General features: G+C 40.8%; 2 protein-coding genes across 3 annotated transcripts in view; both read right to left on the reverse strand.

Annotated features, from left to right (window-relative positions):
- Positions 1-25,711, reverse strand: part of TPH2 (tryptophan hydroxylase 2) — a 131,661-nt gene extending 105,950 nt beyond the window's left edge. The window contains exons 1-5 of one of the 2 annotated variants that reach the window (XM_075552768.1): positions 25,616-25,711; positions 23,019-23,213; positions 18,486-18,669; positions 18,274-18,374; positions 11,748-11,815 (exon numbers count right to left, since the gene is read on the reverse strand). In XM_075552768.1, the coding sequence (XP_075408883.1) occupies positions 11,748-11,815; positions 18,274-18,374; positions 18,486-18,669; positions 23,019-23,213; positions 25,616-25,711 (644 nt within the window). Of the gene's footprint in view, positions 1-11,747; positions 11,816-18,273; positions 18,375-18,485; positions 18,670-23,018; positions 23,214-25,609 lie in introns of both variants that reach the window. The other variant, XM_075552769.1, reaches the window with a different exon arrangement.
- A 15,626-nt stretch (positions 25,712-41,337) lies between these two features.
- Positions 41,338-102,076, reverse strand: TBC1D15 (TBC1 domain family member 15). Its single transcript, XM_075551270.1, has 17 exons — positions 101,943-102,076; positions 85,703-85,801; positions 85,119-85,193; positions 81,039-81,177; positions 75,818-76,028; positions 70,032-70,134; positions 68,669-68,866; positions 64,909-65,037; positions 64,327-64,430; positions 62,399-62,493; positions 53,395-53,511; positions 51,312-51,412; positions 48,387-48,486; positions 47,957-48,054; positions 44,028-44,144; positions 43,469-43,555; positions 41,338-42,466 (listed from the first exon to the last, which is right to left on the reverse strand). Exons 1-17 carry the CDS (start codon positions 101,970-101,972, stop codon positions 42,254-42,256), a joined length of 2,016 nt encoding a protein of 671 aa, XP_075407385.1. The 5' UTR covers positions 101,973-102,076; the 3' UTR covers positions 41,338-42,253.
- Positions 102,077-125,901: the final 23,825 nt, after the last annotated feature.

The raw sequence follows: 125,901 nt of genomic DNA on the forward strand, positions 1-125,901 counted from the left end.
AAGGACTGAGTACCCAGCAAGTGAGGTAAGCAAGGGTTTACTTGTACTTACTTACTAGTCTATCTGAATAAGTTCACATGAGTTTCACAACGTCTTTGAAATTGTTCACTCAGATTAGTAAGTAAATACAAGTGGATCAATGCTTACAAAGCTTATGGGGCGATCCGCCCTCGTAAGGACCCCCCCAAAGGTAGCACACTGGGAACCTGGAGATATGAGGGAAGGCAGCCAAACATAGCTCTACTCAGGGCCGGAGCTAGTTTCCTTTCAGCACCTGCGTCTTCCTTCCTTCCAAACCTGGGGCTAAATCCTGCAGAGTCATCGTCATCGAGCAAGACAGCAGCATGAGAAGACCTCCCGAGAAGTGAGATGCTGGCTTTGGAAGCCCAATATGTTCATGCCAAAGCACTTCAGCTCCGTATCTATGTATCTAACCACGTATCTTAAAATGAATGGCATACTGTCAAATCTCCATCGAGTAGGCTTCCTGCAGACTTCAAGCGGTATTTGATGATGTAGATGGGGGAGGGGGTAACTGACCATTGCTTTCCTACTTTGACAGGGGAAGGTTAAAATGAGAGTTCTCTCTCTCTCTCTCTCTCTCTCTGTCTGTCTGTCTGTCTCTCTCTCTCTCTCTCTCTCTCTCTCTCTCTGTCTGTCTGTCTGTCTGTCTCTCTGTCTCTCTCTCTCTCTCTCAGAGCTGATGGAGCTGAGGAGAACATTCACAAGCTCACCCAAACTGGCTGTACCCACTGGTCCTCACTTGGGACTGTTTTGTCTTAGCGTCTCTGTTTAGCTGTGTACTTACCCTCAGAATAAATGAATCACAGAGTGTAATTCAATAAATAAAAATTTTAAAGGCCAAGAAACAAATAAGCTGATAAATAGTAAAAGCCAGAGAATGGCAAAACCCTGGCAATTATTTTTCAAGCCTCAGCCCAGCTGTGTTTACTTCCATTCCCTCTAGATCCCATGAGAGTCAGACTCCGGGTGGGGGGGCTAGAGAAGAGCAGGGGAACTGGGAAAACACAGGAAAATTACACTGGCGGGGACATCCTCTGCACCAAAGCTGGCGGTTGGCAGAACGCCCCAGCAACCTGCTAGATGGCTAAACCTTGAAGTCAGAATAGTTTGGTCTGAGTCCTGACTCCACACTCTCAGGCGAGTTACCGTGTTTACATGAGTATCAGCTGACCCAAATATCAGCCGAGGCACCTAATTTTACCACAAAAACTGCATTAAAACTGTGATGAAAAACTCAGCTTACACACGAGTGTACATGGTCAATGTTCACAACTCTGCTGTCAAATATGCTGGGACATCTGTCTCAGATAGAAGACACCCGGCGGTGCAGTGGTGGAGCACACAGTCCTGAAGGTCAGCAGTTCAAACCCACCAACGGCTCCACTCAGGAAAGATGGAGCAGACAGCTTCCATAAAGACTATAGCCTTGGAATCTCTCAGGAGCAGATCTACTGGCCTACAGGGCCACAACTTAAAGGCAATGAGTTTTCTGGAAAAAGCAGACCCGCTTTTGAAAACGCCAAGTCATTTAGTTCTGTTGTGATTGCTTCCAGCTTGTGGATGCCACCACCAACCCAAGTGGAGGACGCTGCACCCACTTCAGGACCAAAGAACCGCAGCTCCGCTTAAGCAGAGAAAGGCACTCAAGAGGGGGTCTTGAACACCTCCCCCCACCCCTCCCCCTTAGTGACCTTCCTCAGAAACGAGGCTAGTCCTTTGGGACACACTCCTAGTCAGACAAATATTTGCCTTTGTTCTACTTTTCAATTTACCGCTCCATTTCAGAGAAATTGAACCATCGACAACTGGTGCTTATTGCAGGTGACGCTGTCTGCTGTGTCACCTTCACTAAGCCACTTACTGAACTGAACCTTCGCTTTCTTGTCTTCAGAATCACTACAATAATAGCTCTTACTCCAAAGGCTTATTTTGAGGAGAGAAAATAAGGATGTTTAAGAGGGCCTCTACCCCAGAGCTGGAGTTGAACAAAGGAAGCTAAAACTAACAGAATCTTCCCAGTGAGAGGTCCACAGACAGCAAACAGTCCCACCTCCCCCAGTCATCCAGAGCCTGACGTGGCCCAGCTGCAACCTACCCTTCCAACCTGATCCGAGCTCAGTCTCACGGACCTGGGAAGGCCTGGAAGGTCACTTTTTCAGATGGAGGAAATATGTAAGCATTCTGTAGAACTGGAAGATGTGCACATGCATGCAGACAAAAAGGGGAGGGGGGAATCCTAAGTACCTGTGACAGCCAGCCTTCACAGTGGCCTCCAATGAGCCCCACCTGCTATACTCATGCTCCTCTACAGTCTCCTCCCACAGCACATTAGGGTTGGTCTTTGAGAGCAAGATAATATAGCAGGAGTGATGGTCTTTGTGAACGTCTCTTTTGCATCCCTTGATGTAGGAGATTCCACTGCCAGGTCTTAAGGACACTGAGACAGCCCAGTGGATAGATCAATGTGGTGGGGGGGTTGGGGGGACTGAAGCCTCCTGCCACAGTCATGTTATGGGGGTGAGCTCCCAAAACAGTTTTTCCAGCTGCTGACAAGCATTCCTGTCCAATAGCGCAGAAGAGATCCTGGTTCAGAATCACCCAGCTAAGCTGCACCCCAATTCCTGACCCTCAGAAACTGTGTGAGTTAGTAAATGTCTTCTTTTAAGCTGCTAAATTTGGGGATAATTTGTTGCATGGCCATCGATAATTTGGCTTACACAGTGTAAAAATCAGAGGAGGGTCCGAGAAAAAGGGAAGGTTTGGGCCAGAAAAGGTGAGAAAGCTGGCAACCAAAAGGAATAAAATGTTCATCAGTGGATGCATGGATAAAAACCATGTGGCATGTACATATGATAGAATATTATTCCACCATAAATAGAAATGAAGTACACGCAACATGAATAAACCTTGAAAACATTATGTTAAGTGAAAGAAGCTACACATAAAGGACTATATATTATGATTCCATGTATATAAAAAATCCAAAATCCTTAGAGGCAGATTTGTACTGTCCAGGGGCTGATGGATGAGCCCTGGTGACATAAGGATTATGAGTTGGGCTGCTAACCAGGAGGTTAGCGGTTTGAAACCACCAGCCACTCTTCAGGAGAAAGATGAGGCTTTCTACTTAGAAGCCCACAGGGCCAGAATTGACTCAATGACAGTGAGAATTGAGAAGGGCTGACAAAACATGTACATGGAGAGTAATAGCTTAATGGGCTCAGAGTTTCCTTTTTGGGTACTGAAAACCTTTTGGACTAGCTAGAGGTGGGTGGTGTGGAACTCTGTGAATATATGAAATGCCACTGAATTTTTCACTTTTTAAATGGCTCGCTTTATGCTATGTGACCATCACCTCCATAGAAATAAAAACAGTTTGGAACACAAGGACAGACCAAAAAGGAGAGCGAGTGTACAGTGTGGAAATAACAGCGGTAGTAAGTACTTTTGCAGCACTTCTTATGTAATGTCCTAAATGTAGTCACCACATGGCTTGATTTACATATAATAGTCCTATAAATTAGTGCTATCCATCACGTTCACTACCATGGAGCTGGTTCTGACTCCCCTAGCACTCCTAAACAGTTTGATCGAAGATTTTATAGGAGAATCCTGATCAAAAGTGGGGAGATGGAGAACAAAATCTCCTTTGATGTTCAAGGAATCCAGACTTTTTGAAACCAGGGAGGCTGGTTCTGAAACAACTGATCTGTGATCATCTTTAAACTATAAATGTTAAACCAAAAATATCCCCTGAAGTTTTTTAAAACTAACCAGTACGTTAACCTAACTAGTGAACGCTGGCTGTCTTGAACATTGTGGTCTTCTAAGATCTAGCTATATGGGATCAAACTGGCATCTCAACTCAAAAGATCATCAGGCGGCAACCAAGAGGAATGAACTGTTCCTCAGTGTGTACATGAATAAATAAAGTGAGCATATACATACGAGAGAGTATTATTCATTCATAAATAGAAGAGATGTTCTGGTTGAGGGGCCTACATGGGAGAGAGCAGTAATTTTATGTGAATGGGAGATGAGCTCCGAAAAGGAGGATGGGAATGGTCGCCTGACTCAGAAAATGCAATCCATGTCTCTCCATTGTTCTTGTCATTGATAGCCATCAAATCAGTGCAGCACGTTGCGATAGAGGCACAACAGAACGAGGCACTACCTGGCCCTGCACCTTCCTCGCAAGCGTTCCTGTGCCGGAGCCCACCGTTGCAGCCACTGTGTCGTCCAACTTGTGGAGGGCCTTCCTCTTTGTCACCATCCCTCCACTGTACCCAGCAGGACGCCCTGCTCCAGGGACTGGCCTCTCCTGACAGCACGTCCAAAGTGTGTAAGGCAAAGTCTCGCCATCCTTGTCTCCCAGGAGCACTCTGGTCAGACTTCTGCATTACACACCGTAATTCAAAGAAGCAGCAGCCCAGGAGAAGAACATGAGGTTTATGTGCCGCCTTAATTTCAATCGGGAGAAGGTTCATTGATCATAAAAGACAATGATAATAATATTCTAAATTAATTTACACCAACTAGAGTGGCATAATTAAAGCCAGAGCTGCGCGGGGCCTCTTTGCAAGGGAGTAAGATGGATTGAAATAAGTACCACTGTCCCCAACAAAAATATCATTAAATTAAATATGCATGCACATTGTTGAACATTGTCATTATAATAGCCCTCACTGAAAAATTTATTTCTAGTTAATATGAAGAAAACATTTTGCTGATTTCCCCCCTGCCCGCCCCAAGATCTAGCCATTGTGGAATCTACAAAAATGCAACAAGGCGAATATCAGCGCAAACATATGAAGGTACCAATGACAGGACACACGGGGTCGGTCGGGCAACCGGAACAGCCACAACCTCGCGGGCATCTTTTTCTCTTCACGCCACCAGCCCCCACCCCACCCCCATGCACTTCCAAGTCCTGTGAACTGCAAGTCCACGCAAACATCACATTGTCTAATCAAGGGTGCTTTTGTCCTATTTATGCTAGAACTGCGTGTCTGCGGTTGCGGGGAAGGAGGTGTGGTCCGTGTGTCAGCCGTCCCCTGGAAGACCGTGGGAGCCACGGTGCCCTCTTCCTGCAGAGCGGCCATCCTCGGGTCTGGCGTGTGCACTCCGGAGGGATTGGGGCTATCATATCGGCTCGCCAATTAGGCCTCCCCGGCTCTCCTGCTGCCCAGCACGGGCATGTGTGCGGGCAGCTGCAGGCCGCTGGGAATCAATAGTGTTTCTGGGTTGTGCTGTCAATCAGCAACTCGCCTGAGTGGCATCTATCGACAGTTCCCAGCGTGACACTTCTCTGCTCCCTCTCCTATTCCGGGTTCATGGTAATACAGACTTTGAGCCTGCTGTGTGTTCATCATAGAGTGGAATTTTTCCTTTTTCTCTGCTTGTGTTGATTCTTTGCCCCCTGCTTTATCCTTTCAAGGCGATCACAGAAAATACAGTATTCAACACCGATCCCTGACAAGCTTCTTGGCTGTGGTTTCAATAGATATTATTCTAAATTTCTTTGCTTTCCCTTTGCCCTCCTTTGAGCTGCCTCAAACTGCCACCTGCCAGTCCTAATCACAGCCCCAAAGTAGCTGTGACCACCTTCTTACATATTTCTGACCACGTCTCTGCCTTGTCCCCAGGGACCAGGAAGCTTTGACTACTTGTGACGGAGTTGATTTGTTCTCCCCACATCAGAAGGGTCCCTAGTTTTATGACCAATTTAAAAATCCATGCTGGATTTCTCAGGAACCACCTAATTTCAAATAACCTGCTCCTCGGACCTGTGGCTCCCAGCTTTGGCTTGGAAAATCAGGTCATAGCTGACTGCCAACAGCCACTTACATGAGCTTATTTTAAGTAATTATTTTATCGACATCTTTCTGCTTTGTTCACTCAGAAAGCCATGAACACTAGCTGGGGAGGAAAAAAAACCAATTTCAATTAGGAACCACATCTTTATTTTCTGTAAACTGAAAGGAAACTGCCTACTGCCTGGCAAACTGGAGACCATGGCCAAGACCCACATAGGGTTTGTTAGGATCTGTGCCCCAAGCCCACGAGCACCATGCAAAAGCAACACCAAACCAAACCTAGAGCCATCAACTCCATTTGGACTCCTAATGACTCTGTGGGCCAGAGTGAAACTGCCTCCTAGAATTTCAGCGACGGTCAGTCTTTGCCAGAGCAGACAGCCTCATCTTTATTCTGTGGAGTTGCTGGTGGTTTTGAACCACTGATCTTGTGGCTAGCAGCCCAGCACTTAACCCACTACGATACCAAGACTCCTGACCCACACGCTAGCCTGCCAAAGAGAAAAATGTAAACCAGTTGTCAGCTAGTCAATTCCAACTCACGGCGTCCCAGGTGTTTCAGAGTAGAACTGGGCTTCATGGGATTTTCACAGCTGGAATCTTTTGGCAGCAGATTACCAGGCCTTTCTTCCAAGGTGCCTCTGAGTGGGTTCGAAACACAAACCTTTATACTAGCGATCAAGCATTTAACTGTTTGCCTCACCCACAGCATGCACATGAGCTCCAAAGTTTCTTTCCACACAATTACACACTCTGGCTGCCCCTTCTATTCAGTCTCAAATTTATTCTCATAAATGTCTCAACAGTGACATCATGAGGGACATTACAGAATGATAGTTTGGTCTCTACTTTCTACAGATCTTGAATTTTCCTGATTTAGCATCTCCTGGTAGGAGGCATCTACCTTACTTCATCCTCTAATAAGCAGCATTCAATGGAAATCTGTTAACTGTATGTTGGCAGATTCATTCTCTCTCTGTTACTCTCTCTCTCTCTCTCACACACACACACACAATGGCACTATGACTGTTGGTAGTTGCCATCAAGACCGCCCCAGCTCATCATGACCCCAGGCACAACAGGACAAACACTGCCCGGTCCTGTCCCCTCCTCATAATTGCTGGCAGTTGTGGTAGCCATTGTGTCTTTGGAGTGCCTTCCAACCAAGGGGACTCATCTTCCAGCACAGTGCCCAGCAATGGTCTGCTGGATCAGAGGACTTTCGTGGACCAATGTGTGGAGGCCAGGTCTTTCTTCCCAGACCATCAGTCTGGAGTTCCACTGAAACCTATCCACTGTGGCTCACCTGGCTATTATTTCAAATACCAGTGGCATAGCTTCCACTGCATCACAGATGAAAGTCCCCACCGTGCAGCAGAGGGACAGATGGAGAAATCAGATTGCTGTCTGTGAAACTGCTCTATAATGAGACATTGGCCAGGAAAAGCTTCGGGACATGCAGCCATTTTTAAATATGAAGCTGAAGGAGTCCCGTCCATGTGATATTTCTATCTTTAGGGAAAGTTGAACAGTGTTCTCGGATATATTAAGACTGCAGCACAAACAATAATATTAATCAATCTAAAGAGTGAAACAACAGGTGAGCTAGAAACAGCCTGGGGGGAAATGGAGTTGGGGTGGGGTGGGGACCATAGCTGACACATATGGTTACTGATCATGTGACAAGCACAGCCCAGGCATTTTTTAACCCTTACCACAACCCTATGAGATGGGTCCTACTGTCAGCCATTGCTCACAGATGAAGAAAGCAAGGCACAGTGAAGTTGTGTAGCTTTTCCAGATCACCCATCTAGGAAGCAGGGAAGCAGGACCAAACCTAGACTGTCCGACTCCACTTCCTGCGTTTTCAATCACTTCCTTATTCAATCTAAGTCCATCTGGACTCAGTAGGGGAGAGCGTTGTGAGAGGTTGCACTGGCCCATGAATTCCAAGTGGTCCTGCCCCCCAAGCAGTCTGCCTGCTCCCCTAAACACGGAACGTCTCGGTACCCTACATAGAATCCTCTAGATGGCAATGGCTTTGGTTTGGGTGTTTTTACAACTCAGTGGCAATGAGCTTGATGTGGGGTGTGGCTTTTTCTTTTTTAAAACAAAGTGTTTAAAAAACAAAGTACAGATAAGAGCTCACAACACAGGGAATCCAGAACAGATAAACCCCTCAGGACCAATAAGGGGAGGTAGGGGTGGGGTGGGGCGGAGTAAAGGGGAACCAATCACAATGATCAACCTATGGCCCCCTCCAGGAGGATAGAAAGCAGGAAAATGGGTGACATGAGACAGTGGCCGGTGTGAGACATGAAAAAAGAAATAATAATTTATAAATTATCAAGGGGACAGGGGGGAGGATGGGTGGGGTAGGGAAGAGGAAAATGAGGAGCTGATGCCAGGGGATCAAGTAGAAAGAAAATGCTTTGAAAAAGAGGATGATAACATATGTACAGATGTGTTTGACATAATGGATATATGTATGGATTGTGATAAGAGCGGTAAGAGTCCCCAATCAAAAAAAAAAATCTTTTTAAGTGTGAGCTCTTATAATAGCCCTTCAAACTCTCTTCAGTGAAACACCGTTTACTTTGACTTTGCGCCCACTGAACGACCCTCGGGTTGTAATTGAGCCACCTCTGGTGCTATGATGACAACAAGGGAGCCTCAGTCACACGAGAGCTGCTTCTCACTGTGAAACCATGAGTGGGAAGTTTCTCCTGGAGCATTCAGCTGTGCAGAGCCCGGCACCTGGAGCCGGACACTCCCCAGCCCTCCAGCCCTTCCTTACACTGCATCACCCTCAGTGTCGCCTTCCCATTCCTACCTTCCTCCCCCTGCACCTCAATCCCACTATGGACAATGAAAAGTGATGAGTGGACACGCTTAGCATGGAGAGCCGCATCCTCCCTCTGCCTGACTATATGCTCTTCTCCTCTCAGCCCCATTTAAATAGGTTTTCTTCAAAGCCACAAGGCTCCGCATGCTCAGTGCCCCTTGAAACTGTTTGCCTCATGTGTTGTTAGGTGCAGTCGAGTCGGTTCCAATTCATAGAGACCCTGTGCACAGCCGATCAAAACACCACTGGCCCTGCGCCATGCTCACGATTGTTCTCATAGTGAGCCAACTGTTGCAGCCACTGGGTCAGTTGATGGCACCGAGGGCCTCCCTCTGTCTCGCTGCCTCTCTACTTTCCCAAACATGTTGTCCTTCTCCAGGGCTGCTCTCTCCTGGGAACACGTCCACAGTATGTGAGAGAAAGTGCTGTCATCTAGCCTCTGCGGGGCCTTCTGGCTGTCCTGCGTCCATGACAGGTGTGTTTGTCATTTGGGCAGTGGCAGTCCATGGTACTTTTAGCAATCTTCACCAGCACCAGAATTCAAATGCATGGAGTCTTCTTCAACGTCCAACTTTCACATGCATCTGAGGTCATTGAAAGCACCATGGCTTGGGTTAGATGCATCTTATTCCTCAAAGCAAGCTCCTTGATTTCCAACACTTTAAGGGGGTCTTGTGTAGCAGATTTACAGAACGCAATGGCGGTCTCATCTATATCAATCCTCGTAGTGTCACCCAGGAGCCCCGGTGGTGTAGAGGGTTTCCAGTTGGACTGGTAATCACGACACCAGCATTCCAAACTCCCTAGCCACTCTGAGGGGGAAAGATGAGGCTTTCTCCTCCTATAAAGGTTTAGGGCCTCAGAAACCCGCAGGGGCCATTCTGCCCTGTCCTATAGGGTCACTGCCAGTCAGAATGGAATCAATGGCAGTGATCTGGGGTTTTGGTTTATGAATGTCACCACAACAGTAACATTTGAAATAGTCCTTTAATCACTAGGCTAACAAAATCCTTTCTATATGTGTGTATATACATGTATATACATGGTTGTGATGTGTGCATTTTCCTGTGTACAACACATGCATACAAGTATAAAACACACGCATGTACATGTGCTCGTGTGTAAGTGCATGGGTAGTTTAATACACCCACACACATAATTCTACAGAATTGGCTTATCTAAGAAAAATGGCTCTGCCAGGCCTTGAGCTTTTTACCATATTTTAGACAGCTCATGCCCCACAGCCTGCCCTGCCCTGCCCACCAAACACATTGCCATCAAGACAATTTTGACGCATCGTCTCCCTATAGGACAAAGTGGGCCATCTCCCTAGTGTCTCCAAGGCTGTACATCTTAAAGGAGCAGACAGCCTCCTCTTTCTTCCACAGAGCTGCTGGGGGGGGTGAGCTGGCGACCATGCAGTTGAAAGCCCAGCACTTAACCCGCTGTGCCACGGGGGCTCCTTGCCCTTCCCATGCCTCTTCCCAGACTCCGTCTCTGCAAGTCTGACCTGGTTCCACTGCAAAGCCAGTGCTGTAACTCATGATGACTTGCCAGGGCCTCATGGGACAATGTGAGCTCAACCCCTCATGGCAAGGTGCTTGGAAAACACGCAAAGGCTGGCCAGGTGAGCAGCAGGGCTGAGGGCAAAAGGGTGGCATGCGGTTGGGCTGAGGCAAAGGCATGCTGCGCACACTGAGGCCAAGAGGGAGCAGAATGTCACCAGAGAGGGGCGATAGGAGAGCCCTGGAGCAGCGGAGATGAAAATAGAGGAGATACAGTAGAGAAGCGTGTACCAAGAAGTCTTGGTTTTTATGATACCAAACCAGGTAGAGAAAGAATGGGGGCTGCTGGGCTAGGGCAGAGGGAGGGGGACACAGAGCATCAGGTGAGGTCAGGAGCAAGCACCTGGCTCCAATGAGCCGGGCAGCGAGGAACCCACTCAGCTGCCATTAATCACCTGTGTGCTCAGAGTCCGGGGTTTGGAGTGTCACAGTATCTATGTCATTGACACACACATATCTACAAGCATATGCATATATGTGTTTATACAGACATACTATGTGTGTGACACTTATGTGCATCTCTGGTTGGTGCAACTGGCTGCTAGCCTAAACATTGGAGGTTCAAATCCACCCGGAGACACCGCACATACAAGGCACCTTCACTCCCATGGAGGCACCACTGAAATCTTTTTGGAGCACGATTCTGCCTGAAGTTCCACCCTCACGTCCTCCATCCTCGCCAAGAACAAGCCTGCCCCATAAAGCAGCCAAGCTTCTGGACGAGGGTCAACGAGAGTGAGAAGGCTCTAGCCTCAGCCAGCCATGGGCTTACATTTTGTTCTGATGACATAACTCTGCAGCTGCTCCCCTAGCAGACAAAGGATGAGGGCATCTCGATGGGCTGGGGCTAGACTGGTGAGCAGAGAATAAACAGAAGGTTGGCATCCCTCTACTCCCTAGAGCTGGCCTGCGGCGGGTCCACACACTGCATTCGTGCCTGCTGCCCCACAGAGCTGTGTGCCGTGCACGTCCTCCTCGCAGCCGCAAGACTCTCCACTTCCATCCCAACCCAAAGCCGATGGGTACAAAACTTGCCCATAGCCCTGCCAGTTTCCAGAACTTTCCCTTCCCATTAAAAGCAAGCATGATTCTTTTCTGTGTGGCTGATAACACCATTCTTGCTGAATCCTTTACTTTCATTGACGAGGCTAGACACTGAAGGGAATTTCCAAAAATTCAAGTAAAAATTTAAAACACATTTTCTGGGCTCTGTAGAGTGTACAAAAAATGGATCCTGGCCTTCATGGAGCTGCAAAAACAATGGTGAAAATGTAGCGTTTGGCGCATGGCCCACGGGCCTCGTTATTTTACAATTATACCAGATGTCACGCATCAAGGTGGCATTTCAAGCCTACAGAGTTGGAAAGTGTTTCAAATGGTTCATATCTGGCTCCTGCAAAAGTTAAACTGACGAGAAGACAGGTCTGTTTAGCACAGCACGTGTTTTTGTTAACTGGCCAGTGACCAGTCACAAGAAAGAGTTATACAGGTACTTACTATTTATAGTCCATGGCCACATCCACAAAGTACTTTCTTCTCTGTCGATAGACGTTGTCCTTAAATCCCTTAAAAATGAAAGAGATTGCGTTAGTTAACTGAGCACAGGAATGGCAGCTACAGAAAGCCTAAAGGAGCATCACCGTGGTGTTTACCAAGTGCTCAGCACACATGAAACTCTTACCCCGCCTGGCCAGTGGATGGCACAGACAGAGCAAATGGTGCTGCACACAGCAAACCCCCCTTGAAGCTTCGGCTGTACTCATTTGGGATGTGTTCTGGGAGTTGAGGAGAACGTTCACCTTCCCACTAAGTAGGCAGAATACTTAGTTAACCACACTTATGAAAAATATCTTCTTGTTTTCAAGTATTATTTAAATGTAACTGACCTTAAATGCAAACTAATCTTATCCCATTCATTAAAACAAATCTCTTTCACATGGCTATTCAGTTAGCCAACCTCATTTTCATTGCTTCGGATAAGTGACTAAAATTTACACATGTATTTAAATTCTATTATTCAGAATAATCATCAAATCCCCAAATTAGCATGAATTAAAGAGGTTTTGCTGTATTCTATGGCTTCAGCCACACAATGCAAAATCATGCACAGGTAGCAGGTGAGCCCCATTCCACACTGAGTTCCTATGGTTCTAATTAGCCTTAGCCAACGTTAGATTTCCATCTATCACCATGCACTTGGGGAAATTAAAAACCATGTCTGTCCTTCTTCAGTCAACTGAATCCCTGTGAACGAGCTTGCTGGCTTGCTGAAAAAAAGCTCTCCTCTCTTCAAAGGAGTTTCCATTTTCCTTTCCTTCAGAAACTTTCAGCTATTCAATTCTTCCCAAGGTTGTTTCTTCAAACCGCGGGAAGCCCAGAAGGAATTGTTTCCATTTACTTTCTTACCTATGTGACCCAGCAGCCCAGAACGCTCGCTACCTAGGGAGCAAGTGCTCCTCTGAGAAAGGAGGCCAGGCAAGGAGACAATTGTCGTGGCTATGGGATCTGAGATAGGACAGAGTCCGGCTCTATGGCAGCCTAGATGACCTCTGCTACACCTCCGACAGTTCTACCCAGTGGATTATTCATGAGGAACTTCACTCTCATGAGAAATTAATGAATTCTCTAGTCGGCCGGCAGCAGCACTGGCCAGCATGTCAGAACTCTTCGCAGGCCTGTCTCCGGTGGAGCTAAACCAAGAACCTCCCAGACTCGCTCTGGGGAAAAACGAGAGAATTACTCCTATTGAGTGTGGAGCAAATGCACCTGAAATCTCTCTCACGCTCCCCCAGCAAAGCAACCACATCCCATATGCTAGCACTTTCTTCTCTGGGCTGTGAATCAGGAATTTCTAAACTAGGATTCACGGGCAGCTTGCGTGACCCTAACGTGTGTGTACAAAAATGTGTGTTATCACCTGTGACCTGAGCAGAGGGTAACCCCTCCTGCTGTAGAAGATGGATAGAGTCTCTGGTGGTTGGAGCATTAATGTGCTCCTCTGCTACCTGAAAGGCTGGGCGTTCTAGTCAACTCGGAGGCACCGCAGGAGAGAGAGAGCTATCTACTTTCCAAGAACTAGTCACTGTCAGCTCTATGGAGCACAGTGCTGCTTGAGCCAGAGGGGGCCATCAGGAGTCAACGTCAGGCCAGTGACAACTGACAGACATGATGCGCAGGGATTGCAGTTCCTAGCAATCCTAGCAGGAAGGCCAGATTGGCCCTGCAGGCACAGAAAGCCTCATATTGCCCCCACAGTGTGGATTTGAACTACCAACCTTGTGCTTAGCAGCCCCATGCATAACCCACTAGTCCATCGGAGCTCCTTGATGTAAAAAGGTAGCTCTGGTAAATCTAAAAAGTATTTCAGCACTCCGGAGTAAATCTGATGACCCGTGATTGTAAACAGAAGAATTCCAAGCGCCTTTATTATTAAAAGAAGAAGAAGAAAGCAGGTCATGACAAACAGAGAGAGAGGTTAGCAAAACAAGACCACCACCAACACTGCAGCATCTGTTCCCTGGTGGTGCCAGACCAGACACCATGGCAACAGCCACCGAATCTCCTGGGCTTCGTGAGGAATCTGGACTCTCTTTCCTCAGTAAACAACTGCACCTTTTCCAGGGATGCAGGAGAGCGATTTACTCATCATGCCTCATTAGCACAGTGTGGCAGTGATCACACAGAGTTGTGGTTGGTCCAGCTTCCTGGATTGAACCACAAGCTGGCAAAGTGCCACAGGGGCGCTCACAACACTAGCAATTACAGCGACACGACCTTCCTTGGCCCCTTCTACTGGACTGAAGCCAGGGCTACAGTTGCCAGATAAGACATACGATTCCCAGTTTATACTTGAATTTCAGAGCAACAGTGTTTTATTTTCTTACTATTAGCATATTCCACACAATATTTAGTGCATGCGTATACTAAGAAAATATTCAGTGTTTACCTGACATTCCCATTCAACTGAGCATTGTGTATATTTATTTGCTAAACCCAGCAACCCTAGTGTGTGCCAGCCCAGTAGCACCTGCTACACCAGCCTGCCCTGCTTCCTCCCACTTAAATCAAGCAGAACTGAAGAGCCAGGCTGCACCTGAATGTGCTCAGCTAGAGTAGCACTCACATAGCTCTCCCAAGCAGGCCTGCCCTACTGCACGCCTGCCCCACCTGGGAAGCTCTGAAAAATACTCCAACTCTGGGCCCTTGCCCAGAGACTGTGATTCCGGTGCTGTGGGATGAGGACCCCGAGATGATTTGAGTGGGAAGCTCATGGTGAGAAGCTAGATCATTAGTTCTTGAACTTGAGAGCTAATCAGAATCTCGGGCCAATTTTTGAAAGTACAGATTCCGGGTCCCTTCCTTGAAAATTCTGATTCAACAGGTTTCAGGCAAGCCTCAAGACATGACCAAAACAAGTGCTTGCACCACACAGTCAGACTCCCCCAGTCTACACTGTTGCTCTTCAAAACTGAGACCCCGGGCTTCCTATGTAAGCCTCATGGGAGCCAGCTACAACTGCAGAATCTCAGGTCCACTCCTGGTCACAACGGAATCCCATTGTGCATTGTTAAACCTCCTCCAGGTGATTTGTCTGTCCATTCCCATTTGAGGGGCCATGGAGGGGGCTCGCTACTCCTGTAAACAGCTACAGTCTCGAAACCCACAGCAGGGAGGGATGAGTCAGCAGGGACTCCATGGCAGTGAGTTGGGTTTGCTTTGCTTTGGAAAGAACTTGGGGAGTCCTGGTAGCACTGTCTGGTGAGGGTCGGGCTGCTAACTACAAGGTCAGTGGTTTAAACCCGCCAAGAGGCCTGTGGGAGAAACATGAAGTTGTCTGTTCCTGTAAAGATGTACATCCTGGGAAACCCCACGCAGGGTCCCTGAGTCAGAAATGATTCCATAGTGATAGGTAGAGAACCCTAAGAGGAAAGGCCAGGCAGCTGCTTCTACAAATCAGCCGATCAAAATCCTAGAAATCCCAAGCATCTGATCTGCAGCTGAACATGGGCAGACTGCAGCCCCGCAGTGTGTCTTGGGCTGTGTGAGCAGTCAACATGAATCAGGAGGCCAAGTCCCTGGCAGCTAACAGCAAAGGGAAACGTGGGCAGCCTGTTCTTAGATGGCAAGCCCTTTCCGTGACAGCCTATTCCGGAGGCCTGGGTGTCTGGCTCAAGATTGTGATCATTCCTGGGCATAAAAAGTACGTAGGTCCTATGATGCGGGCTGGACCTGATCTGGTTTCCAAATTCCTCTGTATTTTTGGCTTGTATTGTTTTCTTCGCTTTTTGCTTGTTCATATGAGAGTGTGTCTCAGAGGTGCTATGCCAGTGGAGGTCACCTTCTTGAAGCTGGGTTATAGGCTTTTCCGTTTCTTGTACATGAAACCCAGGATTGACGAACCTCTAGGGACAGCAAGTTGAACGAGGGGTTCGGGGGGTGGGGTGGTGGTACAGTGGTGGGGGCGGGGTAAAAGCGAAACAATGTCAAGGGATCCATGTAGAAAAAGAATGTTTGGAAACTGTGGTAGCAATGATACATTCTACTTGATGTGATCGAAATATGGAATGATATATGTATTAAATCCCATCTAATAAAAAAGTACTTAGCCCTCCCCCATCCTAACCAAAAATTATGTCTAAAAACACAAATTTACCAATATCAAACTTTTGACAATGAGCACTTGGAGTGTTTACAAAAGAAAAATGTGGTTTAAAGAATCACTGAAGTATGGCATTTCTAAGCACTTGCAATTACTTCAAGTGGCTGGACAGAAAAGAAGAGACTGTATCAACGGTGAGTGCAATTAGGAGTAATGGATTAAAATTAAGCCCAGCAAAATTTACACAGTACAGCAGAATACGTTTTTTTTTATCTCAAGGTCAGCCGTTGCTGCGGCTGCTCCACTCAGAGGACTGGCCCCCTTTGCCAGGCTGAATGGTTCTCTCACTAGACTAAGGGGGCACTCGGAAACAGCGGGTTACAGAGAACTCCTTTACTGTCCAGGCATTGATTGGTGTGGATGATTTAATACAGCATTTCCAATCCTGGAACTAAGCATTTACTTGTGCCAAAATGCTTTCCAGTTGTTTTATTAGCCAGACTTGTGTTCAAGCATCCCTCTGAGGCTGATAAGTGTTTTATTTCCACTTTCTACAGAAAGAACTTGATGAGCAGAAGTAGAGGGACTTGTCCAAGGTCATCCTGCAAGTTAAGAGCTGGCGTCTGTGCAGTTTGAACAGGGCTCATCTCTTAAAGCAGGTGCCCGTGCTGAACCAAACGCCCCTGAGAGTCGTGCAGGGAGGGGCATGGGAAGGGTGGCTATTGAAGGTCCTCGTGAACGTTTTTTCCAATGTTCCTCTAGTTCAGCGGTTCTCAACCCGAGGGCCATGACCCCTTTGGGGTTGAATGACCCCTTCGCAGGGGTCGCCCGATTCATAACAACAACAAAATGACAGTTATGAAGTAGCAATGAAAATAATGCTATGGTTGGGGTCACCACCACATGAGGAACTGTATTAAAGGGCTGCAGCATTAGGAAGGCTGAGAACCACTGCTCTAAGGAGCCTCCCATGTGAATTAGTCTGAAACATTCTAAAATATTGTCCTTGAGTTAATTCAGCTTTTTGAAACTAGGCAATTGAGCTAGACCTTTCTGACTAGTTGAAAGTATCCTGCGCCATATGACCGCTTTGACTAAGATGTCCCCTCTTGTTGGAGCCGTCTGAGTTTCCTTTAAAGGAGTGCTTCTCAGATGGACGTGTGTGTGTGCGCACGCAAACAAGCTCCCCCTTGTGTTCACAGAGGCAGGAGGAACTCAGAGAGAGGCTGAGAATGGTGCCCCTCAGTGTCACGGAGTCTGTGCAGAAACGGCTGACGTCATGTAGGGGTGGCGGTGTGAATTGTCAAGGACACAATAAAATTTTAATTTAAAAAACCCCACCACTCTCTGGTGATGTTACTGCTGGGGGTCTGAGGAACCCGCCTTGAGAAGCACGGCCTGGGCTTTGGATCAGCAGTTCAAACCCAGTCGGCTGCTCTGAGGGGCAGGGAGAGGCCGTCTGCTCTTGGAGTGATTGCCTGCCTTGGAAATCTTGGAATTCTAGCCTCCGATCAGACCACGAGTAGTGGGAATTGGCTCACTGGCAATGGGTGGGCCTGGAGCACAGTCACACTGTCAGATGCCCACATTTGCTCCTTGTCAGTTAAGCCAGTGGCAAGGGCAGTAGCTTAGTCTTCGGTTTGGTTAAAGCTGTTGTCCTCCGGCCACAAAGGCCTCTGACAGGTGTGGCTAAGCGCCTCCTCTGTCCATTTGTAAAGGAGAAGTACCAGGGGGGGGAGCTTGTAATGAGTGAGTGCGTGGCTTACTTCTCCCCACTATTAACTGCACTTCATTCTGACCCTAGAGAATTTCCAGGTCTCTTGTGTGAAATAAAAAACTGGGACATAATGGGAACTGCTTAGCCAAGTGTCCTATTTCCTTCAAGGGGGTCATTTTGATAGACGCAGAGGAGAGACTGACGGTAGTAGACTCGGGGTAGGTGTGTGGGGGGGGGGCAATCATGCCCATCACGGCCTTGTCCTGAAATCCTCTGCCTTTCCTTTGAAGTCAACCACACCTTGCTCCTGCTAACCACCTCCAGTCAAAGGGCCCACCAAGACGGATCCTATCCTCCCACTGGGCCCCCACCCGGCCTAGCCCTCTCTAGTTCCCCAAAGCTGTGTTCAATTTTAGTTCACCCCATTTCCAAGGGGCCCCATCTGCAAGTATATTCCCAGACGTCTAATTCTACAGAAATATGCACCCAGGTTTAGAATCTGCTCCTCTCTCCAACCCTTGGAAAAAGAAATGTTATGTGGAAATATCAGCCTTCTAGCCTGCTCCTGGCCATGCGTGTGTACAGAGACACTTCGTCATTTGCAAGCGTGCTCTCGGCATCGAGAGCGACTAATGAATCGCTCTACTAGGAAGCCCTGGCACAGGGCGAGCGCAGCGCGCGCGGGAGGCGATTGGCTGGACACTTACGGGGTGGTCGGCATCGAGCTCGGAGCCGTACATGAGCACTCTGTGGGAGCATCGGTCTAACTCCGAGATCTTCCGGGGGAACCAGGGCACATCCTCCAGCTCTGTGGAAAACACAGAGCGTGTTCAACATACGAGCTCACAGACTGCGCCCCCGCCCCCTTGCAACATTTGGCAGGTTGCAAAACCGCCCGACCAGCAACATCAGGCCTTGCCTGCTTCTTGTGTCCAAATGTTCTCTGGGGGGTTCAGTGTCACAATTGTGGTTTGCCCTTTCAGCGACTGAATGAGCTCGTTGAATTCTCTTCTACCGCACTCGCAGTCCACGAAGATTTCCACCTCGGAGCTTCTTCTCCGGGACTTCCTGGATTCGATATGAACCATGTTGACACATTTTTCCTGCCGAAACATAAGCAAGAGCTCTAAACCCATCAGGGGACGATCAAGGGATGCCGCGAGCCGCTCTGGTTCAGCTGTCAGGCCACCAGGTGCCCAGGGCCTGTGAAACCGGCAAAAGACAGTCTCTTCTGTGCTTCGGTGGGCTCAAAGGGGGAACTGTAGGTCCGTGTGTGGGGTTTCCAACCCCATTTGAAGAAGAAGCAGCCCTTTAAGAACTATGAAGAGACACAAGTGTGTGTATGGGATATATATAGATATATTGAATACATACACATATGCATAGAAACCAAAAGTGAAGTGGTTAATAGCAAGTCCATGACGGTGACTTCATGTGTGCAGCGCTGTGCACTGTGCTCCACAGCACTTGCAAGTCGGGGTCCTTTTGGAAGTGGATCAGTAAGCCTGTCTTCCCAAGTCCCCCTGGGTGAATTCACACCACTAGTCTCTCTGGTACTAATCAAGTGCTTAACTGTATGTGGTCTTTCTCCCTCTCCCAGCGAGTCATTCCAACTCACAGCCACCCCCTAAGTTCTGCAAAGACAGAACTTCTGCAACTTTTTACAGGCGTAGAAGACTTCTTCTTCCTCCCCCAGAGCGGATGCTAGTTCCCAACCGCTGACCTGTGGTTAACAGTCCAGTTCGGAATCACTACACCACCAGGGCTCCTGATGCACTAGAGAGGCCATAAAGATATACTCGTATCTATAAAGATCCGTGTCAAATAGACAGATAGAAAATGCACTAGTATTGTGAACATGCATCGTCACTTCCCAGATGTGGTCCACATCCCTCTAGTGGAATGCATGATTATTTCAGAGGAAAAAAAATAGGTTGCTTTATACACACACACACACAGGGAATCCAGGGCGGATGATCCCTTCAGGACCAGTGGTGAGAGTGGTGATACTGGGAGGGGGGGGGGAAAGGGGGTGGTGGAAAGAGGAAACTGATTACAAGGATCTCAATGTGACCTCCTCCCTGGGGGACAGACAACAGAAAAGGGGGTGAAGGGAGACTTCGGGCAGTGCAAGATATGACAAAATAATAATTTATAAATTAGGGTTCGTGAGGGAGAGGGAGAGGGAGCCCGGAGGGAGGGAAACAAATGAGGGGCTGATGCCAGGGGTTTAAGTGGAGAGCAAATGTTTTGAAAATGATGAGGGCAATGAATATACAAATGTGCTTTACACAATTGATGTATGAGCCCCTAATAAAATGATTGGGGGGGGGAAAGAATATATATATATGTATGTATATATATATATATATCCACGAAAACTAAATTTTAACCTTGATTTTATAGTACTGTAAAGTTTACTTTTGAAGTGAACTGAAGTTCAAAAACAAAATTTAAAAATAATAGTACAGATAGCAGGCAAATATATTGAGAAAGTCAAAAACTCCGAAACCAATTTGCTGCCACCGAGTCAATCCTGACTCCTCAGATTGAGCGGCCCTCCCTGTGAGCTTCCCAGACCGTCACTGCTTTCGGAGCACAAAGCCCTGGCTGTCCCCTGCAGAGCGGCTTGTGGTTTCAAACCGCTGACCTCAAGACCGCACTGCAGGGTGTGAGCACTGCGCCACCAGGACTAGAAATTCCAGCGGTGGTGTGCGAAGGATTGACGTTGCGGAAACACTCAGATGGTAGCCCACGTGGTATGGAAAGGGAAAAGGAGCGGGGAAAGTCGTGACAAGAGAATCTCTGAAGGCAACTAACAAATAACTTCCTGAGAGCCCCCTCCCCTCCGGGAAACCCCGTGTTGCCTCCAGGCGCCAGGTGTTGCAGCATCTAGCTGAGCTCCGTGGGGTTGTGAATGGCTGTAATCTTACAGAAATCCATCACGAGGACTTTTCTCCTACGTTTGTACCCCCCAGAGAGCTCGCTTAGGGAACAGAGAGAGAAAAACACAACTGCAAAACCTGACGTGGGGTCACCTAGGGCTGTCCTTGTGCAACCTTCCGGGCTGGCTTCAGCCAAGTGTGATTACAACTATGACCCTACAGAGAGCAGATGAATTCTCCTCACGGTGGAAGAGAGGGCAGTAAAGTCACACTTGATAGTAAGGTTGATAGTTTCCAGGTTAGATCGTTTTTCTTTTCACATTCTTTCATTCAAGACTAAGTTCTCCTCTACCCCATTATCCCAGCTCCAGCACCTCCCTGTAGCTCTAGCTGATCTACTCTGATTATCGATCGGCACAATTCCTAATAGAATCCCGGGTGCTTTCAGAAGTCCTGGCATGTGGGCTCCATTGGCCGACAAACAGTGTCCTCTCCGATACAGAGCCTAGTCCTGGGACCAGGCAACTGTCTCTATTTCCATATGCTTATGAACTTTTGCAAAAAGACCATCTATTCTAAATTGGCTGGTAGTAAAAGTAAGAGACTCTTCCCATCCACTGTGCCACTTTGAACTTCTAACGTCCTTTGGTTGAGGCAGAGTAGATCTCTTTAGATGAGGGAATGGAGGTCCAGCTGGGTTAAGTGGGTTAGCTAACACCCCCTGACCAGTGAGGGGCAGAGGGAAAACTCTACCCTGTGATGGCCAGCTCCTCGGGGACGTCCCCACTGCATGCAGCTGTCAGACTGAATCGGCCTGCCGCTGGCCACTGTGCGGAGAAAGCCCTAGATGGTGTCGTTACGGGTAAAATATTTCTCCAGATTTCCATTACCTCTGTGTATGGCGCCTGCTCCTTGCCTTCGAGGTCAAGTGAGAACAAGGCCATAGACTACTTCTGGTGGCTGCTGTCTCCCTTGGGTGGTCATCAGAGGCAGTCAAACGATGCCTCCCACGTGTGCACTTCTCAAAGCGCTTCCACTCCGATGAGCTCATCACAACAGCCCTATTCGGTAGGAGTTATTACTCTTTTGCAAATGGAACTTTGGAGGCACTTGGTGATTAGCAAGTTACAAGTACACTGGTCGGAGTTTTCTTTCCACTGCACCAACCACCCAAGGCAGCGCACAAATCTAGGCTGCTTATTTGCCTGAAGCAGCAAATACACTTGTAGGGGCAGTGATTTGGGGAAGCGTAGGGGAGATATCAGGTATAGCCTGGAAAGAGGGCAACAGCTTTTCTGACTTTTCTAATCCCATTCTTAACTCCTGTCCCTAACCAGGCTCCTCTTTGAGGCTCAGCGCACAGATTTGGGCCTGGGGAAAGGCTACAGCATGTCTACAAGATAGATGTCTACCGCTATGGACATGCTCTCAGGAGAGACTAGTCCCTGGAAAAGGCCATCATGCGTGGTAAAGTATGGGATCAGCAAAAAAAGAAGGCCCCCAAGGAGATGGGCTGACACAGTGGCTGCACCAATGGGCTCAGACACGGGAATAGTGCTGATGACGGTGCAGGACCAGGCAGCGTTTAACTGTGCTGTACACAGGGTCACTGTGAGTCAGAACCAACGCAACTGCACCCAACACCAACCCTGCCACTTATCTGTAAGAAGTGTGTCTTTCCAGAGGATGGACACTGGTGCAGATAGGAACTGGAAACACAGGGAATCCAGGACAGACGATCTCTTCAGAACCAGTGGCAAGAGTGGTGATACCGGGGTGTGGGAGTGGTTTAGAAAGGGGGAACCAATTACAAAGATCTACATATAACCTCCTCCCTGGGGCATGGGCAACAGAAAAGCAGACGTCGGACAGTGTAAGATATGACAAAATAATAATAATTTATAAATCATCAAGGGTTCATGAGGGAAGGGGAGCAGGGAGGGAGGGAGAAAGATGAGGAGCTGATACCAAGGGCTCAAACAGAAAGCAAACGTTTTGAGAATGATGATGGCAACAAATGTACAAATGTGCTTGAATGTTCAGTGGATGGATGGATGGATTATGATAACTGTTGTAAGAGCCCCCAATAAAATGATTTTAGAAAAAGGAGTATGTCTTTACAAAACAAAAAAAAAGACACTGCAGCTCACCAAACAACAAGACATGGTGGAGTGTCAACTGCTACGCGGTTGTATCTCACTTTATGCGATACCTGGGCTCCTGGGACCGTGTGCACAACTCAAACTTTGACGAATCGCATCAGGCTGCAGGCTCTTGATATTTAAAAGGAACCCTGTTTGGCTCCTTTTACGTTTGCCTGTTCAGGTGTTAGGCTCACACCTTTGAATTACTGACTTCACCTGGCAACAGTCTGGAGAGTGCCGAATAGCCTACCTCGGAGTTAATAAACCACAGTTCACACAAATCTGCCTACTTCATTGTTGGGCATGCAAAGCCTTTCAACACATTCTGCAGAAATTAATTCAGTAATGTTTCATAACAGGTGACAGGTCTGCAACCAAGTGCCCAGCTCCTTTTCAAGTTATGTAAGGATATTTTCCATTCACCTGAAAGAGTCTCAGAGCTTTCACCAGGCCACCAACTTCATTTTTCAGGGAGAAGATGACTGCTGTCTTGCCACTCTCGCTAGCAGTTTCACTTTTGCCGTTTCCCTGGTTGCTTTTTTTGTCCTCGTTTTTGCCAGCGCTAGCTTTATTTGGCTTCAAGAAGGAAGAGAATTTAAAAAGTGAGTTACAACAATCCTTCATACGTAGGTCCCCCACCTCCTACCCCCACCCAGGTATTCCTCAGCAATCCACACAAACTCAAGGTGAAGTTGGTACGTCACTCATAGCTGTCCATTATAACTACTGGTCCCATTTACTGGGGAACACTACTTCCCAGGGCTCTAGGATTTCTTCAAGTGCTTGATGTCAAAAGGATTTGCTTTAATAGCAGATCTGATTTGCTTTAATAGCAAAGAAATATGATGATCAAAAAGCATAAAGTATAATTTATGAATAATTATTACCATTCAAGTTTTTTATCATATAAAGTTTGGTCTGTTTGCTAGTTATAACATACAGAAACCATAAAATTATGAAACATCAAAAAATAGGACTAAAGATATTTTTCATGACAATCATTTTCGATTCAATTCAATTTAAAGGGAAAACCATCTATTTCATTCTAGAGTACAGCAAGACATACCTTGAACTAGGGGACATTACCTTCTGCAATTAGATCCCCTTTGTCAACACGAATCTGCCTATAGAAATTCAGAAGCTAGAACAGTGTTCGTTTTAACTAGAACTGTCAGATGACTTAAAATCCGGCCACAGTTCAGAGAGAAAGGATAAGAGAGAACGTGTGTCTTTAGAAGCAAACAGCAGACTCTGAATAACTACAAAGAATTAGCCATTCATCCACACTCACAATACTGCAATCAATGATTAAATAAATAGTGGCTACTTGTCCTGGTGGGTAAAGAGAATGACAGACTTGAGCAACTCAAATCACATTGTCAGACGTGCAGAAAGCTGAACCTTGCATTGAACAGATAGTGCAAAACGATGACTTCTGTCTGCCCTCTCTACGCAGGTGCAGGTAGGCAAACAGAGGACCTTCTTCCACCCGACCGTAAGAGAACGCAGTCACACCGATCTATTCCACCCCCGTGGGACTGGGAAATGCGTGTGTTTGATGTGGAACCGTGATGTATGTGTCTTGCTCTTCCTTGTGACCCTTTCCTGGCTTTCTGTTTGAGTCGCTGGGATTGCTTCGTCACTAGACGTACATATTAAAGAAAAGATCGCCACCACATTTTATTACTTATTACTTGGGGCAAAGAAGTTTAGGCAGACATCAAGATTTGACTTTTTGTTGGTCATTGAAAGCTCAAATCTCTTAGTCTTCTCACTTCTGCCTCCTCCTCCTCCTCCTCCTCCTCCTCCTCTGCACCCAGATCTGATGGTGGTGTGTTCTACATGACAAGGCCTTACATTAACCATAATGCATTTCCTTTGTCTTCCTTCTAGCAGTTAATTACAACTTCAAAATTCCTCAGTGTCCTATCTCATTCCAAATATTCATGATATTTAAACGCTAGAAAATCCATTTTTGTTTAGGCCTCTTTTTTTTTTTTGCAAACCAATTTAAATAATTCTACTAAACTTCCTGTGATTACTTTTCAACACTGTTAGCAGAAAGAATATGTCAGCACAATTCAGGCCTCTGGCATTTATTGGGAGCTGCAATATTAAAACCGATCTTTTTTTCATGATACAAACGGAACTGGTATTAGCTGATAAACCCTGATAGTTAAGTACTGAAATACTACTTAATATTTTTAATGAACAGGAACCTGGATACATTTTTCTTTCACTGCCATTCTTTATTAAGTTCTACAGCTACTACCTCAAATTAGACTCTACAAATATATATACACATATATAGCATTTTTGTTCTGTTACTATTTAGGATATAAAAACTCCTTAAAGCCAGTGGTGTGTTGTTTCCAGTTCTCCATTGGTTGAAACAAAAAAGACAAAAGAGTAACAAGAAATGCAGAAAAACTTTTTGAAAGGAGCCTGATCTTGCTTTCATCATATTAGTCTGCATCTACAAGCAACTGTGTGTGTGTGTGTGGTGTGTGTGTGTGTGTGGTGTGTGTGTGTGTGTGGTGTGTGAGTGTGTGTGTGGTGTGTGAGTGTGTGTGTGTGTGGTGTGTGAGTGTGTGTGTGTGTGTGTGTGTGTGAGACTGACTTATGAGCTTCATAAGTGGAAGGATGTAGAAGCAATAACATGGTGGAAGTCAGGGATTTCATTCCTTCTGTGTTCTCCCTCATAATAAACTTTCAAAAAAATTTTGTTGTGGGTAAAACAGTATCTTTATACTGTTTCCTCTTGTTCTTAGTTTTTATCAGTTTTTTTAACTTTATACTGACAGATTGAAGAAAAGCGTGTGTAAGCGCATAGCAATTGGTAAGTGCTTTTTGGGGGGAGAAAGGGAGGTGGGTAAGGTAGGAGCTGATAAAGGTGGAGGGAGTTGAAGTGTTGTGCTCACATGGTGAGCAGGTGTCCACATGGTGAGGAAGAGACCGTTGCTACCCAGGAAGACTCTCTCTGCTTTGGGGAGGGCCAGGGACTCAGTACTCACCGTTACACTGCTGCCAAGTAGCTCTTCGGACACCGCTGAATCCAGGGAGAGGCCTCTCCTTGCCCAGTATTTACTGGAAAACATCATCATTGCCGGCTGCATGGGCCCCGGTGTGATTTTCTTTCTCTGCAGCAGAGGGGCCTAACGGGGTAGGAGCAGTGCTGGTGGAGCACGAGAGGAAGGGGCGCCAGCTGCAGCCGCGTTGGGTCGCTGTCCAAACTCTTGGTGCTGAAGGAAGAGCACTAGGAACCCTCCCCTCCCTGGGCTCCTTTATATGAGTGACTAGGGATTGATGGAAGGCTGATTAGAAAGAAACTCATTTCTGGCTGCTGATGGCCACAGTCAGATTACAGACCTACAGCCTGAGGTTATCTGTGCTCATGGTGCAATTTGTTTCAGAGGTTGAGTAGCTGTTTGAGCGGGGATGGTGGAGAACAATACATAAAAGGGTGTCATTTGTACAAGAAAAACATCTGTCCCCTGAGGTTAGGGCTCATCTCTCAAACCTGTTCATGGCAAGTTAACCTTAGCCTTTCGGTGGCTGTGAATTCAAGGGTTTTTTGCTTTCTGCTTCTGACTTTCTAAAAAGAGGACAGTAATTTAAGAAAGTCAGCTCTGCTGAGTTCTTAAGCTATTTTACTGCATGTTAAGAGGCTGTTTCTAACCTGCTATGTGTTATGAGTGTGTGTGTGTGTGTGTGTGTGTGTGTGTGTGTGTGTGGTTTTCATGAAATCACTGCTTCCTAATCAAGTGATGCCACTCCATAGCGTGATGGGCAGGCAATTGTATAGCAAAGACAAGGTGAGACTTTGATATAGCCACATAGAGATACAGGTGATAGCTGAGGAACTAGCCCTCGAATCGTCCTCTCTAAATGGGAAGAGAAAACTAAATGCTTCTATATTCGTCATTCCTTTGATGCTCTTGATAGTTACTGAACTTTGCCTGGCTACTTGTAACTAGACCAAATCCAGCAATTTGACATATATAGATCAATTGCTATACTTAACTATGCAAACTCTGAAAAGCCATAAAACTCACCATGCCACAAGAAAATATTATCAACTCCCTGGCAAAATGGAAGACCTTTGGCCAAATGTGCATGATTGATTGAAAAACTAAACACCTGGGACTGCACATGGTAAAAAAAGATGAATTTTTTTTATGAAGAATGGATGAATTCATGTTAACTGGATTTTAGTTGTTTTTTAGGATTTTGAGGGGACCTGATTAATCTAATTCTGTAAATATAATTTAATTTGCATTTTGTCTAAAAATAAGCTCTGATTAGCAATGTAAAAGGAAAGCTTAAATAGGTTGATTGAAATTATGATGATAATAGCCAATATTACTGAAAGCTTAGTGTTTACTAGTCTCTAATCTAAGCACTTCCATATCAACACATGATTCATCAACACGGCAGCCACTAGTAGTCTCGCTTTATAGCAAAGAAGCAGCAAGGTAAGATTTGAATTCAGGGAAGCTAGTTTCAGAATCCCTGTTCTGAACCAGCACGTTGCAGGCTCTCAAAAAGAAGCATTCCAACGAAGGAAACCATGCTTACAAAGCAAGTGCTAGCGAGCACACATAGACTGCTCTGTTGTCGCAGAGCTTGGGGAGATGTGGGATTCCGTGTTTAAGCACTTGTTTGCTGCTGGGCACTGAAACTGCATGCTGGAGATGCTTGAATGAGATGGTGCCTACCCTCAAGAAGGACACAGTCAGTCTTACTGAAAGAAGAGACTGGAACAAAATATGCTCATTTCTCTACAGAGAACATTAGCACACAAGAGATGGCATACTTAATGCCATCTTAAGTAATGCTGCATAAACAGAAGTAATTCCAGATTGAAGGTGCAATATAAGAAAATCTATAGAGAACAGACGATGAGCCAAAGGTTCCCAGTGAGCAGGAAGACTGAAGAGGTGAGCGGGTTTCGGTACCTGGTCAGCCTTGGTGACACTATCCGAGCTTTGCACTTGGTCAGCCATTCCTAGGGGAAAGGAACAACTCGAAGGGATTGCGCAGGACAGCAGCTGAACTTTATCAACACAGGGGCAGAAATCACTTAGGACCCGAAGAATCTAGTGAGGAGTTGACAGCACGGAGAAGCAGCATTGAGGGTGCATGCAAAGTGCACAAGATGGTAAGGAGGAGAGTCCCGCGACGAGGTTTCCACTTGGAGATGGAGGCAGCCTGTCAGCATCATGTCACAGTTTCTGACTTCAGTGAATGGGGAGATGAAAATGCCGTTTGCTGAACTAGACTAGACAGGAACAATAGCCGTTTGGGAGAAAAACGTTTCAGTTCTGCTTTCTGCATATTGCATGTCAATGTAAAATGTCAAGTAAAAAGGGCCAATAAAATTTCAATCTATGATTCTGAAACTTGGAGCAAGGCCTGAGCTTGTTATAGAGATTCGGTTTTGTCAAAAATGGAAGCTACACAAATACAAGTTCACTGTGGAGAATATGTTGTTTGAGAAGAGAGCCAAAAATAGAAACCTAGGGAAAACCGAATTCCAGAAGCAGTGGAGCAGGGGGACGGGGGCCAAGAATAAAGGAAGAAAAAGATGATCTGAGAGAAAATAACTTTCTAAAAGACAAGTATGAAACTTAAAATAGGATGAATGGCTCTATAAATACCAGGATAAATTATTTTATGAAAGGAAGCAAGCAAAACAAAACAAAAAAAACCCAACAACCTCACTGCCATTGAGTCAATTCCAACTTATAATGACCCTATAGGACAGAGTTACCCCTATGGGTTTCCCAGACTAACTCTTTACAAGAGTAGAAAGTCTCGGCAAAGAGAGAGCGTGGAGCACATCCTGGCCCACCAAGCCCCGAGGACAATATTCCTGCTTAGAACAGCCAATGCACAGAGAGGACCATAGCCTGCCCACCATGAGACACAATGTCCCTCACTGACCCATAGCGCTACGGGGGACAACACTGGAGAAACAGTGCGTGAATTGTGGCCGGTCTAACCCCACCACACCAGGGCGAAACGTTGAGGGTGTGCGACAGAAGAGCAAGGAGAACAAAGCAATGAAGTCCCTGGGGAATTCCAAAAATAGACTTTGGGGCCAGAGTGTGGCACCCATCAGACTCCACCAGAAAACAATCCTAAAGTCAACAAACAGACCTAGAATTATTTATAGGCTTTTCTTTTTATGTCGATGGTGTTATGTTGTTTTGTTTTGCTCTGATTTTTTGTCTTTTTTTTTTTTAACTTTTTGCTTGTTATAGTCTCTGCATGTCTATCTAGATAAGGTAGGTGGGATAAACAATCCAGAGGAGAAAACAACAGGACTAACAGGGGGACATGGCAGAGGGAGAGGCCGCTGAAAGGAAGTAGATGTTAACAATCCAAGGGAGTGGGGAACAAGTGATCTAAAATCAATGACAAGGAGGGCATAGGATGCCTGGTAGGGCTTGATAAAGGGCCATGTAACCGAGAGAAATTACTGGAACCCGAATGAAGGCCAAACATGATAGTGGGACAAGAGGAAAGTAAAAGGAGACAGAGGAAAGAAGTAGGAGGTAAAGGATATTGATAGAGGTACTATAAATATATTTATATATAAGGACATGGAAGTAGATCTATGTACATATATTTATATGTTAAAGGTAGCAGACATTTGGGCCTCTAGTCAAGTACTTCCTCTATGCAAAAATACTTTGTTCTAATAACCTGGCATTCTGTGATGTTCAGCTTCCAGACACCATCACTGAAGACAAAAGGGGTACATAAGCAAATGTGGTGAAGAAAGTTGATGGTGCCTGGCTAGCAAAAGACATAGATAGCATCTAGGGTCTTAAAGAGTTGAAGAGAAACAAATGGATATCTAGCTGAGAAGCAACAAAGTACACATGGAAAAAGCACACCAGTCTGTGTGACCACGAGGTGTTGTTGGCATCAGGTATCAAGCTTCAGAGACCCAGAACAAAAAAATCATATTAATGTGAATAAGGGGGCGCGAGCGTGGAGAATCAGAGCCCATCTGTAGACATTTGGACATCCCCTTACAAAAGGGTCACAAGGAAGAGATGAACCAGTCAGGGTGCAGTATATCACCGATGAAACATACAACTTTCCTCTAGTTCTTTAATGCTTGCTTCCTGCCCCCACTATCATGATCCCAATTCTACCTTACAAATCCGGCTAGATCAGAGCATGTACACTGGTACAGATAAGAGCTGGAAACACAGGGAATCCAGGACAGATAAGCCCCTCAAAACCAAGAACGAGGCTAGCAATACCAGGAGGGGTAGGGAAGGTGGGGGGACCGAGAGGGAACTGATCGCAGTTATCTACATATAACCCCTCACTGGGGGACAACAGAAAAGTGGGTGAAGGGAGACAACGATAATTTATAAATTATCAAGGGGTTAAGAAGGAGGGAGAGTCGGGGGAGGGATGGGGGGAAATGAGCTGATACCAAGGGCTCAAGTAGAAAGAAAATATTTTGAAAATGATGATGGCAACAAATGTACAAATGCGCTTGACACAATGGATGGATGGATGGATGGATGGATGGATGGATGGATGGATGGATGGATGGATGGATGGATTGTGATAAGAGCTGTACGAGCCCCCAATAAAATTATTTTTTTAAGAGTAGAAAGTCTCATCTTTCTCACTTGGAGCAGCTGGTGGTTTCGAACTGATGGCTTTGTGGTTAACAGTCCAATGCGTGGACAGATGTTATTTTTTTAAGTTGAGACAATAGCCTAATGAATCTAACACCTCGGAGGCTTGACTCTGACGACAGTACAATGTAGGATGTGACGAAGGAATGAATACCTGTTAGAGAGGAAAGATTTGATGAAAACTGAAGCGGCAGCAGTTACAGTTAGAAAAGGAATTTCAAACTACAGATCACCAGGTCACTGAAGAAGGTATTTCCAAAGAAGAGGGGGAAAAGCTTCAAGTTTTAAGTCTCTATGGTGGGAAATAGTGATATGACCAACCAAAGGGAATGGTTTTGAAAAAGACATTTTAGGGACAATGAATTGAGTTGACCCCAGTACTGTTAAGTGGATTTAAATAGCATGGAATTATAAACATGGGACTGGAGTTTGGAAAATAGATCAGAGTTAGAAAGAGAAATTGGAGTGCTTCTTTTAAAATTAGGGTAACAATATCAATACCTAGAAGGGCTTTTATGCCAATAAAAATTGGCTATCTACAAAGTCCTTAAAAGTATCTGGCCATAAATGGGTGTTACATAAATGGGTGTTATGTTTTGCCCCAAACAAACAAACTGCAATCAAACCCACTTTGAATGGATTCACTCATCACACCCCTCTATGGGGTTTTTGAGACTGTGAATCTATGGGAGAAGACAGCCTCAGCTTTCTCCTGAGGAACAGGGGGGCTGGTGGGTTTGAACTGCAGACTTGGCAGTTAACAATCCTAGGCCTACCTGACACACCCACCAGGCCTCCAAGTTATCGCCCCACTCGTTCATTCTGAAGCCAGAGTAACATAACAGCTGTCTCCAGACCCCAGACACTCACCAGAACACTGAGATTAAAATTAAAAAAAAAAAAGAATTTCACCCAGTGGAACAAACCACTCCACAGGTTTCATATCTATCCAGCCCGGTGTTGAACACATGACCTCCACACACGCTGTTGGCATTAGTGAACGCTGCTGTGACTGCTTACAGACAACCATATACAACAGGAAGAATTCGATCACAAATGGTCCTCCTGGGCTCAAAAGCTGTGTGCACAGGATGGAAACTTCCACGGGTAGAAAATGGACACTCTGAAGATATGCCCCTGCCCAGTCCAGATTCCAAGGTTTGTCCATTTCACAGCGCAGAGGGCAATGCAAGTCTTCCCACTTGATCACCAGAAAGATTGCAGGGTGGGGATTAGTTATGTCGAATGGCAACCCAGAATTGCTAACTTATTTAGATAAGCCATTTGGCTTCAGAGGGAAGTAAAATGGTTAGTTCTGAAACCCAAAGATTCTGGGGGTGGGGCGGGGGGTAGGAACAAGAAGTAATATATGTGGTTGGGCCCATCTAAAGGACTGGCTCCTCTCAGATATAAAAATGGATGTTGGTTTCAAATCACTGGTAGATTTTTTTTTACTTTTTAAATTTATTTTATTTTATTGGGGGCTCTTACAGCTCTTATCACAATCCATACATATATCCATTTTGTCAAGCACATCTGTACATATGTTTTCATCACTTTTTCTTTAAACATTTTATTAGGGGCTCATACAACTCTTATCACAATCCATACCTATATATACATCAATTGTATAAAGCACATCTGTACATTCTTTGCTCTCATCATTTTCAAAGCATTTGCTCTTCACTTAAGCCCTTTGCATCAGGTCCTCTTTTTTTTCCCCTCCCTCCCTATTCCCCCCTCCTTCATGAGCCCTTGATAATTTATAGATTATTATTTTGTCATATCTTGTCCTATCCGGCGTCTCCCTTCACCCCCTTCTCTGTTGTCCGTCCCCCAGGGAGATCACATGTAGATCCTTGTAATCAGTTCCCCCTTTCCAACCCACTCATCCTCTACTCTCCCAGTACCGCCCCTCACACCCCTGGTCTGAAGGTATCATCCGCCCTGGATTCCCTGTGCCTCCAGCTCCTATCTGCACCAGTGCACAACCTCTGCTCTATCCAGTCCTGCAATGTAAAATTCGGATCATGGTAGTTGGGGAGGAGGAAGCATCCAGGGTCTGGGGGAAAGCTGTATTCTTCATCGATACTATATCGCCCCGACTGACTCATCTCCTCCCCTAGACCCCTCTGTGAGGGGATCTCCAGTGGCCGACAAATGGGCTTTGGTTCTCCACTCTGCACTTCCTCCTTCATTCACTATGGTAAGATTTTTTTTTTTATGATGCCTTATACCTGATCCCTTTGACACCTCGTGATTGCACAGGCTGGTGTGCTTCTTCCATGTGGGCTTTGTTGCTTCTGAGCTAGATGGCTGCTTGTTCATTCATCATCCCGCCCCCCCAGCCGCGATGGCGAGCCCAACAATTCATTCATTTTTTTCCAATACATTTTCTTTCTACTTGAGCCCCTGCAGCTCATTTTGCCCCTCCCTCCCCCATTTCCCCCTTGATAATCTATAAATTATTCTTTTTTTAAAAAAAGGTTTTACACCAACTTCTGTTTCATTTCACCCACTTTTCTGCTGTACATCCCCCTGGGATGGGGACCATACGTCGATCACTGTGATCAGTTCCCCCTTACTCTCCTTGTATCACTGCTCCCCTTATTGGTCCTGAGGGGTTTATCTGTTCTGGATTCCGTGTTGGGAACTCTTATCTGTACCAGTATACGTTCTGGTCTAGTCAGATTTGTAAGGTAGAATTGGGGCCATGGTAGTTGGGGGGGGGGGGAATCACTGGTAGTTATCAAGGAGATGCTGACACCTAAATTCCAATGATGTGGCCGTCCTCATAGTTCATGGTAAGCAAATAAGGTGAGCAAAAAGAATTGCACCATAGCTTGTATCAAGGAGTTGAAGAGCCCAGGAGTGCACAGAATGGGAGAGTACAACAGAAGATATGGTCAGGTAAAGGGAACTCCAAAAACAGAGCTTGTAGGTTAGAGAGGGCAATGTGATTGTAGTGGTAATGCTGGTGAAACTCTCCGACGTGACATAGTGAGCAGAGAACAAACTCACTGCCTCATAGGACTCTATAGATCAGGGTAGAACTGCCACTGAATTTCCAAGACGAACTCTTTACAGGGGTATGAAAGCCCCAGCTTTCTCCTGGGTTGACGCTGGTAGTTTCAAACGACTGACTTGTCAATAGACAGCCCAACCTCTAAGCATTACACCACCAGAGAAAGTTATTAAAAGACAGACAATAGTGATTGTTTCAAGATTGGGGATCTACAAAAATCTGTTACTATACATAATTTCTTTTTGGTTTAAATCATCAAGTTGGGTGTCATGTGTACATTTTCTGCGCGTGTCTTCTCTGCTTAAACTCATGTCGGCTCAGAGGAGAAAGGGTGGGTTGTTTTTTATTACACAACCAACCTGACAAACCTCTTTTAGATCTTACCGGGTAAAGGGCTGTTTGTTTCTTTAATCATTTTATTGGGAGCTCATACAACTCCTATCACAATTTATACATCCATCCATTGCGTCAAGCACACTTGTACATCTGTTGCCATCATTATTCTCAAAACATTTGCTTTCTACTTGAGCCCTTGGTATCAGCTCATTTTCCCCTCCCTCTCTCCCCCTCATGAACCCTTGGTAATTTGTAATCTTTTTTTTATATCTTACACTGTCCGATGTCTCCCTTCACCCACTTTTCTGTTGTCCATCCCCCAGGAAGGAGGTTATATGTAAATCCTTGTAATTCCTTGGCAGTTCTTAACTGCTCACTTATTTTATGTCACCCACATCTATCTACCCACTTAATCACATGGCTACCATACTGAAATAAATGTAGACCATTGCTGAAGTATTTGCTTGATTAAGTAGCATGTTAATGTATCAATAAAGGAAATGAGACTGCAAGGGATATTTTAAAGGAAAACAAAAGTTGGGTCCTATATAACACCACATGAAAAAAAGCTGTAATAGGTTCATTTGGACCTTAGAAAACCTGTATTATAAAACTTTCTCCTTTTAGTGGAAAGTCTTCATAAATTTTATTACCTATGACTGTCAATATGATTGATGCATTAGTATTCACATAAAGGAAACAAAGCGTACCTCTCAAATGACTTCTACCACTTTTAACTCAGTCAACAGATGAAGGTGTTTAAGATACCACAGAAATGTACTTATGTTGAATACCCTTAAAAATCGTACAAAAACTATTATTTAAGGAAAGAAAACTATTAACAAAGGTTAAATTTAAATTTTGAAAGGTTATATGCAATCCAGACATCTAGACAATGCAATAAGAATTCACCCTGCATTGATATCAGAGTCTGACTGAACTGACCTAATAATGTTGGAAAGGGGGGGAGGGGGAATCTGCCCACACCTTAGATAATAATTATTCCCTGACAAAACATCCGTTATCTAAGGAATAGTATAATTTCCTAGTCTACTGAAAATGCTTAATGCAGATGTCTTGCGATGGCTTTTTAGTTTGTTTATTTGCTATATTGGCTAAGAGGGGTGAACAGAGAATGATCAGATTTCATTAACAAGCAAAATGTGAGATACCGTATATACTCGAGTATAAGCCAGCCCGAATATCAGCCAAGGCACTTGATTTTATCACATAAACTGCATTTAAAATGTGCTGAAAAACTCGGCTTATACACGAGTATATATGGTATATTCTTATGCTTGTGTTCCCATGTTTATATAACACTCATGTGAGACTAAATAAGCAGTAAGCACATTCACAAGTCAGCCCCATTTAAAGAGAATAAAACTGACACACAAAGAGGATAAGGATTTATTTGGCGGGGGGGGAGGGGTGTCAATGAGACAGTGGCTCAGATACAGTTCAGACTTTAAATCTAAATGATCGTCATCGATGAGAAGCAAACTAACAATGCCTCAAGGTTGTATTTGCAGGATATGTTTGGGAAGGAAAGGCAACCCACATAGCTTTAAAACTTTAATAAGGTGGCCTGTGATAATGTCTATTTGCTGCTATCAGATAAAAACACTTATTGATTGCCCCAGGCCTCATAGTAAACATTTCATATGCACTCCGTGTAGCCTTACCTCCCAATGGGGCATGATTCCCATCTACAAATGAGAGCCCGAAGGTTAGAGAATGCTCAACCTGGGTAAAACTAAGAAGGGACCAAGCCAGGTTTCAAATCCATGACTGGCTCCAAACTGCTCTTACTCAAATAGGTGAACCTTTCTGCGTTACACTCAAAAGGGAAATGGGCTCAGTCAGATCTGGACAATTCAGTTTATCTAAAAACCTTGACGTTTGATCTCCAGAATTATAGATTTTGTCCATTGCAAGAATGTCTTGTATAAAATGACCCAGACATTCACATCTCAGCCTTCAGCCAACTTGAGCTCCATAAAGAAACACATCCCTAAAGCGAGCGGTATGACTGGAGGCTTTCCCTTTTATGTCTGCTTCTAAGATGAAGAGGGATGAGAAAAACTCAGCAACTCAGATATGTGAAAAATATTGCAGTTAAGGTTAGAGAATGAACAAGAAAAAGAGCAAGTCCCGTGGTACACCAGAGAATCTTTTATTAAAAGTGTTGAAAAAGAAGAGGGTGGCGTCTCACATCGAACGACTCCATTGCAGTCCTGCTGGGACAAACGGGAATCACTTAGGAACTGGCATTCTGTGTCCGAGTGATGATGGATGGCTCCAGGCCTCTGCCATCGGAACCCAATGCCCTGGGCCTCAGCCGAAGGATTCTTACTCAAGGTCCTTCCGTAGAGATGCGTCTGTATCAAGACTCAACTTACCCATTCTGTAAAACTAGGGTTAATATAGTAGACATTTTCAGGTATGAAATGTTAATGAAAAAATTATCTTTCACTCTAAGTGGCCAGTTAGATCATAAAAGTCACCCTAAAAATTGGTGGTTCAAACCCACAGAAGGCCACTTGACCATCTGCTTCTATTAAGGTTACAGAAAGAAGAAATCCTTATGCTCTATGCTGTCACACATGGACTGCCCATGAATCAGAATCAACTCAAAAGCAAGTACTCTCTCGCCACCCATCAGTAAGTTTAGCATGGGTCATACTATACAGAGCATTTAAAGGCTAATTTGGAAAACACTGCTAATAGGAAGTTCAGGAAACTAGTGAGAGCCATAAAAAAGTTTACCCCTTCAGGAAGTTCATTAGCCTAGAGTCCATAGAAGCTCAGTAAACCGAGAGAGAATATTTTACCAGTTATCCAGGAGTTACATTTAAATCGAGTTCATAAAATTCCATTTTTCGTCTTCTTTACACCCTGACATGTGCAAAGGAAGAGTCATATTGTCTTTGTATGTGCGTGGGAGGGGAGGTGTTCAAATGCGTGTGTTTATAACAGCATTACTTCCGTCTTTTAAGCATACAAAAATGTGGTTAAATTTTCCTCAGAAAACTTCGTAATTTTTCTATATCATCTATTTGGAATTGATCCTATTAACTGCTAATGACTTCCTAGTCAGCAACTACTACACTTGGCTCATTTAACACTTGACTAAGCGAACAAAATACATCTGACCCAAATGTGTCTCCACTCTACACACGAGTGCCTCTGAGGACGGACGCCAAAGGCCGCAGAAGTATCTTGATGGTTCCTCCACTGCAGCACATTCCACTTTGTACAGCGAGTCTGTGACATCCACTACCAGACCACACATCTAAGGTCATCTAAAACCCTAAGCAGCCGTCTTGCCTTTCCTAAAGCACTCTTCCAACACATCATGGCGTGGGCCTCCTACCAGTTGGAGTTGCCTATTAGGGGGGCAGCACAGCAAAAGCTTCTACGAGATTAATTCTTTTTAATTAAGAAAGTGGAAACAGAATTGAACTACTCATTGATCACAACTAAATTTACTGCAATTTTTCATTCTTTTGCACATAAAGAGGTGAGGGCTAATACATCATTATAGGTATTTCAGAGGAAGTTGTAAATATTGTTAAATGCCCCAACTCAGCTCTGACTCACAGTAATCCTACACGAGGAAGAAGCAGGTTTAACTGCTTACCTCTGATTTCCCTAGTATAATTTTATCTACAGGGATTGGACTATACAGAACTGCATTTTTGATTAATTCTTAGAAAAATAAACTTTTATTATCAGTTTGTATTCATGGTGAGTTCATGAACCATATAATTCACCATATCTTAAAGGGGGTGGTCTGCATATTTGAAAGAGAAGTAGCCAGAGGTCCAAGCTAAACACACACACACACACACACACACACACACAAACACACACACCGTTTACATATTAGGGCATCACACTGGTTTTCTCTGCCAAAATGAACAGCCTGATATATAGAAGCATAAAGTGCAAAAAACATTCATAATAAGAACCATTTTCTAAAATTCTACAGCTTAAAACCCCCATATTTTAAAGTCCAAAAGGAGAATTGGCCAAATACAGCGGCACTTCAAAGACAGCGTGCATGGGGGCTTCCAAGTTTGCGAGAATGTCCAATTCCCTTGTAATTGCATTCTTTCACAAGTGTGCAGCCTCTCATACAAATGGCCAGTGCTCTAACTTCAGAGGGCTCCGGAATCACCTAGACGCCTAAAAAATGCAGATTCCTTAACCATACCTCCAAAGATTGTGGGTCTGAAGTAAAAGCTGAAGCTGCTATTTTGAGACTACCGGCCAAGAGGGTGGCTATAACTGACATTTATTTTCTGTTTGGTGTTGTGTGCTATCCAGTTCTGACTCATGGCGACCTTATGGCCATCCTCTCGTTGTTGTCGCAGGCACGGTGTTAATGCATCTCCTTGACGGTGTTACTTTGCTGTCCCTCGACTTTACCAAGTATGAGGTCCTTTTCCAGGGACTGGTCTCTTCTGATTAACATGTGCATGGGCAACGAGGGCTCATTCTGGTTGTACTTCCCCAAGTTTGAGAGTCTTCAAGTCTGGATTCAGTGTGCTGGTTCTAGGGTCTCCTTCCAACATGTCGGCCCAATTTTCCTTGCAGATCTCCAGTATCTTGTCTTCACCCTTCCCCTGGGGCAAGGAAGTTCAGAGCAGAGGGACCTCAGGTCCAAAGGCACACTCCACCCCCCGCTCTTTTTTCGTAATTGTGAGGGCCTTTCCTAGTCTACTGTCCTTTCCTTTTCTCTCTTCCAAGACAAAAAGTGTGACTCACACAAGGGTGCTGACTCAAGGAAGGGTACTGACTCAAGGAAGGGTGCTGACTCAAGGAAGGGTGGTGACTCGGGTAAGGATGTAATTACAGAGAGGAATAAATCCAAGCAGATCAATCTTGTGACTGCAGGGGCAAATGAATCTGAAGTCAGCAACTCAGATGGTAGAGCACCGGTAACTCCCAGAACTTTGCCTCAAGTTAAGCTAGATGCAGGAGCCAGACTCTGCGAAAAGCAAGCCAGCTGTTCCTCTGTCCACTTATACTGGCAGCAAGCCACACCCCTGAAGGAACTTCCTTTCAACTGTTACAGGTTGTGACTTAAAAGGTGTTGCATCCCAACCTAACCTTCTCACAACTATTGGCTGCCCATCGCAGATCCCATTATGCAGGTGGTCACATGTTTGGCCACATGAGGAATTACTAAGTCTTAACTGACAGACCATTGAGAATCCTGGCCATTGACTCAAAACCTATCACAATGCCTTAGCCAAGTTGACACATAATTAGGGCCATGGGAATGGAAGGACAATTCAATGCATGACACCAAGAATCTGGAAATGAGCACCATTAAAATAGTGTATCGGGCCTGGCCTTGCAGCTCAAACTAGAGATTCAAAGGACTCTCACTGGCGGGATCTTGAAAGGCAATTGCCAGGCCTTCTCTCCTTCACCTGGAAGATCTGGCCCTACCTGCTCAGCACAACAGGTACGAGCATGCACAGCATCTCTGACGACGGTGTGTACACTGGTCAGAAAAACTGGTCTTCTGCATGAAAAGCAAGTATCATTGTACTTCCCCTTAGCGGTCGAGTTGATTCATATTTCATGGTGACATCGTGTGTCTACGTAGAATTAAGCTCCACTTGACTTTCAAGGCTCGTTTTTTATAAGTATACTTCAAGGTCTTTCTTCTTAGGCACCTCAGTGGTCTTGAACCTCTAATCTCGACTAGCCAGTGAGCCCACTAGCCAATTGTACCACCCAGGAATTGGTTAGCATCTACAAATGATCTTAGAGGTTTTGCTCAGCAAATCAGTTACCAGTTCCAAAGGATAATGTATATTCACTATTCAAAAAACCTTCTTTAGTCTCTAATTAATTCTAAAGGTCCCAATATTAAAGATACGAAGAATCCTAAACACATGGCATGATCAAAATGGATAGGATCCTAAATTTTAAAAGGGTCCCTAGAGGCTTATCCCTGTTACTGAAAATACTTCCAACAGTTAAACAAACTACCTTACTCCTAACAAATTTAAATATCAGACAAATTGAAAATATTTTGTGATACGGCTTTGATAAAGCAACTTGTGAAAACTGAAATGAACCTTTAGAGCAACAGATACACTTGAACCATTTACCAATCTCAGAAGCTCAAAGTGTTGTAAAACTTGGTTAGATTTTGTGAACTCCACTAAGGACTTTAGACTATATGTATTACTATCACTTCCCACATCAAAAATGTGTACACAGAAATGCAAACTGTTTAGCAAAAACTTATGTTTTAGAAAGTTTTGTAAAACTTGACAAAAGTTCACTTACTAAATGCATTTTTTTAAACATCCAAAATAGGCATCACTTGACGTAGTAGGAAAAAGCTCACAAAGAGCCCCTGTCCAGGAAGAACAAGGAGGACATCAAGATGTTCTAAGCAATTTCCTGAATAGCCGGAAATGAAAGACTGGAGATGCCGAGTTTCTGATCAGTTTACTTTTTTTCCCTCCTGAATCGGCTTGCTCATTATTAACAGATGAAAGATAACATGATATTAAAAACTAAAATCTAATGTTTCCACTGTCATAACTGTCCTTTAATGTTCAACTAGAGAATGAAGTTTGTTTGATCCTCATGGGAGAAAAACTGCCGACTAGCCATTTCAGACTGCATTCCCACACTATGGAGGCAAGTACTGCTGCCAGGGTTCCGGTCAGGCATGCACCGTTCCGTCTCGACACGTGTCTAAATAGGACTCTGGGAATAGTGGGTACCTGTGGACGAGTCTTCTCAGGAACACTTTGATTAGCCCCAACAGGGTGGCTTTAGAGAGGATCGGATGGTCTAGATTCAAGGCAGAGGTCATCTCAGGTTATGTGTCTGGGGGAGACCAAAGGGAGTAAATCTTGACGGATTAGGACAATCATGGGGGGTTACGATAAAGTTTTCAGAAAACTGAATTGGTGAGAAAAGGGCCAGGAAAGTTACACTGAGGAGCTACTTCTCCATAACAAAGTACCTGTTCATTCTTCAAAGGTAAGAAGTGCTGTCCTGCGTTTCAGTGGGAGACTGTACCCCATCTGTCCTATGGCCTTCACCTAGCTCTTCAGTCAGCTTTTACTTCCCCAAACTCATCGGACCTAGCAAAGGGACATGGCTTGAATCCATTAAGGATGCCTAAACTGCCGTTCTGTAATTCAGAGTACAGAATTCTTCAGGACAGGATGGAAACACTTCATTCAAAAGAATATAGACCTGCTTGAGGAAAAAGACCAATCTATTCATATTGAGATATTTTTGTTTATTAAAGGTTACTGATTTTTATAGCAACATTTTACTTACCCTTATCAGCAAGAACTGTGATCAGTTGCTTTACTAAATTTGATTAATTATGCCCTTCAATGCAATACTATGCTCATTTTCATGCTGATAAAAAACTTTGCAATTATGTCAAAAAATGAATCTCGAATCACATAAGACTATGAGATACAATGATATCCATATTGGAGTTATTTCCTCTGAGGAAGAACTAGGAGACTATTCCTAAGTGTAATATAACTGGAAACACTTCAACTTCAAATTTATTTTAATGATATGTACAGGAAGGAGTTCACAAATTACAATTAAATGGAATCAATTCTGTTAATTCCACATAACTTAAAATCAGGCAATGCTGCATGGTAAAAAATAAAACAGCTTTCATTCATACACAAAATGTATTATTTGAACTAGTTGTATCTTGAAATTTTTGACATAAGTATTTTTCAAAAGATAGTTTATAAAAATGTAAAGGCCTGATTAATCAGTTAATGCATTAGGAAATATAATAAACATTATTATTAGTCAAGTTACAAGCAATTAGTTTTAAAATTACATCAAGTACAGGATTGAATGTATTCTCATGAAATAAATGTTGGTTAAGAAAATAGTTTTGAAAAAGATCTCATAATGAAGCTATGTGAATAATTTCATCATATCATCCTGTATAAATCAAGTCATTTATTCAGTTAAAGAAAATATGCCTATTCTTCTTATATTCATAAATAAGTAGTTATATATAGTCATTATGTACAAGTGAAGAAAAGTTCAATGTAAAAAACATGCTGCCAATCCACTTACAGTTGAAATACTTCTGGACATTAAGTTACTTTGATGAAAATGTCCAATTCAATTCACATCCAACCAGCATAAATATTTAAGCTGAGTATTTTTGTAAACAACAAAGAATGCAATCCTTTTATTTTATTTTGCCACTTCGTCGCATGGAAAGGCTCAATATTTAATTTACTCAAGTCCAAAACCTACTAGCTTAGAGAAAACAAAGTGTTCTTCAAAGTGCATAATTTTCAACTCATCCACTTGTAATATTGTCCAATTCCAGTTCACCAGCAAGAAACTAAAATGTACTTGGCTATAAAAATACTAAGGAATGTTATTGAAAAGGAAAGACTATTTGGTAGAAGTAAATACAAAAATAATTAGTTCAAATCTTTGTAAAGCTTTAATGCACGAACATTACAGTACACTTTCTGTCCATAAACCTAAAGCATGATCAACACCAAGATTTAAAATTTCACCCTTCAAGTACTTGAAAATAAATGCAACAAAGTGTCTCTTTTAAAAAAAATCACTAAAAATGATCATGCAGGTGTTAATCTGCTGACATTTGGGGACACTGATGTCTGTGTTGGGTTGTCATCATTGGACCTACTGGCCGCAAGAACAGGCACGGTGTTATTGTTATCTGGACGACTAAGCATGCCCGCATTTTCATCTTCACCTATATCGGAATCTGGTGTGGTGATTTCACTCTCCTGAAGCCCCAGGATCTCACAAACTGCTTGCGGCAATTCCTGGATAAGGAAAATCAAGCACAAAACCAACATTCATCATCGAGGAAAACAATCCACATGTAATACTTCTACTTCTGAGTACATTACTCCAGAATCATCATTTCTTCCACGTTTAACTGTCATCTACACTCTTACACATTCATTCTCTACCTTACCGAAATAAAAAATATCAACCTTTTTTCCTTGAGGTGATTCCCTAAACTTCTCGTTCAACTGAATCACTCTTGATGGCATAGTGGTTACAAGTTGGCTGCTAACTGCAAGATCAGAAGTTCAAAACCATCAGCAGTCCAAGAGAACTGGGCTTTCTACTCCTGTGAAGAGTGACAATCTCAGAAACTCACAGGGGCAGTTCTACCTTGTCCTATGGCAGTGGTTCTCAACCTTCCTAATGCCGCGACCCTTTAATACAGTTCCTCATGTTGTGGTGGACCCCCCCCCCAACCATAAAATTATTTTCATTGCTACTTCATCACTGTAATTTTACTACTGTTATGAACTAGGTGAACCCTGTGAAAGATTTGTTCAAACCCCCCAAAGGGGTCGTGACCCACAGGTTGAGAAACACCGTCCTAAAGGGTGTACCATGAATTGGCATAGACTTGATGACAGTGAGTCACTTCATTCCATCACAATCATAGTTTCCTAACATTTAGAATTTATCTCATTCTGCTTTTATTACAGTATTTTATTTACATTTTCCTTCACCCAATGTATGCTATCCATAATTGTCTGGGGTTAGCCTTTATCTTTGGTGGGGATAATAGGAGCTCCTACTCTGGACTCACTAATTCAATCAGGTAATCTATCAATGCTTGGCTAAATGCTACAGCTTCCACAGTTGGCACAGAAATGCTTTCATTAATTTTGTCATTCTGTCTTATTATTAGATGCTTCCTACCTGGCATAATTAGTCAACATTTTCCAACACACACAAACCCCACAAAGAAATACTAATACAAACGCCAGAAAACCTTTGCAATCATTTAAGGCGTGTTATACCTTGCATTTGGCCATCTGTAGAGAAATTGCTTCTGCCTTACATAGTACATCTTCCACATCAATTTTCATGGACAATTCATTGATATGCTGAAATGCATCAATACAGCAAAATTATCATCTGAAACCACAAGTAGTAGTATATTCTGCTAAATAAAACTGTTAAATATCTTAGCATACCAAATACTCAGGAAATTCAATATATCATTCATTAGATTATTTCCATGTTTAATGAATAAGAATAGCTAATACATTTATGGAACATTAAATCCAGCACCTGTCCCAAGTGAGCTATCTCTTAGTTGTAAACAAAAGAAATTTTCTACATAAAAGAGAATTAGTCACATTTCCCTTTATTCTCAATTAGCCAGGTGAAAATAACTGGCCCAGAAATATTTGTTCAACTGTCATTCTGAGTCTACACTAGCACTAAATGTCAATAACACAATTCAAGTTACACCCGCGATTCAAAAAAAAGCACCAAGGAAGCATTCTGCACATCAGGGCCACCAAATACAAGAAACAGACAAAACATCTGCATCTAAACTAAAAGAATAGTTACCTTAAGTATTTCATTAAAGCCATAGTGTTTTTCCATTATTTGCTGCTTTTCTGATTCCAGAATAGCACAACAGAGAAGAAGATGGAAATTTTTACATGGTAGTTCAGTCCACATTACCTACAGAAAACAGAACTATTTAGTAGACCTTATCATTTCTAAAATTATCTTCCTCACAAATATAAAGTTTAACACAAATGACTTCCATACAGAACAGAGGTTATATATTAGGATTATCTATCATTTTTCTAGTAAAGGAACGAGGGTATGGCATCTAACATTTAACAATAGTGTAACATCAAGTTTTCCATTATGTAAATATGACTTCAGGAACAGCACTTTAGTTACCCGTAACAAGTAAACCAGGGTCTAACCAATGGCACTTATAAAGAACCATAGGCATGAGATAAATTTAAGGTATAAATAGCTAAATTTTCAATTGTTTTAACTTTTACTTTCCCATTATTAAATCACCTTATTACTAAAAAAATCTGGCTAAGTCCTGGACATTACAAATGATTAGCTTATACTTGTATAATGAGTGGACTTAAAATACCCTAACAGAGTCCAAATACATTCTAAGTATGTAAAACCTTACATTTTACCTGAGAGATCCCTGACTCTGAAAATATGTGAACCAGCTCCCCAAACGGCACAAAGAAAATGTTTGACCAGTGACTATCCATCTGCTTTAAGTAATGCACTCTACCATAAGGCAAAAATAATTTCTACCCTGGTAAAATGCTTAAGATGCCCTTCTCTCCAAAGATAAAGGGATCCACCTAACACTATTTGTGTGCATCTGAACTGTTTTCACTTCTTTCACCAAAAGTAAACAAAATTGAAATCATTTTCAAACAGTGTCCAATTTTTGGAAACTTAATTACAATACAATTAACCTTAAGAGTTTTAATTAAAGTTTCAATTACTTGGTAAATACAGACTGAGAAATTATTCTAGCAATGTGTTAATAATATTCTGGACCCATCTTTTAAAGAAGCAGTTGACTTACCATATACAGACCCGAGTATAAGCTGACCTGAATATCAGCCGAGGCACCTAATTTTACCACAAAAACTGCATTAAATATGTACTGAACACCTTCCAGACACGATCGCTGAAGACAAATGTGTGCATAAGCAAATGTGGTGAAGAAAGCTGATGGTGCCCAGATATCAAAAGATATAGCATCTGGGGTCTCAAAGGCTTGCAGGTAAACAAGCAGCCATCTAGCTGAGAAATAACAAACTCCACATGGAAGTAGCACACCAGCCTGTGTAACCACGAGGTGTAGAAGGGACCAGGTATCAGGCATCAAAGAACAAAAAATATTATCACTGCAAATGAGGGGGAGTGCAGAGTGGAGATCCAAAGCCCATCTGTGTAGGCAACTGGACATCCCATTACAGAAGGGTTGCGGAGAGGAGAGAAGTCATTCAGAGTACAAGGCAGCAACGATGAAACACACTATTTTCCTCTAGTTCTTAAATGCTTCCTCCCCCCCACTATCAGGATCCCAATTCTACCTTACAAATCTACCTAGACCAGAGGACATACACTGGTACAGATAAGAACTGGAAACACAGGGAATCGAGGGTGGATGACCCCTCAGGACCAGTGGTGAGAGTGGAGATACTGGGAGGGTGGAGGGAAGGTGAGGGAGAAAAGGAGAACTGATTACAAGGATCTACATCTAACCTCCTCCCTGGGGGACGGACAACAGAAAAGTTGGTGAAGGGAGCCATAGGACAGTGTAAGATATGACAAAACAATAATTTATAAATTATCAAGGGTTCATGAAGGAGAGGGGAGCGGGGAGGGAGGGAGGAAAATGAGGAACTGATATCAAGGGCTCAAGTAGAAAGCAAATGTTTTGGAAATGATGATGGCAACAAATGTACAAATGTGTCTGACACAATGTATGTATGTATGGATTGTGATGAGTTGTACGAGCTCCCAATAAAATTATTTAATTAAAAAAATGTGCTGAAAAACTCTGCTTATACACAAGTATATATAGTAACTTAAACTGTATAAACATTAAAATATTTTAGGCAGAGAACATGTAACTTTTACTTTTTATTTCAGGACAGAGTGAGCGAGCACAAAGCAAAGGTCCTTCTCTAGCGGCAGCACATCACCAGTGGTACACAGGAGAATTATTTCTAATCGATTTCTGGTTGTCAAAGCTTCAACAGGCACCAGGGTCCCATTGCATATACACCAATTTTTCACCCACCCCTTTTGAGGGAAAATTCCTGTCATCCCACAGCTAACATATGAAGATAAGGCACCAGGCCATTTGAATACATTTTCTTTTAAAAGTACATTGATTTATTGGTCTAACAATGAACTGGAAGTTAAGAAAATAATAATCTTGTTTTTCAGCAATAGTTGATCAGGATGCAAAATGCAACATGAGAACATACACCATAAGAGAACATACACCATAAACACACTAATGGACTTTCTCGAGGGAGGCTGGAAGGAAATGGACTTGCAGTAGTGATTAAAGAACACATAAGCTATGCTTTTACCCCACCTCCTCTTCCTTGGGGGGTGGGGGTGGGTGAGGGGTAAACTGAAAAGCAAATGTGTCAAAATGTTAATATACAAACATACCTCATTTTATCTGCCTTCTTAAAAAACAACTCCAAGTTCTGTGGCAACCCTCCATCGAGCCATTCTACCAACGGCCGGTGCTGCTCCTTTCATTTGGCAAGCCTCGCAGTATTTAAGCCTGGTCTCTTCCCACCATTTATTTGTTACAGTACTCTAAGAATACAGTTACTGCCTTATCCTTCACCAATCACACAGTTCAATTATGCAGTTATAGGATGACGAGTTGTGCAATCATTACCACAATCAACTTCAGAACTCTTTTTCCTTATATTCACGGTTATTAATTATTTCCCCATTTCTCTCTAACCACCCTGACAGGTTCCTAAGTAAATATTAATCCAGTTACTGTCTGTTTAGATTTACCTATCCTAGATTTGATATTCAGATAATCAAACAAAATATAAACAGGAAGTGAAAAACAAAACCAACAATGACTAGATGAAACATAGAAAACCTTAAAAGCAGAAAATATTAAAAACTGAAACTTTAAAATGGGTCAAAAGGGAGATAAAATAGTACGATATTACACTTTAACCTAATTCCATCTCCTCCAGTTGCCTTTACAAAGCTATCTCATAGTACTGTCAGGCTCTTCACATCCCTCCACTATGGTCAGAGGCTATGGATTTGGGGCATCCACTGTCATCCATTCCTTCCTTTGGACTTGTACTGTACTATTTACAAGCCTTGGCTCACACAGGCTGGGGTGCTTCTTCCACATAGACTTAATCAGCACCTCACTTAGAGGGCTGCTTGCTTGAGACCAGCATTTAGTCTTGAAACAGATGCTCTCTGGTACCATCTGATTTCTCCACCACACTTTGCTGTAACATCCAGATCTTCAGGGATCTCTTCATGAGATCAAGCATCCAGCAGGGACATGTCATAAGAACATATTGTTCTTAGACTGGAGCGAGAATTAAGTGAGACCCCCAAATCCATTCTTAATCTGTGGTTATATCCTCTGGCTCACTTCATTCATTCATTCATTTTTAAAACCATTTAATTGGGAATTAATACAGATATATCATTCCATATTTCAATCACATCAACCTGGCTCACTTTCATTTTATGACAGAGAAAGTAATATAAAAATAACTTTTGTAAGCACTGGGAAACAAAAAAAACTTATGTGACTCGCTTTACTGTGACGTTTGCTTTATTGTGTGCTACTCTGAAACTGAATCCACGTTATCTCCAAGGAATACCTATATATAAATCTCTAAGGTGTGATGTGTTTTATTAGTAGTAGTATTTTACTCTTAAGTTAAATATCATTTTTTATAATACAATTTTTTTTAAAAACTTACCTCCCATAATCGAAGAATATCTAGAAAACTAAATTCCCGTTTAAATCTGATTAAAAGCCACCTGAAGCAAAAATAAAGATATCCAGAGTCCTGAGATTCTATTAAGAAGGAAAAAAAATTATATAAACAGCTTATTCTTTTATTAATTTTCCAGGATACAGTGACATATCTTATCTCACACTCATGCATGTTAGAATGTTCTGTCTTATTTATTTAACAGCCTTCTGTTATATAAAGAAACAATAGATATTTGCAAGCTAATTATTGAAAATTCACTAAATGACAAAAATAATTGTACAAAGACAGTTGGATTTCCCGTTATTCCTGAGAGGAACCCACACAACAGTAGTAGAGTATATCCACCTTTAAGAGCATCTTAGCATTTTCTTCAAATACCCTAGATTGCTGGATACGATTTTGATTTACTTACCTAAGTAACTGCAAAATCCACTGTCCAACAATCGAAGTAATGTGCTAAGCTGAATTAACTGAGTTTTCATGCCTTGCATTTGCTCTTCAAAATTTTGATGCTTTAAAACAAATGTTACAAAATTAAATACTAATTGTTTATAGTATATAATCATTTATAACTAAAGCACAATATCTGAGGACAAATGTTGGATTGGATATGTTAAAACTATATATAGTTGGTATAAAAGTTAAAGCAACACTAAAAAGGGAAAAACTAAAAAAAAATCCTTAGTCTCAAAACTAATGGCTATTTTTGCCTGTATTCACTTGGTTTCGGAAGAAAAAAAAATCCAGAATTGTGGAACTATAGACTGACATATTTACTACTATACATCAAGTGACAGTGTACATCTCAGAGTATAACAATACTGCTTTATTACGAGACTGTATTAGATTATATAAACAAGTACTTCCTGGAGTAGGGGAGGGCATTTTACAGGCTACCAATATTGATTATAAATTGGAAACTCCTTACATGGCAAAGTGCAAGGAGGGTATAAGAGTTCATAGGAGTTATACATTATGAATATAGAAGTGAGTAAATGTCAATGAAAATAAATTTGTGGGTACTAGGCTTAGAAATTACAAAAGAAGCAAAAACTTACATGAAGTAAAACTATAAAGAAAAATAAGGAATTAAGGAACAACAGCACAAATTTAAGTAAACGGAAACAAAAGCAATGCCATGAAAAACAATGACATACAGCCCTTTCATACAAATGTTACGGGAGGAAAACTGCCACTAGATAACAGACTAAAAGGAGCCTTCAATAAAAAAGGTAAACACTTAGCACGCTTACTGTGGGGAGGAAAAATTAAGAATTTGAACCTCATATACCAAAATGGCAAATACTTTAAAGCTGTACTAAAGATGTTCCGAGAGCAGTCATCACGTTTGAGACCTAAATATACACATGCACAGATATGTATATCTGTACTGGAGATTATATGTCAATATACTTGAACACACCAATACTGGCTCAGTTTATTTTAAAAAACTAAATTCAGTATGTTCATGATTTTTTCCCCGATACCTATAAGCTGTAAACTAAACAAAGCACAAAGTTTCCAGTATTAATTCTACAAAAATCTGTTGGACCACTACCTACCCTCAAGTATTCTGCCAATGAAACAGAGATATGATCTCTTGGTCAAAGAAGTGCTAGCCTTAGTGGAAAGAGGATAAACCACAAAGTCAGAAGGCACACAATAATTTTGATATAAACAGCAGCAGATGTTCAGATCTTTATAACATTTACCTCACCTTTCCAGAGCCCTTGGGAACACTTCAAACTAACAAGGCAGGCAAACCATTCAATCAAACAGTAACAAAGTTATCAGAGCAGTTAAAGTGCCCAATAAAATGATTAAATGAATAAAAAAATTTTAAGTAACACGATTAAAATTAAACAAAAGAAAGTGAGGGTGGGGTGGAAAGGGGAAACCGATTACAAGGATCTACATATAACCTCCTCCCTGGGGGACGGACAACAGAAAAGTGGGTGAAGGGAGACAACAGACAGGGTAAGATATGACAAAATAATAATAATCTGTAATTTATCAAGGTTTCATGAGGGAGGGGGAGCGGGGAAAATGAGGAGCTGATACCAAGGGCTCAAGTAGAAAGCAAATGTTTTGAGAATGATAAGGGCAACAAATGTACAAATGTGCTTGGCACACAATGGATGGATGGATGGTGATAAGAATTGTAAGAGTCCCCAATAAAATGGTTAAAACAAATAAAATTTAATTTAAAGAGTAACAAAGACTATGCTACTACCAGAATTACAAATGAAAAAACAAACAAACATTACTTTATGGAAAAGACCAGATCATTTGAATGTCTATTAATTTAACAGTGAAAGAACATATTAGAGCAATCAAAATTTCTTAAACATCCATCTGGAAAAAGACCAGAGTAAGGATGAGTTGGAACCGTGGACAAGAGCCTTGATGAGGGAATTCACCAAAGAGAGAAAAACTGGATGGAAAAGTAGAGAAAGGGGAAACACGCAAGTAAAGAAAAAGGGCTTCACTTGCAAATTTCACATCTGTATTCCAAAAACCATGAATTCAACCCAAGGTGAACATTAAACAGGGAAAATATTTTAAATGACTATGGATTCAAAGTCTTTATCCGTGTGCAAGTACATCATTTCAACACTCGACTTCAATGTCCAGTATTAAGTGTATCTGTCTTAATTTGAAAAGCACAGTGAGTTATAGAGTCAGACCTCTACTATTTGCTCTCTGTCTTGTCTTCTTGCCAGCAAATTACTTAAGAAGATTTTTTTCTTTCTCTGTTAATGCTTTCTCTATACTATTGTCTTAAAGAGAGATTAATGATAACAGTTAAGATAGTCTCTGTGCTAATATGTACATATAGGTATAGTTCAACTCTTAAGAAGCCTGTGCTTCTAAGCAAATAACAGTGAGTTACTAACAGAGTTCTAATACATCTGGAGAAAAGTTACTATAAAGGCGAAACACAAATTGTTCAAAATAAATAAGGATATCACTCAGCATGACTCAGCTTTATCTTTGAGACAGATGATATGAAAGTTCAACTACTTTATAATAACTGAATTCATCTATTTTTATCAATATTCTATAATGATCTGTGGCTCACAAGCACTTACTGACATTAAATCCTGATTATTTCTGTATCGCAGGCATTTACTATCATTTTGTACTTACAACCATGTCAGTATTTCCAAGTCTCTTGAAAGAGCTATTTTTAAAAAAGAAAGACTAGTAGAGATATGAAGTAATTTTTTAGTATCACATCAGATAACGGCTAAGTATAAAAATCAATCTTATATAAGATTATAGAGTTGAAATTCTCAAAACTTAGTTTGAACCCAGAGAAGAGCGCTCTTCCTACCATTTGGTCCATGTAGGATGCAAAGCACCAAAAGGCATCCACTTCATTTTCCATCACATATAAAAGAGGGGACAGCAAGTCACTCATTCCTTGGACATATCCTAAGAACGAGAAAAAACAATTAATAGGGTCTCTGAAAATCTGAGCTTTATGTATCCCTTTTCTGCATCGCCATTATTTCATTGTGGATTTCATCTTTCCGGTTTGGGAAACCAGTGGGTACTGATGCTCATCAAGGAAAGGACAGAAAGAACCGGAGCTTAACAAGCCCGTGAGAAAGAGGTTACAGTTGCTATCGATTGAGACCATGTTAGTGCATCAAGGGCGGGTTAGTCCTCATGGCTCAATTTTCAACCAAACAGTAGTATATTATCCAAACCATGTAGAAAACACATTTATCCTGTGCTTTAAAAGGCCCTTTATTATAAAGTTGTAATGAATAAAAATTTCTAAGAAACTAACTTAGTCCTTCAATCTTCAGCTTTCACCTGAGATCACTGCCAATGTTTCTTCTGTAAGTCTTACCTGAAGCAAGTAGTCAAATTAATCTTCCGGTTGGATTTAATCTATGTTATTTGATACATATGACCTGTGGGGTATGTCCTGGGTTTTGGGGTGGAAATAATGCACAAATTCCTTTTAATTAAAGAAGATTTAAAGTTGTTTAAATTAGCATTCAGTGACACTCGAATTCTGCGTTAGTGCTGACTGAGGCACATCTTAATCAGCACTACTACTGTTTGTGAAGTGGTTCCTCAAATCACATTCATAGCAAATTTGTTTCAGTCAGAAGGGGTGAAAAATGAACAGACTCATTATCACCCAAATATACACCTTTTTAAAAAAGATTTTATTAGGGGCTCTTCCAGCTCTCATAACAATCCAAACGTCAATGTCATCAAGCACATTTGTATATATACGCCATTATACTTTCTTACACTGAAAAGAAAATTTTGATTCCAAATATAGGCCAATTTTTCAGGCAACTGAAGTTTATCTCTTTGAGTAACAAACAAAATAGAAAGAAAAATCTCTGGAGCTAGAAATCCCTGGGGTTAAGACACTAAGCACTCTTCTGCCTTTTTACAGACAGTATGTAGACAGTATGTAACCACTTTTTAAATATCTAGGATCATAATTAGGAACAGACACAGCAAAAATGACAGCCAATAAAAACGCTCTGAAGTCTACATTTTACATTATTCACTGGAGTTGGATGTGCAAATGGTTAATGAGCTTTTTTGCAAACCCAAAGGTCAGAGGTTTGAGTCCACCAGAGATATCCCAGAAAAAAATCCTGGCAATCTGCTTCCAAATAGGAACCACTGAAACTCTACAGAGCCCCGTGACATACCCGGATCTGCTTCCAAATAGGAACCACTGAAACTCTACAGAGTACCGTGACGTACCCGGGCACCACGAATTAGAAGCAATGTAAAGGAAACTGGCTATGTAACAAACTACAGACCTACTCTTCCTAGACGTCTTCTGTCTGCTTTAACAAGTTTCTGTCTCCTTTGTCCCTATTTGAGATTGTACTCCCTATCACCTAAAGGAGGGGAGACCTGGTAGTGGTGCTAACCACAGGGTCACCATGACTCTGGATCAACTGACTGGCAGTGGGGGGGACTTGGTTTATTGCCTACAGGTTAAAGAATCATGTATAAAATAGGCCAAATGTACAGCCCAGGAAACTCTAAGCAAAAACCAAGAAATATGGTCTACTGCTTCCCAAAATACTATCTTCAGAGATAGCTCCACAAAACTGTCTGTTTCTGTAAAAACTACAGCCTAGGAAACCCTACTATCAGTTCCCTGTCATTTTGGATCATTATGAGCTGGAATCAACTCATACTAGACTCAAACCACTTAGTTGGACGATACTCAGACTGGGCACTGCCACCATCCTTTTCAGGTCCTCATTTATTTTCAAACAGTACTTGATCATCACAGTACCCAAAACCAAGCTTGACAAAAGATGTAACTTGATAAAAAAAAAAGTAGCAATCTAATGTTGAAGTTCTAAATTCTAAACAAAATTCATAGTAACCTTTGAAAATTAAGACTTTAGAGGAGCACTTACCTAAATCAAAATCATACATACAATAGGTCATCAAAATGTCATGAAGCAAAATCAACCCTGGATTATCTTGACCTTCATAAAACTTGTTTGTTCGATCTGTTCTGTTAACATCTTTCTCTAAAAAGACAAATCACATATTTGAGGAACCTCAAAACAAATATTTTTAAAGCTCAATCTTTCACAGAGGATTATTTTTCTTGTTATTAATTTCACTCCTTTGACAAACAAAAAAAACTTATCAACTTCTAATCTTATCAAATTACTGATGAAGTAACTATCTGGTGAATTAAAAAAAAACATTCATTGGGGGCTCGTACAACTCATCACAATCCATACATAGATCCATTGTGTGTCGAGCACATTTGTACATTTGTTTGCCTCATCGTTCTCAAAACATTTGCTTTCTACTTGAGCCCTTGGTATCAGCTCCTCATCCTCCCTCTCCTCCCCACTCCCTCATGAGCCCTTGATAATTAATAAATTATTATTATTTTGCCATATCTTACACACCATCCATCTCCCTTCACCCACTTTTCTGTTGTCTGTCCCCCAAGGAGGTGGTTATTGTACGTAGATCCTTGTAATCGGTTCCCCCTTTCTACCCCACCTTCCCTCCACCCTCCTAGTCTAGTTCATTTTTTAAAAGACAAGCTAACTCCTTAGGCAGATTTTAAAACATTTTTTCCATTTTTATCTAATGTGAAAATCTTTTAGTTAAATGGTAGAAAGCATTTCCATGAATTAATCCAAACTCAAGTCCCTGCCTTAAAGTCAGTTCTGAACCAGTGACCTTAAAGACAGCAGTTCTCAACCTGTGGGTCGCAACCCCTTTGGGGGGGGAGGGGTCGAACGACCCTTTCACAGGGTCGCCTAAGGCCATTGGAAAACACACAATTATTTCTCAATATAGAATTACATATTGTTTTGTGATTAATCACTGTGCTTTAATTATGTTTAATTCTGTTCAATTTGTAACAATGAAAATATATCCTGCACATCAGATATTTACATTACGATTCATAACAGTAGCAAAATTACAGTTATGAAGTAGCAACGAAAATCATTTTATGGTTGGGGGGTCAACACAACATGAGGAACTGTATGAAAGGGTCGTGGTATTAGGAAGGTTGAGAACCACTGCTCTAGGACAAGGTGGAACTTCCCCAGGTAATCAGGCAAGACTGTGAATCTATAACAGTAGACTGACACATTTTTCTCACAAGGATAGTTTTGAACTGCCAACCTTTTGGTCAGCAGCCAAACATTTTAAGCACTATACCACCAGGGTCAAAGCACAAGTAACATTAAATAACAATTCATATTAGTTAACACTACAAATGCCAGCTAGGAGTCCAAGAGAAAAGCAGTGCTACTTGAAAGTAATGAGAAACGCTACTGTGCAATCAAGCACAATCAGAGATGTTTCATTAATAACTGCTTCATTTATTTTGAGAAGTATTACAAACTTCTTTGTCATATTCCACAATCATCTTCAAGACAAATTACTTCCTTATTTTCACATATACACAATTCAATTTACATCTTGTGAGTAATTTATTTTAATTTTAGAAAACAGAAATTGACACTTGGAAATTACTTCATGACATCTAGAAAAGATCTCAAAATACCACCATAAGAAGATTCAGTTATATCAACAACTAAATTCACAAACATGGATCTCTTGTCTACGAGGGTTTAGGTACACTTTGTTGCAAAAGGCTTTCTAACTACAAAGGGATTTCTCCAAACTTGAATTCCTCAGTAAATTCCAAAGAAATAACTTGAAAACTCAGAAACCACCAATATACTCTATAAGCAATTGTTTAAAAATTAAGCTAAATAATTTGAAAACCAGTTACAGAAAGACGGCCTGAGCGTCATTAGAATGGCATTGTAGCTTTCCGTTAGGATTTGATGTAATAAGCATAGATCTACAGAATTGTGGAAAGACCTTTCAAACAAATTTGCAAAAAAATTCACACTATAAATGTAAAATCTTCATTTAAAAAATAAAAGTAGCCCAAACTCATTTAATAGCTAATAATTTCATAGTAAGTTATTTTTTTTAACTCAAGTATAATTTAGCTAATGCCAAATTAGAATTTTGGGTCCAATAGATACCTTAAACATGGGCTCAACAGATTTTAAAAACTTTTATTTTTAACTGGGTAAGGGAGAAGACCATCAGGTTTACATTCAACAATTCATAGGCATTTTTCCTTTGGTCAGCTGATTCATTTCAATTCCCCACGATGTACCAGTATTTACTCTACTTCCTGCAGGTTTCCCGTTTCCATTCCTATTTCTTTCCTAACCCACTAAACTTTATCTTTGGGGAAATACTGCCCTTTTGACCTCAGATGGTTAATTATTCTAAGGCGTGCAAACCTCTCTAGTGTTAGTGGTACCCTTGGAAACCATTGTGTATTTCTAGCTGAACATTTCAGCCACAGGAGTTAGTTCAATCCCTGAACTGAAAGGTTCCTAAAGCTAAAGACCATAGTCTTGGTGGGTGGGGTGGGGGAGATGTCGTGCCACCATCTTACCAGTTTATCCCTGACTAGTATTCTATATGCTTTTAAGTTTTGTTCCACATTTTTCTCATATTCTACTCAGGACATTCTTATGTGATCCTTTCCTTTAGAGCAGTTGGTAGTGGTAAGTAGCCAAACACCATCTAGTTCTGGCTTCTGGTCTAGAGATCCACATATTTACGATCTACTAATCCATTGGACTAATGGTCTCCAGTGTCTTTTCATTTTCATTGCATTTCTTTCCTTCAAACAGAGAGAGACCAATAGCTGCACCATATAGGGTCATTCATGAGCTTTTCAGCCCAGTCACTACTTGCCTATGTAAGATGTACATCTTTGTGAATAATGTCATGTCAGTTTATCATGGCAGCCCCAAGACTATGGTTCTGAGCTCTTGGACCCAACGATTCATTCTCTCAAGGTGCTCAGTTATGCCTAAGGTGTTTTCTTATCTTTGCCTCTCTATTCTCCACCACATTCGTGGATATGTTTGCAACAAAATTAAGTACATCTGTAAAATCTCCTCTTTAAAACCTATATATATATATATGTAAGGGTGGACGATTCTCCCTCCCACCCGTTCAGCCTGCATGTTTACCCAACTATTTGTACAGTTACTGCAGAACTACATGTGCACCAAGTAGCTACCCGTCACCTTTCATTCTGACACTCATCCCACTTGTCTTCCCTGGCTCCATTATTTGTTGCCATTTCCCTTCTTATTCCATAGTGCCTTCCCCTTCATGCCTTTTTCTTTTCTCTCATAGATACCTAGTAATGACAAGTGATGTAGAAAACCAGAAACAGTCCAAAATAATATATAAAAATGAAGGCAAGATTAAAGGGGTTACTAGTTGTGTAACAGAGTTAAGCACTCCATACTGGACAAAAAGTTGGCAGTTTGAATCCACTCAAAGAACCCTAGAAAGGCCGAGTGATCTGCTTCCAACGGTCACACCTTGAAATACCTGCAGATCAGTTCCACTCTGAACACACGGGGTGCCCAAGAGTCAGGATCCACTAATGGCAACACTTCAAAGGAACTATTTCTAAAAAGAAATACTTAAGTTTCAAATAGAAAAAGAGAGCTAGTCTAATTTTATATAATCTCCCATCTAACTTGATACAGCTAATGGGCAGAGAGGCTAAAGAAAACAATACAATCATCCTGACTGATCCCACCTCAAATGGGCCCTTAATGGGGCCTCCCAGTAATGCTCAGCATCTCTTCTCCATTCTCTCCTTATTCACGCAACACTCTTGCAGCTTCTCTCCCAAGCCTCCAACTCCAGCTTCACCTGTATCCTAGCTGACAGACGAATGGTGACTCTGATTTGAGAAAAAGGCAGCTATCCAAAGAGACTTTCCCACAGATTCCCACTATACCCATACCCAATCACCCTTCTCGCCTACCCCTAATAAATCTGCTTCCATGATCTTGGTTGAGACCAACTCTCCCTTGTGCAGGGAATCCATCCATACTTTGCTCTAGTACTCTGGTTCCCACTCCAGTTTCACTACATTTTCTTTCTACTGGGTCATTCCCATCAGCACTCAACCATACTGGTTTCTCTCATTTTGGTTCTGAATCAGTGGTTGTACTTACAAAATCTGGTCCTGTTCTATGCTCACTATATTGAAGTTTGAACCCACTACTGTAGCCACTGTGTCCATCCATCTCATTGATGGCCTTCCTCTTGCTCTTTGACCTTCTACTTTTGTCAAGCACGATGTCTGTCCTTCTCCAAGGACTGGTCTCTCCTGATAACACTACCAAAGTAGGTGTGACGAAGTCTCGCCATCCTTGTTTCCAAGGAGCATTCCGGAAGTAAATCTTTCTAAACAGATTTATCTGTCCTTCTGGAAGGCCAGGTCTAGTCAACATTCTGCACCCCCAATATAACTCAAATGCACCCGCTCTTTTATGGCCATCCCTAACCACTGTCCAGCTTTGACGTGTATATGAGATAAATGAATATACCATGGTTTGGATCAGGCACATCTTGGTCCTCAATGTGACATCTTCAACACTTTTAAACAGGTCTTGTGCAGATTTGCCTAGTGCAATGTGTCATTTGATCTCTTGACTGCTGCATCCATGAGCACTGATTGTGGAACCAAGCAAGATATGATTCCTTGACCACTTCCATCTTTTTTCCATTAACCATTGGCCCAGTCGTGAGGTTTCTGGTTTTCTTTAATTGATTTGTAATCGAGTGCAGTGTTTGATCTTCTTCGGCAAGTGTTTCAAACCCTCATTTTCAGCAAGCAAAATTGTGCCTGTTGTTAATGACCCTTCCTCCAATCCTGATGCCAGTTCTTCTTCATATGGTCCAGCTTCTCAAATTATTCACTCAGCATTATTAACAAGTACAGTGAAAAAATACAATCCTGATGCATGCTTTATCTGATTTTAACCTATGCAGTATTCTTTTGTTCTGTTCCTGACTGCCTCTTTGTCCGTGTGCAGGTTCTGAATGAGCATAGGGACTCCTCTTGGCTGTCTAATTTCTACCGCATTTCTCCCCAACATTTCAGAGCAGAACCAGAAAGAACTACATGCACTGGCTGCAATCCTCTCCTTCCGTTTCCTCTAGAGCTCACTCCAGTCACACTGTCACAGATGCCACTCCACTGACACGCCTCTCTGTCTCCAAATCTCCTGATACCATTCTAAGCAACAGCCGACCTGAGTTTCATCCTACTTGATTTCTCAGCACCTCAATCTTCTTGAAATATTTTCTGCATTTGACCCCTCAAGGATATCACTCTTCTTTCCTATGACTGCTCCTTAATCTCCTTTTCTGTAAACTGGGTTTGGTTTGGTTTGTGTAATAAGGTAAAGTGCCTCTGGTTTTAGTTCTTAAACCTCTTCTTTTATATGTATTTGCCCCCTAGACAAATTCATCTACTTTTTAGGTCATAGTTTCACATTATTTAAATGCTGATTATAACCCCTATTCCTCCACTGAATTTACCTCCCAAACCCTATCTATTTATTTTCACTGTAGTGACATGTCCAGAACTGAGTCACAAATATCCTTCCAAACTTGCTTTTCTCATGGTCTTTCCCTTAGGAAACGGCAACTCCGTTATTCCAGTTTCTCAGCCTCTCGGTGCCGTCCCGGAGTCACTGCATCTTCTCTCCTGTGACACGGATTCATCAGTTAATCCTCCAAAATGCATATAGAAATGAGCAGGTAGGTCTCCCATTAACTCATTTCACCTCTAAATCTGACTCAGTCCATTCTTTTTTTAAAAAAATATTTTATTGGGGGCTCGTACAACTCTGAACACAATCTATACATCAACTGAATTGGGCGTGTTTGTGCATGTGTTGCTCTCTTTCTCTTCTAGACATTTACTTTCTATTGAGCCCTTGGTACCAGCTTTTTTTGTTGTTTGCTTGTTTCTCCCCACTCCCCCTGCCCCACTCAGTCCACTCTTAATGCACTGGTTCTCCTTGCTCTTCAACCATGATAAGGTCCCGAGGCAGAAACAAGCCTTCATCTTCCAAGAATACCCTTCACCCAAAAGTTGAATGACATACTTTCCTCAAATCTTCAAGTTTCTATTCAAACCTCAACCACTCAACCAGGATTTCTTGGATTAAGCAGCCGTTAGCTCTCACCGGAATGACTGTAATAGCTTCAAATAGTCTTTCTACTTCCACCCTTATTCCCCCCTTACTATCTTCCATAGCAGCCAGAGTGATCCAGTTAAGTCAGAAACCTGATTATGTCACTCTTCTGCTCAAAATTCCCCAGTGGCTTTCATCTAGGGCCGAGAGAAGTCTAAGTCTTTACAATGATCTACAAAGCTCTATGTGACCTGGACCTACCCACCCACTATTTCCATTCTGATCTCACTCACTCCACTAATAGTCACACTCCCCTCCTTGCTGCACACGTATCATATGCAAAGGTCCTGAAGTGGAAGCATGTGCTGTTGCTTTGGGCGTGAACTAACTTTCATCGAAACATGGTGGCAGAATTTACTTTTCATTTTCTACTCTCTACTCAAGTATCACCTCAATAAAAGCCTTCCTTCCTGGCCACGTAAGTTGAAACTACAAAACTCCACACAAACTTCCTCTTTCCCTACTTTCTTTTTCTATTTACTAATTATCACTAACATATTACACATGCCTCCCTTGATAGAAAGAGTGGATGTGCACCACTGAACTCAATTTGAGTATAAATGAGTCTGGGCTATGATATTAATTAAAGAGATAACCTAAGATAATTTACAAAATACTTCTGTCACTTTTATCATCTGCTAAAAAATTAGCAAATTGATGTATATTATTCAATTCAAATTATATAATAGCAACAGAAGCATCTCAGATTTTCCTCCAGTATCTGAACAGTAAGAATGTGACACACACAGCAAAGTCAGCAAGATGTGAGCTCTCACCACTGTTGCTTTACGTATGAAGCAAACAGAAGGAAGTACGTCAATTGAGAGGGAAAAAAGTAAGTAAAAGCTTAAAATACTGCATCTCTAAGATCTCTTTCCAGTTCAGTGTTCAGCAGGAAAAAAGCTTCATGTCCATGATCACTTCCCCTACTGAAACCACTGGACACATTTGTCAGTGTATACAAAAACCACCAGATCTACATATTATTTTGGGTTTTCCAAATATGTTAAAAATGTTCTTCCATAAGCTCCTGCTGAATAGGAGTATATTATTTTTGTATAAAAAAATAAAACTTTTCAAGGAGTACATGCAGAAAAAATATTTTTGGAAACTCATTGTGGTGGCAATTGATGCGATTGATATATGGAATGATATATGTATTAAATCCCAACTAATAAGAAAAATAATTTAAACTTTTAATTAATTATTTCACTTGAGGTATTATGAAAAATGAAGTTTGAAGACATTAAATATGTCCAAGGAGACAAGGTATGAGTACAGCACAATTAGAACCTAACTTCCCTGATACTAAGTCTACTTTTAGCACTGACCTATTACATTAGTATGAATTCATGAGGCTCATAAGATCTAAATCCAAAAAGAGTAACACATTTTTACAACTTTTCTCATTCTCAAATTATCAGAATTCTCACTACTCAAGTTATTGATACTGATTACTAAAGTGAGGCCTATCATATAAAACACACTGCGCTAACAGGGTACTCCTAAAAGTAATGGAGCACACTGTAACACTGGCTTCATGTATAGCCAAGGGCATAATCTAAAGATTAATATAATCATAAAGAATATACCTATCCTATACAATAAAAATTAGGATTATTGATTCCTTCAAAAACTTATTAACTTGGTCTTGACAGAATCTCACAAACCAGTACTATTTGGAAATAAGTCTAATGCTAAAAACAATTAAAACATATTAAGCATCGCTGTTTGGGATGACCAATTATGTAAATTTATTTAACTAGTATATGTCTTTGAATGATCACATCAAGTGAATAGTTATTCTATTTTTAAATACTGACAATAATTTACTACCTATCTACATATATGTTTAAATATTTTAAAATATGTATGATTGGAAAGACTATAACCCAAAATCAAACATAGTTATCTTCTGGGTGATGTGAACAAAATTCAGTTTTATTCCTTTTTGCTTACCTATCATTCCTTATTTTTCTGTAATAAGCCAACTGCTTTTCTAATGAGGTAGAATGTCTTTTGGACAATTCCTTAATTCATTTATTGAAAGTGCAAATATATCAGTAATTCTAAAAATACTCCATGTATTTCAATAATTCTAAAATATTCTATATATTTAATTCTAAAAATAAACACTTCATATTTAACCGATATTTAATCTTATCAATAGAGAAACAAGAATATAAACACACATTCCCAATGTACTTTCCGATTCTGATTTCTTTGGAGCACAAACTCTGCAGTAGACATATACTTCTTTGTTTCAAACCACTGGGGGATCTCAGCGTCCCTTCCCTGACCAGTTTTGACCCTAAGTGCCAGGACACACCTTTCTCTCACCCCCATTCTCCCAGAGCTGGGTGACTAACAGCCCTTGAGCTTTGGGGTTCTCATAATCTCTTGAAACTCAAAAACTACAGAGGAAGGTCAATCTTTAATCAAGAAAGAAAAAGTAACGCAAACATTATGCCTCCTCCTCCCTCAGCATCCCTAGGTCTCCTGCTGGAGCTTCCATCCTCTGCCTTCTCTAAAGCAGATGTTTGCTTTCTCCACACAGCAAGCTCCAGTGAGCCTGTTTCCCAAGGCCTTTCATTGGCTTCACACAGCGCTTCCTGATGGCATCATGCCTCCTAAGGCTTAATCAGCACTGGGACACAGGTGATCCCTCTTGGTTTGGTTAGACTTCTATTTGTTGGTTGTATGGGCTGCCGTGGTGCTCTCAGGAACCAGGACCAAAGACCAAACTGTTTACTGAAAAACAGTTCCAAGCCTCCTATTTATCAAGAAGACCTACATGTAAATCCCTCCAAAACTTTTTGGAAAAAATTACCGATCAGACTTCTATAATCTCTTAACCTTGAATTCCTCTTCTCTTGTTCTTCACTGACAGATTTCCACTGTAGTTTCATCCTAAAGTATTCATCCCTAAAAACCAAAAAGATGACATTGTAATAACACTTCATATTTAACTGAGTGTAGTAGTTACATAATCTGGTGTCAATTAGGGACTTGAGAGGATTAAGAGTGAGGGGTGGAGTCTAGCCTGTCAACCATTGTGTAGCCAATGAGGCCTCTGTGTGTGTAAGGCCTTCCCCTGAGAATTTTGGGAATTCCTGGATTTCCTCCTTGGAGATGGGAGAAACTCTCTTGGCTCACTCCCTGGGAGACATTGCAGCTGACCAGACACATGGAACTATGCTGGCATCACTGCATGTGTTTCAAGAGTCTGAAAAGGACTTTATAGGCTAATATGGGACTTATAGACTTGATCTGGACTGGGATGTTTTCTCAATATTCAATTGCTCTTGTATATAAAGCTCTTTCTTATATATACATGAGAGTCTCCCTGGATTTGTTTCTCTATTCTACCCGACTAACACACTGCGTTGTCTGTAAGAAATATATCAAAAGCATTTATCAAATTAGTGGATGCAAGTTTATAAATAGGATAAATTATTTAAAGTTTTGATAAGAGAAAGCAAAGGTAAAACTACAATTTTATGCATATCACAAACTTTATATAGTAAACATCTACTTCAATTCTTAAAACTACACTTCAAATTATTCTGGTCATTAAGTACTTTAACCACTAATTTTCTGATATGTTAGTGCAGTCTAAAACTGAGGAACCTGACTCATTGGCTCATGACTAAATTGGTTGACCCAGGTCTGAATCTGATTCCACTTTGTTTCTGCTTTCTGATGGCCGCCATGACCTTCCACCACTGAAATGGAAAAAAATTTTTAACGTGGTAGTGCGTAAACTTTAATCAAAAGTTTAAGTTTGAAGAAAGAATGTTCCAGGAAATTATTGAGGTAAGTGATCTGGGAAAACATATTAGAAATGGAAATATCTAGTATTAAAGAGAGAAATGCTAAATAAAGTAAATGCCTCAAAATTGTTTGTAACTATGAAGTGATAATCAACCAAACGGAAGTTTTCCATAAAAATTGCTAATATTCCTCAGTAAAAAATTTTCCTCCCACCTTCAATTTCAGAGCATTTTTACTTTAAGATGCCCAGCTGGAACTGCTATTCCTCAATAAAATGCTCTGCATTACCCTTCTTTGTTGACACTGAATAAAAACAAATGTAATTTCCTTTTTAAATGCAACATGAGTTCTGGCTTTCCAACCAGTACGTAGCAAAAACGTATTAATCTAAGAATGTCTCAGAGGGCCTAGTTAACATGGTGGGAAGATAAGGATTGTTAAGGTGTAGGTACAGAGACAAACCGTTGACAGTGGCTTAAAGTCATAGGCTAAACTGTTGAACTAGGAATAAGATTAGGATCTGGAAGGTGGGTCTGTGTGAGAAAGAACTTAAATGCAAACACTCTCCCCAAGAAAACATGAAGGACCCATTAGGGAGATTGGAAACTAACTGATCTAAATGGAAATTTTACTTAACAATGAGTCATATTTATAGTTTTATAAATTTTAAGAATGAATCAAGACAAATTAGATATTTAAAAATCTCTACCAACATGGTTATCTTCCAAGTATGCAAAAGGTTACAAAATGTTACCATCAGTTTATACACTGATCAACACGAGGTTCTTCTGATAAATGTTTCTAGCTTAAAATAATTACAATGCTTATAATTTTTAAGTCAAAAAGAGGAAAATAAAATTATTTTCCCACTCCCTCACTGATTCCAAAACCTCATCAGAAATCCCACACTAATTTTTCCCCACACCCATTGTTATGGTCAGTTATCTGACTCTCTTTGATGACCACACTAAAGAGCACACTTACGTTTTTTGTTTTTGTAACTGAGCTCTTTCCTCCTTAGTGCTGTCCCAAGGAAAATATCCCAAAAGAAATTTCCAGGCTTGTTTTCTCAATGAATGACTAAGACCCTAAAGAAAACGTATTTGAAAAATCATGCATAAGAAAAGTTAGTATGTAAGAGGTAGTTTCATACATAAATAACGGATCAATTCATCTTATAACTGACAACTCTAGATTTTGAGGACGGCAGCATCTGCCAGAAAACTTTCAAAATGAAAAGCATACAGCAGACTCTATAGACCATAGGACTGGTAATTTCTTCTGACGTTCAATCTTACTGGATACGGCAACTACACTGGAGTGCATGCGTCCTTTGCGTAACTCACAGAGCTCCAAATGAGGAAGAATCCTCTTTCCAGAGGTCAGCAGACATCCATCTCCTCCACCTCTGGCCCCACCCGTAGGGGCATTATAAACACGTCATTCTGTCCCACCCAACAAAGGAAATTTCAAACATCATCCATCAAAGAAATAAAGTTCATTCCCATGCTTTAGGGAAAAAAATCTAGAGAGTAGGTTATATATAAACCATATTATTTAAATTACCCCTCTAAATATCATCTGTTTCATGTTGTCCACATTTAAAATTCTTCCTTCTGAGTCAATATTCTTAGACCACTCTTCCAGTGATAGTGGCTTTCTCCTTTGTACCATAGGCCGCTCACCCAAATCAATCTAAAAATAAGAGAGGCAAATACAAGTATACTTATACTCGGTGACAGGATATCAAGAAAACCAGAAAGCAAATCTAAAATTATATACCTCATATATCCATGCGAACATTTCTAATATCTCTGCTTGTTTTACAAGGTTGAGTCGTTATAAAGTACAATAGTTAGCATTACATTTTTTTCCTCTAACTACACCAACAACTGGGTTACAAATTCAGAGATAGAAAACCCCATAGATTAAAAACATTTGTTATTTTTTAGATTTGATTCATGATCCATTAGCTCCACTTGGCATTTTCTAAAATTTCTAATTCAATTAACAGATTTAGTAATTTTAAAATACCATTTGCTATGTCCTTTAATTAAGCACTACAGTTTAGGTGCTTATATGTTTGTGACTATGTGTAAACCCAGAATTGTAGCCAATTCAAAAGTATTACTGAAGTATTTGCCATGATTCAGGATCAAAATTCAACTTACTGAAAAAGTAAGTAGTGCCCTGACCAAAGGTGCCCCTTGTGTTTAGGAAGAAAACATGCAGATTAAGAAAAGAACCAGGAGTAACAGGCAAAAAAAAAGAAGGCACTGTTCACTGACTACTACGCACTCAACAATCCATTCATTATTATCACAAGTAGTCAGATTTAGTAGGGGCAGGGTGGGGAAGTCGTCGTTTATAAGGCAGTGAGTTCTGTTTACAGTAACCGAAAAATGCGCAATAATTAAGGTTGATGGTTGTACATGATCAGTGTAACTGATCATTATCTTATGGGGGTAAGTAAAAAGTACTGCTCTAGGGCAGTGGTTCCCAAGCTTCCTAAGGCCACGACCCTTTAATACAGTTCCTCATGTTGTGGTGACCCTCCCCCCCAACCATAAAATTATTTTCATTGCTACTTCGTAATTGTAATTTTGCTACTGTTATGAAATGGGCAACCCCTATGTCATTTAACACACACACCCCCCAAAATACAGGGTCACAACCCACAGGTTGAGAACCGCTGTTCTACGGTTCTAGTTCATATGGGTTCATTCCAAACAAAATGTGTTTGTCTCTCATCAGTGAATGGCTGCAGGCAAGTTCTCTCAGTATACACTTGTATTAAGCCTCATTGCCTTCAAAAAAGGGTGTCTTCAAAAAAACAGGATACTTTCAGGCACTACCTTGGAAAAAAACAATTTTGAGGTAAGGGCTAGTATCAATTTTTTTTAACAAAACGCTAGTGGACATCTTCTCAAATCATTAATGATTTGCATCATTTTCTCAAATCAGTAATCAGTTTACAGAGCTGCTTTACATAAAACGAGTTTCAGCTGAATCAGGTTTTTTGGAAAGTCAAGAAGACTTCAAAGATGAGCCAAGACAGAGAAGACCTGCAACAGATGAGGAAACTATGGCTGATGTCAAGAAACTGATAGAACTGCCAATGATGAGATAGCAACTTACACTGGAATTTCACATTTTCAATTTTAAGCAAATTGCTTTGGCCTCAACAAGCTTTTGATACAATGGGTACCTGCATGAAGATCATCTAGCTACAAGAGCTGATCTTCCCAACCAAGCTAATGAAGAGGAATTTACAGAATGAATCGTAACTCAGGACCAGTCTTGGATTTACCAGTATGGTCAAGAGATCAAAGACCAATCAAAAGATGGCTTCCAGTGGAATCTGCTGAGCCCAATTAAATTCAAGGAACTCAGTTCAGAATGTGATCATGACTGTATTTTTGGGATCCCAAATATGAATTTTCTCAAGGGACACAAGATAATCACAAGGACTTACTGCAGAGAAATTTTAAGAAAATTGAAAACCGTGTTAGTGAGAAAAGGCCAAGAAAGTTGTGCCCAGAAATGATTTTCTATCTTGGCAATACATCTGCTCATTCTTTGAGGGCAGACAGCGAGGGATGCCCTACAAAAATTTCCTGGGGAAAACTTACCTCGTTCACCCTACAGCTCCAATCCTGCCACTTCAGACTTGTTTTTATTCTCCAAACACAAAGAACATTCCCAAGAAACACAATGTTGAGTCCCTCAAGGACAGCAAAACTGCTGTTCCACATAACGTTCTTCAGGGTAGAGTTGGAGAGAAGGAAACACAACCTCTGCACTGCCTGGGCTCAGAGCGTCACCCTCAAGGACGGTGTTCTTATCTACACCTCAGTGGACCAGCAGAGCATGCAAAGCCAGCTACCCAACCACTTCTGGGAGGGCATGAACTCTTCCCACAGCCAGCTGCCTACCTCCCAATCTTCCCTGGACTCGAAAGAGTTCCTTCCATAACTCAAACCCTGACCTCAGCCACCCTCTGAGCCAGCACGAGGCACTTTAGAATCACATGCCCTGACCAGAGACCACATCTAAGCTGGTAGGAACCCCAGAACGCCAATCAGACTGGGCGTCCATTTCCTCAACCTACCAGTCATGAGCTCTTTAACCAGCAAAGGGTACCTACCTACACTGAGCGGCAGACACTCCCACCCACTAGTTTTTATCCTCTGGATCCTGTCTCTACCCTAGTTTTCTCCTTTTTAAACTTCTTTTTTTTCCTTTCCCTTCCCTTGTTTTGTAGTTATTTTTTCTTTCTCATCTTTCCTTTTTCTTTTTTTTTAAGTTATTAAATTTTTTCCTTACTGTTTATTGTTTTCCCATGTGCTTATTGTTGTTATTCTTTTTAGTTGTTTAGTTTTTTCTCTCTTTTTAATGGTATTTTTTGTTGTTGTTGCTATTCCTCATCCTACCCAACCCCAAACCACCACTATGCCACATGGCCCAGCGATACCTTAGGAAGTCCCCACCTTCTGGGCAAGTTGCCATCATCTACTCCTGCATCACCCCAAACTGAAAAAACTATTCTTCTCTCCCCGGCCAGAGGAAATAAAAGTGGTGAAAATCAAAGACATATGGGAACAATATATGAAAATCCGCTTCGATGACTCCGAGACCAGACGAACTACATGGAGCCTGCCTACCACTACCAACTTCTCTGAACAGGATTAGATTAGAAAGAAGCTTCTGGATAGAGGGAGAAAAACCCTGTGGATTCCAAATCATGTATGAGACTCAGCGTGCTGGTCAGACGGATTAGTGAAACCCCTGAGGACGATCTAGGCCCTTGGTCTGGAACTAAACCAGTCAGACAACATGCTGGCCTCTAATGGGCACACTACTGAGATGCGCACACTTCAGAGTAATCAATCACTTGAGATCAGCATTTTACCCAATGACAACGCTGAGAGGGTTAAGGGAGGAGGAGGAGTAAGAGACAAAAAAGAAGAAAAATGTAATGGATGATGAGGTTGCCATGGGGGGGAGGAGGGCATTCCATAAACTGCACCCAAGTCACAAGAAAAAGTTCAGATAATAACAAATAAGGGTTTCTATGATTTTGTACGAATAGTTTTTGACTTATCCTCAGCCACTGAGAAATGTTGAACTGGCAAATGGTGCGACAATAAAAAGGGTGAATCGATCATGGAAAATATCAGAATTTGGTAGTAGTAGCTGTACTGGCTATAAGGGATATCAGTGAACAAAACAGCATTAAGTGTTAAGGACAGGGCATAGCTGAACCATATTCCATCGCATTTAGTACAGTCCATCTGTTCAAAGTGGAAGCATCATCACCACTCACCCTTGTGATGACTTCAAATCCGGGTTCTTCTTGTTGATTTATTTTCAGACCTGGAATTGCATCACTAAGAAAATCTGCCATTTCTGAAGGTGGTCGCTGGTGTGTAGAAGGATCACTGCCTCTCAAACTATCAAAAATGTAGTTTGTGACTTTTGAAAATCCTACCATAGTTGCTGTATATGGATCCTTTTTAATTTTCTATGTAGTAAGGAGAAAAATTAGCATTGTAAGTTCATATAAGGAATAAAAATACTCCATGATAGGCAAAAGGGAATGTTTCAAGGGGGAAATCAGATCTAAAACAGTGCTCTAAGATCATCTTAATTTTTATTTCTCTTGGAAGAAGAATTTGTTTTCTAGGTGAGGCTTTTCATAGGGTTGAGCTAGTACAATAAGTGACATCTTATTATTGATTAAATTTCATATAAACACGTGATTTTCAAGCTTTGTTCAATCTGCATTCATAGAAATGTGCAGTGCTTACTTTCCAGTGGTGAACAGCCCACAACAGCTTTCTTCTGTCTAGCAGTCCTGCCTTCACACACAAAAAAAGTATTTCTTGAAGTGTGCACTACTACAATGAATCTAACATAAAATATCTGAAAGCGAGACTCCCAAACACTCACAGTATTTAAACATGATCTGCCACCTTCACCTAATTGCATTAATAAGTCCAAGTTACGTCACTTGTTCTGGAGCAGAGTAGAACTGGAAAACAGCCAGAGCATCTTCTACTACTAAGTGTGCTAGGGTGGCTTCTAAGGTCCCACCTGCCTGCTCAGTAATAGTCAGCAAAAACAGTGGCTTGATTAAAGGTCTGTCTTTAATCAGACTATTTTAAAAGACTATTTTCCCAATATGAAAAACAGTTCCTTTAGTTTTTATTTTCAATAGTGTTTAGCTCTCTTGTCCTCCCTCCTAAAACATTCCTTCTTTATCTGGTTGATCTCGGTCTTCAAAGTCAAGAAGAAAGTACCTGGGGCATTCAATGAAATCAAACATTTTTAAGCAAATCATTGAATAAGTTTACCCTGTCTTTAGTTTGTGTAAATTAAGTCTGAACGAATTCAAAGAGGCTTGCCCAGTGACCCTAAATCTAGTCAAGAAAAGTTACAATAGTGAAAGTCTACTGATGTCCATGTTCAGTATAATAAAGAAAAAAAACCTGCTGTATGAATAAAAATAACTAACATGGGATAAATTATCAATCTTGTCCAAGTACAGAGATCAGTTCAATACAGTTTTCACACACCCATGGATACGCTTGCCTCTTTCTATATATGCTCTGGAAAGATGATAAATAGGAGACAGATAAAGCAATGGAGTCAGACTAATTAATGCAGAATAAACTTCATAAACATACTTGTATTAAACCATATGCTGGTTCATCAAGAAGATTTTCAAAAGACTGTGAAAGACTCTTATTCTGACAATTCACAAGAAGTGTCCTTTTATCCTGTGGAGAGCTGTAAAAATAAAGAGATTTAAAGAAAATACTAACTTGCCACATCAATTATGAATACCTAATAACCATACATACTTTCAAAATAAAAAACTTTTAAATATCCAGTTCTAGAATGGCTTCCTATTAATATTAGCAAATCTTTTGCAACATTTTAAGTTAGTTTCAAAACTACATGAACTAAAATATAAAATTAACAAATATAAAGAGATTTCAAGTACATTTTTACTTTAAGTAAAGCCAGAAGCATTACATTGTAAAGAAAACCAAATTCTCATTTAGAGTTACAATAGGAAAGGCTTATATTTACTTTTATTGTAATAAAAATTAAAATCAAAAGACACTAGGATTTATCAGTATACAAAATACATTCCATAGAAAAAATGTTTCCCCAACTTCATCTTATATAGCAATATAAGGTGTTAAACCTACAATAACATTTTATAGATCAAATATGTTCATGATAAGCAGACATATCACCATATTTAACAAAGTTATAATATAAAGCTCAATTAATAATTTATAATGCTTGCTTATTAAATTCTGGAAGCAAGTCTATATTCATATATTCTCAATAAACACGGAATAAATATGATGCTTTCCTAAGAGCATCTAAGTCCGCTTAATCAGATAAGTGTGCCATCTTTGTGGACTCAATGTATTTTCTAACTTAGTCAGTCAGTTGTAATAAAGTCACAATTTTCCTGTCTTTAAAATAAAAAATGAATGTTATTTTACTATCTCTAGTTTTTATAAATGTTCCAGATAAGAACTTTTTAATAACACTTATCTCTTCTCAATTCTAACATAACAGGATGTACCAGCAATGTCTCTGAGATATGAAATCCGAAACATGATCCTATTCTTACCGTCAGAAGGAGCCCTCAGTGTTCAGAATCAACAGGCGCTAATAAGACCCTTGGCTTTGAGTCATTTGAAGTAGGGTAAAATCAATACCTTTCAAAATGCTCAGTTTACATTAAAGATATTTTTCTGAACTTTTTCCTCTGTGTAATATTCAATATAGATATATAAATTCTCACAAAGTATGCTTTAATAAGTCAACATTTAAATATAGCATCAAAAAATAAATGCATAAATATAGCATCAAAAAATAAATGTAGCCAAAAGAGGAATTTTGTTTTGTCTTTTTCCCCTCGTACAGTGCTGGTGATACTTTGGTTATTACCTTGTTTTTAACCACTCAAGTCAAAGTACTTATTCTAAATCCACATAAAAGAAATGGTCACGAAAGTCTAAGCAATGGCTGTACACGCGGAGGGGAACAAATATACAACCGTCAGCTATCTTGGGGCAAATCGTTATTAAGGTTCCGCACCAAAAACAGCAGTCACTAAACTAGAGATGAGAAGAGGCAACTGCCCCGCCAACAAGAAACTACAAATATCTATTTTAAATGAAGTCCTTCATTTTTATATACCCTGTGGTGGAGGCTGGGAATAGAGGGGCCAAAGCCCTAGGAGGGAGAAAGATTAGGTAATTTAGGGTTGGCTGTTCTAAGATAAGTGGGGAGCAAGGAGAGAGGAGGAAGAAATACAAATGGAATTGAAAGATAATGTATTTTTTCACAAACTTTCTGAGGCTCCCCCTTTAAGCAGCCTAGTGTTCCCAAAACAGTATTCACAAGAAACAAAAGTTGACATTCCAGAATACTGTTAAAAGGTTTTTATCTACTAGAACTTAATACTACACTAACTTAATATTATAAATATTATGGATTACCACACTGATTTAATCTATAAATTTAATCTATAAATATTCATGCCAACATTATTCAAGACATTGAATTCATTACAGCAGGGAGATAAACCTTTAATGAAGCCAGCATCAATCATTCTATTAGCACCTATTGACAAGGCTTACAGAAAACCGTGGTCTCGTACACAGCACTGGAAGCAATACGTATCTCCTGAAAATCCTGAAGTACTTTCCAGGATTTAGAGTAAGCTTTGCTTCAACGACCTCAGAATTCAAAATTTATTAATGGTTGGGCGATGTTTTGCACAGTGGTGGAGCAATTTACTATTTCACGGTGCTGTTTAAAATAGCCATAAATAAAGCTAAAAATAAATGTAAATATAATTCTAAATTATGCCAATATCAAAAAGGCTAAAATAGAAAGATATATAATAGTTACAACAATAGAACTACATATATGTTCCAAAGGGAATAATAAGAGGCTGAGAATCTCATGTTGGAAATAGTTGCTACATAGTTGTAAACAGTTGTAATTAAGATGATACAACCGCTTAGCCTTTCAAGGGAATATTTTCCTGCTGCGAGATTTATGCATTAAATATGAAAGGTTCATATATAAAATAATTTTAATTGGTTTGGGAATACTAAGAAAAATAATTTGTGGCTCATCATTTTACCCAATTGAATATCATGTTTAAAATGCCAATAGGTCAAGAACACTAATAATCATCAATGAATAGAACATACATCTCCACTTTACCCCAAGTACATAAATAAACCAACTGAAAAATAATGAGCCTCAGACAGTGACTCATGGTCAAAGCATGGATGGCCTCGCTTCTTCTTCAATCGTTAAGGCTACCTACCCATCATCAGTACATCTGCAGTGTCTGCTCAGAGTAGTAAGGCAGGAGCTGTTCCTGCAAGAGGGAGAGGACCTGACCTTTGAGAAGGACACGGTAATCCACTAGGGAGAGTATAGGGAGACAGTGTGGCCACCAATGCAAGGCGCATTCTTCAATTTAGCCTAATCTGAAAAATAAACCGCAGCAGTCTGATTCTTAACACCTCTTTCAACTGATTTTGATCTCAGACATAAAGATAAACTGAAGGTAATATTTGAGAACTTTAATTTCTTTCTATTTGAACTTAAAACTTTGGAAATTCCATTATTGGGTCCTCACTAACAAGGGTTTGTGATTTCTTCTAAATAATTTGCTCATGAGAGATGATACATATAAATTGGGAGTAATTTTTAATACTGGTATTTATTTAGAGTATCTTTATTCTACTACTTGGATTAATTAATCTCTGATTGGCCATGTGGCAAACTGTTACACAATATAATTTATGATGAGAAAAAGATTAACTCACTCAGTGCCATCAAGTCGATTCGACTCATAGCAACCCTACAGGACAGGGTAGAACTGCCCCTGTGTTTCCAAAACTGTAACTTTTAAGAGTCGTAGAAAGCTTCATCTTTCTCCCTCAGAGTGGCTGGCTTTTCACACTGCTAGCCTTGTCATTAGCAGCCCAGTGTGTAACCCTCTACGCCACCAGGGGAGAAAGAGAGTAAGAAGTTCTTATGTTCAGCCTGGAGTATGGAGGGGTCTTGGAGATCAAATATTTGATGTTCTGTTCTGACACATTTCAAATCCTACAGGAAGCAAAATAAGCAAACCCTCCTTGCCCTAGTATCATAGGAGAGCACACAATAGAGAAGTGGCCTCACAAAGATGTTAGCAGATATTTGCTCCTCCAAGACCCACAATATTCCTGCCATTTGTTCATAAACTTAATGATGAACTACAATGAGGAGAGAATAAAATGTGGGGATATCAGTCTTTCTACTCATTTTCTTTTTGACCAAGGCACTGAAGGTTGAAATTAATCATATATGCTCACATCTTGTCTCACTTAGAAGATCCTATCCTCTCAGAGCTTAAATTACTAAATACACACTGAGACACCTTGAGCTCTCCTAGTGCTCTATGCTTCTTATTCAGAGAACTTATCAAAGATGAAACCTTACATTTATGCTGATTAATATTTGTGTCTCCCACAGTATTACAAGCTCCATAAAGTGGCATATTTTTTTCATTTTTTTCCACCATTTGACAGAATTGAGGGTGTTTCAGGAACTACAAGAAAACCATCTGACTTGAAAGTTAGAGTAGTGAGTAAGATGAAGCTTCTGGAACAGAACTAAGGCAAGACAGGTCTTTGACCACAGTAAAAAGGTTAGACTATTTAATGTTGCACTGAGATTCCTTAATCTCCTTAAATTTTGAAATTATGATCTTGATCCCTCTTTAAACTGGCTATCACCTTCTTGCAGTGTCATAAATGTGGCACACGTAAAATGCAAGGTCTAAAAGTAAGGCTAGTTCTCCAAAGTGTGAACTGACCAGCACAGAACAGAGAGAAGACGCTTCCTGCATCCTAAAGCTATGCCATTAGCTTGTTTAGGTGCTAACACTTCCCTCTCACCAGCTATAATCTTCTGCCATCATCATCTCCCTCCTAAACTCTACTTAACACCTGGGTGGACAGCCTAGTCCAAGCTTTAGCTTCAAGATCCAAGACCTACAGACCATTAAATAGGATTAACTTTCTTGTAAGTAACTGGTCCTGCTGCGCACACCTCATAGCAATCAGAAGTCAACATGGGATCAGAGAGGATCGCACATGAGAGAATGCACAACCTTAGAGGAATTTGGACTATCAAACGTTTGTGACATTTTAATATTTCAAAGTGGGGCTACTCGAATGATTAACAATCACCTCTACAGTGCTCAAAACCTTAATTTCTCCCCTGCTTACGTCCACATATTCTCTGGTTAATGACACCAAACCTCCTCTGGACGACTGTACCACCCCAATCCCACATCTGTGATAATCAACTACAGTTGACCATGGAGCAACTTAAGTTTGATGTGCAGAGTCCTATGTATGTATGATTTTTTTTCCTGTTGCTATAGCAGTGAGCATTAAGTACTGAAACTATTGGTTTAAGAGCAGATCTTCTCTCAGAAATGATTCGTGTGACATGTTTTAAGCTGATATTTGCCAAACACTTGAGCTCACTGCAAGAGCAGCAGGGAAAAACAATCCCCACGTAAGAGGCCCCACAGTTCAAACCTGTTTTGTTCCAAGGAAGAGTATCTTTTGTTCTTGATCAAATTTGTGCCCTTCCCTTTACCTACAGCCCTCCCTCTACAGCTCTCCTTTGACACTACACTCACGCCGTTGTCAGCCTCAACTCAAGATGGTAACCTTCCTGGAGGAAGTCTTCCCTAACTCCTGCTCCCCCAGCCCCAGGGTGAACAAGAGACCCTTCCTCAGAGCACCTTTCTCTAGCTTTTCCGTTTTAAAGGCCATTTAGTCCTCAGAATTCTTTACAAGACAATAAACTCTCATGAGAGCCACAAGCATTCCTGCCTTGTTCACTACTAAAAATCAAGCAATTTTATACTTATTGTAGACAGAATGTTTGTGTGCTGTGTGCCTATAAAGATGCACATATGTAAGTAAATATAAGCACAAGACTCTGGGGGGAATTATAAAATTATACATTAGATTAGCCTTGCTTGGCTTAAATTTTCAACATTACAAATGAAACTGTTTAACAGAAAATACAAAATAAAAGGGTTTTTTGGTAAATGAATAATCCATAAATCAGTAAGGTATCTTCATCAATATAAATGTAAAAAAAATTTTAATGCTGGAGTACTCTTTTGAGAAAAATGAAATAGTAATAAGGTGCTATGTCCAACATACAATTTACTAAAATGGCAAAATGCTCTTCAGGCACTAACCAAAAGATGACAATATTCCAGAAGAAAGCAAAGCTGCTTAAGCCCTCCCGTGCACGTGGGTCGCTGAGGCCCAAACACAGATGAAAAGCGTTTGTTGTGGATGAACACAACAGTGCAGTTTCAGTACGTAGAAAAGAACTTGATACTTACTCACACAATACCACGTATTTTTCAAGAGAGTCAATCAGTAGTTTGCTATCTCCTTGATGAAAGTGCAGAGCAGGGAGAATGACGTCATCCTTTAGACAGAACACCAAATACGACCAGCCCATACCCTCTTTGTTTTGCTTGATTGATTTCAGGTCTGTCAAACTGAACAGGAATGACCATTTGCTTTTCCCATTTCTATGACTTGGAGCATCTTAAAAACAAGAAAGTGGGGCAGAATGTTTTTGTTCACCTTTTTGAAAGGTCCTGACAGTGCTCTTTATGACTGCCTAAGAAAAAACTGTTGAAATTAGGCAATCACTTTAACACTCGTCTTACTATGATCTCCAACTGTATTATAAATAACAACATATATTCCCAAAAAGATTATCTCAAAAAATAGCTATTTCCATAGACAAATTAAAAAATGTTATCCCTATTTAAGAGATAAGGTTTGCCCCAAAGTTATCAGAGCTATGGGGACAGGCAGGTTAGGTCTGAGACAAAGAATTGAATCTCAGAGTCTTAGTTTCTTCCTCTGTAAAATGGAGATAATTATACTTACCTCCCATTGCTAGTCTAAAAATTAAATTGGATTAATCACTCAGCAAATTCACACAGCAACAGCATACAATAACTACCCAATAGCTGTTAGCCTTGCCCACTCTCTCAACGTAAGAACAATGTGATACCATCTCAAGGTCATAAACAAAGACGTTCTCTCCCATTATTTTCACTCAACTATCCTGACATACTGACATGAAAAAATACAGTTTTATGAATATACAGGCAGAGAAATATTTTACTGATACAAATTCAACAGTGGAGAATTAAAGATGAAAATACAAGTGGTGATTGCTTCAAAAGAAAATGAATGCATCCATTCTTTCTGGCAAATCAACCTTCCCACTAACTTAAGGCTTCAGTTCAAGTCAAAGTATAACCATATGAAGTAACGCTCAGTCTGTGGACCATTTATGAGTGTCTGGACTGTTCATGTATACGTTTAAAATTACAGGCTCATGAACAATAATTAATAACAAGTAACTTCCAGATCATCTCAAAAGGTGTTAATTTTTTCTCAGATAGTAATACTTAAATTTAATTCCTAATCTAAAATTCCAGTTTATTTTAATGCAGACATAGCTGTGTCAAGTCTTTGAATTTAAAGGTCATTTGTTATTCATATGGAGTGACACATTATCCTATTACTCTAGATCAGGGTTCCTCAAACTTTTTAAACAGGGGGCCAGTCCACTGTCCCTCAGACCATTGGAGGGACGGTCTATAGTTTAAAAAAAACTATGAACAAATTCTTATGCACACTGGATGAGTCAGCTTCTAAGCAGGACAGGCAGTGGCCGCAAAAATACCCAGCGGGCCGCATGTGGTCCGTAGGCTATAGTTTGAGGACCCCTGCTCTAGATCATTAATTCTGTCCCACAATGATCAATTTTATAAAGATAAGCTAAATACACATGCTCAAAAGACAGATCACTTGCTGTTGACCTGCATGGGTGTCACCTTCCTTTGTAATGGGAACACCCTTCTCCAACAAGGCCTTTTAAGCCAGCAGACTGGAGTCAACAGCTTACTGAAGCAGAGACAGTTCAACAATTATCATTGGAAAGGAAGTCCAGACAAGTTAAAGTAACTGACCTATTTATATACTCATCTGTCTCACTTCTGTACCATTCCAAATGAACTCAGATCTAAGGCTGGTTCTAGATTGTGTGCCACGTGCCCATTTGTCTAAATTTCATATTCACTGATATTTATATTATAAAGCTCATAAGACCACTAAAAAGGTATTTTCAAAGGGAAATCAATTTTAATTTCCAACCTCTCAATAAATCATTTACATGTAATTGCTCTTGGACAACCTAGAAAAGATAACTAAAATTTGAAAATACTACTAGAATATTTGCCAAAACAAAGAACATCTTAACAGCTAACTAGCAAGAAAACTAAGTACTGACCACTGTCAAATTCTTAAATTGTCTAAAAAATATTGCATCCAAAATTAGTAAAAGAAATCATATGAAAAATATGAACTATAAATATACTTATATTAAATATTAAGTAAAATATTAAATAGAGGCTATGTGAATTATCAGGAGTTTATGGCTGATAATTTTCATTGTTTCCTTCACTGAAGAGTATGAGATAGTTCATATTAAATGCAAATGAAAATGCTTCACATATTTCAGTGCTTAAAACTGAAAAGCAACAATATGTTACAAAAACTTCTACAAGTCCCTCCACTGGAATAAAAGCTTCGTGAGAACAGGAACTTTTATTTGTTCACATTTACATCCCTACAGCTAGAAGAATGCCTAGCACATAATGTGATTCAAATATGTACTGAGTGCATAGCCTTGTCTAGTCAGGAGCGTGGTTCAAAGATGTACTGAGTACACAGCCTTGTCTAGTCAGGAGCGTGGTTCAAAGATGTACTGAGTACACAGCCTTGTCTAGTCAGGAGCGTGGTGGTATGGTGGTTAAGGGCTCAGTTACTAACCAAAAGGTCAGTGGTCAGACCTCGCCAGTTGCTCTGCAAGAGAAAGATGTGCAGTCTACTTTGATAAGACATGTACAGCCATGGTAACTCGATGGGGCTGGTCACCTCTACCCTTGAGGGTCACTATGACTCGAATTGACACACAGCAAAGGATATCATCAAGTCAACACAAAAGTAGTCTACCATTTAGTCTGTTAAGAATCGTTCACCAGACTAGAAATCGGTTCAAGTGTTAAAGAAAATGTCCCTTCTTTCTCCTTAAAAAACAAAAACAGAATCAATTCCAGAATTTAGTGTGTCACCAAGTTTCTCAGTATCTCTAGCTCATTCACAGGAGAAAAGAGAATTTGTGGCTGGGATAAAGTGGAAGAGAGTAGTTCACTAGGTCTCAATCTCTTGAACAGAGTTAACATGAAAGATGTGATATTGGATGGATTCTGCAACAGGATGGCAGTCTGTGGTCCTGAGAATATCTTCAAAACATTTTATCTACTATATAAAAGCATAAGACTGACCAGATAAAATGCTTATGAAACACACAGGTAAATTGCTTATAAAATTAAAATAAGTCTTCAATGGTCTATTTTAATGATCTAGTCCATCTCCTTTGTGACTCACCAAAAAAAAAAAAATTACAAAAATATTTTTAATGTAGAATGATTAAACATTAAAAGTTGAACCCATGTCATCAAGCAAATTTTAACTCGTTGGACAAGGTAAAATTGCCCCATAGTGTTCCCACAGATATCATGTTTCCAAGGCTGTAAAACTTTATAGACGGAGCCCAGGTGGTGTGGTGGTTATGTGCTGGGCCGTGACCCACTAGGTCGGTAGTTCAGAACCACCAACAGCTCTGTTGGAGAATGACTGGGCTTTCTACTCCCGTAAACAGTTAAAGTCTCAGAAGCCCACAAGAGGTTGCTATGAGTCACCATTGACTCCATGGCAGCAAGAATCTTTATGGAAGTAGACTGCCACATCTTTCTCTAAGGGGGTTTCAAACTGCCAACCTTTCAGTTAGAAGCTGAGTAGTTAAATCAACCACTCCGGCTCCTGCAACATTAGATGAAAAAAAAAATTTCATAATAGCATAAATTTGACTTCTGAAACTTCACGCTAACTTAGAAGCTGTGTCCTTAAGTTTTTAATAATTAGAAAATAAAGCCTTTTCACTTGTAAAAGTAAAACAGCAAACAACATAAGTAGTACTTAAGGTCTGCTAAGCTGCATGGCTAAACAAAAGTTCTCAAGCCTGACTGCACATTAAAATCAGATGTCCATGTTGCATCTTCAGAGTCTAATTTCATTGGCTATGGGAAACGCAGGTACAGGAAGTTTTTAAAAGCCTTCCTAAGTCAATTCAACCAATAAAGATCATACAGCAGTCTTTATTGTCAGATAATACTTTTCTCGATGTAAAATTTGCCCTTTTACGAAATTCCAAAAACTCACTTCTTTTGCTCATTGCAATAGCCATTCATCTTTCATTTTCAAGGCTCTAACTATATTAGGGAACAACAAAAAACAGCAATTCACATAAACCAATCTAGAGGTTCTATTCTGGAGAAGAAAAAAAAAACATCACTTCATCTGCTACATATACTAAAATTCTGTGGATATTTTTTCGTTGTTTTTTTGGCTTTGTTTTAATATTTGGCACTATTCTAAGTTAAGAACTTTCCTTCTCAGTATTAAGGAAATATTAAAGGGCGGGAATAGTAAGATATACACATGAATGAGCTGTTAGCAGAAGCTTGTGAATTACTACTTATTCTAATTGGCACTGTTTCCTAGAAATGACTAAGGACTATATGTGAAATGACTTCGGAAGCCAAAAATGAAAAACAATTTTACTCAATAATGCTATGTATATGTGGCAATACATGTTCCAATAAATTTTGGCCAGTTTTTTCAATCTGGTAAATTGTACATAATCCCTAAATCTAAACCCAAAAATATTGAGGAAAATATACTTTGTTATATAACACAAAGATATAATTTTTAATTAGAATTAAGCCTAAGGTTTTCACTCTACACAAATAAGTACTCAATATTTTAAAAACAAAACATACAGAGCTTGTCCACAACCAAGATGGGTTACCAACTCATACAAAGGAGAATATGTAAGTTACTGTATACAAGCAACATCTCTTATGTGAATGAACTAGCAGACACAGTCATGTCAGGCTGGTCTTTTCCACTAACTACATGTAGATCACCACCATTTAACCACTATAGATTTACGTAAACCAGCAGAGAACGGTGGGCCTAGTCAGAGAATATATGTCAAGGGTAGACTGCAGTGAGTGGTGAAACCCCAGGAAGCATTAAACTAGAATGCTATGGTTCAGCTGCTGCATTCTCCATCTCCCTCTGGAGCTTTACGATGCAATAACATGATTTCTTCTTTTAATTAAACTACATAAAGAAAAATGCACATGAAGGAGAGTCAAATATTTCTAAACGTGCTTCAATTTTCCATCATTAATAACTACCAAATAGAGCAAGCATTTTTAAAGTTACCACTAACAATTATAACCAAAAACAGATGAAAGGGAATGTAATGGGAAAACATGGTAGTTATGTACATTAATTAAAAGCACCAAATCACTCTCTTCTTACTAAAGATAATTAAAACATTTTCTTTGCGCTTTTATTTACTAATATATTGTAGTTTAAAATTTTGAAAGATTTAGTTCATACCTCCATTGGTATGTGACTTCTTTTTATATGAAACTGTATTAACCATGTCCCACTCAGCTTCGTAACTGTTTAGATGTTCCGGTCCTCGATGAGCTCTTTCTTTAGGAGACTGAGTCCATTCTACAACTGAACTGGAGTCCTAAAAGAATTATAACAAAGTATTTAAGGTCTAGATCGAAGCACTGAACTAGATATTACATGCCAATAAAATTGGCATTATACGCCAAGTGAACTATATGCCAATAAAACAGTTGGTAAAAAAAATTTTTTTAATCCCAAACCAGAATGTTTTTCTACTCCGTATTATCTCAGAGTCTATATAAACGAAGTCTTTAGCAACATATGTAACAGAGACACTAGTGGGAAATGTGAACACACTTTCCTCTACTTTTCCCCTTTGCCACCTTTAGCGAAAAGGACAAGAAAGCTTTTCAAATCTCAGTAGTGAGGGCTGACCAAAAAATGAACAGATATCAACAGTGGGAATTCTAGATATATTTGTTTCCCTAATAAGTCTTGATCCCACTCTTTTTCTGCTGCTTTGAATGTAGCTGTGATGCCTAAAAACATGGCCGTGATTATGACCAGAAGAAAAAAGACAAGAGAGTCATTGCAAATAGCTCCAAGCCTCCATGTTTCTAGTTATTTGAGGGAAATGGCGAATGGTAACTAATCAGTTAAATCACCATTTGTTGTATATTCTCTTATTAACAATCAAAAGTAGACAATCAGTCAATTCAGAGCAAGGACTTTTAAAAGTCTAAAATTTTCTTTTCTCCCACAAAGAGCAAGCTACTAGAGATGGAAGTCGGACAAAATGGAAGACAGCAGGAGATACAAGAAACTCCAAAAAACAGTGCCACTGACTCAACTCCAACTCATACTGGTCTATAGGCCAGAAGAGAACTGGTTTCTTATTGTTTCCTAGACTGTAAATCTTTTCAGAGGCAAAGAGCCTCAACTTTTCCCTGTGGGGTAACAGGTGGATTAGAATCACTAAATTTTCAATTAGTAGTCCAATGCTTAATCCATCACTGAGTTCTCAAGCCTCTTTGTACAGGAAACTAAAAATCAAACCAAACTCAATGCCACCAAGTCAATTCTGACCCACTGCACCCCTTTATGACAGCGGAACTGCCCCTGTGAGTTTCCAACACTGTTAACTCTTTACAGGAGCAGAATGCCTTGTTTTCCTCCCAGGAAATGGGGCTTAAAACAAGGGAAAGAAACAAAAAGGAGACCCCAGGGCGGCTGTTATGTAACAATCCAAGAGAGCAACTAGTCCAAGCTGAAGCTGGTCTCAAGGCTCTGAGAAAAATAGCTCTAAGAATATGGAATTAACAGGTAAATGTTTTGAGTGAAAGTTTAGAAGTGAATGAGAGTTAAAATGGCACTATAGATGGTGACCGGTTATCGGAAAGAAGAGCTCAAAGAGGAAAAGCATTAAAAAAATAAAAGAACAGCTGATGGAGTCTTAAAGGCGTATCTCAAAACAAACAGCCATTTAAGAGAGGCAACAAGTAGGCCCACATGGCAGGAACACACCAATCTATGTGACCCAAGGATTATAAATAATAAAATCTAAGTCCAGAGGCAACAGTATCAAGAGTTTAAATTGTGAACACCCAGTTTGCAGAGGGCCATGGATGACCGTGGAAGCCCAAATCCATGTGCAGCGTCCCCCATGAGGACTGAGTCTCTGATCATAGTCCAGACATGTGCACAGTCTAGTCACTACACAGAGAACATTATCAAGTCAATTATGGCTGATGCAGTTAGGTTAAAAAATGTTAGCATCTTACTTAATCCATTTTTTATTTGTTCCAGTTTTTAATATTTATGCTTTCTTTTCTATTGTGGTTTTTTTGTTGTCAGTTGTTGGGTTTTGTTGTATGTTTGGGTTTTGTCTTTTAATTCTATTGTGCATGTTTTCTCTGTATACAGAAATCCAGGAGCCATAATTCCGAGTCACTAACTGTATTAAAGATGACCTATGGTAACGCAGCAGAGGCTGGGGGGAAACGAAGAGCTAACAACAACGCGGACAAGAAAGAAGAAAGTGTTCTAAACCGTGGTGATGACTGCACAGCTCTTAATATGATTGAACTGAGTTATGTATGTGACTTACATGCCAATAAAATAATTCATCAAGCTCTACCTGCCTTCTCTAGTGAAATGTCAACACGGTACCTAAATTTAAAATTAAAAAGTAGCATTAGAAGAATGTTATTCATAGAACTTTAAATTCCAAAGAAAAAGCTACAGGGTTTGATTGCTGACTGCCTGAAATCATGAAAAATGTGGTCAAAAAGATGCCTGCTTTTCACAATAGGCCTTATAAAACTTAGATGACTTCTATAGAAAATGACTAATTTGAATAAATAAAAATTCCATTAAATATTTTACATAATTTTGAAAGAAAATATTAAGACAGGATGCACGTAAAGAGCAAAAGTAAAGCATACTGGAAGTACACCTGTTCAATAAAAACTGCGCTCCCATTATAAACCTTCCCCTATTCGATGCCTTCCTGTATTTCACACTTAGAAAAGTGAACTCAAAACAGATCACAGATCCAAATGTAACAGCGAGACCTATAAACGTTTCAGGAGAATCATGGATGTAAATCACTATAACCTTGGTTACAAAGGCAGTGGTTTCTTAGATGTGACACCAAGAGCACAAGCAACAACCACCAAGAAAACAGAAAGACAACCCACAAAATGGGAGTAAATATTTGGAAATCGCACATTTGACAAGAGACTTATATCCAAAATATATAAACAACTCTTATAACCCAGCAATAAAGGCAAATAATTAAATGAGCAAAGGACTTAAAACCAGAATTTCTACAAAAGAACATCCACAAATGAAATGGGAAAGAATCACATGAAAAAATGCATAACATCTTAAGTCTTTGGGGAATGCAAACCAAAACCACTTGAAATAACATTTTACACCCACTAGGTTGATGAAAATAAAGATAATATTGATGAGAATACGGAAAAACTGGAACACTCAAACTGTGCTGCTGTAATTAATTATAACATGGTGCAACTAATTTGGAAAAATGTTTGATGGCTTCTCAAATGTTAAACATAAAGAGTTAAACACCATGAAGCAGTAAGGTATCAACAATGATACCTTAAGGATGCTATTCCTGAGCTCAATCAGCAACCAAGTTACAATGTAGAGTTAAAATCCTTCAAAACTGGATTCCTCATCACCATCCATATCCCAATGCAGAGCTTCAGCTGGTGTGAGGTCATCATAGACGCTGTCCTCACTGAGATCACCGTCCTCACTGAGATCGCCGGCATCACCATCACTGCTGTCATTTTCATACAAAGCGCAGTCTTCACTGCCATCCACAGCATGACTAATACTACATTTCTGGAAGGCACATCGCACCATGTCTTCTGGAATGTCTTCCCATGCATATCAAACCCACTTTGCTATTAACTCTTTGTCAGGCTTCATGAGATGTCCTCCTTTTGTTAGTCGGGCTTGACCAGATGACATCCATTCATGTCACATCCTTCGCACACGGTCTTTAAAAGGCTTATTCAAAGACACATGTCATAGGACAGCTCTGATTGGTTAGATGTGAGTAAACAAACATTCAAAGCCCTGCAGTGTCAGCAGGGCTTTGAATGAACAGCGGAGAAACAGCAATCATCCGCGAGATAACGGGCGCTCGTCCCGTTACCTGGGGGGAGCGGGCGCATGACCCATGAATAGCCGAACTTCAGTTTTTTCCAGCACATTTTTTGTGCTGAAGAACTCGGCTTATACACGAGTATATACAGTAGATCTCAATAAAATCAAACCAAATCTGCTGTCATAGAATGGACTGCAACTTCTCGTGACGCTCCAGGACAGAGGGAAGCTGTTCTAGGGGTTCAGAGGCTGAGAACAGTCCCATCTTTCTTTGGCACAGCGGCTAGTGCGTTCACACAACCAGTCTTGCGAGTTGCAGCCCCGCATCTAACCCGCTGTGCCAGGAGGCGCTCTAGAGCTCAAGAAAGCTGCTTTGTTAGGAAGTGGCACTCCTTTAGTGGCACATTCTTTCTTAAATACCTTTCCGGCATAGAGCATGCTAGAAGAATCCAATGCATCATCCAGGGGTCTCCAGTCCACTATTACTTCAGATTCCTAGAGACAGAAATTATGAATCATATTTATTATTAGTATCCTACATTCTTAGTCGCACTTCAATTCCCAAAACTAAAATGTTAAACACTGAAATATTAGCACTTTAAAAAGAATTCTATGTAAACCACTTTTTGACAACAAATATTATATATATTTTATATTCTTACTTTTTATTACAAAGTTGTAATACAACTTCTAGGAGAAGTTTTACAATATCTCATGCCATTTCTCCATATATACTTGAGGATAAGCCGAGTTTTTCAGCACCCTTTTTATGCAGTTTTTGTGGTGAAATTTGGTGTCTCAGCAGATATTCGGGCCACCTTATTCCTCAGTATATACAGTATTCATGTATTCCAAGCAGTAAAGCTCAAAACCATTCCCATATTAAATTTAAAAACACTTTTCAAATATAAAATATCTTGTAGATGAGATTAAAATTTTCTGATACTAGTTCAAGGATGAACCACTATCATAAACATTTATTAAACGATTTACTTGAAACATACCTTTTCTAAAACACGTAATATTCCCGAAATAAAGCTGTCATGATCATTAGTCTTTCCACAAGATGAGTGAATATATACTCCTTCTTGTTCATATATAATCTGGAACAACAAAATAAAAATAATAGAGTTAATTTCACTCAGTACTATTTCTACCTTCATTTTTAAAAAGTAAGAGGATATTAACTTACAATTTCTAGTCAAGTTGCCGGTGATTTCATCTACAAAGGTATTCTTTTATAAACATCTCTCAGACTAAAATGCATTTCAAATAAAAGTAAACAAAGAAAGTTTGCTTTGTTACTCATCAAAGTTTGATTTTCTAATTACTAATAATTGCAATCTTGACCTTCTCAAGAATGATCACAAAGATGTCAAGCTAACTCCTATTTGTCTTGATATGCAAATTCCATTTAGAATACATTTCTTCAACAAACAATACGCAAAATGGGTTCAACCCTGAAAATGAGAATAGCCAAACGTGATTTTCTACATGAGTTTTGTTTTACAATAAAAATTTTTAAATGACCACAAACTCAAAATATAAAGTTTTAAATAAGAATTTAAACCTAGTTAGAGGCCTGGTAGGGATTGATCAAGGGCAATGTAACCGAGAGAAATTACTGAAACCCAAATGGAGGCTGAACATGACAGTGGGACAGAGGAAAGTAAAAGGAAATAGAGGAAAGAGCTAGGAGACAAAGGGCATTTATAGAGGTCTAACAGGAATGTAAATATGTAAACATATTTATATATGAGGATGGGGAAATATACCTATGTGCACATATGTATAAATTTAGTATTAAAGTAGCAGATGGACATTGGGCCTCCACGCAAGTACTTCCTCAATGCAAGAACACTTTATTCTATTAAACTGGCATTCCATGATGCTCACCTTCCTGACACGATCGCCGAAGATAAAACAAGTGCATAAGCAAATGTGGTAAAGAAAACTGATGGTTCCAAGCTACCAAAAGATATACCATCTGAGAAAAAAAAAATTTTTAATGAAAAAAAAAGATATAACATCTGAGGTCTTAAAGGCTTGAAGGTACACAAGCGGCCATCTAGCTGAGAAACAACAAAGTCCACAGGGAAGAAGCACACCAGCCTGTGTGATCATGAGGTGTTGATGGGATCAGGTATCAGGCATCAAAGAACAAAACATCCTATCATTGTGAATGAGGGGGAGTGCAGATTGGGGACCCAAAGCCCATCTGTGGGCAACTGGACATCCCCTTAGGGAAGGGTCGCAGGGAGGAGACGAGCCAGCCAGGGTGCAGTGTAGCAACAATGAAACATACAACTTTCCTCTGGTTCCTAAATACTTCTCCCCCCCCCCCACCCACCCCACTATCATGATTCCAATTCTACCTAAAAAATCTGGCTGGACCAGAGGATGTACACTGGTACAGATAGGAACTGGAAACACAGGGAATACAGAACAGATGAACCCCTTAGGACTAGTGGGAAGAGTCGCGATACCAGGAGAGTGAAAGGAAGGTGAGGTGGAAAGGGGGAACCAATGACAAGGATCTACATATAGCCTCCTCTCTGGGAGATGGACAACAGAAAAGTGGGTGAAGGGAGACGTCAGACAGTGTAAGATATGACAAAATAATAATAATTTATAAATTATCAAGAGCTCATGAGGGAGGGAAGAGCGGGGCGGGAGGAGAAAAATTGGGAAGCTGATATCAAGGGCTCAAGTAGAAAGTGTTTTGAGAATGATGAGGACAACAAATGTACAAATGTGCTTGACACAATGGATGGATGGATGGATTGTTTTAAGAGTTGTATGAGGCCCCAATGAAATGATTTTAAAAGAATTTAAACTCAATCTCAAGGATACTGGAAGTGATCCGCTATAAACCGGTGAATTCAACAACACGGGATATACGTTGAGGAACAATTGAAAAACAGTATTTGAGGGAATAACACCCAGTAACCTTAAATGCCTGCAAACTAACATAGGGGCTAGGAAGGCGGGTGCTGTCAGAGCACCTACAAGCTAGCAGTAAAAACCCAACCCACTGTCATCGAGCCCGTCCCAACTCTCAGTGATCCCACAGAACAGGGTCGGACTGCCCTGTGGGTTTCCAAAACTATGCTCCTTAAAAGAACTAAAAGCCTCATCTTTCTTCTGTGGAGGGGCTGGTGATTTCAAACTACTGCACGTAACCACTACCTACCAGGGCTCCTAGAAATGAAAACGAGGTAAATAATTTAAAATCAATTGTGAACAGGTATAAAAATGTTCTATGGATGTGATGATGGCTTTTAGAAACCCGAACATCTACTGGCACACTTCCTGAATGCATAGCTTCTGATAAGATTCTTGACTGTCGTGTTAGCAACGACATCTCTCAGAAGGCATACCAACGACATATTTCTGAAGGTAGGAGTAAAGAGAATTAATGCAGAATAACAGAAAAAGAGAAAACTGATCATATTTCAGAGTTTATAACATTGAAATAAACAAATACGGAACACAATCACACACTCAGACTAGGCTTTAGAGAATATTAGATGTAAACGAAAGGGGTTTCAAAAAGCTTGTGGAAATTTTCTATCTTTGAATTCCATTTTTCTATGAACTTTTGAAAGTACCCTCATAGAAAAAGTACTACGCCCACCAAAATCACAAAAGTAATCCTACGTTACCACTTCTACTTCCTGCCACACTGATGTAATAAAGACCAATTTACCCATCACCTCAACTAAAAACACAAACTAATGGTTTTCAAAACACCAGACATTAACAACAGCGTGCTAATCAGCCCTGGTGGCATAGGGGTCAAGGCAGTGTGGTAAAAGAAATAATGCAAATGAGATAGGTCCTATGGTTGCCCCACCTTACTTCCAGGAGGGCGTTTAGAGGGAAAACTCAGGAAGCACTTAGCAATCTCCCTGGGTAGAGAAGATAAGAGTTTGGGCAGAGTACTCCTTCTTAGTGATCTTGCCTTAAGGGACCTGGCGAGAAAGGGGGAAGGGCACACATAATTAAATACTGTGTTGATACCATACATTCCCGAGCTTTTTTGGCCTATCACCCCTCTTCAGAAAAAAAATTACTTAGCACCCCTCCGCCAATTAAAAACTTTTGTACTACAGCCCATAATCCAGGAAAAATCTAGGTAGGTACTTCTGTAGCCCCCTCTGGATCAGTCCAGTGTCCCCCAGGGGTAATATCACACACTTTGAGAAACACTGGCTAACAAAAAAACAACAAAGTCACTGCCATTGAGTCAATGCCACCACAACCCTACAGGACGGGGTAAGTGCTGCCCCTGTGAGTTTCGGAGACTGCAACTCTTTATAGAAGTTAAGAAAGTCCTGTCTTTCTCCTGCAAAGCAGATCCTGTGTTCCAACTTTGGACTTCCCATAAAGCAACACAAATCCACTGTGCCCCAGGGCTCCTTTTATACCATCTAACAAAGCTTAGCAGTAGGACCCAAATGTGTCAAATTGTTCCCAAGTAACTGACACAGCACCCTCTAGGACAAAGGTCAAAAATAGTTTATAGAAATATAAAATGTCTAGGACCCAGCAAGATTCAATTCCTAATTCCTAGCATCCAGTGAAGAATTGCACAGGCACAGAAAAAGAGAGGAAAATATGACCAGTAAGGAAAACACCCATCCATCAAAAATGTCTCCAAAATGACAAAGTTTTATCAAATTAACAGCTCAAAACCCATTGCCATCAAGCCGCTTCTAACTCACAACTCCCCCATATAGGGTTTCTGAGGCTGTAAATCTTTAAGCGAACAGATAGCCTCATCTTTCTCCCACACAGCGACTGGTAGGTTTGACCTGCCAACCTTGTAACTATCAGTCCAAGATAGTTACCCTACAAAAAGCTAGAGGAAAGTTGGAACTTGTTAACAGGAGACATAGAAAATAATAAAAATACCTCACTGAACATCTAAATATGAAAACGACAACGTTAAGATGAGGAAAACATTGGGTGGGATAAACAACAGACTAGACACTGTAGCTTGTGGGAAAATAAGGGAACAAAGTACCAATGAGTGGTAGGAAAACCCAGATATGTATGTACGTCTTGTCTTATGAAGCACACATGACACAAAAGTAAAATATATGAGAAAATGACACAAGAACCAGGATCAGACTATTGTTCTAGATTCTTATACTCTTTATATTATAGTATAATACTCTTAAAAGTAATTTGTGTAAGTAAATTACTTATGATGATATGAACTCTAAAGCTATATTTCTCAAAGTGGGAGGTACCAACCCCGGTGGGGAGCTGAAGCAACCCAGGTGGCACTACAAAAGCAGATATCCACACTTTATCCTGAATTATGGGCGACAGCATCGAAGCTATTCATTGTCACAAGGACACGGTGATTTTTGTTTTTCTGGAAAGGAGGTAGTAGGACAAATAAGTTTGGGAACCTATTAACTAATCACTTAGGTAACAAAGAGTTGTAAATAACAAGGTAACAAGGGAATCCAAATGAAATTCTATAGTAAAATATGCTCGAATAATCACAAAGAAGGAAGGAAAGAAAATATAAAGCAAATAGCATGTGGATAACTTACTCCTATCAGTCATCGTATTAAATCTAGTCTAAAGAACTAGAGAAGCCAATTAAGAGGAACAGATTGTCAGACTGGACTTTTAAACAAAACCAAATTCCATGCTTCCTAAAATAAAGACATATTAAATATTAAGACACAGATTTAAAATAAAAAGTTGGCAACTATATCATGCTAACGATATAAAATAAACTTGCATAAGTTAATTCCAAGGGAAAAAATTCTACGAAGTATAAAGATCATTCATTTCCTAACGTCAATTTAAGAGAAAAAATCAGTACAGCCACAGAGCACTTAACATTATCACCCATCCTCCCTAATGAAGACCTGGAGGACGCACCACCCACCAGCAGAGCACACATTCTCTGCAAGTACACACAACACTGAACAAGGCAGATGACACTGAAGCTCATAAAACAAATCTCAGTAAATCTAACAAAATTCAAGAATGTAATGTGACGACAGCAGAATCAGTCATAAAAGTATCTTGGGACATCCCCAGATGTTTGAAAATTAATTACACACTTCTAAATAACCATGATACAGAGGAAATCAAGTGAGCAACTGAAATTATTCTGAACTGAATAAATAAAAATGCAAACACATATAAAAATTGTGGGGTATTACTAAAATAGTACTTTAAGATGAAATATCCAGTATTTAGTACCCTTAAAAATGTTTTAAATCTCAAATTAATTACATCAGTTTCTAACATAAATTTTAAATAAAAATTAAATCCAAAGTAGAAGGAAACACTGTCACGCAGAGATTAATAAAAATAGAGAGAAAATTAAACAAAAAAATCATTTTTCAAGAATATCAATAATATTGGTAAAACTACAGTTAGGTTTTTCAGGAAAAAGCAAATGGCACAAGCTATTAATAACATTACTATAAATTCTACTGATAAGAAAAGGATAAGGAAATTTATAAACAAATCTAAAGTAATAAACTGGACAATTTAGGCATAATAAATTGTTTGAGAAACAAAAGTTCCCAAAGTTCACTCAAAAAGAAAAATATACAATAAAAAAAAGCAAAAAAAAATCATTAAATACATGTCATAGCTAAAAAAAAAAGAAAAATATAACCTGAGTAACTAATATCATTTAGGGAAATGGAACTTATAGTTTAAAACTTTCCCACAAAAAAAGTTCCAGATCCAGAGAGCTTTACTGGTAAATTCTACCAAAGAAGAAAAAACCACCACCAAATCCATACACTTCAAGAAAACTGAAAAGGAAGTAAACTTCCCAAGTAACTCAACAAGGCCAGCATTACCATAACACCAAAACTAGACAGAGGCATTACAAGAAAATAAAACTAATGGACAGTATCTTTATGAACACAGATGTTACATCTAGGATGTTCTAGGAAGCTCAGCACCCAACTATCTCAGCATTACTGAATATTTCTCCACTTGAAAAACTTACAAGCACCTTAAACTCAGTATGTTCCATCTTAAATCTGCCCCTGATATTCCCAAATCAAAGGCATTTCAGCCACTTACCCTAAGTCACTCCCTCATACTTCCTATCTCATAAGCCCTGTAAAACTCTTCTCTAGTGCCGTTATTTCTCTTCTTGACTATATTACTGAAATAACAAAATGGGTTCTCTTCTCCCAATCTAGTCACCTTCCAACAATCTGTACAGTATGTAACCTATGTCAAGGTTCATCTTTTTAAAATGCACATTTTATCATAATACCAGGCCTAAGCTTAAAATTCTTCTGGATCTACTCTTACATCTTTATTTATAAATCCTGATACTGCCCAACAAACATAACCTTCTGGCCTTGAGTCATTTTGAACTCATCTTTTCCCCGAACATCTCCTGTACATTGACTGTGTACATTCTTGTTCTCTTACCCTGTAATACCATCTTGGTTCTTTCTTTTGGTAGCTTCTACTGTCTTCAAAAGAACATGAACAAAAGCACACCTCACCCCTTCCCCCACACCTAACCGACCCCAATCCACCTAATCTGATTTAGAAGTTTCTTGTTGATTCATATGAGGGGCTTCAAAAAGTTCATGGATAGAAAATGAAATTGAAAGAGTATAGAATTTTTCCACAAGCCCCCTTTTGAAGGCCCCTCATAAATTCACCCTATACAGAATCACAACTACATGCTGGGATTAAAGGATGCTAGTGGAAAAAAACAGACAACCAAAATAAAGTATCTTAACTAAATTAGAAGTGTTAAGTAAACCAGAGTCTCAAACTTTTTCCACTCGCAACTAATCTTTACCTGAGAAATTCCCAACACGGGTAAGCCCTGCCACAAGCACCTCAGGTTCATTGTTTGATTTTAAATTAGTTTTTGATGGCTGCACTATACAGAAACCTTTAACTGTTGCCACGTTTTTCAAAACTCCCAAGTTCTGTTAGGTGACTCCATTTTCAGCTTTGATGTAGACTAGTAAATCAGTGGTCACAGCGAGTGTGACGGAGTGTGCAAAGGATCCTGAACGAGACATTTTAATTGTTCCTTCAATAAATGCATATTGAATGCTTAATGTGCCAGACACAGAACAAGCTCCTAGGCTGAAATAAATGAGATTCAATTACTATCTTCATTGCACTCATAGTCTGAGGAATTAAAAGAAAAAAAAAACCCTTACAACATACTATGGATAAAAAGCAGGTCACTTACTGCCATCAAGTCCATTCTGACTCATAGTGATCCTATAAATAATACGTAATCCAGATCTGGAGTCCTCAATGGTACAAACACTCAAGCATTTTGCTAAGTGAAAGGGTGCCGGTTTGGCTCCAACCAGATGTGTCTCAGAAAAAAGACTGGAGATCTAACCCTGGAAGAGCACACGTACTGAAAACTTTACGGAGCAGAGCTTTATTCTGAAATACACGGGGTGGCCATGAGTTAGAGAGATGACTCAATTGCAACTGGTTCTGTTTTTGTTCTTTTAAAGACTTACAATTAACAAGACAGATGACAAGGTGAGGGTCTGGATAGATCAGACTTTAGTGACATCTAAGCTGAGACCTGAAAGATGGCGATTTTAAACATAAGAGGGTGAGGGAAGGTAGAGAGCATCTGTTCTAGGTAGAGGGAAATTCTATTGAGAACAAAAGCTCGCTTGACAGACGAAGCCAATTTATCAGCGGGCTGAGGCCAAATACGTTAGAGGGATGAATAAAGACTAGATCAGAGTATATAAGGGTTTGGTTTGTTGTTGCTTAAGATTTTATATAACCATTTCTATTGTAAATTAGATAAGGCTTTACATCCCAATAGTTTACCCTTCTTCACCAGCTCCAGCACCGCCCAACTTAACCACCGTCACTAGCCCATTGCTTGTATCTTCCTTTCTTGTTCCCTGCCCCTCCCCTGCCTTAGGAATCTCCAGTATGCTGTTGGTATCAGTCTTTATTTCAGATTGGTTTGTCATACACCCTGTCCTCTTCCTTTACAACTGTGGTTTCATATATTTGTACCTTTGTGATTGGCTAATTTCACTCTGCATAATATTCTCCAGGTCCACCCATGCCATGAGGTGCGTGGCAATTTTATCATTGTGTTTAGGCATACCTAGTACTCCATTATGTACATGTACCAGTTTCTTTATCCATTCTTCTACTGATGAACAATTAGGTTGTTTCCATCCTCTTGCTATTATGAAGTGTTGTACTGAACATGGGTGGCATAAAAAGTTTTATAGCCATATTCAAGAAATTAGGTGTTTGAAATTTATCTTGAACGAAAAAAAGCCACTGGAGAGTTCTAGCAGCGAAATGCCTTTTCTAAGCCAACACACAGGCTACAGGGCCAATGAACAGCTGCAACTGGGGTTGGGGTGAGGGGAAATTCACACTTGCTTAAGCTAAGGCACTGGCAGAAAAGATGGGAAGCAGATAGCTTAGGGAGATGTTTAGGTCAAAATGATATGGCTGTGATGATTAGATGTGGGAAGTGGAGAGCAAAGGAGTCAAGGACAAAACTGAGTGAATGAGGCTGCTCACTGAGGAAAGGAATAAGGAAGGAGGAAAGCAAACGATGACAGCTGTCTTTGGGGTGGGTTAATCAGAAAAGACTGTGGAACTAACGTGCAGAATGCAGAACAACACACCATAGAAATCATGAGTGAGGAAGTGAATCCGGCTGCTAAACACAAGGTCAACAGTTTGAAATAACCAGCCACTCCTGGGAGGAGAATGAGGATCGTTAAATGAGAAACCACAGCCGCAGTCATACCCTAGCCTATGGTGACTATCAGGCGGTGAGCTGAGCTGTTGCTGAAAGGCGTCAGCATAAGCAACAGGTGAGATAGAGGTAGCAGAATATAGCAGTCTGAGGAGGCACAAGTGAGGACGAAAGGAATGGCTTCTCATACGTATGACTGTCAATACAGCATATCAATGAACAAAAAATGGCAGATAATTTCAGAAGGCCTTCCCTTCCACTAAAATGTGAAAATAGTTAGATTACAATATCTTATCAAAGTGAAATGCCAATGTCTTAGCTGACTTTTCAAAAAATGTCATGCTTTTATTAACTTACAAATTACAATGATTTATTAAAATTCTACACTACCATATTGTGTCAAGACTAAAGTAAGTATGTGTTTAAACCACCCTTGGGCCCATAGAACAAGAAAAACACAAAGGAAGTGTTTAAATGTTTGCTAAAGAATCCCCAAAAATAAAGAAAAAAATAGTAATGCAGTATTAAAAGTTCTAGTCTAGGAAAAGAAAATTTCTCCAAGAAGATCTACTGGATCCTAAAAATATTCATTACCTTTCCTTAACCCAGGGTTTCCTCCATACTAGAAGTATGTCTAATAGGAATTGGAAAGGATGATTTTTAAGCTACAAAATGAATTCTTAATAAAAACACCACCCAAAACAAACTTTAAGAAAAATACCAGATGATTTCCCAATGTTTCAAGTTACTTTCGATAGAATTCTAACGCAATCACAGAAAACCCCAGATCCAAGAGAGGAACAATATATGGTGAAGAAATTGGATGGTACCCAAGTATCAAAAAAAAAATAGCACCTGGGTCTTAAAGGCTTGTTTTCAAATGAGCAGCCATCTAAGTGAGAAGTCAACTAAGCCCACAGGGAAGCCAACCAATATCCGTGAACCAAGGATTGTAAATCATATAATCCAATTCTAAAGGAGGGGATTGTTTCAGAGTTTAAATTGTGAGTCTGGTGTGCAGAAGGCTATGGATGATAGTGGAAGCCAAAAATAATTTTCAGGATCTACACAGGCAATGAGCCTCCAGTGATTTCCCTGTAACCATCAGGGATAAGAATATCCTAGTTATCAAAAGAGTGCTGGAGAGAGGACTAGATTAAAATGATAAATCTGATTTGAATAGTTAAAACCTTGTCATCTAGATCTCTCCCTTTTGAAACACTTTGTGCTTGATCTGGTTTTTAATACTTTGTTTTTCATATTTTGTCATTGTTGGTAGTCTCTCTGATAGATCGACACACACACACTACAATAGGACTTTATAACTCAAACACAAGAAATTAGTAGACTTACCTCCAACTCATAGCAACCTTATGTACAATAGAACAAAACACAGGCAGGTTCTGTTGTTGTTATTTTGAATCCATTGTCAAGTCATCTCATGTAAAGTCTTCCTCTATGTCAATGTTCTCCTTTAGCAAGAATGATGTCCTTTTCCAAGGACTGGGCCCTCGTGATAAAATATCCAAAGTACATGGGACATGTAGTCTCCATCCAAGTTTCTAAGGAACATTCCAGTTGTGCTTCTGAACAGATTTGTGAGTTCTTCTGACAGTTCATGGTACATTCAGTATTCTTCAACACCTTAATTACAATCCATTTTTCTTTGATCTTCCTTATTGTCTAGCTTTTGTCTGGCTTCCCTGGAGCTTCTAAGGGACTGAAACTACTAGGGTTGAGGCACACCTTAGTTCTCAAAGTGACAACTTTTAACTCTTCAAAGAGTTCTCATGCTGCAGATTTGCCCAATACATCGTTTCCATGTGTTTATTGAGGATCCAAGTAAAATGAAATCCTTGTCAACCTCAAACTTTTCTCTATTTATATTGTTGCCTATTGGTCTAGTTGTGAGGATTATTTATTTTTAAAGTTTATTGGCATATAATTCGCATGTTATAAAATGCAATAAATAGTTCAATTATATTAGAAAGAGTCGATGAACCTAGAGGGACAGCAAGTAGAATAAGGGATTCGGGAGGAGGGGATGTACAGTGATGGTGGTGAGGCAAAGGGGAGACGATGTCACCGTGTAGAAAAAGAATGTTTGAAACTGAAATGTGGTAGCAATTGTACATTTTACTTGACATGACTGAAATCTGGAATGATATATGTGTTAAATCCCAACTAATAATTTAAATAGAAGAGTTGTACAACCACCATATCAATTTTAAAACGTTTTCTTCTTTCTAGTACTCAATTGTTATTAGCTCATTTGACGCAACCTCCCTGCCATTAATTATCCCAAGAAACCATTATTCCAGTTACTATCTCTATAGATGGACCCATCCTAGATTTCACATATATCCCCTGCCCCCCCAAAAAAAACAAACAACAACAAAGTAAAACAGAAAAAGCCTCCATCAAAAACAGGAAATATTTACAAATAACAAATTTAAATCAGGTCAAAGGGGAGATCAAATGATAAAGGTGTTAAACTTTAACCTAACTGCATCTGCGATCATCCACTTTCCAATGCACTATGCATGAGTTATTAGTTATGGCTAGTAGTTGGGAGGATTATGTAATGTTTAAATGTAATCCACCCTAAAAAGGCTATGCTGTGCAATTTTCAAGCCCTCTTTACTTACAGTAAAAAAAAGTTGTACCATCACCTTTCTCCAATCCTGGTGTATCCATCTAGTTCAGTTTCTTGAACATTTGCTCAGTCTGCAGACTGAATAAGTCTGATGAAAGAATACAGCCCAGATACACATCTTCCCCATCTTTAAAGCATGTAGTACATCCCCTTGTTCTGCTCCTACAACTGCCTGTTGGTCCATGTTCAGGTTCCTCATGAGCACTCTGAAGTACTCTAGAATTCCCATTCTTCTCAATGCTATCCATCATTTGTTACCATCTACACAGTTCAATGTCTTTCAGTCAAGATCTATCAGAAATCAGAATTTGTAGCTCTCATTCCACATCCTCGTCTAGATATTAAGTACAAGTTCTGCGTGAGCAAAAGGAAATGTTCTAGAAATCTGTTCTGCAACATTATCCGTAAATTTTTATGATCCACAAATGCCTTTGCATAATCATTAAGACACAAGTAAACATCTTTCTCCTATTCTGTTTTCAGCCAAGATAGGCCCTCGTCGTTTTCTCTACCTTCTTGCTCTTTCCTCTTAGCCTACTATGCTACCAGACTCTAGCTAGGTACACTGAAACATTTCAGCCCCTACCCTCCACGGCAATTATAAGCAATGTGGAGTTCTTCACAGTATTAAAAATAGCACCTAGTTCAAGAAGTTGAAAAACATGTTGCATTTCTTATTTAGACAACTTAAAAGGGTAATTGTTAATGTATGCTTCCCTTCTGATTAAAGTCTATATAACTTCTAGGAACAGGAGCTATTTGCTTGTATCTTCAATACGCTTACTAAAACATATTAAGTTCTTAATAAAAATTTGTTAAATAAATGAGTGAAAGGAAGCTGCCACTCTATCAAGTCCACTAAAACCCGTAGTTTCCTAAGCAGGGTTTCCAAGACTTGTGTCCTTACAAAAGCAGACCGCCTCGCTGTTCTCCGAGGAGCAGCTGGTGGTCCAATGCTCATCCAGCAGCAGTCAGGTCAACTCACGTCATTAGTGCAACTCTGCTCACCTGGTGTAGAGTAAACGGCAGCCTTCCAAAGCAGTGTGCCCACAGCTCTCGGTAGTCACTCAACTAAAGGATGTCAATGTTCCCATTTGGCTGACTGTTAAAGCATATGGTTTTGCACTTAAATAACAGAATGGCAGAACTCCAAGAACTAATCAAGATTTATTACCAGAGAAACTCAAAACCTCAGCTAAGAGAAACGGTATCTATGCAGAATTGAATCCATCCACGCTCATGCTGATAAAAATGAACCCTTGGACTTAGGTAAATCACCAAAGAACTGAATATACATTGATATCCAATACTTACTGAGCCAGAATTCATCTAATAGTTCTACCAGTTCCAACTACCTTTCTTTCATTTATTTACTTTTTCTTTGCCTCAGTTTTCCTTCCAATTTATGTTACTAAATTACACTGTTTTTCAGGAGCCCGGGGGCAAATTAGTTACATGGTGGGCTACTAATCACAGGTCAACAGTTCAAAGCCACCATCTGCTTGCTCCAAAGGAGAAAGACTTTCTACTCCAGTAAAAGACAGTCTTGGAAACCCACAGGAGCCAGTTCTGCCATATCCTGCAGGGTCGCTATTGGTTGGAATCGACTCAATGGCAGTGCATGAGTGAGTGAGCTTGTTTTCTTATCTGTGAACAGCCATAATTTCTTTTGTGAAAAAATCTGGGCATAAACAAACATTTACCAATAAAACTGTAAAAATAAACATTCAACTATCTCAAATACTATTTTTATCTGAAAATTCCTCCTTTACAAGAGTAATAAACCAGCTCACATTTATTGAGCACCTATGTTACACCAAGCACCATTCCATATGCTTTGCAAATAATTCATTTAACCCTCTCTACAATTCTTTGATACAATTATTATCCCCCATTCTGCTAATGAGGAAACTGCAGCACAGAGAAGTTAAGAAGTCTGCCCAAGATCACACAGCTATAAGCAAAGGGGCAAAGATTTGGAATCAGGAAGTCAGGCCCAATTTCATTATCCAGTGCCTGGCTGTGATGAGTTTTCATATAACACAACTAAGACCTGACTTCTAAATTAAGATACTTTTCAATTCCTAAAAATCACATAACACCTTGGCAGTATCTATTGCACACCAAGCATTGTTCTAATACTGTATTTAATCATTTATTCTCACATCCCCATAAAGTAGGCAATGTTATCCCCATTTTATGAATGGAGACTAGAGAGGTTAAATTACTCTCTTGAAATAACAGGTAGTAAGTGATTTAGCTTTTAAAACCAGTTTGACTCCAAAGTCCAAGCACATAGCAAGCAGTTAGCTTATGCTAACTTACACTCAAAATCCAAAGCACACAAAATTGAGTTATAACAAAATTATTTCACATTCTCAATCTTATCACTGATAGAATCTCATTCAACAGATTTGGGATTTGGCCCTGTGTTTTTTTTAAGTGTGACAAGTGTTTGTTGTTGTTTTAAATAACACTTGATTAATATCTACTTTATGCATTTCTTAACTGGATAGGTCTCAGCTGAACCTTTGCAGGAATGGGGATCCATCTCCCTCTCTCCCCCTCCCCTTTCTCTTGCTGCCATCAAGTGGACACCAACTCATAGTGACACTTTAGGACAGGGTAGAACTGGCCCTATGTGTTTCCAACTCTAAGTGCTTACAGGAGTAAACCTCTTTCTCCCACGGAGTGGCTGGTGGATTGGAGCTAGTGATCTTGGGTTAGTAGCCCTCTATATAATCCACTCTGCCACCAGGGCTGATGGTGGACAAATATATAACTATACATACACACAGACAGAAATTTATGAGGTCTTCCAAAAGTTCATGAACAAGACAGAATTAAAAGATAGTGGAATTTTCCCAAGAACTTTTGATGGCTTCTGTATATCCTCCAATATTTCACTTTTCCAAATAAACAAGAGTGGGAAACATACAACAGTCAGAAACATAACATGGCTCTTCATGCTCTGCTAACAAACTTTGATTTTTATCTTACTGGTAAAAAGGACAAAATAAATAGCTTTTATAGTAATTTTTAAATGCTTAAGAGTCATATTTGTGACTTTAAAAAGTAACTACAGAAAAAGGAATGTGGATAGAGACTATAGTCAAGGAGAAAACGATCAGCCAAGAACTTATATTAAAGGTACAACAAAGGTGTGAACTAAGTAACTAAAATGTGGCAAATTTACAAAACCTTGTTAAGGTACAGCCAGTAGAACTTGTTGATTGATTAGATGTAGTTATAAAAAGACATCTCCAAATTGATTTTACCTACAAGCAGCTACATGATGGTGCCATTAAACCAGTAAGGGGAGAATTGGTGCTTTTTGCTGGTGATGATAGTATTATTTGGGAGAGGGGCATCTTTGGCATAGTAAAGCAAGTCCTGTAGAGTGATGGACATGTGCATAAATTTGCGGTAAGGGAGAATAAATGAAGTGAAAAAGCAGAGTTATAAAAGTGAGTTACATATTTCACTTCTCTGCTTCATCGCCTCCAGGCTTTTAAAATCGAAATTAAACTGAAAAGGGAGATGTCATTCAAACGGGATGTTTCTCCTCTTGGCAACTCCTAGGCTGCCATTCCAAAATGTTATGTGTCTGGCCGAGTATCAGCATCCACCCTGCTGACTATAAAACGGTGAAAGCTGTCAAGAAAACCCAGGGGAGAGAATATTTTTTTTAAAAAGACGAATAACCAATGCGTGTAATGTTAAAAGCCAGTAAATATGTAGTCTTTTGTTTAAGTGCTTTATTAGTTCATGTAATACTAGCAAGTATTACAAGAAATAATTCAAATCACCTCTATTCTACAGGTAACAACTATGAAACAGAACAGTCATCACTGCCCAATTTTCTCATGTCACTCGTCAAATTAATAGCAGCACCGGGACCACACCTGTTATTCTACTGCCTAGACTAGCAGTCCATACACCAAACTATACAAATGCTACCAAATAATTCAAAATGGGCGGGGGAGGGGGCAGAGAATATGGGTGGTACCCAAGGTACCAGAAAGCAAGGAGGGCAATCCCTAGTGTTCAGTGAGTCATCAGGAACCCCAGTTGTTACCAAATACTCCTCCTTTAGGAAATACTGCCAATGGCATGTCCTCAAGCTGATGTCCCCAAATTACAGGCATCAGAGGTCTCCACAGAATGAATGGGCATTATACAAGGCGATCTCCTCGTTTAATTTTAGCTCCTGTAGGAGCGGGTCACTGGCCACCTCCGTCAAGACGCCCCAGAGGGAACGCCGCGGAAGCACGAGGGAAACGTCCTGAACTCTCTGGAACAAGCGCGTTCCTAAACAAGCGTAGCTAGCATGGTGTGACCGACTCTCCAGCTGCCCCGGAACTCGCACCCGAGCAATTCAGCGGCCTGCTAAGGTGCATCCAATCAACGTATTCTAAGCACACAAGGGCACGGCACCGATTCATTTCCTCGGGACGCGGGGACGGGCGGGGAGGGGACGGACAGACGCCACTCCTGGGGTACTGCAAAGAGAAGCAGGTTAAGTCAACGCTTCACAGAAGAGAGAAGAGATGTTCAGAGTCCGCAGAGGCGAACTAAGGAACTGGGCTCAGGCGCCAGAATTGCAGGAACTAGGGAACCACCTGTCCCTTCCAAAGATAAGGTGAAGAAGACCTTGGCTCTGGGGCGGGGCAGAGATAGCTCGGAGGCCGGCGTGCGGAGGAAACGGCTGACACCGCCACGGCCTCTTCTCGGACACCCACCACCGACTGCCCCTGCTGCAGCAGGGCCTCCGCCACCTCCCGCGGCCTGCCCGGCGGAACGAGCCCCCACCGCAGGGAGAGCGGGCGGCCGGCCCCGGGCCGTTACTAACCTTCCCGCTCACTACTCCCGCCGCCGCCATGTTGCCTGCGCGTGCCTGTGATGACGTAGCGCAGGCTCACGTGCCTACGAGACTCACAACAACATCCGGCGACACTAAGGCGGCTTCCGGGCGGGGGCGGGGCGGGGCGGGGAGCGGCGGGTGCGCGCGCAGGGCGGGGTGGGCGGGAGCCGCCCGACGCAGGCGTCGCGAGGAGGGCGTGGACGCCGCCGGGGCGGTGTCTTCGACGCAGAACTGCGCATGTGCCGGCTTGTTTTCCTTAGGCAGGAACTGACATTGAACTGTTTGCTTCGTGGCGGTTTTCGTGGACCTGAGCCTCCGATCCTGTCGCAGGCCACGTTTGAAGTGATGGGAGGAATCCTCTGTGACACGCACCTGGCTTCTTTGCTTACACCAGTCACTTCCAGCCGCTAAGCCTCTTCACATGTAAACTTGGGATCGTTAGGTTGTGGTGCGTCTTAAAGCCAGCCCTGTCCGAGACGCAGACGCACAGCGCCAGTTTCCCTTGCTGTGCCCAGTTGCCGAAGTTGAGTCTGGTCATTGCCATTCCCGACTCTGAAAAGTAGTTTGTTCATCTAAGCTGCTATAAATACCACACCCTCACTGCTCCTGAGCCCAGCACACACAATTACTTAGGGCGGTAAGGCTTTAAAACAAGCCCCAAGTTCAAGCAAACTTCGGGGTGTAAAATGAGATCACCATGGAGTAGTTGTAGGAACCTCGTGTGACACTGCTTGATTTAGTGCAATGCTAATGTTTGTTTTGTTCTCGGCGTGGGAAAAGAATCCAAGAGAATGATTGAGTACTACCAGGAGGTAGTGCAGCCCCAAGAGCTAGGGCTTCCCTTACCTAGGGACAGATGAAAAGTCCTTTGCACGAACACACAAAAGCCTGTGTGCATTGAAGTGATTCTGTTACAGCTTCAAAGAGTTAGACGTTAGAGACTAGTGTAAATGACCACAAGTAACAACAGAAATATTCCTGTGAGTATGAGTGAGCATAACAGATGCACTTGAATTGCCTTGGTAGAAAATATTGAAAGTAACTCGAACTGTCAGGTCAGATGAATCTGTTTTGGAAGAAAGACAGCCAGAATGCTCAGCAGCCAGGATGGAAAGACATTGTTACATGTACATTAGACATGTTACCAGGAGGGACCAGTCCCTGAAAAAGGACAGCATGCTTGGTAAAGTAGTGGGTCAGTGAAAAAAAAAAAGGAAGGTCGTCAAAGCTGGATGAACACAGTGGTAGCCACAATGGGCCCAAACTGCAATTGCGAGGATGGCTCCGAACTAAACTGTTTGATTTTTAGTACATAAGAGTTGATTTGAGTCAGAGTCACCTTGATAGCACCTAACAACGATGACAAAGACGAGTCAACCCCTGAGGTGGAAATGAATGTGTGGCACCCTTAGTTAGGGAGGAGGCACACCAGACATCAGAGATTCCAGCCACAGCCAAGAACCCATGCATAAGTTTGACATTGAATCTTCAAAGTAGCCAATCAGCTAGAAATGAATTGGTTAAGGAAGTGCCCATTGGCAGTAGCCAGAATTCGGTATGGGATGTAGAGCTTTAATAATAATATAGATTGAATTTGTCACCAGCTCAAAAGAATGATAGTGCTTATAGGAACATTTAATAGAACATTTCTTACAGCTGGTGTATTCAAGAAATGTGAAATCCTTAGTACAATGCCAGGAATGTTCAACAACTCTCACTGCAGTAAAGTCAGCTCCAACTCAGTGCAGCCCTGTAGGACAGGGCAGAATGAACCGTGCGGGTTTCTGAGACTGAGACTGGTGGTTTCAAACTGCTGACCTTGTGGTTAACAGCCTAACACTTAACCATTATGCCACCAGAACTTCTGTTCAATAAATAGTAGGTATGATTTATATTTTGAATTTGAGAACCAAAGGCATCTCATTGAAAGTTCAGCACCCTACAGTCTTGATCTTGAGCCTCCTGTCCTTCAGTTGCTCCTTAAATAGGTTATCTGAGTCTTCTTTTTCCTGTTCTCAAGACTATCCCAAGGCCCTTCACTTCATATACTGGCATTACTATATCCTAAACTCCACAACCTGTACCTGCTGCCTGCGGGGGCTTTTTACTTGAATAACCCAGTCCCACATCTGAAAAACAAAACCCTAAACCTTTGCTGCTCAAATGGTCTGTACACTAGCATCAACAGTATCACCCAGGAGCTTTAGAAATGTAGACGACCAGGCCTCACTTCTATTGAATTAAAACCTATTTTAATAAGATCCCTAAGTCATTGGCATATATATATTATTTGAAAATCAGTGTTAAAATAATCTTGGTTTTGCTTTTCTTCCCCCAAATTGCTACTTTTTTGAAAACTAAAGATGTACCCTGTTGTGTTAGTACGCAGATATGAAGCTAGAGGTTTCTCCTTCCTCTCGTTGGTTGGGGTCTGGTAAACCAGGATTGGCAGGAACATCTCAGGCTGCAGGAACAAATGAATCCGAGGTAAGCAGATCAGGCTTATAATGGGAGAAGTGGATTGATCCAATACTGGCCGGCTGCTGGTGACACCTAGGATCAGTAGGCAGTACGGAAGGTCATTGGCTCACATCCAAAGAACTGGAGATCAACAAGCCAGATGCAGGATCCAGACACAGCAAAAAGTAAGCAAGCTTTCACACAGCATCCTTACTCAAGAAGGAGGCCACACCCCCCAGGGAATTTTATTTCAATTGCTGCAGAACTGTAACCTAAGTTAGAGGGTTGCACTCCATCCTCATCTTCTCACCAATGGTAGGCTGCTCATATCAGATGCCATTATAGAGTTAACAACATTGTTAAGGCAATTCGTGAGGAGTTAACTAGGCCTCACCTGCCAAACTAGAGAGAATCCTGCCCCAGCCAAGTTGACACAAAACTTATCACACCAGGCCACAATTTCTCCTGTAAAGTTATTGCTACTATATTGTCCCTTTTACATGTATCCTAGTAAACACTGATGAGAAAGTAGCCCACTACTCCTCTCAGAGATCTCCCCACTGCCACTCCCATAGCTCAGGGCCCTCATCACCCCTGGTTTAGACAACTGCATTGGCATCTGAATTCATCCCCTTGCTTTGTGCTCTATCTTCTCACTAGTTCATCTTTCACATCTCACCCTAATGATTTTTCTAACAAATACATACATTCATGCTAACTACTTAAAAGCCCTAATAGCATCTTCACCTCTGCCAGGGAAAAAGTCCAAATTCCCTATATAGCATATAAGATCCTTAATAAACTGTGTCTAGTATTTTAATTTTATCTTCCAACCTGCCTTACTCAGATCCAATTCTCCAATTATAGCCAAGTATCTGTTTGCCATGTTTCAATATTGCCTTAGAGTTGATTATGGAGGAAGTCCAGAGCTGGGCAATGTGACTCAGAATATATAATACTCTGATTGGCCGAACTTGGATCATATGACACAGTTCCAGGCAACATACATGGAATAGAAGGGTGATACCCCAGAAAAAAATCTACACATCACTCTAGAAAAAGGAAGTGGCTATGTCTGTTGTTCAATGCAATCAAATTGGTTCTGACTCCTAGCACCCCTAAGTACAGCAGAATAAAGCACTGCCCAGTCCTGCACCCCCTTACAATTGTTGCCAATTATTGTAGTCACTGTGTCAACCCATCTTTTTGAAGATTTTCCTCTTTTTTTTTTTTTATTTTCTTCTTTTTTACTGACCTTCTCCCCTAACAGAAAGAAACCTGGTGGTGCAATAGTATACATGTTTGGTCGCTAACCACAAGGTCAGCTGTTCAATTCCATCAGCCACTCCTCAGGAAAAAGAGCTTTCTTATATTTTTACAGACTTGGAAACCCATAGGGGCAGTTCCACTTTGTCCTATAGGGTACTATGAGTCAGAATCAACTTGACCACAGTGAGAGTTCTGAGTTTGATCTCACCTGAAAAAATATCCAAAGTACATGAAACAAAGTCTTGCCATCCTCACTTCTAAAGCATCTTCTAGCTGTACTTCTTCCATGACAGATATGTTTGTTCTTCTAGCAGTCCATGATACTTTAGATATTCTTCCAGCGCCATAATTCAAATTCATTGATTTTTCTTTTGTCTTCTTTATTCAATATGCAACTTTCAGATGAGTATAAAGAGATAGACAATACCATGGCTTAGGTCAGGTGCACCTTAGCCCTCAAAGTGACATCCTAATGATGTAAAGCACTTTTAAAAGATCAGTTACAGCAGATTTCCCCAATACAAAACTTAATTTCTTTTGCTTCCATGAGCATTCATTGTGACGTCAAGCAAGATGAAATCTTTGACAACTTTAGTGTTTTCTCTGTTTAGCATGCTAGTACCTTTTGGTACAGAGTAGCTGCTAGGCAAATCAAAATAGACATCAATACTGAGGCTCCGTGTCTGTTCTGTCATAGCATCCTACACGCCTATCACCCCACAAAGTATTTGCTGGCTGTGAACTATTGGAGGGCAGGCTTTATGCTTTTCATCTCTGTGTCCACCACATGTGACCTAATGCCTGACACATAGCAAACACAAAATGAATGTTGGTTGAATCGTTTTATTTGAATTATTGTCCAATTTAGGAATGACACAATTTTCTGTCATGGGTTATTTTAATATTTATAACATCATCCATGGGCCATTCTGGTCAAATATTTAATTAACTCACCCCTAATGTGATGGTTGGAACTGCTTCTACAAAGTCAGTACTTCAAAGTGTTTAGTTTTAGATTTTTGCTATATAAAAGGAAATGAAATCAGAGTACATTTACATTTAGCAAGTGGATAGGTTTTTCTAAAAGAGCACACATATGAAATTTGTAAACAAAGTCATTGAATCACATTATAACTTAAAATAAGTACTGTTGTCATGAGCATAAGTAATTGCATGATTCCTAGATTTATGACATAGTAATTTACTAATTATAGCTTGTGACTCAAAAGTCATATGATGTAAGAGACTCCTAATAAGAAATACCCTCATGAACCTTTATACTTGGGAGAGGCTTTAGAGATAACCCAACTTTTCAATCAAAGAAAGCGTGAGTCTCCTAGAAATGAATGACCTGCAGTTGTCATGTGCTGCCTTATGACTAAATAGAGACTTCTTTCTAGGTGACTACCTTCCCCAGCTGTGCTGCACAGTCAGCGTAATCACTCTCCTCTTCACACCTGAGCTTTTAATTGCCTGTCCAATATGATTGTCTCCCACCTGCTTCTGGCTGACCTGTCTGTCTTGGGGGTTTAACCCATGTGCCACTTCATCTATTGAGATTTCTCCCCAACTGATCTACTAGTCATTGACCTCTGCCTTCCTGAACTCTTATGGCAATCAAATACAGAGGTTGCTGTAGTACTTAACTATACAAGATTGTGCAATGGAGGTAGTGTAGACTTTGCTGACAGCTAACAGATGACAGAATTCCTCTCTGCAGAAATTGTCCAGCTGGAGAAATCAAATGTACAGACACTTAACAGAAGAGGTTCCCATTGAAATGATTCGGCCACATCGTCTTATGCTTAAAATAAAAATTCAGTGAGCTCCATCTTTATATCAAGTTTTGATAAATATCTTAAATATGAACAGAAAAAGAAATAGCACTCATAAAACATAATAATAACTTTAAGCTGAGAAGCAGAAACTGCATTAAAAAGCAACTATTGGCAAACAGTGTAGAGAAGAGAAAAAAACTTCCTTAAAATTTTAGTAAAGCCGTTCAAAGGGAAAGAATAGTTCATATCCTTGAAACAAGAAGAGAAGGGAATAGAAAGAAATATATAGAGAACAAAAGTGATCTCTTGGTGGTTAAACATATAGTAGTAGAAATGTAAAAAAAAATCTATAAACGATAAACTTGGGAAATTTCCAGAATTTAAAGGAAAAGACACAGATATGAAAATACCTGTACCTGAAAATTAATGAATTATTCCAGGATTCCAACATCCAAATAAAGGCGCAGTGAATAAAAAGGGGGGATTACCAAACCAATCATTTAAATAATTTTTCTAGAACTCCAGGACATGAGATTTCAAATGTAGTTAGCCCAAGTGCCCAGTAATATCAATAAAAAAGTCAACAAAAGGGGGAATCCTTGTGAAATTTCAGAACAATGAGAACCAAAAAAAAAAAAAAAGATTGTAAAAATCTCTGCAGAGGACAAAAATAAGGGAGGATAGCACTGAACTTACTAACAGAAACATTGGAAACTAAAACACAATAGGATAAAGCCTATTTTACCCAGCCAAATAACCAGCCTGGTACGGGTTTAATGATAGATACACAGACCGATGGATCAGGACAAAAAAATGAGAAATAAAAACATCAACATACAGACAACTGATTTTTGACAAAGGCCCAAAAAGCATTAAATGGGAAACAGATGCCCTCTTCCATAAATGGTGCTGGAAACACTGGATATCCACCTGCAGAAGAATGAAACAGGACCCATATCTCACCCCATGCACAAAAACAAACTCAAGGTGGATCAAAAACTTAAAAGTAAAACCTAAAAAGCTATCAGGATCATCAATGTGAAAATTGGAACAAATCCAAGTGCCCTGGTGCAGGGAATACATGGGCTATCAGAAATAACAAAAAGAAATAATAAAACCCAAAAAAACCACACTCCATGGCAGACAAAATAGATGAGTTGGACCTATTAAAAATAAAACACATGTTTACATAGAAAGACTTCATTAAAAGTGTAAAAAGAGAGCCCACAGACTGAGGAAAGATATGTAGTAACAACATAATAGACAAAGGACTAATTACTAAAATCTACAGTATTTTACAAGGCTACCACAAGAAAAAAAAACACGAATAACCCTCTGAGAAGGTGGACAAAGGACCTGAACAAATGAGTCACAAAGGATGACACTCAAATAGCTAGTAAACACATGAGGGAATGCTCTCGGTCATTAGCCATCCAGGACATGAAAGTAAAAACAACCATGAGATACCATCCAACACCCATAACTGTAGCCCAGTTTTTAATAACAAAACAAATGCTAGAGAGGGTATGGTGAGATTAGAACTCTTTTTCACATTTTTAAAAATCATTTTTTGGGGGGGCCTCTACAGCTCTCATCACAATCCATACACACATTCCATCATGTCAAGCTCATTGTACATATGTTGCCATCATCATTTTCAAAACATTTCTTTCTCCTTGAGACCTTGGTATCAGCTCATTTCTCCCCTACCCTCCACTCTCCTGCATGAACCCTTGATAATTTATAATTATTTTTCATGTCTTACACCAACCGCTGTCTCCCTTCACCCACTTTTCTATTGTCCGTCCCCCTGGGAGAGGGTTATATACAGGTCATTGTGATCGGTTTCCCCATTGTCTCCCCATCATCCCCTTACCTTCCTGTTATCATACTCTCATTATTGGTCCTGAGGGGTTTATCTGTCCTGGATTCCCTGTGTTTCCAGCTCTTGTCTGTACCAGTGTACATGCTCTGGTCTAGCCAGATTTGTAAGGTAGAATTAGGGTCATGATTTGGGGGGAAGCATTAAAGAGCTAGAGGAAAGCTGTAGTTTCATCGGTGCTATACTGCACCCTGACTGGCTCATCTCTTCTTTGTGACCCTTCTGTAAGGGGATGTCCAATTGTCTACAGTTTGGCGTTGTGGCTCCACTCTGGGCTCCCTCTCATTCACATTGATATAATTTTTTGTTCTAGTTGTTTGATGCCTAATACCTGATCCCATCGACACCTCACAAACACACGGGCTGGTGTGTTTCTCCCATGTGGGCTTTGAGATTAGAACTGGTATCCACTGCTGGTGGGCTTGTAAATACTTATAGCCGCTGTGGAAGGCAATATGGCCATGCCTGTAACAGATGGCAATTGAAATACCATATGATCCACCAATACCTTTACTGAGCATATACCCCAAAGAAATAAGAAACAGATCACAAACAGACATTTGCTCCCCCAAACTCATTGTAGCACAGTTCACAATAGCAAGAAACTGGAAACACCCTAAATTCCCATCAGTAGAAGGTTGGATTTTTTTAAAACTTTGGTATATATACACAGTGTAATACAATGCATCCCTAAAAACCAGCAATGAAACCATGAAATACCTTGTAGTAGTTATATAATCATTTATCAATTTGAGAGGATTAAGAGTAAAGGGGTGGAGTCTGGCCCGTCAATCAGGTCATAATCAATAGGGCCTCTGTGTGGACATGGCCTTCTCCTGAGGATTCTGGAAACTGCTGTATTCCTCCTTGGAGATAGGAGACACTCTCTCTCTCTCGGCTCACTCCATGGGAGACATTACAGCTGACAAGACACATAGACCTATGCTAGTGCCTGAGCTGAAGGAGGACCTGGTAGAGACCCCTACCAGTGCTGACATGCTTAGAACGCTACTGGATCCACAAGACTTCCCACCCACTGACCTGTGATCTTCCTGCATTAGGCATCATTGCATGTGTTTCATGAGTCAGAAGAGGACTTTATAGATTGGTATCATACATACGGGCTAATTAATATCAGACTTATGGAGCTGGGCTGGCTGTTTTCTTCATGTACAGTACTCTTTACGTAATGCTTTTCTTGTACACATGCAAGTATCTCTGGATTTGTTTCTCCAGTCCACGCAGACTAACACACACATCATGATGTGGAGTGATTATGCTGAGTGAGGTCAGTCAATCACAAAAGGACAAATACTGTCTGAGTCCACTGCTGTAGGAACAAGCAGCAGAGTTGCCATAAACTCACACTTGCAGGGCATCCAGTCTGCTGGCCAGGGTGGCCAGACAGCTTGGTAGAGAGCCAATGAACCATACGCCATCTGTTGTAGGTAAGTATTTGGAAGGTTCCTTGACTGGAGGGTGCCTCGTGTCAGCTGGGATCAAATGGTCAAGGGAGGGGAAGGGGATGTTGTCCCCACATGGCTGTCAAGCAAAGCTAGGACGAACTCCCTGTGAGCAGGTAGACAGCCTTATCAAAGGGTTAAGGACTACTGATGGGGACAAACAACACGGGAGCAGGGAAAGGGAGCACACACGTCGGGGGACACAAATGCATGTCTGTTGGTAGGAAAAGAGGGAGGACCGACCTCCAGTTGGGAGGAAGAATGCCTGAAAATGCTCTTGGGGATCCTAAGGGTGGGGTGGGGTGTCTTTGGTGGCATGCACCAAATGGACCACATTGACCTGAGCTTCTGGGTACATCTTGGGGACCCAGGCCGGGTGCCATGGAACCCTGAGACACTGAATCCTGTCATGGAACACAGCATGCTCCAGAGGCAGCACCAGTGGGATCCCATTTGGAAACTACACTGGGTGAACTGGACTCTACCTCAGACACACATGTAACATGAGGACAAAAGTCGGAAAATACATGGTGTTTGTGGAAGTGGAAGACAGTTGTACCCAGATTGTTGAAGTGTTGGTAGGCAGACAAACGTGGTCTTGTCCCCATAAACTGTATTAAGATGTGTATTACTCCAGGAAACCTGTGGCAGCCATTCTGTTTTATTTAGCTTTTGGTTCTAAGTCCGCATGGAGGAAGCACACCATCACCAGTCACCGAAGGACTGTAAATCATTTCATCTGAAGTCGAAGGAGAGAGTAGTCTCAGAGACTAAATTGTGAGAATCTGGTTTGCAGAAGGCTATGGATGACAGTGGGAGTCCGAGGTACATTTTTGGGGAGCTACATAGGAAATAAGCCTCTGGCGAACTTCCTCTATCCACAATTGAGGGCTGGGAGTAAAGTGGTTACTAAACAGAATGCATTGGAGAGATGAGTTTAGAAGATCATAGGCATCAATGTGATTTGAACAGTTAAAGCTTTGTCAGATGATACCCCCTCTGGTGCATGCTGGGCTTGATCTGATTTTCAACACTCTATGTATTTTTGTTTGTTTGTATTAGGGTGCATCGCAAGAGGTGTTCTGCCATGGGAAGGCACCGTTTTGAAGTTCAGTTGTATGTCGCTCTGTTTTTTTGGTATATGAAACCCAGGAATGATGAACTTATAAAGACAGCAAGCAATAAGGGTTTCAGGGGGAATGGGAGTCCCATCAGGGAAGGGGATAAAGGGAAACAATTTCAAGGAGTCCAGGTAGAAAATAATGTTTGGAACCTGATTGTGGTAGCAATTGTACAATATTCTGGACATGATTGAGCTATGGAATGATATGATAAATGTATTGACTCCCAAGTAATAAATTATGAATAATAAAAGCACTCATGGTTCAGAGAGTAGCTGAATGGATAAGCAGATAACAGGACAGGACTCATGACAAGAAACAAATCTGAGACTCAAAGACAAAAATGAGACTAAAGATCAAAGCATTAAAAAGTCTCGCTACACCTTCCCGACAGGATCGCTGAAGAAGACAGAGCGGGTGCATAAGCAAATGCAGCAAAGAAAGCTGATGGTGCTGTGGGCTATTGAAAGACATAGCGCCTGGGGTCTTAAAGGATTGAAGGTAGACAAGCAGCCATCTAGCTGAGAAGCAACAAAGCCCATGTGGAAGAAGCACACCAGCCTGTGTGATCACAAGGTGTCAATGGAATCAGGTATCAGGCATCGAAGAACAAAATATCATATTGTGAATAAGTGGGAATGTCGGGTGGAGACCCAAAGCCCATCGTCTCCTTCCCACGACCCTTACAGAAGGGTCGTGGGGAGGAGATGAGCCAGTCAGGGTGCAGGATAGCAACAATGAAACCTACAACTTTCCTCTAGTTCCTAAATACTTCCTCCCTGCCACCCCCTCGACTATCATGATCCCCATTCTACCTTGCAAATCCAGTTAGACCAGAGGACGTACACTGGTACAGATAAGAACTGGAAACACAGGGAATCCAGGACAGATAAACCCCTCAGGACCAATAATTACAGTAGCAATACCAGGAGGGGAAGAGGAAGGTGGGGTAGAAAGGGGGAACCGATCACAAGAATCTACATATAACCACCTCCCTGGGGATAGACAAAAAAAGTGGGTGAAGAGAGACGTCAGTGTGAGACATGACAATAATAATTTATAAATTATCAAGGCTTCCTGGGGGACTGGGGAGGGAGGGAGAAAATGAGGAGCTGATACCAAGGGCTCAAGTAGAAAGCAAGTGTTTTGAGAATGATAAGGGCAGCGAATGTACAAATGTGCTTGACACGATGGATGGATGGATGGATGGATTGTGATAAGAGTTGTATGAGCCCCCAATAAAATGATTAAAAAAAAACAGGAGTGAGGGGTAAAATGAGGACCTGATGCCAGGGGCTTAAGTGGAGAGCAAATGTTATGAGAATGATGAGGGCAATGAATGTACAGATGTGCTTTACAGAATTGATGTATGTATGGATGGTGATAGGAGTTGTATGAGCCCCCAATAAAACAATTAAAAAACAAAAGCAAACACACAGCCATAAAACAAGGACACCCTGTCAACAACATGGATGCATCTCAAGGAAATGCAGTTTTTGGAGGGGGGAAAATCTCAAACGTGTGATACTGTCTGATTATTTATAGGACATTTTTATATAAAAACATGACTGGTAGGGTTAGGAATTGGAACGTGAGGGAGAAAAGGGTAGGTGTGCCTACAAAGGGTTAGCACAAGGAGCCTTGTAAAGACGGCACGGTTCTGGATCTTGATGGTAATGATGGTTACACAAGTCAATACAGGCCATAGAATTGTATAGAGATGCATTCATATATAAATGAGTGCTTGTAAAACTGGTCAAATCTGGGTAAGTTCTGTAAATTATACACATCTCAATTGTTTACTTTTGATAGTGAACTATAGTTATCCAACTGTTGCTATAGGAAGAGCCAGATGAGAAGCACACAGTATTTCCTGTGGGTTTTTTGTCACTTTCCAAAGCTTATTTGTATATGGGATTTTTTTAGATAATTTATGCAAGTTATACATTGCCAATGTATCAGTTACGATGCCTTTGACTGCAAGGAATAGACAACTTAAATACAAATGTATTAAGTAATAAGTTACTTCTTTTTCTGTCTCATGTAACAAGAACTCAAGAGATAGGAGCAGTATTAGGGTTGGTGAGCTCAGCACTTGAACATGATCACTGAGAACCCATGTATTTGCCATCTTTCTGCCTTTTCTTCTTTCAATGTTGAATTTTGTACTAAAAATATTCATTCTTGCGCTGAGTGACTACATTCATTGCATCCCTCCACAAAAATGTCCAAAGTCCAGCACAGAGAATGGTTCTTTCTTAGATTCCTTTTTTAAGCTAATGAAAAGTTCTACATAGTTTTCTCTCAAGTCCTATTAACCAGAATTATGTCTCATTCTCATTCTTAAGTTGGTAGAGCTTTGGGCACTGAAATACTCAATGTTTCAACTATCCGTATTTAGCTCCCCTCCATTGGAAAGGACGTCTAGTCTGCCTTGAAGTATATAATCACTCAGTGCTAGGGAATTGCTAGCAAACAACAAGGGTGAGGACGGCTATTGGGTAGACAACATATCCATATCCTTTGTTTTTTAAGAGGACAAAGGAAGGACAATAACTATTATAAAGGGCATAATAGGTCAAGGAAAACTGTCACACATGCATAATATACCCATTTTTAGCCCTGTTTTTCCACGAATTTTTTTATAGCTCCTCATATGTGTGCAACATCAAATTAACTGCTGGGTTTCAAACACTTTTTAACCCTTAGTGCAACTGAATAAACGAATAGTTTTTTAGTAATTCCTTTCTAAATCTTTCTCCATGATGAAAGAGTAATATTTCTATCTTTCCTATAGAAAAGTTCACTAACCCACTTTAAGATCATTCACTAATTCTTCAACACCAATCAGATGAAGTTTAGACTCCTTACTTGACTTTACTTTTTAGCCTATTTTCCAGTATTTCCTGCAGAGCTTTATACATCAAAGACCTCAAGTGGTTTTGGTTCCATGGACTCCCTGCTATCTCTTCTTTTCCTTATGAAGTCCTTTCAGCCTGGCGTGGCCTTTTCATTCCTAACCATACCCATTTCACCTAGTAAATTACTCTACATCCTCTAACAACCAATCGACATTGTTGTGGTATTTACATATCATGCCAACTGGATAGATGAAAGTGTAGGCGTGGAGTCTAGCATGTCAATCACATCACAGCTAGATTAGCTCCGCAAGACTCTGCACCCACTGGCCGGTGATCTCCCTGCAGTCTGCTTCATTGCTTGTGGCTGCATGAGTCTGAAGAGGGACTTGTGGACTAGTATCGGCCTTATGGACCTGAGTTGGACTGGGCCGGGATGTTTTCCTGATATATAGAGCTTCTTGATGTAAAGCTCTTTCTTACACATATAGGAGTGTCACTCGATTTGTTTCTCTAGTCAACCTGCCCTAACACCATTGTTAGGATAGTATTTGCTCCTGGGAGGCATCTGGTGTCACGCTCTGTCCCCACACGATGTGTGCTCCTCCTCAGCGTTACCCTCAAGCCCTGGGCCATCTCCTTTAGGGCTCGCAGAGGTCCATTAGTAAAGCCAACACACAGTTTATTTACTTCCTTTTAAAATAAGTGTTTGAATTTCTTAATGTTACAAACAGTTCTGAAATAAAATAACTGCTCCCTAAAAACTAAGTAATAAAATTATTGAAGCCAACACTAAAATTATTTTAAAGCTCTGATGTAGAAATTAAAATGTTGACATTCCTATGATGCTCTTTTGGTTTTAATTGGAATATCCGGAGAACTGTCTCTTTCTCTCTGCTGCATAAACAGTAAACTCCTGGAGGGTGGAGATTTGTTTTTCCGATGCCGAGCACACAGTATATGCCAAATAGATATATTAAAAATTAACAGAAGTCTAGAATAAGCGGTGGGGGGTGGGACGGGAACCTGGAAACATGCTTTTAAGAGAAATAATCTTCTCCTCCCCAAACCCCAGTCTTTAAATTATAATATCTTTATGATGACCGTGCTCTTCTCCAGGAGGAAAGAAATACATTCTTACATCGCTCTCCCATCTTTTGTAGTGATAGGCCAAACGGTGCTGAGAGAATTGTCATGGAGAGCTGCCGAAGCAATAAAGAGCTGCTGAATAGCACACAAATGAAAGCTTCCAACCCGAGGCGTGGTTACGTTTTTATACGCAGGGAACTTTGAGTGTCAATTTTATCTCAGTGGCAGCCCATACACACCATATTGTTTTCCTCTGATGCTGTGATACTTTGGAAATGAAAGACCTGTTAAGCAAATAATAAAAAATAGTTCCCAAATTGCTGATTATTCATGAAATGTTTCCATTTATCTCTGGATCATAACACAGCTAACAATTGAGAAATGAAGTTATTATTGAAGCCTGAGGAGGTGTTCTTGCTTTCTTCTGTTAACGCACATATTCCCCAGGACCAACACTTCCTTCTGAGCCTTATTACTTATCCACTCACAGTTTTCTCTTCTTTCATATGTCGTGAGGTTTTATGTTAAAAGCCTTTAAAAACTTTTTGTAAAATGAAAAACAATTATAAGCTATTTGAGGAGAAAAGGAATATCAATACAATGATCTTCAAAATTATGTTGGCATGGATCGACCACATTTTCTTTTTCTTTTGTTCTTTGATGGTGTTAAAGGGAAATAAAAGTACCAAATTCAAATATTTGTTTAAATTAACCTTTGAATATAATAGCTGTTACACCCTAATCACTCAATCCAAAATTTGAGGAAGTGTTTCGCTACGAAAGCTGTTTATGCAGTACATACGAGCACTATATGTAACAGCGTGTGCGTGTGTAATTAGTGTCATTCTCCTTCCCCACACATTCAACCTCGAGTCCACATTATACATTGAGAAAAGATTCACTATAGAGTGTTCTTTGAACCCGATTCAAGTAGCTAGTAGATTCAGAAACCATGCCTTCTAATCCTAGCAGTAGCATTTATTGACTATTTGGTGCCAATTATTTACGTGAACCACTTGACTTCCTTACCTGTTGGGGGCATGGTAGGCTAGAGGACAAAGAAGGGAAAATAGACCTTGCTTGGAGAGCTACAGTGTATGTCCTACACAGACCGACAGGACCGTAAGAGGGCTTCTCTATTTCAGACCGTTTGTATTGCCTGAAATTTGAGTAGTTCATATTACTTTTCTCATGTTATTAGAAAGTTTGACTTATTACCTAATGGTGTTCAAAAACAGGATTTCCACTGGTGAAGAGCTTTAACCAACAAGAATTCATTCTCCCACCGTTTCAGAGTCTACAAGTCCAAATCCAGGGCACCAGCTCTACTGGGTGGGTTTCCTTCTCTGTCGGCTCAGGGGAATTGGCTGGTGAGGGGGCGGCGGGGGGGGGGGGGGGATGGTCATTGTTTCCTTTCAGTAGCTATGGACTCTATGTTCCTTGGAGATTCCCAGGTATCTTGGCATCAATATTCCCCAGTGTCAGCACAGAAGATTGAACTCAAGATACATTAAGATAAAAAGTGATACAGGCCATACCCCAGAGGAAATTCCTTTATATGGGATTAGACCTGTGACTTAAGAAAGTGTTTCATCCCTGCCTAGTCTTCTTATAACTGATTTATCACATTAGGTAACATCACAAGGACTGATCACATCATTACATAGTTGCCAAAGTACATTTTTAAGTGCATTTTTACATAACTTTCCAATCCCTGAGAATCATGAAACATCCAGTTTGACAAGTATTTCGGGGGGGGGGGGAACAATTCAATCCATGACATTCCATTTTGTTGTTGTTGTTGATAGGTGCCAATGAGTAGGTTCCGACTCATTGACCCTATGCACAACTGAACAAACACTGCCCCATCCTTCACCCCGTTCTCACAATTGTTCTGATGCTTGAGCCCACTATTACAGCCATTTTCTCAATTCAATTCAAACTTTAGTCACCCCAAATTAATATCCTTACCACATGTAAAACATTTCACCCTATATAACCTAAAAAAATCTTCAAAATAACTCCAAATCCATATTCCATCCTGGGGCAAAATCCCTCTTCATCTGTGAACCTGTGAAAGCTATAATACATGTTACCTTCTTCCAAAGTACAATGCCAAGGTAGGCATTTCCATCACGAATGGGAGAAATTGGAGGGAAATAAGGGATAACAAGAAACCCCATTAAAACAATTTATATTAGAACTCAAAGCGTGAAAATATTCCTCTGGGTCCTGCCCTCTAGACTCTCGATTTTAGTTAGGCTCTCTGGTTCTGGGTGATGACCTTTGGTTCGGGACGTTAGCTCCACCTTCCAGGCCCACTGGATGGCAACTCTCGTCTCTTAGTTTTGGACAGCTCCCTTCTCCTAATCTAACTGAATGGGAGCCTCATACCCTTGATCTTGACAGACTCTGTTCTATGGCCCTGTAGAAATGGCAGTCCAATTCCCTAGAATTTAGACTCTGGTCCCATGCCCTTGGCATTCATGAATGACAGCTCACAATCCAGACCTAAGTTGGTAAAGATCTGACTCTTTGAAACTTAGGAAGCAGTGACCCCATCCTTTGGGTCCAGCAGATGTTCATTCTCCCCTTTGAGGCCCCATCAACCATGGCCCTATCCTTTGAGACTGAGGCAGCTTTGCTTCTCGTACCCCTTATTTCTTCAGTTTCTGCTTCCTAGTTCGTTAGCCTTTCAACCTCTTGGCCCTCTTGAAAAGGAAGCGTCTGGCAGAATGAGGAAACACGTTTCAGAATTTAAGATCGCCCAGAGTTGCAGTGTGGGTAGGAATTCACCCAAGGTTGTCTCCATACTCTAAAATTACCACGCTCCACAACCAACAGGTCTCTGAGTTCACTATAATAAAAGGAACAAATTTGTCACGAATTGAATTGTGTCTCCTCCAAATCTGCACATGTCAACCTGACTGGTCCATGACTCTCAGGGGTTTGAAAGTTTCAAGTGGAAAAATATATACAGGGGACAGCACCAGAGACACCGTGTGGGAATTGCACCTGACCTGATCCCGCCACACCGAGGCAAATCACTGGGGGAGTGCAGCGGAACAGCAAGGGAAAGGAGTGTCAAGGTCCCCAGGGAATGCTGAAAGTGGACTTTGGGGCCAGGGCGTGGTGCCCTAACAGACTGGACTGGAAAACGCTCCTAAGGGCCAGCAAACGATCCCTGAACTAACTACAAGCTTTTCTCTTGTGAACTGTTTTGTTCTGTTCTTTGTCAGTGGTTTGTTTTTGTTGTTTTGTTGCCTGGTTGTACACTGTTGCTTTGTTTTCCTGTCTTGTTTTCGTGCATGTTAGTGTCTCCACAGGTCTGTCTGAATAGGACAGGCTGGATGAACTATCTGGAGGAAAAACAACGGGACCGACAGTTCCGGGGAGACTTGGGGTGGGGGGGTAAGGAAGTGGTGTTAACAAACCCAGGGACAAGGGAAAAACATGGGACCCCAAATGGTAGAGAAGGGGGAGTGGCAGGCCTGGTGGGAAATGATCAAGGGTAAGGTTGCTTAGAGAAGAGGTATACTCTAGCCCAGGTGGCGACGAAGCATGGTAGTAGGGCAGGAGGAAAGTCAAGGGAGATGGAGGAAAGAGCTAGGAGCCAAAGGGCATTCATGGAGGTCTAGACAAAGACATGTACATGCAAATATATATAGGAGGATGGGGAAATAGATCTATGTGTCTATATTTATAGGTCAAGTATTAAGGTGGCGGAAGGACCTTGGGCCTCTACTCAAACACTCCCTCAATGCATGAATACCTTCTTTTATTAAATTGGAACTCTATGATGCTCACTCTCCCGACACAACGGCAGGAGCCAAAGTGGGTGAACAAGTAAATGTGGTGAAGAAAGCTGATGGTGCCCGGCTATCAAAAGAGATAGTGACTGGGGTCTTAAAGGCTTGAAGATAAACAAGCAGCCATCTAGCTCAGAAGCAACAAAGTCCACATGGAAGAACACACCAGCCTGTGTGATCGAGTGGTCCCAAAGGGATCAGTTACCAGGCATCAAAGAACAAAAAATCATATCATTGACTGCACACCTCCATGATAGGATCGCTGAAGACAAATGGGTGCATAAGTAAATGTGGTGAAGAAAGCTGATGGTGCCCGGCTATCAAAAGAGATAGCGTCTGGGGTCTTAAAGGCTTGAAGGTGAACAAGCGGCCATCTAGCTCAGAAGCAAAAAAGCCCACATGGAAGAAGCACACTGGCCAGTGCGATCACGAGGTGCCAAGGGACTAGGTATAAGGCATCATGCAAAAAAAAATATAAGTGTGTGTATGTATGTGTATATGTATATATGTATGTGTATATATGTATACACATACCATATTAAATGAAGGGGGAAGTGCAGAGTGGAGACCCAAGGCCCAAGTGTCGGCCAATGGAGATCCCCTCATAGAGGGGTTTAGGAGAGGAGATGGGTTAATTAGGGTGTGAGGTAGTACCGATGAAGAACACAGCTTTCCCCCAGATCCTGGATACTTCCTCCCCCCGACTACCATGATCCGAATTCTACCTTGCAGGGCTGGATAGGACAGAGGCTGTACACTGGTACATATGAGGGCTGGAGGTACAGGGAATCCAGGGTGGATGATACCTTCAGGACCAAGGGTGTGAGGGAAGATGCTGGGAGAGTGGAGGGTGAGTGGGTTGGAAAGGGGGAACTGATTACAAGGATCCACATGTGACCTCTTCCCTGGGAGAGGGACAGCAGAGAAGGGGGGAAGGGAGACTCCGGATAGGGCAAGATATGACAAAATAACGATGTATAAATTACCAAGGGCACATGAGGGAGGGGGGAAAGGGGAGGGAGGGGGGACAAAAAAAGAGGACCTGATGCAAGGGGCTTAAGTGGAGAGCAAATGCCTTGAGAATGATTGGGGCAGGGAATGTATGGATGTGCTTTATACAATTTATGAATGTATATGTATGGATGGTGATTAGAGTTGTATGAGTCCCACTGTTATTTTTAAGACTCCTTTCAAAACTCTCACCTTGCTTTGTCCACCAATTATAAACCAGTATACTATAAATGTTATCCAATCCCAATCAAGAATCCATTAGAACTCTAAAACTAATATTATCAGTCCGCAAATTCTCCCTCCCTGTGATGCTGGCTGGATAGTAACAGTAAATAATAAAATTGACATTGCATAATCAACAGGTTTTCCATGGTCTTCTGAGGCATTTGACAGTTGAAAGTCTTTGGGTTTTGATAAAATGCCTTTGTTTATAGTGAAATAAAGGAATAAAACATGGCATTTGTGTTCCAGGGTGAAAATAAGGAAATTGTTGGGCGAGAATCCAGGAGAATAGTGAATAACGTGAAAACCGAGACATGAGTAAATCCAAACCTAACCAAACCCATTGCTGTTGGTGGGCTCTGACTCGCAGCGGCATCTGGAATAGGTTCTGCAAAAGCATCCAAGACAGAAAGAGTACATTGCCCAGAAAATAGCAAGGGAACTATGCTGTTCATTTCCATTCTGCCCGGTGCGTGGCCAACTCTTCACACAAGTGCAAATCTCCTATCGCTGCACTCAGAACCAGTTGGCTGTAGTCTACACAGCATAGACTGTGTCCCACACAAAGGACTACGCCTCACTGGCTGAACTGCCCAGTGGAGCAATGAGATTCTCTTCCGTGTTAAGCATTGGTTCATCCCTATGCCAGTGCTTCTCAACCTCCCTAATGCCACCATCCTTTCATGCAGTTCCTCAGGTTGTGGTGACTCCCCCAACCATAAAATTATTTTCGTTGCTACTTCATCACTGTCATGTTGCTACTGTTATGAATCGACATGTAAGTATCTGATATGCGGGGTGTATTTTCATTGTTATAAATTGAACATAAAGCATAGTGATTCATCACAAAAACAATATGTAATTATATATTGTGAAATATTTATTTCTAATTACAATAAAGGAAATTTTGTCTTGAAGCATGGTGTAGCATGGCTAACAGTCTTCACGCTGGGTGCTCGTATGTGGGTGTATCTGCATGTGGGCGGATCCGCCTGGAGATGGATAGAGGACGGTGTCTCAGTTCCTAAGACCATCAGAAATATGTGTTTTCTGGTGGTCTTAGGTGACCCTGTGAAAGGCTCATTCGACCTCCCAAAGGGGTCGTGACCCCCAGGGTGAGAACTGCTGCTTTATAGGAACCTCCCTTAGGATCCAGAATACCTAGCAGTATTATGAAGAAGAAGGGGCCTTGAACTGAGAAAACGGTGGTTAATAAACATGCCTATACGCCTCGACATACTACCCAATATAATTATCTTTTTGATAAGCATGAGATTTTCAGAGGGGATAAAAGCAAGAGCTTGGGAGAGAAATTAAAACTATAGAGTGAAACATCTCTATTTTATAACCAGATGCCTAGGGTGATGACTTGAAGGAAGTGAGGGCCCTGGTAGTGTCGTGGTTCCTCGTTGGGCGGCAAGCCACAGGGCCTACAGTTTGCAACCACGACAGCTTCACGGGACAAAGACTGGGCCTTCTCCGCCCATGAGTAGTCACAGTCTTGGAAACCCATAGCGGGTTGCTATGACTCGATGGGAAGGAGTTTTGTTTTGTTTTAATCGTAAGAGGAAGACTCTTCCCCTCGAGGTAACAGCCAGTCTTGCGAGTGCAAAGGCCTTTCAATGGGAGTATGCCTCGGCTGTTCAAGAAATAGTGAGAATTCCAATATGACTGCAAGAGGGGAACACAGTAGGAGACTAGGCCACAAACTATCGGGGCCAAATTGTTTACCACCTTGTAGCCATTACAGGAATTTTGACTTTCGGTCTCAGAAAAAGGAAGGATTTGATGGGGAGTGGGATGGGGGTGGGGACAGCTGGTGGCACAGTGGTTAGACATTGCGCTGGTAACCGACACGGCATTCGGCTCCTGTAAAGAATTACAGTCTCAGAAACTCACAGGGACAGATCCACCCTGCCCTACAGGGATCTCTGTGAATCGACATTGACTCAATGACAATGAGTTTGGGGTTTTGGTTGTTGGGGTATTTAGAGTAGAGGATTAACATTGAGTTATAACAATTTTACCCAATCAGAGTGACTATTCAGACTTGATGCTACATATACCATATTATCTGCTGAATCTGTTGAAATATTGGCTGGAACGACTGAGAGCTACCTTGCTACTGAGTCCAAAAATAAAAACAACGTAGTGGGTAGACTTGAGAGATGGAGCAAGAACAGTCCTGGAGACCATGGCTTCTCAGTTATACAAAATCCATCAATTACCTTTCTTGTTTAAGTTAGCTTGAGATGATTTTCCCCAATCTTACTTATTGCTTAGAATAAAGGAATTTTAAGTAATAAAACAGGGAAATTCTAAAATAGTAAATTTATGCATGCTTCAGCCATGCTATCTCTTGGCTGTGAACTTTGAACTTTCTCAAGTTCAAGTATTTGTTCAGTACAGCAGTGAGTCTATGAAAGATTTAATTATTGCTATGAAATCCTCTAGTTCACTGTCAAAATATGGGTATTTTATTGGAGTGAGTAGCTTTCTCGTGTTGTGCAAAGAGGCTTACCCTGGAATTAATCTAGCCCCACCCCTGCAACCATCTAGCTATTTACCAGAAGAATCGTTAGTTACTGATATCGTTTGCTACACTAAAAAAAGATCAACTCTAAATTGAAAGCTGACCAAGGATTTCTGTGTAATTATGTAGTGCTAATTGCCTTCATAGAGTACAGAGTACCTTTCACTGTCATCTTTTGTGGTGTCTAAAGTTTAGTGACACTTGACCAGAAATAAATGTGAGTTGTCCACTGGCCAAATGCACTGAAAGTGTTGCTTCTTGGAGGACTTGGCATCATTGAAATAGCTCATACAATCCATCGCATCTATAAAATTTCATTTTATAGAAATGCATTTGAATTGAGATAGCAGCTTCATAGAAGAGAAATGATTGTCGCACTCTGCAGGGTTAGGTGCCTACGAGGTGATGATAATGTATACCATAGCCACTTTACGGCAGTGCCCACATCCTTTACACATTAGTGTGCATTGTAAACCTTCACATTCTAGTTTAACAGCCTTGCTGGTTTAACGCTGTGACAAGTTACTGAGAAACATACTCAATATTTTCTCTTCTATCCATTTTCTTATCCTCCTTACTCTTGCAACAATCAGAGCACCCACTCTCTGATCTCCGAGAGTCAAGATGATAGACAAGATCACGGACATAGGTGAGCTAAGGGGACGGTTTCAGAGGGAGAGTGTTTCTCCTCACAGGACTGTAAAGTCCTTTCTTCTGAGGAGTGCATTCCGGGTTCCTTTGAGAGCTACTGCCCGACTCTGAAAGCTTTGCAATGGTTATAGGTCGAAGGATCTTGCAAAGAACACCAAGCACAGGGTGGCAGAAGACAGGCAGATGAGGAACAGGATGGGTTTCCCCCACTCTTGTCTGCACACATCATCTTACCTACCCTGGAAAAAATGTCAACACCTATGAGTTCCATTAATCTCTTGTTTTATATTATTAGGGTAAATCATTAACTATCAATCTTTTAAAAGAAATAATCTTTATAATAACCTATTCTTTAAAAGCAATTCTAAGAAACAAGAGAGGGCCTCAATCTCCCTGAAGAAATACTGCTCTACTATTTAGTACAGACAGTATCTTAGTATGGATCTCTCTAGAGAATCAAAACCAAATTATTTTTATATCTATATATAATTTCATTTTATAGAAAGGCATTTGAATTGAAATACCAGTTTCATCATATATGTGGATATAATTTAGCTACTTTATAATTTCCCTGTTGTGTTACTTATAATTCTTTAGCTCTGAATAGGGTGAATCTAACTTAGAGAGAAGAAGTTTATCTCAAGAAAATAACTCACTGAGTTGTAGAGAGTGGCAAGTTCCAAATTCATGAGTCAGATGTCAGGTTGGAGACTCCCCCTGACTCACTTAGAGGCAGAGACTGATGAACTCAAGATTGTCGTATCGACCTGATGCAAAGGGCTTAAGTGGAGAGCAAATGCTTTGAAAATGATGAGGGCAAAGAATGTACAGATGTGCTTTACACAACTGATGTATGTATATGCATGGCTTGTGATAAGAGTTGTTTGAGCCCCTAATAAAATGTTTTTTTTAATTCCCAAACCACCAAAAAAAGATTGTCGTATCAGACAGGCAGGCTCCGGTTACAGAGACCAGTGAATCCAAGACCAGCAGGTAAGATTGCAGTTTGCTGATAGTTCCCAGGATCAAAGGTATGGCAGACTAGCAGCTCCAGTCCAAAAAACTGGAAGTCAGATGACAAGCCAGACGCAGTATTCAAACCCAGCAAAACAACCAGCCCCTCCAGAAACACAAGCAAGCTTTTCCTCAGTGTCCACATATATTGCAAACAGACAACACCCCAAAGAAATTTGCTTTCAATTGATTGGCTGCTCTTATGGATACATTATATTAGATCTCGTAAAGGTGATTATATTAGATCTCATCAAAGCGGGTGACTATGTCTTAAAACTACCAAACCACTGAGAATCCTAGCACAGTCAAGTGGACCCTTATTCCTGTTTGTATATGTTAGACTAAAAATTGTTATTAATTCACAGAGAACAAGTATAGCTGCATATTAGTGGTAGTAACTACTTGTGACTTTGGTGCTTAATGGCATAATATAAGCATTGTTATATATTGTACAATTTTAATTTATAAGGACCACCTATGACTAGCCCCCAAAATGCTATGACATTTCTCCTATGCTCCATCAATTAATAGGACTTTTAAAATTCTTTCAATAACTCAAAAATGTTATTAACATTTTTAAAAACAGTATAACATAACAACAGCATCATTACCATCCCTAAAAATTAACAGTAAGTGCTGACTATTATAAAATAATTTCACATTTTCTTGTTGTCTATATTTTTTTCTAATGTTTTTTAAAAACCCATGATCAGGAAAAACTCAAGGAATTTATGCTAAGCGAAGTAAGCCAAGCACTAAAGGACAAGTACAACATGAGTCTGCTGAG

This window comes from Tenrec ecaudatus, chromosome 6 (genome assembly GCF_050624435.1).
Source record: "Tenrec ecaudatus isolate mTenEca1 chromosome 6, mTenEca1.hap1, whole genome shotgun sequence".
NCBI classification, from domain to species: Eukaryota; Metazoa; Chordata; class Mammalia; order Afrosoricida; family Tenrecidae; genus Tenrec; species Tenrec ecaudatus.

Coding starts and splice junctions, on each gene's coding strand:
- TBC1D15 (XM_075551270.1), bottom strand. CDS start 101,972: ATGGCGGCGGCGGGAGTAGTGAGCGGGAAG. Junction 85,802..101,942: donor CGGGAGTAGTGAGCGGGAAG/GTTAGTAACGGC, acceptor TTGTTGTTCCAG/ATTATATATGAACAAGAAGG. Junction 81,178..85,118: donor GCATGCTCTATGCCGGAAAG/GTATTTAAGAAA, acceptor TAATTCTTTTAG/GACTCCAGTTCAGTTGTAGA.